The 144,019-nt window shown below is 39.6% G+C and overlaps 8 protein-coding genes across 10 annotated transcripts; 1 reads left to right on the forward strand and 7 right to left on the reverse strand.

Moving 5' to 3' along the window:
• Positions 1-1,863: 1,863 nt before the first annotated feature.
• LOC128503735 (protein bicaudal D homolog 2-like) lies at positions 1,864-13,907 on the reverse strand. Its single transcript, XM_053473915.1, has 9 exons — positions 13,760-13,907; positions 12,023-12,261; positions 11,123-11,335; positions 10,449-10,601; positions 9,874-10,287; positions 6,815-7,762; positions 4,167-4,318; positions 3,367-3,579; positions 1,864-3,041 (listed from the first exon to the last, which is right to left on the reverse strand). Exons 2-9 carry the CDS (start codon positions 12,221-12,223, stop codon positions 3,038-3,040), a joined length of 2,298 nt encoding a protein of 765 aa, XP_053329890.1. The 5' UTR covers positions 12,224-12,261; positions 13,760-13,907; the 3' UTR covers positions 1,864-3,037.
• A 3,846-nt stretch (positions 13,908-17,753) lies between these two features.
• LOC128503733 (myosin-4-like) lies at positions 17,754-30,064 on the reverse strand. The gene is made up of 41 exons (XM_053473914.1): positions 29,996-30,064; positions 29,671-29,707; positions 28,885-29,106; positions 28,658-28,801; positions 28,213-28,369; positions 28,062-28,089; positions 27,860-27,974; positions 27,322-27,414; positions 27,176-27,239; positions 26,988-27,086; positions 26,722-26,825; positions 26,450-26,588; positions 26,199-26,317; positions 25,956-26,105; positions 25,698-25,868; positions 25,303-25,609; positions 25,145-25,209; positions 24,707-24,794; positions 24,491-24,608; positions 24,020-24,143; positions 23,798-23,934; positions 23,450-23,705; positions 23,059-23,301; positions 22,792-22,968; positions 22,540-22,685; positions 22,362-22,452; positions 21,892-22,281; positions 21,683-21,809; positions 21,434-21,552; positions 21,093-21,289; positions 20,828-21,011; positions 20,578-20,743; positions 20,212-20,336; positions 19,779-20,087; positions 19,396-19,599; positions 19,183-19,308; positions 18,925-19,095; positions 18,726-18,830; positions 18,402-18,497; positions 18,171-18,305; positions 17,754-17,862 (listed from the first exon to the last, which is right to left on the reverse strand). The coding sequence occupies exons 3-41, from the start codon at positions 29,086-29,088 to the stop codon at positions 17,845-17,847; spliced, it is 5,811 nt and encodes a 1,936-aa protein (XP_053329889.1). The 5' UTR covers positions 29,089-29,106; positions 29,671-29,707; positions 29,996-30,064; the 3' UTR covers positions 17,754-17,844.
• A 5,069-nt stretch (positions 30,065-35,133) lies between these two features.
• Positions 35,134-47,920, reverse strand: LOC128503732 (myosin-4-like). The gene is made up of 41 exons (XM_053473913.1): positions 47,879-47,920; positions 47,507-47,545; positions 46,309-46,530; positions 46,084-46,227; positions 45,519-45,675; positions 45,366-45,393; positions 45,163-45,277; positions 44,683-44,775; positions 44,537-44,600; positions 44,350-44,448; positions 44,078-44,181; positions 43,805-43,943; positions 43,550-43,668; positions 43,307-43,456; positions 43,049-43,219; positions 42,654-42,960; positions 42,496-42,560; positions 42,059-42,146; positions 41,839-41,956; positions 41,406-41,529; positions 41,185-41,321; positions 40,837-41,092; positions 40,477-40,719; positions 40,210-40,386; positions 39,958-40,103; positions 39,780-39,870; positions 39,310-39,699; positions 39,101-39,227; positions 38,875-38,993; positions 38,532-38,728; positions 38,267-38,450; positions 38,017-38,182; positions 37,535-37,659; positions 37,099-37,407; positions 36,724-36,927; positions 36,511-36,636; positions 36,253-36,423; positions 36,048-36,152; positions 35,733-35,828; positions 35,428-35,562; positions 35,134-35,275 (listed from the first exon to the last, which is right to left on the reverse strand). Exons 3-41 carry the CDS (start codon positions 46,510-46,512, stop codon positions 35,258-35,260), a joined length of 5,811 nt encoding a protein of 1,936 aa, XP_053329888.1. The 5' UTR covers positions 46,513-46,530; positions 47,507-47,545; positions 47,879-47,920; the 3' UTR covers positions 35,134-35,257.
• Positions 47,921-54,467: 6,547 nt separating this feature from the next.
• On the reverse strand, positions 54,468-62,624 carry TKTL1 (transketolase like 1). Its single transcript, XM_053473917.1, has 14 exons — positions 62,431-62,624; positions 61,341-61,458; positions 58,962-59,075; positions 58,755-58,852; positions 57,707-57,898; positions 57,408-57,535; positions 57,112-57,305; positions 56,871-57,035; positions 56,487-56,643; positions 55,848-55,978; positions 55,656-55,739; positions 55,339-55,435; positions 55,135-55,254; positions 54,468-54,865 (listed from the first exon to the last, which is right to left on the reverse strand). Exons 1-14 carry the CDS (start codon positions 62,535-62,537, stop codon positions 54,693-54,695), a joined length of 1,878 nt encoding a protein of 625 aa, XP_053329892.1. The 5' UTR covers positions 62,538-62,624; the 3' UTR covers positions 54,468-54,692.
• Positions 62,625-67,313: 4,689 nt separating this feature from the next.
• On the reverse strand, positions 67,314-77,194 carry LOC128503742 (uncharacterized). Its single transcript, XM_053473921.1, has 3 exons — positions 77,049-77,194; positions 68,281-68,432; positions 67,314-67,939 (listed from the first exon to the last, which is right to left on the reverse strand). The coding sequence occupies exons 2-3, from the start codon at positions 68,420-68,422 to the stop codon at positions 67,449-67,451; spliced, it is 633 nt and encodes a 210-aa protein (XP_053329896.1). The 5' UTR covers positions 68,423-68,432; positions 77,049-77,194; the 3' UTR covers positions 67,314-67,448.
• Positions 77,195-81,563: 4,369 nt separating this feature from the next.
• On the reverse strand, positions 81,564-85,588 carry LOC128503739 (red-sensitive opsin). The gene is made up of 6 exons (XM_053473919.1): positions 85,340-85,588; positions 83,946-84,242; positions 83,454-83,622; positions 82,908-83,073; positions 82,341-82,580; positions 81,564-81,828 (listed from the first exon to the last, which is right to left on the reverse strand). The coding sequence occupies exons 1-6, from the start codon at positions 85,452-85,454 to the stop codon at positions 81,712-81,714; spliced, it is 1,104 nt and encodes a 367-aa protein (XP_053329894.1). The 5' UTR covers positions 85,455-85,588; the 3' UTR covers positions 81,564-81,711.
• An 8,193-nt stretch (positions 85,589-93,781) lies between these two features.
• On the reverse strand, positions 93,782-100,360 carry LOC128503740 (blue-sensitive opsin-like). The gene is made up of 5 exons (XM_053473920.1): positions 99,872-100,360; positions 98,220-98,388; positions 97,486-97,651; positions 95,932-96,171; positions 93,782-94,857 (listed from the first exon to the last, which is right to left on the reverse strand). The coding sequence occupies exons 1-5, from the start codon at positions 100,257-100,259 to the stop codon at positions 94,732-94,734; spliced, it is 1,089 nt and encodes a 362-aa protein (XP_053329895.1). The 5' UTR covers positions 100,260-100,360; the 3' UTR covers positions 93,782-94,731.
• A 13,842-nt stretch (positions 100,361-114,202) lies between these two features.
• Positions 114,203-133,605, forward strand: MECP2 (methyl-CpG binding protein 2). 3 transcript variants are annotated; one of them, XR_008355291.1, is made up of 4 exons: positions 114,203-114,336; positions 129,985-130,332; positions 130,679-132,047; positions 133,007-133,605. XR_008355291.1 is itself a non-coding variant. In XM_053473918.1 (3 exons), the coding sequence occupies exons 1-3, from the start codon at positions 114,305-114,307 to the stop codon at positions 131,694-131,696; spliced, it is 1,398 nt and encodes a 465-aa protein (XP_053329893.1). In that variant the 5' UTR covers positions 114,203-114,304; the 3' UTR covers positions 131,697-132,608. The 3 variants fall into 3 exon arrangements, 1 of the variants encoding a protein (XP_053329893.1); XR_008355292.1 differs by having other exon boundaries at positions 130,679-132,022; XM_053473918.1 differs by lacking the exon at positions 133,007-133,605 and having other exon boundaries at positions 130,679-132,608.
• The last annotated feature ends 10,414 nt before the right edge of the window (positions 133,606-144,019 follow it).

Raw genomic sequence — 144,019 nt, forward strand, 5'->3', positions numbered from 1 at the left:
ATTATCTTCCCTCCTTCCATCTCCACCTCAGTATCTAAATTCTCTCTCACCATTAACACGACTATCCGTCCTGCAAACCAGGCCCTTGGGGTCATCCCTGACTCAAACCTCTCCTTCATCCCCTCGCCAGATCCCGACGCTTGCCCCTAAAAACATATCTCGCAATCCACAAAAACTCTGGTTCGTTCACTTATTTCCCATCTTGACTACGGCAACACTCTCCTGGTTGGCATTCCGCTGTCTTGACTCTCTCCTCTGTGGTCTGTCCTAAATGTTGCTGCTAGGCTTATCTTCCTTGCATGCCGCTCATCTTCTGCTTTTCCACGCTGTGAAATATAACACTGCTCAATCTTTACATTCTTCCCATGGGCAAATTCTCTCTTCCTCACTCATCACCTCTTTCTTTTCCCATCTACAAGATTTTACTCGTTCTGCCCCATACGTCTGGAACCTACTCCCACCAAACCTTCAGCTTTCACCCTCCCTCCTAACATTCAAGAAAAATCTCAGAACCCTCTTCTTAGCTGCTAGAACTTCCCTGTGGCTGATACAACCCCGACACTACCTCTCACCTTTCTGTTCCTTATGTTTGTCCTCACCCTATTCCCACATGATTGTAAGCCTCAATCGAATGGATCGGTTTGTCTTAGTCTGTCAATTCTAGTCTTGTCACAGCCCTTGCGTATATGTATCGTAAGAAGCGCTGCGTAAATTGTTGCCATTGTATGAATGAATGGATGATAATAATGACAAGGCCTTAGAGCGAAGTAAGGCAATTTGTTGAGGTAGAAGCAAGCCATATCACCACTCCCTTTTTTTTTTTTTATTTAACTGGTGTATATTTCCATGCAGCTTGTGCGTCAGGAGTGGCAGGTCTTTGTTCATGCACACACACACATGCATTTAAAAGTACACATACGTTCATTCATTCGCAGCGGACTGAATCTAACCATAACTATTCCGATTATCACCAACGTTCTATACATAGGTGAGATGGAGCTCAGACCTTTTTTCTCTTAGAAACTATTTAGGACAAAGGTAAGCTTATGGCACTTACACGTGAAAATGTTGACTTATTACAAACTGGAGTATATCTCCCAAAATGCTTATTAGGTTTCCATAGTGAAAAAAACTATGTACATGATAGTTAGTACTTAAGATACATAACCCCATTACATAGATTCAGTATACAAAATGTGACTTATAATACCGTAAATCAACACATTTTCAACAAAGTTCCACAAAGAATTTATTTTAAAATGACAGAATCAGTCTTTGTTATACTACATTATACATAAATATAATATATTACTATAAATATATTTTATTAGAAGAAACCACCCCTTTCCACCCAACGATATCTAGATCGTTAGCTCTTTAAGCAGGGTCCTCCTCACCTTTTGCTCTATGTCAAATTCTTATGTAATGCTCTACTGGTTTACCTATGTTGTCCTAACCTATCATACAGCACTACAGATTATGATGGCGCTATGTAAATCAATTTATCATTTGTAGTCTGGTGGCTAGAGAATTGTAAACTATCTCTGTTATTATGCCAAACACAAATAGCCCATCACAGATTTGACAGCTGTTTGGCCAGAACACTGTATATACCGTAGTTAGCATATTTAGTCTGACAGAGCACCTATAATGATTTTATCTTTCCTGTTATCAAAATCCCTTTTTTGAAGCATACAAAGATCCCCCAAAGTAATATTTGGAAGGCATTCTCATGCTGATGAGAATAGACTGCATTTTGGCTGCTACACATAGATAGCCATAAACATGTTGGTAAAATTGTAAAGTTCCATGTAACAAAAGTCAAGGTTTGAAAACGTCAATTACTTTTATTTTATTTATTAAGATCTACACTTTACTAAAATTATTTGTTACTGACAAATTTAAACAGAGAAACATTGTTACCAACATATCAATCATTCCCAAAACACACAAATATACTCCCAAAAGCCATACATTTACAATACGTTTTGTGAAAGAAATTACATGTCCCAAAACCAACCAACTTTAAACAAGGATTTTTGTGGTTTCACCTGTAGCAGCTAGACTGATAAATTCATATTTTAATTGTTCTTGGTTGAACATAAAAAGGTTCAATTTTACAGTTAATGGAAAACAATATGGTACAGAAAGTAAATCTACCCAAATGAGGCCCAGTATACCTAACTAAGTAATGTGGTCAGCGACGTACCCTGGCCTAGGACCAGGCTGGGAAGTCCAATGGTTGGTGGCAAAATCTGATGTGAGCGTGCTGCTCAATGGGCTGGCTACACTATGGAGGCTATGTTGCGTTGGCAAAGCCTTCGTAGACTGTATTTAAAAGGCAGTGATGTCTTCTCACGCGCCTGTAGCGAAGAAGGGCAAAGCCCAATGGTAAACTGGGAATAGCACGTTCCATCCTGAACCCAACCACGTAGGGTTGCTATAGCAGCCATTTATCCAAAAACAAACTAATTTTTACACCTCAACACCTATATGGTGGCACACCCAGCAGTATACCCATACCCCATTATAAAGGCAATCACTTTATAAGGTTGTGGTCAGTAACATGTAAAAATTAGACGCTTCTCGGGAAAAAGAAAAGGCAATATGGCAGCCATACAGACACAGGGAGAGTACACTGAAGGAGTGTGTGAGTGTGCAGTAAGGAGTGCAGACACCACAAAATGTCAGAACCAAATAAATACAGAAAGTATGTACCCGCTAGAATCCTTAACACTATAAAATCCATAAAATACATAATTTAAGGCACTTAACAGAACTATTGTGTTTTAACTTTTTAAACTTAACACTTTAAAATTCAAAGAGGAAAAAAAATATTAAAAATCTGTTTACAATATTCAGTAAAAATATTTAAGAGGTCACAATAATATTTAAGCAGATGTTATTGGCTCGGCAGCTGTCTTAATTCCAAATGTAGAAAGCCTCCAAAACGGATGGACATCTTTCTGCGGACGTTCTTGCGTCTCAGTTGTAGGAAAATGTCAATCATTTCAGGAATGAAATGTTCTACAGCAGGTTACCTGTGAGAAAGAGGAACATTTAAGCCAAGTTAGACACAAAGCCAAGCATTTTATTTGACGGACAGAAACGTAAACCGTGGCTATTTTTACAATCTGTCTTCCATCCCCACCACTCCTGATGGCGATTGAGGAAGTTCTCTAGCGTTTGCAACAAAAACCGCCATTAAACAAAATAAATTGGTTCATTCCCCCCTATCCTCTACAAAAACATATTCAGGTTAACTGTAAAGATACATGAATACAAGAATGCCACATGAAATTGGGCAGATGTCAAGTGTACAGAGACATTTTACAAAGTTATAGGCGAGTACTTAGCTAAACATACCCGTTGACCTTTGACTTAGGAATATGTGTTTTGGCCTTCATGGGAGACCTCGAATGACCAGCTTTTGCGCCTTCCTGGCATTCTAAGCGTTGCGTGAGCGCCAACTTCTGCTGAATAGCCATACGGAGCAAGGAATTCAATGTTTTCTTCTCATCTTCCGCTGCAACAAGCTGACGCTGCATGTCCTCCAGTTGCGTTACATACTGATCACATCTACGGAACAAACCCACCCATGCATGCATGTAAATATGTCAAAAGAAGATTAGAAAGAAAAACAAAATATTTCTCAATATTGTACTTGGCTAAAGTTACTAGAAATGACAGAATCAGGAATTTTAAACTGTAGAAGAGTCTCCAAAGCTGACTATCATGGACACAGAATATATTGTGAGCACTGGACCTGGAACACAGATATGAATGGGAAGTCTAATGATTCATTGCCTAAGCCATGTTCTTGGCAAAGATCTGTGAGCGGCAGAAAGTGAAATGCTCTTTTTTGTATGCTGGTTGGCACAGGACACAGTAAACAAATGCTCAGAGATGGCCCGGTATTTTGGTTTGGGTATTCCGGTCATAAAATGATTTCATTTTGTCTCTGGAGTGTTCTTGGGCCACCTCAGCTCTTTGTGGTGCTTCAGTAATCAATAGCTGTATTGCCAATACTACTTTTTTTAAATGCGACTTTAAGAACTTTCCCATTCTTACTCTTACGATCATCTTCACAGACCCCCCCCCCTTTTAATGTTGGTGTCTTGGTAGAGCAAGTAATAACATCTTAAAAGCTAAGTGTGTTCGCTTACCTGTTTGCAAAGACCGAGCGCATTGAAGAAAAAGTGGCTGCATCCTCCTTTAAAGCTTTCAACTCATGCCTTAACTTCTGCATAGTTTCTGAAACTAAAGCCTTCTCATTTTCATATTTGCTCTTCAGGTTTGACATAGCTACTTCGGCTGTCTGAACAGAAGGGCATATTAAAGAAAGGGGCTTAGATATTCAGTTCTTGCACATAAAGGAGAAACAGACTATGTAAGAGACAATTCTGATCACCAAAGTCACCAAGAGGGTGGTAGGTAAGCGGTAGAGGATACAGTGCAGGAAAAGATATCCAAGTGTGGGGGTCTTAGAGTAAGTAGGGGGGAAATCTTTTTAAAAAGAAACCTTGTGAAATACAGCATCTTAATAACCTTATCTACAGTGAATAGGCAAGCAGAGGTTAGTCCTATATCGGCGCTATAAAAACAAGAAATATTCTAACCTCAAAATCCAGAAGAACGAGACCACCGATGTTAATTTTTAATACTTGCGTCAACTGTACCTGTTACCTGCACATTTAGTATTTTATGGGGTGAAAAACAAAACCTACATCTGCTATAGTACGGCACAGATGTATGTATTGCGGGGTTTCACTCAGCTTCTGGATGCCAATGAATGGTTGATCTAAAAATGTTTCCCATCTAATTGCAAAAGGGGTTTTCTAAAGGCCAATTAGCCTTACAAACGTAATCTTGGATTAGGGAACAATGTACTGTTGGAACACAGGAGTGATAAAGGGCCTTTGTACGCCTATGAAGAGATTCCATTAAAATTCTGCTGTTTCCAGCTATAGATCATTTACAGCATTAACCCTGTCTGCGCTGGATTTCTGATCTATTTCATATTTTAATGGACAAAATGTGTTTTCCTTAAAAATTCCTGCAATCAACATGGCAACATATACTTAAGCATATTAGATATATAGTAAGATATACTTTAGCAGGGAAGCAATTTAGCAGGGAAGGGGCCATGTACCTATAAAACCATACTTTTTATATAAAAATATAGCTTTTTTTTTTCCTTCAAGTGCCCACATTACCAAAAGACCTGTTATACTGACAAACCTTCACCTACTTTAGCAATGTCATAATGGAGAAAATCTCTCGAAGGGGATGTCAACCTTGGAGCAGATTGCCTTTAAATAGCATAAGTAGTTCAAAACCCCAGAAGGTGCTTAAAGACAATTCAGGGAAAGTAAATATACATTGAGAATACCATTAAAGGATTTTTGCCTGCCCTAAATAGAGTGTTGCATATAAAAGTGAGCCAATGGAAAAGTCCAATCAGTAGGACCAGTCTAAAGCTTTCCATGGCTTTACAAAATGCAAACTTTGCACTACAATCAAACTTAAGGAGACCTCACACTGAACATCAAAATTATATAGAAGTACATAACAAGTAACTCTCCAGCTACCGCAGAGCTATAACTCCCATGGTGGTACAGCTAGACTTTCTTTCACCAGAGTAACACTGTAGTTACCATCTGCGGCATGCTAGCGCTGTACAGCGTGCGGCATATATGTGCCCTGAATGTGTAATTTTAAAGTTTTTATGGAAAAGCTAGGCCAGTCCTGTCCAAATTCTGCCAGTTTAAGGCTTCTCAGCGCGTAAGAAGCACACAACGAACATAGATACAGATGGACTCAATGTAATAAACTTTGGCGAAACTTCATACTGCTTCCAGAGACAGACAAAACCCTATCATATTTTACTATATTTTGAACTGTCATGTTTGGCTCTAAAAACACAACAAAGACTTAGAGTCATATGTCATACTTTGAGAAATATATAATTTACACCCCTTTAACCTACTCTTTTGAATAAAATAAAGACAAGATTACCACTAATTCAGTGTATAACTTAGAGGATACGGGAGGGAGCATCGGAGTGGGGGAAAAAATAACCAAAACACACACATTTATATTTATATATATATATATATTTATATATATATATATATATATATATATATATATAAATAAATATAAATAATTTTTTCCCCCCTTTTCATTGCTCCTCCCATATCCATCAGCGGAGTCTGAGCGGACACAGGTAGTCGAACCCATAATCACGTGGTCCGCTGCATTAGTAGAACTCGTGTTTGCTTTGTTGCTACAGTTGGGTATCGCGGAACCCCTGGAAGAGATCTTATTAAAAAGGAGCATCATTTCGGTGTAGTTTTTATATCTACTCCTTAGAACAGGCTGCCTTCCACATTAAAATGTTACATGGCCTACTTAGAGGACACCATTCCAAACTGAAGTACTACCATCCATAGAGTTGGGATAACATCTATAGGTCACATAATAGCCTCCCGGGTCATTATTTATGTGTTAGTTTGGCTTTTAGTTTAAAATTTTAAGAAATCCTAGTAAAACTAGCCAACTATGAGTAAAAAAAAAAAAAAAAAAAAAAAAAAAAAAAAAAAAAAAGTCTTCCAATATAAAGTTTAAAAAAAAAAAAGAAACTAAAGCCGCAAACCTCGGGAGTACTAATTTATTAATTTAGAAGACATATAAAAAGGCAAATATTACAATATATACATATAAAAACACTAAAGTTAGTACACAGATTAATGCAAAAGGATTAAAATATAAATAGTATGAAATCACAAGCGTTGATTAGTACAAAATGTACCTGCTTATTAGCCTTCAGAACAATCCTCAGAGTTGCTATTTGTTCCCGCTTAGTGCTCAGCAAGGACTTCAGTTTCAAGATCTCTTCTACCAAAACCCCTTTGTCCTTGTCCATTTCAGAAGCTGTTGTTTCGAATGACGTGTGGTGCCAGGAAACCGCAACGGCCGACTGCAAATGCTTTATCTGGCTTTTGACAACAGCAAGAAGATGAATAATACCAAGTGGCTCTTGGATACAATCAGCAAAGTCTGACCCGACAGAAGAGCCAGGACTGCTAAGTGGGGAACGGTCACCATTCTCTGTCCCTGTGACCTCCAAGTCTGGATTAACCAAAAGTTTGCCAAAAAACTCTGAAGACTTTCTCTTGCGGAAATGCAGTTTGGTCCCTTTCCCATCCTTATAGTAGTCCAGCACTACCCGGTTAGGCGTCTGATTATTTTGCATGCAGACATGATGGTAGAGGTGTGCTAGCTCTTCTGTTAGAGACGCAAGCTCGTCTTGGACGAGAGAAAGTTTGCTCTGAAAATCACAGTACAATCTCTGAGAGGCTCTTAACCCCTCCTGAAGTCCAAACTGTCCTTTGCCCCCCTTTTCACCTTTTGTACACAAGCTGAGTTTTTCAGCAAGCTCCAGCTTGGTGACTTCCCATTGCTCTCTTTCTTGGTGGTATTTTCCTTCAAAGCATTTATACTGCTGCCGGATATCTTCTAGTTCTTTCTGCAGTCTGGTGACTTCGTTGTCTTCACTGCCACAGTTGCATTTTAAGATATCTTCTCTATTTTCTGAAATTCCATTGCTGCCAACGTCTTGATTAGTTTTTAAAACTTGTATTTGTTCAGCCAGATCACAGTTCTGCTCCTGTTCTTTACTCAGAGCTTCCTTAGCAGAATCCAAGTCCCTCTGCATTTCTTGTATGTTTTCTTCCATGGATGTCTTCTCTTGTTCGAGCTGTTCAATGGGAAAACACAAAACACTTAAGTATCACATTTTCAAGCCAGGAAAAAAAGAAACCAAAAGGCTAGAAACATATTGCATATAACTGGAATGAATTCTTATACATTAAAGATATAAAGAGGGTGCCATCCAAGAGGATGCCAAGTAGTAACAAGTTGGTAGAGAAAAATGACTCACTTTGGTCCATGTATGCGATACACAGTGATGTTTATAATTTATAAATCTACCCAAAAACCTTTTCAAACAGGTAAATGTTGTGGTTTGTAACACAAACAATGATATTGCCACTAAGCACATGATTTGCCTTTCAAATAGGATTACAGATTTACAACTTACTCACTGAAAGCAAAGTAAGATAGCGGCCATACCATGGGAAACAACTAGTTTTGCGTCTACACATAGGTATATGGAACGCCTGCACACCCCCCGAGAAGTTTCTACCATGTCATTTGGGTCACACGTTTAATGATAGAAGGGAACAAGTTCAGTAAAGAGTATATTTTGTTATATTGAAGGAATTTCACACTGGGTTGTTAAAGATTATATTCCGGTAAAGTGGGGGATGTTATCCCTATTAATAATAACAGAAGCTGCTGCCGAAATATTAGTGTCAGTGTGACACATTGCGTAATGAACTTTGTTAATTCATTAAGGAAATTGTTGTAAAAAAAAAAAGACAGATCTGCTGTTTTATTAGGCACAATGAGACAGCAGACAGCTCTATTTACTGCCAGATCCAAAACACTGAAGATCAGCCGCATCATTTTCTGGGATTTCCACTACGGAGTGGAATCTTGAACCCAGCCACTAGAAAACGATGGATCAGGAGCACGTGAACACGCGACGTGTATCCTGGCAAGCAGCACATGCAGATGTACCGTGGCGCCACATTACAGCAAGCTGGTGGGAAAAGTAATCCCTAAAAAACTGCTTGTTTGCTGAAACCCACCATAAATAAGAATAATTGTTGGTTGCTGCCCTTGCTTAAACGGTCTCCTACTAAGTGTTTGTTTATTCTATTAGTGGCCGAGTTTTCATATATTACAGAAATCTAAATCACTACTGCCCAGACCTTCTCAGGCGCTAACGCACTTAATATTTTCATTAATATCTGGAGGTAATGTTCTGTTCTTACTCAGGAATTATCAGGTGCTCAGACCAGACACTAAAACACCTCGCAACAAGATAAGATGACAAAGAATTATCCAGACATCAATGGACAAAAGCTGCCTAAAATGTTATGTTAAGATTTGTATAATAATAAATATAGCACCACATGGCAATTTAATGGAGGAAGGAAAGTGGCTGGTAGTGCCACGCTTCCCACACCTAAAATCACCTGGACTGTCTTTAAACAGAAGTGTTTCCGTATAGATACGGAGGGCCAAAAAACGCCTCGTGGAGAGGTTTGAGCTAGACTGCTCTGGATCACATTTCTCTGGTCTTTAATAGCGCAGCCAAGGAAGAGGTTTGTTTCAAAACCCCCACTTGTAGCTGTCTAAGAAATTTGTACTTTAATTACCAATCTCTACTATGACAATTTTCAGAAGATCTGCGATCTTTGGCAACAGAATTGCCTTTAATCGCTTATTGTGACTATATTACAGCTTTTACATGAATAGTTAAAGTCTATTCTGCATGCTACACTAAGTAATGTAATGTAAATGTCTATGGCTAAAGGGGGCCAAATAGTATCCTCCGTTCACAATCCACCTGGCAGCCATATTACGGTGCTCGCCTGTCATTGTGCAATCGGCACTGGCATTTAAGTAAAAGTCAAGTTCAAATTTTACCACTACTATTTAGCTAAATGGCAAGCAAAATGTATAGGTAAAATTTTACCCTTGGTCTACTAACAGCTTGTTCGTCATATGGTAACAGATAGACTTTAAAAACAAAAAAATCCCTATTTCGGACATAAAAAAAAAAAGTATGTGCAGTTGAGAATTGGTAAAGTTTATTAATCAAAATACATAAAATCATCTAATTTCCATTTCAGATCAACTATATTCATCTGGGAGTAACAGGTTCAACTTTTTCCTAAGAAATTTACTATACAGGTTAAAAGCAAAACATCTGCAAATGCAAGACATGGTAAGCAATACCTGCAGTAGCTGCTGCTTCAGTTTCTGAATTTCTGTCAGGCTTAGCTCTGTGAAGAGGTCGGATGCCAGTTTAGGTCCTGGATGGAATATGTCACTATTACGAGGTGTAGACATAAAGATGTCTCCATTGGTCTTGTTTAGGCCACCACTGTTGTATCCACTGTCAAACTCATCTTCATTCGGCTCTTCAAAGTTTACTTTCAAGCTCCCTATGGAATCGTACTGGAGGAAGCCTGACAGTTCACGCCGCAACTCGTTCTTTTGCTCCCTTTCACTTTTCAGTGTCTCCAGAGCTTCTTCAAGGTGATGCTCTGAGATATCCTTTAGCCGTACCAACTCCTCCAACTGTCCATTCAGTATATCGATCTCTTCATCTCTTCTTTTCAGTTCATGCTTCAAGCCTTCAAACTCAACCTAAAAGATTAAAAAAAAAAAAGATGAAACTCAAAACGGCCTGCACCGAATGAGGAATAGTTCTTCACAGAGGCAAAAAAAACTACATTTTTGTTCCAGAATACCGGAAAATTCCAGGCTAATTAAGAAAGAATATCGGCATACACCAGAGATCAAGTTACCTGATTTTCCTTCAATATCGACACTTGTTTCAAGAGAGAAATATTTTCTTCTTCTAAATCGGAGAAGTCTTGTAGATGCCTCATTTCTCTAATCTTACACCGTTTAATTTCATCCCGCAGCTGTGTCTTCTCTGTCTCAATGTCTTGGTATTCCTAAAAGTTAAAAAAGTTACCTTTATGACATACAACTTTATTAGATAAAAACCGTACGCTGTATTTAAATAAACATTTATGCCCATTTTAAGATGTGATAAAAGCTATTTGGGGCTGTTAATTCTAATGCCCGTTAGCGTAATCCTAATCCACCCAAAAAGAAACACACGTTTCTCTATTTGATTACAATCTACAAAAGACTACTGTGTACAGAAAGTAACGTCATTAAGATGCACCCCATACAGAGGCATGTGCACATGGACAATGACAGCCCTGTTCCACTCTGTCAGTCAGAAAAGCATTTTGTTAACCAGCTTCCACAGCTTGGGTTTCTGTTGACAAAGCCTTAAGGGAAAAATAGTCAAGCAACCTCGAGAAGAAAACCAAAGCCCCTTAATGTTTTGGGGGGGGGGCAGGAGGATTCCCAAAATTAAGTTTGATTTTGAACCTGCTTCAGGAACACTAATTAATTCTTAAAACAAAACTTCATTCATGCAGTTTTACATTTTTTAGTTCCATACCTTCTTCAAACTTTGTATGCACTGATTGAGGCGCTCATTTTCTGAGGATGTGTTAGTTAGCGATGTCTTGATCTGTTTGAGTTCGCTCTGCAGTTCATCGATCTTTTCTGTTAATTTGGCTTCCTTGGAAGCAGTTTCCTTAAGTAAGCTTTCTTCACGGCTCTCTCCATCAGCGGCTGTTCGCTTGTGAATGATTTGGGATTCTGCTAATGCCTGTCACAAAAAAGAAAATGTGTGCATCACTTGAAGGGTCAGATCTTCATTGAAAAAACTTCAGGACACTACAGCTATCATATGCATTTTACCGCAAACTGTAGCTGCGTTGCCCCTTTAAATTTTCTTGGTGTTCCATTTGTGTAGGACATTAAGCTTTCCCTTTAAACATAAGCAGCTTCCCACAAATAAACCAAAAAAGTAAATACAGACCGTAAGATACGTTGATCAGACTTATTTTCCCCAAGCTGCAAAAGCCACTAATTGACAAACACAGAGCACAACTTTGTGATTAATCTCATATGTCCAGGGTATACAGATTTTCTCAAATACAGGGAATGCAGCGTAATAAACACGGTGTGTAAATAAGTTGATGGTATAGGATGCTTTGAACCAAGTAGTAAAAACAAAAAAAAAAATTGCAGGCAGCCGTCTAGCATATCTTAACGGGGGAAAAAAAGTAGCAAACGCAGAACACTACAGCCCATATTTGGTACAATCCTGCGCAGGAATAGTGTTTTGGATACGTGCCAAAACTATACACGACACTGAAGTTCTGTCACGCAGCCACAACATCCTGTAGCCAGCCACAAATGGCTGCGTTTGACTTTTTTCACGTTTAACATTTGATGTGACTGCATGACGGGTAAACGCCAACAAGTATTTGGACCTTATTATAGAAGTTACCTCTTTCAAATGCTTGAGTTCGAGCTTCAGCGCATCACATTCAGACTCTAGATCAGCATACTTTTGCTTTAATTCTGAATTCTCCTCCAGCACCGCCAGCCCATACTGAGCTGCTTGGAATTTCTCTTCTGTGGTTTCTTGCAGCTCAGCAGACAAACGTTCCAGCTCTCCCTGTAGATGTGCAATATTTTCATAGTCCATCTTGTATCAAAAGCAAGGAAAGAATCCGTCAGGTAAACCTGTAGGAAGAAGGAGGATCATATGAACAGACTGCTTTTTGTGCCAATACCCCAAGGGTGTTTTTTGGGTAAATTACCATTAGGTCATAATCACATGACCTGTTTATCTCAAAATCCATATAACTAATTCTAACGGATTCTCAAGGTTTTGTTCAGGCTAATAGACTTATTTTTAGTGTCCGCGTTTCCCATAGGTGCTGCAGAACTCAAGAGTGCTCTATTAGTTTTATAGGACAAGACAGCCTTCTCCCCACCGACAGCCTGATCAGCAATTAGACAGCAGGCAAGCAACGACATGGGCTTTCACCAAACCCCAGAAGCAGCTTCAAGCAAATTGGCGGCTTTTCCCAAATTAATGTTTTACTCATCTATATGCCAAATGAGGCTATGTAGTGTTTTTTTCACATAATTTTTTTTAAAGAGTCGTCGGTGTATGCCACGGGGAAGGGTATTATTTTGTTCAGATCAGCTAAGGCATCTTTAGGTCCAACTGTTGCACTACTACCAATAATGATGGGGAGAAATAAACAGGCAGATTAAGTTATCTCTACTCTAGTTTTAAACTGCTGCAAGTAGTCTTTATGAAGGTGGGTTAAGCAGAAGGGAAACTAAAAGGAGACAAAGTCGATTAGAGAAGTATTTTTGCCGCAGCAGTTTTCCTTGAAACAAAACGGCCAAATCAATTACTCTTTTATACCAATCTATAGATTAAATACAATTACTTATAATTACTAATTAAAAGCATCAATTAATATTTCTTAAGGTACACAAAAAAGCTGCAGTGATGGGATCTACTACACTAAACCAGACATCCTGACAACCCCGGAAATGGCATTATTTGGTTACGTGTAACGATTAATTTAATAGTTCAGTGTGGTCAGAAAGAGAAAATCAAATGCCTTGTTAAAAGTACATACAGCAACATCACCATCTGTGACTAAAGGAGGCTGCCCGCCATCACTGATACATGTGACATCACCCATATGATATCACGGGCTCCATCAAATCAGAAAAACAATCCCATCTATATAGTATTGGCCAAGTTCTAGATTCCCGGGACATCTTGCCACCTAGCAGTCACATCTGATCACTAGACCCACATTAATACCAATTTAACCCCTTTCACACCAGACCCTGCCTGAAAAAAAATATGTATCTAAGAGATACAGATGGCTTGAACAGGATACACAGCACCTTGGGAAGACCAGGGCAAGGAACAACCCTTTGGTGCGCCCCTGTAAATCTGAGACAGCTGGTAGCTATAGAACACATCAGGACGATTTAAGCACACAGAGTTCAAGAAGTAATTAAGACAAATTATTCAAAAGCAAGTAAAAAAAACCTGCTTATTAAAAGTGGAGATACAAAACAAAAAAAACCCTTAAGGCTTGGGCTAGCCGTCTGGAGCTTTAAGGGTTAATACAGTTCAGACTTTAGTAAAACATACGCTTGGTGAGTTTTGCACGGCCACAAACAATATATAAGAAGTTATACTTACTTGTTAACGGCCCGTGTGAAGCCCTCAGTATACTCCCATGACATACACGGTGCAAGGAACGGGAAAACGGGCAGATATTTACTTTTCAAACCTTTGCATAAAACAACGGAGCGAACGCTACTTGGAGCCCACAGCCAGCTTCCGGCCTGGGACTGGGATGTGAGAGGCGGGGAAATCCGTTACGTTTGAAAAATCACTCCCGCCCAGCTGCTTAATCTCCACTACAGAGGTGCTGCACGGAACGTACTCACTGGTTGGTTAGGAGTGCAATCCATCTAGCGGGAACACCCGCCTCTCAAAGCAACAGGACGTCATTGGTCTGCGTGTTCGAAAAGGGTTTTAGGGTAAAGTGTTTAGCGCGCGGGGGAAAGGTTTTCGCCCATTGGAGGGCGAAGCATCCCGTCCTGGACTAGTCTCCGCCTTCATTGAATAGGCGCTTGTTTATTGGTGGTGCTGAACCTGAGGTAAAAGTGAAGACGTAGTTATGGTAGAGGCGACGGTGTTGAATGTCTGGTGAAATTTAGTGTCAGGAGAAGAGTCCTGAGGGAGATAAAATAATGGTACTGAGAACCTGCTTTGTCTTCCAGCAAATAAAACAGGCCAATGTGAGTGCTGCAAAGCTCCAGGGTTAGCACACCAATTTTAGAGCAGGTACATACCTCCCAAGTGTCTCACCTTTCCTTTGTTTGTATGTGCATCTACAGCCCTAAAACTCACACGAATGTGTATGGTAACAGCAGAAAATGTTCAACCCCATAACGACCAGTGACGTGCCAGGCACGTCGTGGCATTTACCATCGCTTTCTTTGCATAAATGGTGTTGCTGTAATGTGTAGATGTCAAGATCGTCATCATGGGCCCCGTGTCCCCTCCCCAGGGTGTCAACGTCCCCCACTCTATGGTGGCAGATACCGTTTTAAAAGAGCTGAAGATGGTGACACCGAACACTCACCTCCGGAGAGTGGCAGCTGCTCTTCATTGGTTGATGCCTTTATCGAATCTTTATCTCCTGGTGCGACCCTCGGATTCCCGTTAACCCCTTCTATGCTACGAAGACTCAAGGTAGGCAAGAGGCAGTGACTTGTACGGGGGTACCAGGGAGACTAGCTAGGAGATATTAACAGACAGATTCTTTGTGTCGTGCTTCTTTGTGAACATTTATCCGCCGCCATATTAGTTTATTCGGCATTTGGTTTGCACAACGACAACGCAAAATTCGTGTTCGTTTTCATGTTCTACCCAATACAAATGCACAAGTGTAGTGATAACGCAAGGGATATAAATGTCAATACACTGGGGACAGTACAGAAATATGTTGTTGTTATTAAAAATGACTTGTTTTTAATAAAAATTACATTTGCAAAATTACAAAAAAGCAGTGTCCGGATAATATACAAGAACCATATTCATTTTTCTAAAACAAAGGAAGAGAAAAACACTTACCTGACCTAGAAGTTGCAGCCCTGTTGCTGCCCTCCTATTCTGTGGTCCAATATTATTTTTTTTGCTTAAAGCAGCCAATCAATGGCAGGAAAGCACTAACATTGAAATCGATGGGCAGCGCTGTAGTTGGTTTAAAAAAAAAAAAAAAACATTGGGAAGGAGGACAGACCGAATGTTGCAAAATGGGATACTATCTTGCAAAGTACGTGCTGTTATTCTGAATGGCAAGTACCGTATTTGCTCGATTATAAGACGACCCCCCAGAATATTTAGGAAAAAAAGAAAAAGCCTGAATAGAAGACGACCCTATAGGAAAAATAATTTTTACTAGTAAATATTAATTCACATGTAAACTATTTTTAATAAATAATATTTAATAAAAACTATGATTACTTGTGACCCGTGCTTCAGACTCCCTGGTGTCTAGTGCGGCAGCTGGTGAAGGTCTGTGCGATGCAGACCTCCGCTACTGCTGGCCAGTACTTCCGATGGGGCTTCTATGACTAAGCGCCGGCATCACATGACCTTCCGGTGCGCCACCATATAAGCCCTGGCGGAAGTGCCGGCAGCAGCAGAGGTTGTCTGTGCGCATCCTGCAAATGTTTACCCGCTGGGGCTTCTATGGTGTAGTGGAGCACTAGAAGGTCATGTGATGCCGGTGCTCCGTCTTAGAGACCCCAGAAGAGGTGCCGGCAGCAGTGGAGGTTGTCTGCGCGCATCGCACAGACCTCCACCGGCTGCCGGAGAGGAAAATCCAGTTCCCCTGCAGTGCTGTAGGGGATCTGGATCTTAGTCTTCTAGTTAGACCTCTATTTGAGGTCTGATTAGAAGATGACCTCGAATATAAGACGAGGGATATTTGTCCAGAGCAAAAAACTCGTCTTATAATCGAGCAAATACGGTATTATTATTTATTGATATGTAAAACGCCATCATATTCTGCAGCAATGTACTAAAGGAAATCTCTGATGATGATACGTTGCTGACAGACGCTTCCACTATTACCTTCCCCAATGTACAGTGTTCCTAAAGTCTAATTTCTACTTACAAAATAACTACTTAAGGATGTGAGGAATTCATTGCATCTTTCATTGTCCATCTGTCGTAACTCATCTCTGTTAACTAATGCTACCTTTGCGTGTAAGATATTTAGCTGCATCCCATCCTTCTGTCTCCCAACTGAAGTCAGATTTGGCTGCCTGGGGGAAAATAATATATTTTTGTGTGGGAAAACTAAACGCTCCTCCCAAAGGGTTTTCTCTTTTCTGAACCAGTTCAGATGGCGGTGGCGTGTGTCATAGTCTCTCTTCATTAAATATAAGCTGTCCGGCGGTCTGGTAGCACCATCTCTACTTATTATAAAAGCATGTTTATTTTCCAAGTGTTCCCATGGTCTTTACCAACAAACACGATCTTTGAAGATGTCAAACAGGCTGACTGACTCCAGCCTCTTCTCAGTTTACTTCTTCCCACCCATTACCTGTAAGATGCTTTAAGGTTGACATGATTATGCCTGGCAAAATGGTCTGACATCCCTTTGGCAAACATTCGATGAAGCTACTTTGCAACAATATATTTGCAGAATGCATGCTGAGAGGAGATGGGAATTCTAAACGCTCATCTGATGGAGTTCTCTCTGCCAAACCCACGGAAGGTTAACTTTTGTCATTTTGTCCCCACTGGTTATTATTTGGCCTTCCTCTTAACAATTATTGGATGTTGTATGCCCACTCCCTATTGGTTACTGGATGCTACATGCCACTGTCTGACTGGTCTGAAGTTTTCTTGTCCTGACTAGTGTGCCAATTCTACAAGAATTGCTGGTAACATTGTGTTAGATTTGATAAATTACCGGTATGTGGATTCTACACAATATATATCGATTCTTTTTGTAATTCCCCTTAACTAACTGTTGGCTTTTTTGGGGTTGGCTGATTTTTGGGTGGGTTATACTTTTACAAAAGGCTGTTTACTTGGAAATGTCGGACCTTTAGACTGCTGACACCTTTACCCATGCATTCACCAAGTTTTCACTGGTGGCATTCCTTGAGCATCTTTTGCATGCTTTCAAGATCCCTTGGCTTTAAAAGTTTGATTACCAGCTCCCCATCCAAACTGAAACATGCCCTTTAAATAAGATGGAAGACATTTAATCAGAACAGTGGAACCCAGGAAGCTTCTCATGCAGGGAGAGTTTGGCTGGCCCTGTATAATGTATAGTTAAATCATCTTATATTGGATTATGCATTGTGAGGGTCCCTTTCCCTGGAGTTATTTGCCACTGTTGGCCCTTTATAATGAACAGTGAAGTGAGGAACTTGAAATCACAACTGTCCTGCCAAGTATCCCTTAAGTGAAAAGACTTTTCTGAAAAAGTGATAGCAATATCTTCTCCTTCCTCCTTTCACTCTTTAATGTTTATATCTAGAATTACAGCATGACACTGTGCTTTGTTTTATTTATCTTGTCCATTTTTTTAATCACACGACTTATTTTGAAACCATTCTTTTGGAAAATTAGCATCTGCAATAAACCAAAAAACACTACCACATTTTTAAATGTTTCAAAGATTTATTTATGGTAAAAAAGTGAGAGAAATCCACATTTTGCAGGTTTCACTCTCTTCCTTCATTCAGAGTTCTTCATTCTTCGCTTTCTTTCTGTAACATAAACAATATTCATTTTGTTATTACAAGAGAAAATGTTTTTGTTCACTTATGTCCAATGAACATTTTTAATCTGTCTCATTATCTAATGCGGTGTTACCTTTAAGACCAAAAAACTCAATAGTGGAATCAGTTACAAAAGCTTGGCAAAACAAGACAAAAAGGTTTAGAAGATGTTGCTCGCTGCATCTTATTATCTAGAGAAAGCCTAGACAATGGCAGAAATTATACATATATCCACCAAGCTTTAGGTTTCAATTATTGGAACATATGCATAGTGAGGGCCTCCGCCGGAAGCTTACCTTGCCACCAATATCACGGCTCTTAGCTCTGAGTTTGTTCACTTGGGATTCTGCAATGTCTGCTCTCTCCTCAGCTTCTTCAAGCTCGTGCTGCACTTTCCTGAAACGACCCAAGTGGATATTGGCTTGTTCCTCCTAGAAAACACAGAGAAAATGATATAGTTGTCAGTAAATAAAGCTAAGCAAACACATCAGTCAAGATGTTGTAATGTTCTTTTTGTCAGTACTTACAGATTCCTCGGCCTGCCTCTTGTAGGCTTTTACTTTGAGCTGCAATTTGTCCACCAGATCTTGCAGTCTCAGTGTGTTCTTTCGGTCTTCCTCAGTCTGCAAGAAAGCATACGAATGTCATGCAGCACTAAATACAGATAATCACATGGGAAGAATGATTTTCTAATTAGTAAAACTCTTTAAATTAAATGAACTCCATATAACTTGGTGAAACAGAGACACTTTATCGAGGATGAACACATGGTACAGCTTTCAAAAAACTGTAACCTCGGACTATATTCTGCATGTATTTAAAAATGAATCCGTATATGGAAACAACAGTACCTGATATGTCAGCTCCTTCACTCTTCTCTCATATTTGCGAACGCCCTTCACTGCTTCAACACCGCGCTTCTGTTCATTATCCAGTTCATTTTCCAGTTCTCTTACCTGCGGATAAAATGAATAGAAAAACCATTAAACTTGTTTTACAGTATATACAGATGGAATCTCACTTATCCTGATACTGTATCGTCATACATACTCTAGACTCAAGCTTCTGGAGCTGCTTCTTTCCTCCCTTCAAAGCCAACTGCTCAGCTTCATCCAGGCGGTGTTGCAAGTCCTTCACGGTCTGCTCAAGGTTCTTCTTCATTCTCTCAAGGTGAGCGCTGGTGTCCTGCTCCTTCTTCAGCTCCTCTGCCATCAGGGCAGCCTTTGGTAAAATGTATAAAATAAATGAGTAAGAACAACTTAAACAACTGAGCGAATGGAAAGTAGACTGCTAAAAGATAAAACATACATCTGTGATGGCCTTCTTAGCTTTCTCCTCAGCATTTCTGGATTCTTGGATAGACTCCTCAGCCTCATTCTGGAGCTGAGCAATGTCACTCTCAAGCTTCTTCTTGCTGTTGATTAGGCTGGTGTTCTGGAGTAATGAAGAAAATAGTTTAATATCCGGTTTAGGCATGTTCCATAAATGCAAATTATTTGTTTTTTGTGGAATGTGTTTTACCTGTGAGTGTAGAAGCTGTACACGCTCGCTTGCATCGAGAAGCTCTTGTTCTGCAATCTTGCGGGATCTCTCAGTCTGTTCCAGAGCAGACCTAATCTCCTCAATTTCAGCTTGCTGCAGGTTATTTCTGCGCTCAATCACAGCAACCTGTTCCTTGAGATCTTCCTGTCCTCTGAGTGAATCATCCAGCTGAAGTTGGACTTCCTGTAAGACAAAATATGACACAGTAAGCAATTTGTTACACTATATGAGATAAAGGCTCCTTTAATTTCTATAAAAAGACAAAAAGTATAAAAATATATACTGTCCTTCAAAAATATCTATCTCTGAAGCATTTTCTTTTCTTTAATATACTTAATCATGATGAGATAATGCTGGGGTACCTTGTATTGAGCCTGGATATTTCTGAGCTGTTTCTGTGCATCTGCAGCCTGGCGGTTGGCATGGCTGAGTTGGATTTCAAGCTCATTCAAGTCTCCTTCCATCTTCTTCTTCAGTCTCAGAGCATCGTTTCTGCTTCTGATCTCAGAGTCTAGGGTGCTCTGCAGAGTATCAATAGCTCTTTGGGTGTTCCTCTTCAGCTGTTCAATCTCTTCATCTTTCTCTGCGACTTTCCTGTCTACCTCTGATTTCACCTGGTTCAGTTCAAGCTGGACGCGCAGAATCTTGGCTTCTTCGTGTTCTAAAGATCCCTTTTATTAAAACATAAGGTAAATGTATTATTGTTTTTAATAACCTCTAATAGTTCCCATCACAGAAAATGCAGTAAGGGGGTGAAAAGGAAAGTAGATGGCTCCACTGATATCAAATCAATACCTCTGCTTCCTCCAGGGCAGCATGAAGATCACTCTTTTCCTGCTCAACCTGCTTCTTGGCTTTTTCTAGTTCAACAACAGATTTTGCAGACTCACCAATCTGTTCAGTCAGATCTGAGATCTCCTCTGAAAACAAAATGGGCAAATAAATAAATGTCATGCTATCACAGTCATGTTCACTTAAACTGCCAATGTGTTTCACTTTAAATATCATAGTTTAAAAAAATGAAAACACTGATAGCTGCATATATCTTATTTAAGCTGTGCCCTATATGTTGCAAACATATAGTTCAGCACTGGAAAATCTACTTTGTGCAATATAAAAGGCACTGGGAACAACATATATCATCTGAGAAAAAAAACTTACGTTGCAAGTTCTTGTTCTCCCGTTTTAGGGTTTCAACTTGTTCCAAGGACTCTTCATAAGCGTTCTTGAGCTTGAAGATTTCAGTGCTCAGGGTGCGGGACTCCTTCTGAACAGCCTCCAGCTCAGCCTGACCCTCCTCATACTTCTGTTTCCACTCTACCAAGACCTTTTAAATCAATCAGAATTGTTATAAGGTCTGAATTTTAGACATTTGCCACAAAACCACAACAGGATCATGTTTTCTTTGTACCTTATCGAAGTTCCTTTGCTTCTTATCCAGAGCAGCTGCTGCACTGTTTGCTCTCTCAACATCAACCATCAGGTCCTCAACCTCAGCCTGCAGCCTCTGCTTGGTCTTTTCCAAGGAGGCGCATTTAGAGTTCACGGCCTCTACCTGCTCTTCAGCATCCTGTAAACGCTGAGCAAGCTTCTTCCTGTAAATGCATCAACATTGTTAGTAAACTATTTAAACTTTTACATCAGATTTACATCAGATTTGTTTTGTAAGAACATACTTGGCCTCCTCCAGCTCCTCTGTGCGCTGAATGGCATCAGTCTCATATTTGGTCCTCCATTGAGCAACTTCACCATTTGCTTTGGACAAGGAGCGTTGAAGCTCAGCCTTGGCTTCTTGTTCCTCCTCATATTGCTCACGGAGCAAATCATTGTCGTGACGAGAGGATTGCAAGGCATGAGCGAGGGCGTTCTTAGCCTGAGAAAATAATGTTAACCTTTGTGTTATAATAAAAATTATATTTTTGCAAACACATTGTTGCTTAAGATATATTAAAGACAATACTTCATAATCAAAATGCACTTTATCTTATGTACCCAGATTTAGACATTTTGGAGTTACCTTTGATTCCTCCTCCAGTTGTCTCTTGAGTTCTTCTACTTGTTGGGTAAATCCTTGCTTGCCTCTTGAGAGCTGTGAAATCAGTGATTCTCTCTCTTCAAGCTGACGGGAAAGTTCACCTGGAAGCAAGTAGAAGATATAATAGGACATTGTTTACACTTTCTATTGTAATCAACAACAAAAAAGTTTAATGAATTTTTTACTCCTTTTTATGCTAAATCTATTCATAACATTAAATATTTTAAGTACCGTTCTCAGTTTGGAAGCGAGCTCTTTGAGCAGTGAGATCATTGAGAAGACGCTGGTTCTCATCGTCCTTGGCCTTCACTTCACTGAGTTGATCCTCAAGTACACGGTTTACTTTTTCAAGGTTGGCCTATAAGGACAAGTATTGGTATTAAGACTTATCTACTTAAAATGTAATTATAACAGAGTGAAAAAAAATAAAATAATCTGACCTTGGATTTAGAGATGTTCTCAAGGTTGCTGGCGAGATCATCAATCTCCATCTTAAACTCACTCTTCTCTTTCTCCAGCTTTTGCTTGACACGCTGCAGGTTATCAATTTGTTCCCCAAGCTCAGCAACGCTGTCTGCTTGCTTTTTGCGCAGAGCAGCAGCGGTGGCTTCATGTTGAAGGGTGGCTTCTTCCAAGTCACGTCTCAGTTTCTGGAACTCAGCTTCACGTTTCTTGTTCATCTCAATCTGAGCAGATGTTGCACCTCCAGCCTCTTCAAGTCTTTCACTAATCTCTTCTAGTTCCCTGGAGAGATCAGCCCTCTGTTTCTCAACCTTTGCACGTGCTGCACGTTCTGCTTCAATTTCCTCCTCAAGTTCTTCAATGCGAGCCTGAAGAACCATAACTGATTACTACACAGAATCTAAAATATTGATTACAAAAGTGAATGATTTGATAGAAACAGATATACCTGAAGTTCCTTGATCTTCTTCTGCAACTGAGATCCAAGAGACTGCTCATCTTCTATTTTGCTTTGCAGCTGGCTAATTTCAAATTCCTTCCTGTATCAGATACATGGAAGACATTTAGTCACTTATTTGAAAGTACTGAACGAATAATAATGATAAAAATAAAGAAATAATACTAACTTCTTGAGTTTTTCCTCAGTTTGCTGTTTGTCATTTTCAAGATCCATTACAGTTTCCTGGGAAAGCTTCAGATCACCTTCAAGTTTCCTCTTGGATCTTTCAAGGTCAAGACGAAGCTTCTTTTCTTGTTCCAGAGAACCTTCCAGCTATAAAATAAAAACGTATGTTGAGATCCGGTCCTAGTGATAAACCGCAATAATGTTTGTAGATTCTGATAATGTTAATAAAACACTATTTTAAACACGTGCTTACATCATCTACTTGCTGTTCCAGCTTAGTCTTGGCCTTTGACAAGGTATTGACTTTGTCCTCCTCAGCCTGCAGGTCATCCAGTGTTTGCTGGTGAGCCTCTTGGAGTGCTTTCTTCTCCTTGCTAACCTTGGAGATATTCTCATCAAGTGTTGCCATTTCCTCTGTGAGGTTCTTAACCTGAAGTTAAAATGAAAAGCGTTAAATCAAAAGCTCTTTTCTTGTCAAGCAGTAAGTATGACATGTGGGATTGCATTGAAATCTTCATACTTTGTTCTCGGTGGCATGCTTCTCCTTTTCTACTTTGGCCAAGGTGAGTTCCAGGTCATCAATGTCTTTCTTCAGCTCAGAGCATTCATCTTCCAGTTTCCTCTTCTTGGCTGTGAGTTCAGCATTGCTTTCTTCTTCATCTTCAAGTCTCTCTGTAATCTCTTTGATTTTAGATTCCAGTTGGATTTTGTTCTTGATGAGGCCTTCACATCTTTCCTCTGCATCAGCCAAAGTTTCACCTTCCTGTTGAGTTACAGATTTATATTACAAAGGTGCATTGCCATCTTTTGCAGAGATAGATTAGATAGATAGATAGATAGATAGATAGATAGATAGATAGATAGATAGATAGATAGATAGATAGAGAGACCAATATTAATTATTTACTTACTGACTGAACCTGCAGCAGTAAATCATTCTTCTCCTGCAGTAGGGAAACCATTTTCTCTTCTAGTTCCTTCTTTTTAGCTTCTGATTTCACAAGGGCTTCCTTGGTCTTCTCAAACTCTTCCTTCATGTTTGCCATCTCCTTCTCAGTTTCAGCACTCTTCAAGAGAGGTTTAATCTTGAAGTACAGTTTCATCCATGGCCAGTGTTTGACATTCATGAATGACCTGAGGTTGTACTGAATGACGAAGATTGCCTCCCTATTTGAGATTAGAGGGTTAAAGAGTAAATTTTTGTTGGATGGTAACTGCTTCCACAGACTATTTTTGTTTTCAGGGAAATAGATTACTACCTTCTTTCGACCATTTTCTTGAACTCTGTTCTCATCAAGAAACCTCTGCAAAGAGCTTGAGTGCGGGTAATAAGTTGTGCCAACTTGTCATCTCTCATTTCTTCCAGGGTACCCAGAAGACCAGCTTTAAAGAACACCTGCAAACCAGTAAGTTTATGATTAAATGTTCTAAAAAATAATCATGTAATATAACTTTAAATGCTGTAATACATGTTTTTATACCTTTGTGTGGCCAAATTTGTATTGAGTGTGATCAATATCAATAGAGCCAAGCAGCTTCTCAGAAGCCTTCTTGCTGTCAATAAACTGCCCATCTGGAATTGCGCTGGCGTTCAACACTTTGTAACTGTATGTAAGAAAAAGAGAGAAAAATATAATTTTGACACCTTTGTGGGTTTACTAAGATATAATGTGATTTTATGATCAACCTTTTCCTGTATTTTTTTCTTTAAAATTATATTTTTAATGAAAGTGTAACTTCTGAACTTAATGGAATGTAGCAACTTTTTGAGAAAATAATATTGTAAGTATTCCCAATATATTTTGTTTCAAATCCATCCAAACAGCTGATAAAGTAATTTTTTACATTTTAGATTTTGGAAGTTTGGTGGCTTTTATCATTGCGTGCTTCCAAAACAATGAAGTCATTTGACACAAAAATGTAATTTATTTTATAAAAATTAGGAAAATCACCGTTGTTTGAAGTCACCATAGAGGATCCTGCTGGGGAATCCTTTTCTGCAGATTCTAATACCTTCCAGCACACCGTTACATCTCAGCTGGTGGATGATCAGATGGTTTTCCATGATACCTGTCGGTGGAAATTGCAGTTTTAACACATTAGGGACACTCATCCTGGAGAGGAATCTGAGTGTATATAAAAATACTACATGTAAACAAAATCTTTACCAGGAGTCTTGCTCTCATTTGGAATCAGACAACGCACAAAGTGTGGGTGAGTGCTCCTCAGGGTGCTCATCAACTTGTTCAGATTTTCCTGGGGAACATTGCAAAGCAAATCAGTTCTCCTACATAACAAAATCACCCAAGTACACAAGAATGCTTATAAAACCACACAAAAGGCCAGACTGTCACTCACAACGTGGCCCTGGCATTTTAAGACCAGCGGCCGATTGCTGGATATGCATGGCCACATTTTTATCCCCATGTAGCATGCAGACAGACTTATTTAACACCAGTTTATATATATAGAATGGTGTTAAATAAATAACATTTTATTGCCACTTGTATTGGAGCATTCAATTATTTAAATTGGATGTCTTTTACATTTTTTTTTTAAATAATAATATTATTCTTAAGTTATGCATCAAATAAAAATATACTGACCCTGAATAAAGCAGATACAGTTTGGAAGGAAGATCCCTTCTTCTTCTTTCCACTCTTTGCTTCGGCTGTTTAAAGGAAATTAAAAATAATGATATAATATTAAATAGGTGCATGGGCCAGTTCTCTGGCTATTTTCAGGGCAGATGTCCAATACCCACCATCAGGATTAGCGTAGCTTGAATAGAGGAAGGACAAGAGCTTCATTGGTGATTTCTGGTACAGCTGGACAACAGACTCATTGAGGGGATCCTTGTTCTTCTCCAGCCAGCCAGAGATGTTGTAATCCACGGTACCAGCATAGTGGACCAGAGAGAAGTGAGCTTCAGCCTTTCCTTTGCCAGGCTTGGGCTTCTCAAAGTTCTTGCACTTGCCAAGATGTTGTTCATACAGCTTGTTCTTGAAGGAGGTGTCAGTGGCCTTGGGGAACATGCACTCTTCTTCAAGGATTGAAAAGATACCCATTGGCTGAAAGGAAAAACATTAGTGAGCTTATTTCAATGTCACCGAGTAATGTTTTATGGCTAGTTGGGTAGTTTTCATCTCAGGAACCCACCTTCTCAATGAGCTCAATACAGGCAGCGAGATCCATACCGAAGTCAATGAATTCCCAGTCAATGCCTTCCTTTTTGTATTCTTCTTGTTCCAGGACGAACATGTGATGGTTGAAGAACTGCTGCAGTTTTTCATTGGTGAAGTTGATGCAGAGCTGCTCCAAGCTGTTGAACTGTAGATGGTAGAAAGTGGTTTTACGACATGTTGGCTATTTGTTCCGGAAACATTATAAAGGACATTTAAATGAATATGGACTTACATCAAAGATTTCAAAGCCAGCGATATCCAGGACACCAATGAAGAACTGTCTTGGTTGTTTAGTGTCCAGCTGCTGGTTGATACGTGTGACCATCCACAAGAACAATTTCTCAAACACGGACTTGCAGAGGGCACCAACAGAGTTGTTAACCTGAAAAACACAGTCATTTGAAGAGTTTCAGGCCATTAAAAGAAATCTATCAGTCGATCAAAAGAAATATTTGAATATTTAATGAATAAATACCTGTGGAACAGTCTGTCCTTTTGTGACAAACTCATTGCCGACCTTTACTCTTGGGTAGCACAGAGCCTTTAGCAAATCGGAAGAGTTTAAGCCCATCAGATAAGCAATTTTGTCAGCAACTGAAAAGTGAAGATGCAAAATATTTATATATATGTACAACATGGACAAACTGTAGAAAGGATAACTCATGGATATGAATATAGATAGTGAATGGATAGTTTCCTGTCTGTTTCATGTGAAATGATACAAACCTTCTGTGCCATCGGGTTCAGCCTGCTCCTCTCTTTGTTTCTGCTTGAATTTCATGTTACCATGGTGCATGACGGCTCCTGTCAGTTTGTAGATGCCTTGCTTTTCTTCTCCGTTGAAGCCCAAGATGTCAATGGCAGACTGGGGGTAAAACAAGTATAAAAATCAAACCTGTATTCATAGTATTATTGTAAGGATGTTTTCCTACAGATATTGTAATATACTGCTGTGGAATAGGATGGTGTGATATACATCAATAATTGATAATACTTACGTCAGTGGCCAACAGTTCCTCTTCATCATCAATACTCTTCACAACAATCTCACCTTGGCTGATGGAAGGGTAGTCGTATGGGTTGGTTGTAACAAGAAGCATTTCTGAAGAAAAGAAAGCAAAGCATACAGTACAGCGTTATGACATTATTATTATGACTTATGGGGTATATATTGTTTGTTTATTACAGGACCATAATATATATACTGCCCAGGTGGATCTAGTTGTTTAACTTGTTTTGGAGACGTGAAAAAAGTTTTAATTACCAACGACTTCTGGTTTCTTGTTTGTCAGGATCTGGTAGAAGATATGGTAGCTTCTCTCAGCAGACAGCTGGAAGGTTACTCTGGATTTCTCCAGCAGATCTGCATAAAGAAACGTTCATGAATGATCACATGAAATGGTGGAAACAGAGTAAAAAGAAACAAAAACAGAAATATACACGGAATCTTACATGTTTCAATATCTGCTGAAGACAGTTTTCCAGAAGTTCCGAAGTGGATTCTGATGAATTTACCCTAAAAGTGACAATGAGAGTTCAGAAAATAAAGTAACAACGGGGAAATTATATGGCTTGAGGAAGAAGAGAATATTACTTACGAAGCGAGAAGAGTTGTCATTTCTCACTGTCTTGGCATTACCGAAGGCTTCCAGGAGAGGGTTGGCCTGGATAATTTGATCTTCCAGAGTTCCCTGTCAAAGTTAAACATTTATTAATATGGTAGACTAGTTCAACTTTGATATTAGCCTTGGCCCTTCACATTAAAGACACAAATAGGGATAATTTTAAGAACAATAAAAGGAAACAGGATTGGATAAGGTGATGGAAGAGGAAAACTGGAAAAACACAGGGGAGGATGGAAGAAAAATGGAACAGGTAGGCAAGAAAACCCCTCCATAAAAAATGATCAAGAACTGATTAAGACCTGAGTGTTATATTAGAAAAAAAATGGATGAACGAGGTGGTTCTTATCAAATTCTATGTTTCTATTATATGAGTCGGGGGAAAAAAACTTAAATGGGACATATTGGAGAATGAAATCATCTGGAAGAAGAGCTGTGATGAGTGTATTGGTCTGTGTAGCATTCTATTTCTGGAGTGTTATAGTTGACTACAGCTGATGCTCTAAAATATTACCTTCATACTGTTGGCTAGCTCCTTCTTTTTCCCACTGTCTCCAATAGCAGCAATTGTTGCAAAGTACTGGATGACACGTTTTGTGTTCACAGTTTTTCCTGCACCAGATTCTCCACTGGGGATTAAATAAAGAGTAATATATGACTTGGAGAACATGCAAATAAATGGCTGAATTCAAACAAATGATTTTCCTTTTACTTACGTGATCAGGATAGACTGATTTTCACGATCTGCAAAGTAAAAGATGGGGATTTGTAGTAGGTAAATCATAGACTATAGTTTATATATATTTATAAATTCTATATATTTTTTTTAAATCACAATCAGTTTTACTATAAAGTAAGGCTATGTACCTGTTAACATGGACTGATAGGCGTTATCAGAGATGGAGAAGATGTGTGGTGGAGCTTCCATACGCTTCTTTCCTCTGTAGCCGGCAACAACCTCAGGGTTGTACACTGGCAGCCACTTGTAGGGGTTTACAGTGACGCAGAAAAGGCCGGAGTAGGTCTAAATGTAAGAATAAACATTTTATGCTCTCTGATCATCTGTGCGTGATAGGCAATCATTCCAGGGGCAAAGTCATGGAGAAATCTTGCATGTTTTGCTTTACAGATATTTATGGGTCTACTACTCAAGACAAAGAATACAACTAATTTTAATGATTGGAATATGATACAAGGCCAGGTTTAGCTTGCTCCGTTAATTAAAACACAGTGCTGTCATAAACAAGAACAAGTATTTTGATGTGACTGTGTGTTAACTATTGTCACCTGAGATGGGTTAAAGCGAACTTACATAGATCATCCATGCTGCATAACGTTCTTTGAGGTTATACAACACAGAGGCTTCATTCAGATGGGTCATCATGGCCATGTCTTCAATCTTGTCATACTTGGGAGGATTTTGGGGGTAAACCTGGCTTTCTTTCACAGTTACGGTCTGGAATAAAGAAAAAAAAAAGGTTAATTTGAATGTATCACCAGCAGCTACCACAAACAATGTTAAATAACTCTTCGAATTACCCTTCCATCTTCGGTCTTCACAGTGAGTTTTCCGTCTTCCCGGGCTGTGACTAAACCTTTGACGTAGAGTTCCTTTTGATCGTCTACAAAGCAGGTGTTCTTGGCATCGAAAGGCCTGTTCTGGGCCTCCAATCTTTCTTTATCTGATTTACGGAGAAAAGGAGCAGCCGGTCCAAAGACTGCCATCTCCCCGTCGCCCGACATGATTGCTGGTGCTGGTACCTAGAACAAATATGTAGCAGTGAATTTGATTTGAATTTTGTAAGGAATAATTTGGAAACCTTAAGTTAAAAACAAAATGTGGATTAACTTGTGTTCAAACAACTTTTTAATGTACAGAACATATACGGGAAAACGTATAACAGTTGTATCTACATCAATCAAAATAAATACCAAACTGAGTGGGCACAACAAAGATAATTAAATATAAATAAGATGTCCATATAACATAGAAACATGTAATTTGCCTAGGTGATACATGTTTAAATTCCCTCACTATGTTAACCTCTGCCACCTCTGCTGGGAGACTGTTCTACTTATCTTGCACCCTCTCAACTTAAACTTCCTTACATTACATATAAGCCTCTGACCCTCTAGTTTTACATTATGACTTCCCTCCTGTACTTTGTTAAATCCCTTTAAGTATTTAAAAGTTTCTTTGGCATCCCTTTTTCTTCTCTCCTTAATAAATGGAATATCTTTTATTTTCCTAATTATCACACAGCTGACAATGAATTATCTTTAGGTTTATGCAATTTAGGGTGAATTTTTGTTCTTTTGACTTACCCTTTACTGCTGCAGGAAGAAAAAAATGGGTGTTCCCCTAAAAATAAACAAAAAAGAAAAAAAACTATTATTATTACTATGAACTGTTGTTTCATCATCCTATGTGTTTGTAGCACTTAGTTAACTTAATGGATACATTTAAACCCCAAAAATGTATTCTACAAATTTAATAAAGTGCTGCAATAATTAATTTATGCCACAAAAATATTACTTTGCAACAAGTTCCAGCCCAGGAAAATGATAGTAATGAATATATAATTTTAGAGCACTCTTTAGTATATGTAGTTTAAAGATTTTTACCAACTCTCAGCCAGCAAGTACTCACCAGCAAACTAGGAATAACGACGGAGAACCCAAGCAAAGCTTATATAGTGTGTCCATCTGCTAGCTCAGCTCTCTCTACTTATGGAAAGGGTCTCCACATTGCCTTAACTGTGCACTTAAGCACAACGATGTCTGTTCATCACAAGTAAAAATAACTTCCACAATTCGGTAGGAGACTCCCAGAGATGGTTAAAGCATCTGTTCTAATGTGAAACCTGCCACTAGGGTTAGCTTTCAAAGTAAATTAAAAAAAAAATGTGTGCAAATGCAGTTCTTTCCTATACCTACATTGAAAAATCAAGAATAGCGGTTTATTATTTCTGCAGAGAGAGAAAGCCACTTGCTTGATTCTTGATAGTATATATAATTATATGTATGTATGTATGTATTTATATGTATAAAGCTCAGGATGGCTGTGTTAGTCCAGTATTGACAATTGAAGAAACAAATAATGATTACTGCTCTATAAAGTGCCTTTTTATTGGACCAACATTCAATTTTAAGGATGAGCTTCTGAAAGTCTCAACCACCCTTTATCCAGTATTGCGTTTGACTTTAAATGGAATGTTAGTCCAATAAATAGATATTCTTTTATATTGCAGTATATATATATAGATATATATACTCAAAATAATAAGTACTGCAATATAAAATACCCTTTGTGTGTGTGATATATATATATATATATATATATATATTATCAAGCATTGGTCACTTCCTCTCTCTGCAGAAATAATAAACCGTTATTCTTGATTTATTAAATTTACACTTTAAACAAGATCCAAGTTCCAAGAACACATTGTGCATTGTAACCAAGTTTATGGACGATTTTGTTCCTTATGTGTTACATTTTTTAATCAGATAACTCCCACTTTTTGGTGTTTTAAGAATTTTCTTGAGTTAAAAAATGAGAATACATTTGTAATGTAAATAATCCTACTGGTTCACAGATCAAAACAGCTATGCGATCTTTTTTTAATTTTTCTGAAGTAATAAAAAAAAATTATATTATATATATTCTATAACTGTGCTCTTTTATATAAGATATATATATATTCAGGAATTGCCATCTATAAAAAAAAGAATAGCAGCCCACGTTGACACCCCTCCCAACATTTGAATGGAGCCAAAGAGGTACAATTTTAAAGTTAGAGAGGTGTCTAGTGAGTAAAGTTTATAACGCTTTATGTGACAACGTCATCCTTTGCTAACTATATAATTGAATAAGACAGAACAATGAATATCTTTTACACGATATAATGTCTAAAGCCGTTTTCTGCTGTTTGTGACTTTTATGACTATAGAACCTTGTGAGATCCTTATACAAACATTCTGAGCTTGTGGAAAAGAGGGACACCAGAGGAGGAAGGAGGGGCAGAGGGATTTGGGTCCCAAAGAGGGACTGTCCCTCCTTAAATGGGAAGTTAGGACATTGCATCTGTGCTTCCACGGCGAGATCAAATAACATCCTGCTTCTGTCCACGCTAGCTTGCTAATTTTGCCACAAAATGGGTGTACCCTTCTAAGGTGGCTAGAGCAGCATAATCCAGGTGGAGGACTGTCCTCATTAAATCAGATGTTTCTCTTGTCTCTCCACAATTCTTTTGCAAGGCACACACCATATTTATTTAAACATAATCAACAATTCAGGGCTGGACCGGCAATTCCGAGGCTGTCCTGACACGTTAAATCCAGCAGCTGTCTGTATAGGTCCGCATAGGTGCGGCCAACGGCTGGATATCCGCTACAGCACACAACACTTTTATACTCGCATAGTGTGCAGACAGGCCGAACCCGGAATTCAGGCCACCACCACGTCACTATTAATTATAACTGATTACATTTTTTAATCCTCACCGTAAAGTACTAAAATGACTACTTCATAGTATGAAACGCTTTTTCTTCTCAGTTCCCTTCAGTTGTCTTTATTATGATAAATGTAAGGCATATGCTCACTATATTAGGTCTGTTTTAAATGACCATGTAACCTCTTGAAGGTGTGAGAAGATTTACATTTTAACACATTGAGTGTCAAATGTTTGGTATGGAGAAGAGCACTTGTGAATATGACCACTATGTAAAAGCATTTAACAGCAAGTACTATTACCTCTGTGTCATTTGAACGCCTGAAAAAAAGATATTTTGGGAACCCCTAAATTAAAGGACTACATAAATAGAAAACCGATAATATTGTTTTCTCACCTAATCTAGGGTGCCTTGGTATGGCAGAGGAATGCTAAAATCTGGGACATTGGAATCGGATAACAACTTCTGCAAATACCCACATGAGAAGGAGACAGGACTGGGGACAACATGTAAACTAAGGAAAGGGTGTTGTGAAAATGGTCAAGGCCTCAACAGAAGGACGTAGACGTTAATCACAAAAAGAGTAAATTGGGAACAGAAGTTAGTAACATCACAACTGGTAAATCCCCAGCTTGAGGAATGGAACACCTTGTGTTGCGAAGAAAGGCGAGAGATAGGATATGATAGCATTATAGAAATACATACAGGGACGATACCAGCCATTTTCTGATGATGTGTTTATTAATAGGACTGTACAACTAACAAGATATCATCCACTCAAATGTAAAACAGCAAAGATTTATCTAAAGTAAGGACAGTAGGGATGTGGAAGTCACTATGCACAGACATTGTGCTATTACATTTCATAGATGCCTTTAAATACAGGCTAGATGACTTTTTAACAAAATACAATATACAGGAATATAACTGTTCATAAGGACAAGATTAGTTATAGCTTTTGTCTTCCTTTTGGGCAGAATTTGAAAATGATTCAAGGTGGTTTTTGCCTTCGTCTGGAACAACAGCAAGGTTGAACTTGATGGACTTTCTTTCCTCAACCTAAATGACTATGTTACTATATTATGTTAAGTGTGGCTTACTTTTGTCCCTGTAGTAGCCTGTTAGCAATGAAATTGAATAGGGATACCAAATTGTCAACTTTTGTGTATACATAAAACCATAGAATTTGACAGCATATAAGAACCATCTCGCCCATCGTGTCTGCTCATTGTTCCTGATGTAAAGACTCAGACCTTAATCAGTCCTTAGTTTTCTCTCAGATTCAGGATAGCCATATGTCTATCCCATACATGTAGAAATTTCCTCCCTGTAGTAACCACTATTATTTCTGCCGGGGGGCTTTCCACTGATCTGCCACCTTGTAAAAGTGCAGCAACCATCGGTAGCATTTTAGTAGTTGCTATGGCAATTCTACTACTTTTACAGATAATTATCACTAGAATTGCTCTTTATAAGCAACCCTCAATATATTGTGTTTTGAGCAGGAGGTTCAGCAGCATGTTGTGGTTCACTAGTGAGATGGGATTAAAGAATAGAAAAATCATCAGACCGCATCAGCAAAATGTCTTCCGGAGGTTGTCTTCAAGGTGATTTTTGACAAGTGATTGAACCATCCTAGACCCACACCAAGCATGTTGGAGTAATGCAGAGCCTGCTTGCAGTATTCATGGCGCTATTGTCATAGAAACAATATGGAAAATGTCCTGAAATAAACCTACAAAACCGGACATCAGCTTGTTCCAACTAATAGATCAAGACGTCTTACTAGGATAATTACTCCGACAGTTCTAAAGTTATCTTATTTAAATATTTTCCTTTAAACGTCAGTAGTACAAGATATTTTGTAAAAAGTCTGAGTACACTTTAAAAATAACTTTTGCAGTAGTCTTATAGCTCAGATCATCTAAAGATGGTCGAATGTTTTCATTTTTAAACCATGGCGGTGACCAGTGGATAGCATCATGTTTTTGGAGTGGTTTCAGAGTCCACAGCAATTTCATAAAGACTACTCCCTGCAGTGATGGCAAATGCTGTAGATATTATATTTCAAACATTCTCTTCCAGATTCGGTAAAGGAAGATCACCACATATACCATGAGATCCTTTTTACGCTTTACATGTATTGTTGTTTAAGGGGAATAATAATACTGAATAAAACAGGCAAAAAAGACAGAATCACCTTTTCTTGTCAAGAAAAACACTTCTTACATAAGATGGTAGCTTTTTTTTATTACAAATGACCACATGTCAGTCTTATAGAAGATGCAAATCAGATCTCTAAGCAGCATTTCTGGACCAGTGGAGAAGGGGGATATGACTGTCCTATGCAGTAATGCTTTGTGTTCCTCTCATTCATCGGTCATGTTTACAACTTTGTATCAGGTATATAAGCAGAGGTGAGACTTTATTGCTTCCTTTTCAACCAGGATCGGGCAGGGAGAAGATCTGTAACTTTCCTTCCCTCCTGCCTGGAACAGATTGCTAAGAAGACTAATATTGGTATCCGCAACAGCGTAAATTGGGAGAGACCAATCCAGTGACGTCCAATACAACTGGTTTGAAGCTCTTGGTGAACATTATGGGTGTATCTGCCTGCCGTGCTAACTTGGTCGTCAGCTGGCAGTGGTTTGTTCCTCAATTTCTCTGGTGATTAACATGGATTAATATCCTGTTTAGTCACAGCTTCGGTTGGAGGACCCCTTGCCATCGCCTAAGAGGACTATATGGTATCCACAACTGCGGAAATTGTCAGAGACGAAGACAGTGTGGGCTGATGAGTAAAACCTGGTTTGAAGCTCTTGGTGCATTCGTTGGGTGTAACTGCCTGATGTGCTAAATCAGCCATCAGCTGGCAAGTGGTTAATGTCCTCAAGGTGGAATATTCTATTATATGAAGTGTTGGGCAATACTGTAATGTGTGTTGAGCCTGGAAAATCCACCATGTGCTGTTTTGAGCAACTATTTTACTACTTTGGTTGATCCCTATGTGGAAATATTACAGACTTCCATAAGATAATCTTATCACAGGACCAGTTAGCTCTAACTAGTAGTTTAAATTGAACAAATAGTTTACGTTGAATCGGTGAAGGCATAAAAAGATACATGTATGTGTGTGTTTACCTGACAATATGTAAGGTTGGAAGAGCTGCTGAACAGAGTCAAGAAATATTTGTACCCTTGCTTAATGTAGAGGATGAAGTGAATAGCAAATGCATGTGATTACTCAAAAGATGAACTTAGATGTTGAAATATACATAGCATTATTTTAATGCTGGTAATTAGCAATAACTAAAAGAAGACAGGACAACGTACTTAAAAGTTTCAAATATCAAATTTATGTAGGGGTATATTATAAGGGAAACGTTGGGGGGAAATGTAAAAGATGAGAGAAATTCACATTTTGCAAGTTTCTCCCTCTTCTGTCACGCATGGTTGTTCATTCTTCGCTCTCCTTCTGTAGAATAAGTAAGAAAGCTATTAGTTTATATCTGTAACAGTAAAGGTTTCCATTGTACGGTTTTTGATTTCTACAGCACCATTGATAATGACATATTCATAAGCCCTAAAAACGGGTTTTATTGGTGAAGGGCACCACTAGATGCATACCTTGCCACCAATGTCACGGCTCTTAGCTCTGAGCTTGTTCACTTGGGACTCTGCAATGTCTGCTCTCTCCTCTGCTTCTTCAAGCTCGTGCTGCACTTTCCTGAAACGACCCAGGTGGATATTGGCTTGTTCCTCCTGAGAAAGAGCAAAACGGGAAAATATGTAAGCAATTATCCTCTGAAAGTGGTTGAAAACTTCAACCTGCAAATTCCATTTAGTGGTTTTAAAGTTTGTCAACACTAGAAACTACAATATTGTCTATAACCAGGAAATTGAATAAAACCATTCGGTTTTTCAGTACTTACAGATTCCTCGGCCTGCCTCTTGTAGGCTTTTACTTTCAGCTGCAGTTTGTCTACCAGATCCTGCAGTCTCAGGACATTCTTTCTGTCTTCCTCTGTCTGCAAGATGGAAAAAAATGATAGATTTTTTTACAAAGAGCAGTGACATGTTAAGAGATGAAAAATATCTTTGGTTAAAAATATAATGTGAACAATGTTATATATGTTATCAACTAGTTCCAGAACAAGTGGTATTTAAACCACTGTTGTTTTAGTTATTTCTAACCTATCAGTATACCTTTTACTTTTATTCTAGAAACCATTGACTATTGTGATTACCTGATATGTCAGCTCCTTCACTCTTCTCTCATATTTGCGAACGCCCTTCACTGCTTCAACACCGCGCTTCTGTTCATTTTCCAGTTCATTTTCCAGTTCTCTTACCTACAGATTCAAAATGAATAGAAAAACCATTAAACTTGATCTACAGTATATAAATATATATATAATCTCATTTATCCTACTACTGTATTGTCATACATACTCTAGACTCAAGCTTCTGGAGCTGCTTCTTTCCTCCCTTCAAAGCCAACTGCTCAGCTTCATCCAGACGGTGTTGCAAGTCCTTCACGGTCTGCTCAAGGTTCTTCTTCATTCTCTCAAGATGAGCGCTGGTGTCCTGCTCCTTCTTCAGCTCCTCTGCCATCAGGGCAGCCTTTGGTAAAATGTATAAAATAAATGAGTAAGAACAACTTAAACAACTGAGAGAATGGAAAGTAGACTGCTAAAAGATAAAACATACATCTGTGATGGCCTTCTTAGCTTTCTCCTCAGCATTTCTGGATTCTTGGATAGACTCCTCAGCCTCATTCTGGAGCTGAGCAATGTCATTCTCAAGCTTCTTCTTGCTGTTGATTAGGCTGGTGTTCTGGAATAATGAAGAAAATAGTTTAATATCCGGTTTAGGCATGTTCCATGAATGCGAATTATTTGGTTTGTGTGGAATGTGTTTTACCTGTGAGTGCAGAAGCTGTACACGCTCGCTTGCATCAAGAAGCTCTTGTTCTGCAATCTTGCGGGATCTCTCAGTCTGTTCCAGAGCAGACCTAATCTCCTCAATTTCAGCTTGCTGCAGGTTATTTCTACGTTCAATCACAGCAACCTGTTCCTTGAGATCTTCCTGTCCTCTGAGTGAATCATCCAGCTGAAGTTGGACTTCCTATAAGACAAAATATGACACAGTAAGCAATTTGTTACACTATAAGAGATAAAGGCTCCTTTAATTTCCATAAAGTGACAAAAGGTATACCAATCTTTACCACCCTTCAGAAATAACTGGCTCTGAAAATATTTCCAAGTACTTAATCATGATGAGATAATGCTGGGGTACCTTGTATTGAGCCTGGATATTTCTGAGCTGTTTCTGTGCATCTGCAGCCTGGCGGTTGGCATGGCTGAGTTGGATTTCAAGCTCATTCAAGTCTCCCTCCATCTTCTTCTTCAGTCTCAGAGCGTCGTTTCTGCTTCTGATCTCAGAGTCTAGGGTGCTCTGCAGAGTATCAATAACTCTTTGGGTGTTCCTCTTCAGCTGTTCAATCTCTTCATCCTTCTCTGCGACTTTCCTGTCTACCTCTGATTTCACCTGGTTCAGTTCAAGCTGAATGCGCAGAATCTTGGCTTCTTCGTGTTCCAAAGATCCCTTTTATTGCAACATAAGATAAATGTATTATTGTTTGGGAAATGTCTAATAGTTCCTATCAAATCAAACACTAAAGGATAGTAAGGAAATTAGATTGCTCCAGCCTCCAATGATATCGAACAAATACCTCTGCTTCCTCCAGGGCGGCCTGAAGATCACTCTTCTCCTGCTCAACCTGCTTCTTGGATTTTTCAAGTTCAATAACAGATTTTGCAGATTCACCAATTTGTTCAGTCAGATCTGAGATCTCCTCTGAAAAAAATGGCACATAAATTAATTAACCTCCTCAATTGAAATGTTTCTTTGCTTACTATAAATGTCACCAACGGTCATGTGAATATTGGATAGGTATGTGCAGGACTACCTTGCCCCGGTGAGTGCACATCGCTAGAACAATATTAGTTGTAAGACATATCTCCGTATATTATAGGGCTATCATATGCATGTAAGGCCCCCAAAACACTTTTAATCCTATGCATCATTTTATGTAATTATTTTCTTCTGGGATATGTAGTTCTACATCCTTATAAACCTACAAGGATAGTGATCCGCACTGCCAGTCTTGCAGAGGTCTCACTTGATCATCTAAAAAACCAAAAATAAACTTACGTTGCAAGTTCTTGTTCTCCCGTTTTAGGGTTTCAACTTGTTCCAAGGACTCTTCATAAGCGTTCTTCAGCTTGAAGATTTCAGTGCTCAGGGTGCGGGACTCCTTCTGAACAGCCTCCAGCTCAGCCTGACCCTCCTCATACTTCTGTTTCCACTCTACCAAGACCTTTTAAATCAATCGGAACTGTTATAAGGTCTGAATTTTAGACATTTGCCACAAAACCACAACAGGATCATGTTTTCTTTGTACCTTATCGAAGTTCCTTTGCTTCTTATCCAGAGCAGCTGCTGCACTGTTTGCTCTCTCAACATCAACCATCAGGTCCTCAACCTCAGCCTGCAGCCTCTGCTTGGTCTTTTCCAAGGAGGCGCATTTAGAGTTCACGGCCTCTACCTGCTCTTCAGCATCCTGTAAACGCTGAGCAAGCTTCTTCCTGTAAATGCATCAACATTGTTAGTAAACTATTTAAACTTTTACATCAGATTTACATCAGATTTGTTTTGTAAGAACATACTTGGCCTCCTCCAGCTCCTCTGTGCGCTGAATGGCATCAGTCTCATATTTGGTCCTCCATTGAGCAACTTCACCATTTGCTTTGGACAAGGAGCGTTGAAGCTCAGCCTTGGCTTCTTGTTCCTCCTCATATTGCTCACGGAGCAAATCATTGTCGTGACGAGATGATTGCAAGGCATGAGCGAGGGCGTTCTTAGCCTGAGAAAATAACGTTAACCTTTATGTGTTATAATAAAAATGATATTTTTGCAAACACATTGTTGCTTGAGATATCTTAAAGACAATACTTCATAATCAAAATGCACTTTATCTTATGTACCCAGACTTAGACATTTTGGAGTTACCTTTGATTCCTCCTCCAGTTGTCTCTTGAGTTCTTCTACTTGTTGGGTAAATCCTTGCTTGCCTCTTGAGAGCTGTGAAATCAGTGATTCTCTCTCTTCAAGCTGACGGGAAAGTTCACCTGGAAGCAATTAGAAGATATAATAGGACATTGTTTACACTTTCTATTGTAACCAACAACAAAAAAATATTAATAAATCTATTCATAACATTAAATATTTTAAGTACCGTTCTCAGTTTGGAAGCGAGCTCTTTGAGCAGTGAGATCATTGAGAAGACGCTGGTTCTCATCGTCCTTTGCCTTCACTTCACTGAGTTGATCCTCAAGCACACGGTTTACTTTTTCAAGGTTGGCCTATAAGGACAAGTATTGGTATTAAGACTTATATACTTAAAATGTAATTATAACAGAGTGAAAAAAAATAAAATAATCTGACCTTGGATTTAGAGATGTTCTCAAGGTTGCTGGCGAGATCATCAATCTCCATCTTAAACTCACTCTTCTCTTTCTCCAGCTTTTGCTTGACACGCTGCAGGTTATCAATTTGTTCCCCAAGCTCAGCAACGCTGTCTGCTTGCTTTTTGCGCAGAGCAGCAGCGGTGGCTTCATGTTGAAGGGTGGCTTCTTCCAAGTCACGTCTCAGTTTCTGGAACTCAGCTTCACGTTTCTTGTTCATCTCAATCTGAACAGATGTTGCACCTCCAGCCTCTTCAAGTCTTTCACTAATCTCTTCTAGTTCCCTGGAGAGATCAGCCCTCTGTTTCTCAACCTTTGCACGTGCTGCACGTTCTGCTTCAATTTCCTCCTCAAGTTCTTCAATGCGAGCCTGAAGAACCATAACTGATTACTACACAGAATCTAAAATATTGATTACAAAAGTGAATGGTTTGATAGAAACAGATATACCTGAAGTTCCTTGATCTTCTTCTGCAACTGAGATCCAAGAGACTGCTCATCTTCTATTTTGCTTTGGAGCTGGCTAATTTCAAATTCCTTCCTGTATAAGATACATGGAAGACATTAAGTCACTTATTTGAAAGTACTGAACGAATAATAATGATAAAGATAAAGAAATAATACTAACTTCTTGAGTTTTTCCTCAGTTTGCTGTTTGTCATTTTCAAGATCCATTACAGTTTCCTGGGAAAGCTTCAGATCACCTTCAAGTTTCCTCTTGGATCTTTCAAGGTCAAGACGAAGCTTCTTTTCTTGTTCCAGAGAACCTTCCAGCTATAAAATAAAAACGTATGTTGAGATCCGGTCCTAGTGATAAACCGCAATAATGTTTGTAGATTCTGATAATGTAAATAAAACACTATTTTAAACACGTGCTTACGTCATCTACTTGCTGTTCCAGCTTAGTCTTGGCCTTTGACAAGGTATTGACTTTGTCCTCCTCAGCCTGCAGGTCATCCAGTGTTTGCTGGTGAGCCTCTTGGAGTGCTTTCTTCTCCTTGCTAACCTTGGAGATATTCTCATCAAGTGTTGCCATTTCCTCTGTGAGGTTCTTAACCTGAAGTTAAAATGAAAAGCATTAAATGAAAAGCTCTTTTCTTGTCAAGCAGTAAGTATGACATGTGGGATTGCATTGAGAGCTTCATACTTTGTTCTCTGTGGCATGCTTCTCCTTTTCTACTTTGGCCAAGGTGAGTTCCAGGTCATCAATGTCTTTCTTCAGCTCAGAGCATTCATCTTCCAGTTTCCTCTTCTTGGCTGTGAGTTCAGCATTGCTTTCTTCTTCATCTTCAAGTCTCTCTGTAATTTCTTTGATTTTAGATTCCAGTTGGATTTTGTTCTTGATGAGGCCTTCACATCTTTCCTCTGCATCAGCCAAAGTTTCACCTTCCTGTTGAGTTACAGATTTATATTACAAAGGTGCATTGCCATCTTTTGCAGAGATAGATTAGATTAGATAGATAGATAGATAGATAGATAGACAGACCAATATTAATTATTTACTTACTGACTGAACCTGCAGCAGTAAATCATTCTTCTCCTGCAGTAGGGAAACCATTTTCTCTTCTAGTTCCTTCTTTTTAGCTTCTGATTTCACAAGGGCTTCCTTGGTCTTCTCAAACTCTTCCTTCATGTTTGCCATCTCCTTCTCAGTTTCAGCACTCTTCAAGAGAGGTTTAATCTTGAAGTACAGTTTCATCCATGGCCAGTGTTTGACATTCATGAATGACCTGAGGTTGTACTGAATGACGAAGATTGCCTCCCTATTTGAGATTAGAGGGTTAAAGAGTAAGTTTCTGTTGGATGGTAACTGCTTCCACAGACTATTTTTGTTTTCAGGGAAATAGATTACTACCTTCTTTCGACCATTTTCTTGAACTCTGTTCTCATCAAGAAACCTCTGCAAAGAGCTTGAGTGCGGGTAATAAGTTGTGCCAACTTGTCATCTCTCATTTCTTCCAGGGTACCCAGAAGACCAGCTTTAAAGAACACCTGCAAACCAGTAAGTTTTGATTAAATGTTCCAAAAAAGAATCATGCAATATAACTTTAAATGCTGTAATACATGTTTTTATACCTTTGTGTGGCCAAATTTGTATTGAGTGTGATCAATATCAATAGAGCCAAGCAGCTTCTCAGAAGCCTTCTTGCTGTCAATAAACTGCCCGTCTGGAATTGCGCTGGCGTTCAACACTTTATAACTTTATTTAAAAAAGAGAGAGATAAGATTAACATCTTCATGAGTTTACTAAGCAATAATGTGATTTGATGATGATCACATTTTGTCTGTATTGTAGATGGAAGTTTAACTTGTGAACTTAATGGAATGTAGCAACTATAGAAAATAATATAACCATTCCCAATATATTTTGGCTCAAATGCATCCAAATAGCTGATTATGTATTATCTTTTAATTTATAGATTATGAAAGTTTGGTGGCTTTTATTATTGCATGTAGTTTCAAAACAATAAGAAATATAACACAAATTAATTAAATTAAGGAAAATCACCGTTGTTTGAAGTCACCATAGAGGATCCTGCTGGGGAATCCTTTTCTGCAGATTCTAATACCTTCCAGCACACCGTTACATCTCAACTGGTGGATGATCAGATGGTTTTCCATGATACCTGTGGGCGGAAATTATGTTAAGTTTTATCACATTAGGGACACTCATCCTGGAGAGGAATCAGAGTGTATATAAAAATACTACATGTAAACAAAATCTTTACCAGGAGTCTTGCTCTCATTTGGAATCAGACAACGCACAAAGTGTGGGTGAGTGCTCCTCAGGGTGCTCATCAACTTGTTCAGATTTTCCTGGGGAACATTGCAAAGCAAATCAGTTCTCCTACATAACAAAATCACCCAAGTACACAAGAATGCTTATAAAACCCACAAAAGGCCAGACTGTCACTCACAACGTGGCCCTGGCATTTTAAGACCAGCAGCCGATTGCTGGATATGCGTGGCCACATTTTTATCCCCATGTAGCATGCAGACAGGCTTATTTAACACCAGTTTATATATATAGAATGGTGTTAAATAAATAACATTTTATTGCCACTTGTATTGGATCATTCAATTATTTAAATGGGATGTCTTTTACATTTTTTTTTTAAATAATAATATTATTCTTAAGTTATGCATCAAATAAAAATATACTGACCCTGAATAAAGCAGATACAGTTTGGAAGGAAGATCCCTTCTTCTTCTTTCCACTCTTTGCTTCGGCTGTTTAAAGGAAATTAAAAATAATGATATAATATTAAATAGGTGCATGGGCCAGTTCTCTGGCTATTTTCAGGGCAGATGTCCAATACCCACCATCAGGATTAGCGTAGCTTGAATAGAGGAAGGACAAGAGCTTCATTGGTGATTTCTGGTACAGCTGGACAACAGACTCATTGAGTGGATCCTTGTTCTTCTCCAGCCAGCCAGAGATGTTGTAATCCACGGTACCAGCATAGTGGACCAGAGAGAAGTGAGCTTCAGCCTTTCCTTTGCCAGGCTTGGGCTTCTCAAAGTTCTTGCACTTGCCAAGATGTTGTTCATACAGCTTGTTCTTGAAGGAGGTGTCAGTGGCCTTGGGGAACATGCACTCTTCTTCAAGGATTGAAAAGATACCCATTGGCTGAAAGGAAAAACATTAGTGAGCTTATTTCAATGTCACCGAGTAATGTTTTATGGCTAGTTGGGTAGTTTTCATCTCAGGAACCCACCTTCTCAATGAGCTCAATACAGGCAGCGAGATCCATACCGAAGTCAATGAATTCCCAGTCAATGCCTTCCTTTTTGTATTCTTCTTGTTCCAGGACGAACATGTGATGGTTGAAGAACTGCTGCAGTTTTTCATTGGTGAAGTTGATGCAGAGCTGCTCCAAGCTGTTGAACTGTAGATGGTAGAAAGTGGTTTTACGACATGTTGGCTATTTGTTCCGGAAACATTATAAAGGACATTTAAATGAATATGGACTTACATCAAAGATTTCAAAGCCAGCGATATCCAGGACACCAATGAAGAACTGTCTTGGTTGTTTAGTGTCCAGCTGCTGGTTGATACGTGTGACCATCCACAAGAACAATTTCTCAAACACGGACTTGCAGAGGGCACCAACAGAGTTGTTAACCTGAAAAACACAGTCATTTGAAGAGTTTCAGGCCATTAAAAGAAATCTATCAGTCGATCAAAAGAAATATTTGAATATTTAATGAATAAATACCTGTGGAACAGTCTGTCCTTTTGTGACAAACTCATTGCCGACCTTTACTCTTGGGTAGCACAGAGCCTTTAGCAAATCGGAAGAGTTTAAGCCCATCAGATAAGCAATTTTGTCAGCAACTGAAAAGTGAAGATGCAAAATATTTATATATATATATGTACAACATGGACAAACTGTAGAAAGGATAACTCATGGATATGAATATAGATAGTGAATGGATAGTTTCCTGTCTGTTTCATGTGAAATGATACAAACCTTCTGTGCCATCGGGTTCAGCCTGCTCCTCTCTTTGTTTCTGCTTGAATTTCATGTTACCATGGTGCATGACGGCTCCTGTCAGTTTGTAGATGCCTTGCTTTTCTTCTCCGTTGAAGCCCAAGATGTCAATGGCAGACTGGGGGTAAAACAAGTATAAAAAATGAAACCTGTATTCATAGTATTATTGCAAGGATGTTTTTCTACAGATATTGTAATATACTGCCGTGGAATAGGATGGTGTGATATACATCAATAATTGATAATACTTACATCAGTGGCCAACAGTTCCTCTTCATCATCAATACTCTTCACAACAATCTCACCTTGGCTGATGGAAGGGTAGTCGTATGGGTTGGTTGTAACAAGAAGCATTTCTGAAGAAAACAAAGCAAAACATACAGTACAGTAGTGGCATTATGACATTATTATTATGATTTATGGGGTATATATTGTTTGTTTATTACAGGACCATAATATATATACTGCCCAGATGGATCTAGTTGTTTAACTTGTTTTGGAGACGTGAAAAAAGTTTTAATTACCAACGACTTCTGGTTTCTTGTTTGTCAGGATCTGGTAGAAGATATGGTAGCTTCTCTCAGCAGACAGCTGGAAGGTTACTCTGGATTTCTCCAGCAGATCTGCATAAAGAAATATTCATGAATGATCACACGAAATGATGGAAACAGAGTAAAAAGAAACAAATCGGAAATATACACGGAATCTTACATGTTTCAATATCTGCTGAAGACAGTTTTCCAGAAGTTCCGAAGTGGATTCTGATGAATTTACCCTAAAAGTGACAATGAGAGTTCAGAAAATAAAGTAACAACGGGGAAATTATATGGCTTGAGGAAGAAGAGAACATTACTTACGAAGCGAGAAGAGTTGTCATTTCTCACTGTCTTGGCATTACCGAAGGCTTCCAGGAGAGGGTTGGCCTGGATAATTTGATCTTCCAGAGTCCCCTGTCAAAGTTAAACATGTATTAATATGGTACAAACTGGTCCAGCGTTGATATTAGCCTTGGAACTTCACCTTAATCCCAAAAATTGGGATCGTTTTAGAAAAAAAGAAGGAAACTAAATTGGATAAGGGAGTGGGAAATGGAAACTGGAATAACACCGAGGAGTATAGAAGAAAAATGGAAAAGAGAAGCAAGGAAAATCAGGAATGAAATAACGATATGAGAAGAGGGAACAACCTAATCGGATAAGTTGGAGAATGAAATCATCTGGAAAGTGGCCCCATGACCCCACATTATTTGATAAGAGCTGTGATGACTGTATTGGTCTGTGTAGCATTCTATTTCTGGAGTGTTATAGTTGACTACAGCTGATGCTCTAAAATATTACCTTCATACTGTTGGCTAGCTCCTTCTTTTTCCCACTGTCTCCAATAGCAGCAATTGTTGCAAAGTACTGGATGACACGTTTTGTGTTCACAGTTTTTCCTGCACCAGATTCTCCACTGGGGATTAAATAAAGAGTAATATATGACTTGGAGAACATGCAAATAAATGGCTGAATTCAAACAAATAATAACACATTTTACTTACGTGATCAGGATAGACTGATTTTCACGATCTGCAAAGTAAAAGATGGGGATTTGTAGTAGGTAAATCATAGTCTAGTTTATATATATTTTTAAATTCTATATATATATTTTTTTTAAATCACACTCAGTTTTACTATATAGTAAGGCTATGTACCTGTTAACATGGACTGATAGGCGTTATCAGAGATGGAGAAGATGTGTGGTGGAGCTTCCATACGCTTCTTTCCTCTGTAGCCGGCAACAACCTCAGGGTTGTACACTGGCAGCCACTTGTAGGGGTTTACAGTGACGCAGAAAAGGCCGGAATAGGTCTAAATAAACAATTTAAACATTTTATATCGTCCGATCTGTACATAATATAATAAATAATAAATAATGATTTCTGGAAAACAAAACAATAAACAACTCAAGCCCATTTAATGGGCCGAACTGTATTGTTACTCAAGAAAAAAAAATATAGATATATTTTGATGATTATTATATTATATTTAATCTGGTGGTCTATTTTCCAAAAGAAATAATAATATTGTTAATATTAAATTCGAGTAAATTATTGTTAAAAGCATACTTATTGAATCAATAAACAGTGCGAGCTACATTTTTGCAAAGAATAGTTGGCATAAACAACTGTAACTACAATTATAATAGCTATAGCACTGTGTATTAGCAATACATCAGATTTACTTTGATACGTATGAGGCCGGCAAATGCAAACTTACGTAGATCATCCATGCTGCATAACGTTCTTTCAGGTTATACAACACAGAGGCTTCATTCAGATGGGTCATCATGGCCATGTCTTCAATCTTGTCATACTTGGGAGGATTTTGGGGGTAAACCTGGCTTTCTTTCACAGTTACGGTCTGGAATAAAGAAAAAAAAGGTTAATTTGAATGTATCACCAGCAGCTACCACAAACAATGTTAAATAACTCTTCAAATTACCCTTCCATCTTCGGTCTTCACAGTGAGTTTTCCGTCTTCCCGGGCTGTGACTAAACCTTTGACGTAGAGTTCCTTTTGATCGTCTACAAAGCAGGTGTTCTTGGCATCGAAAGGCCTGTTCTGGGCCTCCAATCTTTCTTTATCTGATTTACGGAGAAAAGGAGCAGCCGGTCCAAAGACTGCCATCTCCCCGTCGCCCGACATGATTGCTGGTGTTTGTACCTGCAAGGCATATATTTCTGTGAATTACATTTCGACTTCAATGTATAAATAGCTAAATGTGTAGAAATACTTCCAAAAATTGGTAATTGTAATTGTCACATGACATTAAAGCTCTGATTCTATCATTCAGTTGTAAACCAGATGTAGACAACCTCCACACACTCCTGTTTCCTCTTTAAACGTGTAACTACAAATCCAAATTATGAGGCTTTTTCATAATACAACATTTTCAATAAAATACATTATTATATTTACAAAGAAAGAGGCAACATTTCAAAGACAAAATTAGATATATTGTATTCCCCTCTACTGGTTTGATTTGGTAAATTTTAATGGTAATGTTTAATCTACAACACTTTGTTCTTCCAGCCACACTTGGACATATTTTTGGTGATTGCTCATGTCAATTGTAGCCCTACAACATCTAGAAAACTCCCCCCACAAAACATGCAGTTCATTTTCTACCCTTAATTTAATTTAAAGTTCTGTTCTGAGAGCTGCCCCTTCAGCCAAAGGTGCAATCCCTGCTACCCAGCCCACTAATCCAACAAAATATTTTATGTCATTCTGTCCAACACCAAAATGGAACCAGTAATGGTATACACTGCTACTTCTGTAATGTCTAGTAATGGCCCAAAAATCTTAAAATAAGGGCAGCCTGGGCATCAAATATCATCTCCACACCACTGGCATCAGTCAGATAATAGTGCCATGTGCACAGGTACTGGCATCATATATTTACAGTACCAGTACCTTCCACTGTTTCATCTAGGTTTACCATTAAACCCAGTGGTTTCCCGTAAAGTTCCATCAGCAATGTAGTTTGCTCGACCTGCTAGGGCTCTGATGCATAGAAAGAAGCATGGCTTATCTTACACAAGTCTTTCTCATACAAACTTGATGTTTCGACACAAGAAAGAGAAGAAAGTTTTAATATTATAAGAAAAAAAAAAGACGTTACTTTTAACGGGCTTACCCTTCAGTGATGACTGGAAGAAAAAGTCGGATGTCCCCCCTAAAAAGAAGGAGAGTGAGACTAATGAAATAAATGGTAGACATTGTTATTTTTTACAGATTGCTATAGATTTGAAATCATAAAAGATCTGTTCTAGAAGTGAATAAGCATAATTTAATCATGAAAGGTTAGCCAAGAACTAAACAGTATGTGTTATGCATCTATGATATAATTTGGCTTTTGCTCTTCTATGTTGGAGAAGTGAGAAAAGTATTTTCTTGTAGTCGGTTCCGGCCCAGGTAGGAAAAATGGTTGTTAAATAATGTAGCCCCTAGACACAGTCTAATGTGTGCAGCATGAAGAAGTGGCCAGTACAAGACATCCAGCACTTACCACAAATAACGCCTAACCACTGAGAGCCTAAGACCCAGCTTATATAGTGTGTCCATCTGCTAACTCAGCTCTCTCTACTTATGGAAGGGGTCTTCACATTGCCTTAACTGTGCATGAAAGCCTAAACCTGTGTGTCCGTCACAAGTAAAAATAACTCGCATAATTTAGAAGGAGACTGACTACCCCAGGATGCTGGGAAGCATCTGCTCCAACATTAAGTGTGCGCTAGAATTAGTTTTTACTAATCAATCTAAATACCTTCAATGCTCAATACATATCATTCACATATGTGTTCTGCATTATATATTTATATATATACCGTATATATGTATAGAGAGAGAGTTAGCTGATCTGCTTTTTGATTCTTATGAGTGATATTTAGAAACCCTGTTACCTTGTCGGTAAATGTTTTAGCATCTGTTGGCAGTGTATATTACATACACCACAACATATGCTGTTCTAGGTAATATATATATATATATATATATATATATATATATATATATATATATAACTTTAGTGTACATTATGATAAAACATATTCTATGTTTTGAGCATGTCGTAACGGTGCTGTACATTGTGCATCAGCATATTACCTATGCTGTATTTAAAGTATATCGTATAAAGGCACTGTACACCGTGTATAAATATATCACATGAAGCCTTCTCAGTGTGGGTTCTATGACACAGAAACAAGCAACAACCAAGTCTTTGAGAGAACAGCTGCCACATAAGCTGTTCCCAGGGGCTACATAAATAGATAGTTTGGTGCCATCATAGATAGAAGCTTCGGAGATAAACTGAAACTGCCCTTAACATGCACATGTAAATTACAGATTATGTGCACAATGAGTATGGATCACCAACAGTTGTTTTATTTATTTTATATATTTCATTTCATGGGCAAATTACCCGTAATCTTATCACTTGTGGGTAGTAAGTAGCCTTATGAAAGCTCTACAACTTACAATGTTTATCCGTATATATATTTATACTTATAGATTGTAAGCTTATGAGCCGGACCCTCTTTACCTAATGTGTGTCTTAGTATGGTAGTTCTAGTTTTGTCAGACTTTGAATGTATGGACTGTAAGAAGCGGGGCATTAATTTTTGGCCCTATATACATAAATAATTATTAAATAATTATTATTATAATGAATGCACTTTTATTTCCAAATTCTATACCATCTCCTACAAAAACCATACCAAAAAACAAACATTCATTGTTTAGCATTTCTGGATCAGCTCGAAAGTTAATATCTATCTATCTATATATATATATATATATATATAGATATCTATACATACATACACACATACTGTATATGCGCTTACAACCAGGGATAGACAAATCTACATAGAATTTTGGAGCCTGAGAGAAATCTTTAGGAGCAATAAACTAGATGATGTTGCTAGAAATCAATGTAAGATGGAGCAAGGATTTAGACCCTGGCAGTAAATATTAGGAATCGTGGCTACATTTTTACATTAGGCTATCGTGGATAAAGTTCCTTTTAGCCACACTTCATGTGCATTAGCTTTTCTATTTTAGGATATTTAAAGAAGAATGTGTATTACATTACAATTATATTATATATATACAAATCTATAAAATAAAACAACTTGTATGTGCCATTTACCTGAAAATAGAATTCTAAATGAAGTGTTCGTATTATATATTGGTGTGTTATATAACTATTAATGGTATTTTGTATTGATATTTATTGTTTACACACTTGTATATCAATCCCTCTCCAGACATAACTCTGGGATTAGTGGCTCGTAACCAGGAACTAGGATACTTAGCATTGGCATATCCCACTGACAGCTCTTCTCTTGCATTCGGAAGCATTTATTAAGCGGCTCCTTTTCAATATCTAACTTTGAATCAATGATTTCTGTTCCAACTTTTATTGCCAGGAATAACATTAATGGGCATGTTCTTCTGCTATACTCATTATCAACGTGTCACCTACTTGACAAATGGACTTCTGTGTCAGGGATATTTTAGCTGCTACAAACTGACATTAATCAACTGACACGTCCCTTGGGAATTCAGGCACCAAATGTTAAGACATTCATGCGCAGCAGTGGAAGGCAGAAACCTTCGGGTCACATAGACTGGATACTTCTTCAATTATATTGTAATAGTTCCACAAAATTCCATTGCATATTAAAACTTTTCTTTTATCCTCTATGAGGTCCAACTTGGTCTTAAAGAAATGTTGTGAGCCCGTTACATATTAATTTCATAGCATGCATGTTAGAAATATGTGTAAAATACTTTAGCAGTTATTGGTAGTAAAGATTTACTACATTAACTAGAATATGTTATTTACCCTAGAGTGCCTCTAGAGCGGGCTGAAAGAATCTGCCCCATTGCTTTACATTTTCTTGATAGAGCGTCAGCAGATCTGGGTGCCTGATTACAAATGACGAGGATACTGAATTACAAATAAAATGAAAACACACGATATATAAAATGAATGAATGCAAAATGCATGTAAACATGAACACTAGTTAAGACGTAGAGGTACAGAAGGAGAGGAGGATCCTTCTTTTGCAAGCTGTTACAATGGACACTTTCTATCCTAGGGAGACTTTAAATGGAAAAAAAACTTTGTTCCTCGGTTTTGTCCAAAGTATATGTCTCTTTGTGACATTGATGTCATGAGACCCTGATTATGATGTCATGATGATTTAGGAAGCCACACTTGTGTAGTGATGTCAGCAACTTTGATGCCCATCAGTGCTTTGGGGGGGGGGTTACAGCAGTAACATGCTAAAAAGCTCTGGAATTAATTATTTGATATTTTACTCAGGTCTCTGTCCCAGGCCTCTTCTTATTTTTTTAGATTTTACAAATTTTTTGTACTTTTTTACAGTACAGGGGAGGGCAGTAGGTGAGTTCCTTTCACTTTACTTAAAAATATATTTTAAAATGGTAACAATATATTACAATAGCATAACATTTACTGAATGCTATGCTTTATTTTTAATGTATTCTGAGTAATGCTAGGTGGAACATGTCAGGAAAGAAGAAGCGAGATCTTAAGTTTGTAGGTATGGACAGTGTAAATCTTACGTGGACTTGGAGAAGGGGTTGCTAGTGTGGTCTGATCTGGGTACATCATCATTAATGGTGGTGAAGAGAAGAGGAATTGTTTAGAAGCTAGAAATAGATTAATACAAGCATATGAATGAACAGCGGTGTGAATTAAAGATGAGTACACGTTGTTGTAGATTGTTATGTTGGAACAGTCTGTTACTCCTTGTAACAGGTGGGGACCTAGCGACGGTACAGCATAAAGCGAAACGCAGCCGTCATGTTTCCTCTAATTAGCCGGTAAGGGAGAGTGCGGGATATGCACCTCAATATTAGGCAAGAAAGCTTGAAAAAACGTAAACATGTAAAATAGGAGTCCTTAAGAGAAACAAGGAGGAATTAAAGTATTCTTCTTGGTTGACCTAGCTAGATGCATCTTGTTAAATGTCTGTGTTTGCCTCGTTGTACTTTTTGTGTGAGTTGGCTGTAAAATATATCGTTAAGGTTATTCAATTTAGCATCACAAGAGGCTACTAAACATATTTCTTGGGCTGTTGTATAATAAGCACTGTCTTGAAGGCTTTTGCTGTTCTGAATAAGGACCTCCAGTTGCTGTTGCCATTCTTACTGATCAAAAAGAAATGTTTTCAATAGCATGTGTTGGATGTTTTTGCTTTTTTCGAAGGCCACACATAGTGTAAACTAGGAAAATTAAAGGTTCTCCCAGTTTGAGAGGCTAGTAGATGAGCAGTCAAATAGTCAGTTGGAAAAAGGATTATGGTGAGAAGAAAAGGGAGAATTCGATGAAAAAGGTGTAGAGGGACCTTGGGAGAACCAAGTCAGGGAAGATAGTTTTAAAAGAATAAGTACCACCCTTTAAACATTGTAAATAGTCACAATAACATAAATTGACTCTCAGAGACCACCCAATAATCCAGGAGATGTTCCTCTTTTAGCGACATTTGTACATGAAATTTTACACGTTCTTTACTCTGGAGAAAATAGCACCATCTGTTACCGAAAAAAGCAGGGTCGAGGTTGTGCAGCGTATGCAGAAAACCGCTTTGCACATAACCCTTTTGAGTTGGTTGAGTACTGATATCTGTAACCTATACATGTTTGTTTGTACAGTTGTTTTAGACTCAGAGCTGGCCAGCTGCTTCCCCCTGGCGATTTTTAGACTGCAACCTCTCCAACCTAGCTCTTGTCGGCACAAGAGGGAGGTTTATTTCAAAGGATGAGAAATGTTAGGACAAGAGGTCAAAGTACAAAACTGATGAGGTTTAGATGTAATACAAGGACGTTCTTGTTATACTGAAAGGGTGGTAGATAAGTAGAACAGCCTCCCAGCAAATGTGGTAGAGCTAATACAGTGAGGGGAGTTTAGGAACCTTTTACACTATCACTGAATCCTTTCTGTGCTCGTTTACGGTTTTTTGTAGTCCCTTTTTGTGAATGTGTATTGGGTAGGACTGGATGGTGTTCATTGAGACAGTTCTGCTTATCGTGCATCAGCCACCTTTATTATAGAGTCACTGACCCCCCCCCCACCACCTCATTCTTGGGGTGAATATCAATCTATTCCATTCTATTTTAAAATATGTACCGGCTCTTATACTCTCAATTAATGTTCTCATAGATGGCAGTTACTCTCGCAACATTAACCAACCTCCTCAGCGACAGGCGTTGGGTTCATATTCTATGTGGCACCTATTTTATTCGCGTGTTCTCACTTTTGACGTGTAGAAGTCTACCTTGGTTGAGAATTCCACCCATATTTGGAAAAAGTGTGTTATTTTGGGACACACAGCCCAGTGATCATGTGACCACACAGGCAATGCAATTGAGTAGCCTATAGCTGAAGTGGACAGTCCTGAGGTCAACACTTCAGCAGACCGAGCTTGCTCTGAGCCGGTAAGTTTAAGATGTCACTGCACCATCTGTGACCATATTTGAAGCCCAGCACAGGATAGGCGATCTCAGGGGATGAGGCTGTCTGCTGAAAGCCTGGTTTCCCCTCCATCAGCACTATTATACTAACAGTATTTAAGTTCCCTGCATGGTCTATACAGACCCCATTGGGTTATTTGAGGCTGTCTGATGAGCACGCAAGTAGATCGCAACAAGAAGGGGAAACAGAAGCGTCTCCAGTCTTGTACAAGGAGCCAGAGCCCGTCATCTTTCACCAAAGAGGGACAGTAACTTTGCATAATTTTACAAATCCTGGGAGCAGAATGCTATAACGGCTGCTTCCGCTACCATGCAAGAGGTGGGTTTCTGAAACAGATTTTTTGTGATCACCATTTCATGGGTTTATGATATGGAACTGCAAAATGTAAAGATTTAAATCTATTACAACCCATCATGGACAGCAATTAATACAATCACTTTTTATAAATGTTAAAAACTGCTTTAATGCTAGATTTCAATTTACATTCCGTGGAACCCCTTTTAGTAAAAGGCACATGTGGGGGCCATATCTTATTTTCTGTTCCACCTATAGAAAAAGTTACACGTATACAACTTAAATAGCCTAAAAATAACAGGGTCAAGCGAATGCTGGAGAATATGCATTAACATGCGAAAGTATACCTTATGTAGATACGTTCTAAATTTTTATAGATAGCTAAACAACCTAGAAAGATTAACTGTTTTGCAGGAGTATCTCATATTCAAGTATGTTTTGATTCTTATATTAGCGATTTATATAGCACCATGATATTCCACAGCGCTGTACAATTGGTAAACAGGACATTAGTCCATACATAACAATTTTTATGGTCCTGAATAATGGGGGGGGGGAATAAAAAAATGCTTCTAATATAATCGATTCCTTTTGACTTTTTAATATTTTATTTAATAAAACACTGGTACAGCGACAAGAGCGCCGGCAGCATATTATAACCACATGGGACTGGAGAAGGTGGGAGTGGATAGAGTGGGACTGTTTTAATAACCTTCATCAGGCACTGATGTGTATTTGGGATTTTATTGCAATAAAGAGATGTGGGAATGTAAAAAGCTTATGTTAACTCAATTTGAGAACATATGCTCCCTACAGTATGTTTTGCACTTATCTATAGAAATATTTGCTGCGCAGTCAAAACATCGAGTAGCTAACAAAAGATCCCATCCCACGGCCACGATGCATTTAGAGACAATCCACCAACACATTCTTTGCGAGCCCAAGCTGCTACGATTGCTCATACAATATAATTGTATTTATTTTTTTGTTAAAAACCTGCGTGGAATGTCCCTGGAGAAACTGTGTTTGTAAAACCAGATTATACCACAAAAGACCTATCAGTTCTCACATGTAGCAGAAATCCTTAGTGACGTGGAGGTGGCTGTGCCGATTTTGTATTAGGTGAGATTTTTGAGCTGAAGTGGTAGGGTTGTGCATTTTACGTTGCAACCCTGCCTCCAAACTGTTCTGGCGCCACACACACACTATATTACCAGACAGGTACAGGTTACAAGACCCAGCATGCTTCTCACACTAGCATATTTTTTTTTTAGCTTAATTAAAGAGATCCCAACGGTAACCATTAAGTCATCTTTATTGTGATAAGTGTAGAAACCAGACATTGAGACAGACAGCATTCTAGAGACCAGCTAGTGCCACAACAAACATAAGAGCTGCAAGTTCCAGGAGCAAGCATGGAAACTGGAACCGTTTACACTGAGGTAGCACAGAAACAATGTATTAAATCAGACTGGGGAAGTGCCATTTTTGACATATAGCCAACGCAACCTCTGGCAAAGAGTTAATTTGAGAATGTAGACTTGACAGCTTCGACGATACTTTTAGCACTGATGCCGAACATGTCTAGAAGTTCTGTAGGTTTCCCACTGCGAGGTACACCACGAACAGCCAAATTCTGTACAATGAATCCAGGCTCTCCGGCAACCGCGGCACACACAGCCTCTCCTATGCCCCCTGGAAGATTTATAAAAGAGTGACTTATCCGGGCCGTTTACTGCCCTGAGAATAACCACCTAAGCGATAGGTGAGCACACTTATGTTTATACACTACATATTTATATTAAACTTTGGCTGAGTTTCTCTTGATGTATAAAGGATTGTGTTCATAGTTATGGAACCCAATTAAGGTGGAAGAAATAGTTCTAAGCTTGCAATTAAATGCCTCACACCCCTGTGTGTCAAATCATCTAATAGAACAGAGAATTTCCATCAGGACCACTTACCTTCTCTATAGTGATCTTCAACGGTAATTATGTGACCACCAGTTGCTCTTCCGCTTGAAATAATGGTTGCAGCATCCAAGGGTTTAATGGTGAAAGGATCGACCACACGGATGTTTATACCTGCAGGTATTTCATGCAGATATCGGGTCAGTAACTGAATAAACACATTATGAACAGCAGAAATGCTTTGGTGTGATGTCCTACCTTGTTTGGCGAGTTCATCAGCCGCTGCCAGAGCCTCATGTAGCGTAACACCTGCCCCAATAACCGTGACTCGGTCCGAATCGCTCTGACGGACAATCTGGACAAAAAACAGACAAAGCTCAAACTTCTTAAAAAAAGTAGTAGTAAGATATAAAATTAGCCCTAACCAAGAGATCTAGATAAACGGGGATTCAGTCTGAATGTTAAGACGACCTTTCACAGCAGGATCGCAACCTTTTATTGGTTAATGCCGCTGTCCTGCATCCAGTTGTGAACAGGGAAGCTTCACACTTTAGGAACGTTGCCAAGGACCTTACCTTTGCCTGGCCGATTTCAAATTTCTCTTCAGGAGAATAAATTATAGCAGTATCTGGACGACTGGTTCGAATGAAGCAGATTCCCTAAAAATGATAAAAAGTCGCAACTAGTTAAATACTAAAAGAAAAAAAGTAAAGCCCTAGTTCAAGATAGTACAGGTAGTTTGTGTACGAGAACAGTCTAAGACTTACCGGTGTATTCGCAGCCAGCAGGACTGCGTGTTCTGTGGAGACTCCATCACTGGGATAGAAGACTGTGCAGGTTGGAATGGCACGAAACATTGCAATATCCTCCAAAGCCATCTGGGATGGTCCGTCCTCACCTGAGACAGTCGGAAACCCAGATGAAATACTTAAATTCAAAAATAGCTACAGCTACCAGGGGGCATTCCATTCCTTCTGGAAAAGGAAGTGCTTCAATATGGCTTCCTAGGTGCTGCAAGCATGCTTGCCTGGATGTGCAATCACTGGGGACTCACATGCCATGGGCAGCCATAATTGTAGTTTTAATCATTGAGACAGATCATTGAGGATATGCAAAATTAAGCTTTTCACCTTTGAATCATGCAAGCCATCTGGGTGAAAAGTCACAGTATTTTTTTCAATGACTGCTAGAGAAAACTAACACGGTTTCCCAGGAGGCTTACGGTTTCGGTACCTTAAGGCGGAGCATTCATGGCAGAACGCATCACATCTTTATACGATACCTCCAAATATTTTCAGCTATGCATTATTGACATCAATCAAGACCCACTTTAAAAACTGAATTCTTTATTCTCCAAGTAGCACAAGATGCAGGAGAGAAAGCCGAGGAGATATCCTGTTACTCACCGATAGATACACCGCAGTGCGATCCACATAGATTAACGTTGGACTGAGATATGGCTCCCATTCGAATGTGATCGTATGCCCTGCTGAGGAAAGCAGCAAAGGTGCTGGCAAAAGCCACAGTGCGGTTCCTGGTGGCACAACCCATTGCAACACTGACCTTTGGGGGAGAAAAAAAAACCAAAAAACACAGTGAGTATTTAATGGCACTATGCAACATGATAGAGGGTCCAAACAGAACTTAGCAACACAATCATAACACTTTTGAAAGGTTAAGTGTGGAACCACAAAAGGGAATCCTGGGAAATCTATGCACCACCTATATCTCTAATGTCAAATGAGACATCAAACTTGTCTACTCTAAATGCCAACCCATGCAGCACTTACCATGTTCTGCTCAGCTATGAAACACTCAATATAGCGGTCAGGGTGCGCATTCTTGAAGATTTCAGAGAAAGTTGAGTTTTTGGTGTCCCCATCAAGAGCAATGACCCTGTTATTTGCGTGTCCTAGCTTTGCAAGAGCCAAGCCATATGCTTTACGTGTTGCAATCTGAAACAGATAGAAAGTTTCAAGCACCAATCCTAAAAACATTTCCGCATATTTATTCGGACTTAACATTAGTTACCTTATCCCCGATTTTGTAGCTTGGAGGAGATGGCATTTTAATGTCAGAAATACTGACTTCAGGAGCATCTATTGTCGGAGCTTTAGGGGCCAGCTTCCGATTGGTCTGGATTTGGTTTTGGACCTCATTGATGATAGATTCGACTTTGTCTTTTGGCATTGGCTTTCCATGCCAGTTATCCTCATTTTCAACTCCTGCAGAAACACACAAGAAGTTTCCTCTTTAGACACAAGCAAGCCCTTGGTATTGTGGATAGAGTTTGTATTTGCTGGAAAACAGAATCTTTCAGCCCATACCCGAGATGCCTTTTCCTTTGTAGGTCTTCGCAATAATAGCTGTAGGTTTGTCCTTTACATGCTCTGCCTGCCACAGCACGTTGCACAGCTCTGCCACATCGTGACCATCAACAACATAGGTGTTCCACCTGTACACAAAACAAATGTGAGGTTCCTTGGCCGTAGGTACATAAAAGGCTGGAGAAAATATCCACAAGAAGAAGATGCAAGCATGAGGTCCACAAACTCTCTCTCCAATAAAAACACCTCAGAAGATGGCGACATCCCTGCAAAGTTTAAGTAACATTAACAGTATTTACCCAAATGCTTCGCATCTCTTTCTGTAAACATCTGTATTATGCTGAAGAGGGGCTGCCTCGCTCTGCCCCAGACGGTTGACATCAAAGACGGCCACCAGGTTGTCCAGCTGGTAATGAGAAGCAAATGCCATAGCTTCCCAGACAGCACCCTCGGAAGACTCACCATCACCCAACAAGCAGTATACACGGTAACTGGAGAAAGGAAGTATTGTATTAACACAAAACATGCCGCAAGTCACTACCACGCAGATAATGGACTTCAGCCAGAGGACCCTTGTCCAATTCCACCGGCCCAAAGTACTCGGTCTTTGCAGCCTTGAGATAAACGATACGTCAGGTTTCTGTTTCACAGATCATTCAGCACCAAGTAAACCACTAAAGCCCCATACGAGTCTCTAATGATGTTACAAACCGACCAGCCACAGAAATTCTTATAGGGTTTTAATGTTTAACCCCTTTGTTACCATGGCTTTTTAGTGCCATAGTTACTGAACTCTTGGATTAAACAGATTTGCCTTTTGAGTTTTATGTACACAAATTACACATCTTTTATTTTCTAGAGGGCACCATCCATGCCCTACATAGGAGCTTTTAGGGTAAGCTTCATAGATGGAAGTTGTAATATCTCCATAAGCGTACAGAAGCCCTTTATCTCTCCTATGTTCCAATGGCAACTTGTGTTCGCTAAGCCGTTTACGTTTAAAAGGCCAATTGATCATTAGAAAAACCCTTTTACAATTAAGTTACAGCTAGAAGTCCCCTTGTTTTCCATGAAGACGGCTAAATGACCTCATACAGCTTAATATAAAAGATACAATCAAAAGGTATTCCTGGCACACCTGTATGTCCACAGAATAAGTAAGGGGTTAAACCAAAATGATTCACATTCTATGTTGCAAAATCCTCATTCAACAGCATTCTTCCAACACACCAATGTAAAATGAAGCACCATACATCAAGTCATGCATGAAGGCTGGTAGCTCCATATACAAAGTATATGCCTATGGCAACAACAATTACTGTAATTTATACAGGCCACATTCCTTACCTGGCTTTATCGAAGTATTTCCCAGTGTAGGCCATACCGCACGCTGCCCCAAGACCTTGTCCCAAAGAGCCGGTGGCAACATCAACAAAGGGTAGTTTCTGCCAGGAGGGACAGATATATTAGGTGTAGTACCAACATATGCCACTGTGAAATAACTCACTACTGCCCCCAAGTGGTGAGCTGTGAGCACTGTCCAGAGATACTTACAGGTGTAGGGTGTCCCTCCAGATCACAATCAATCTTCCTCAAGTTCAGCAGATCAGATTCCTTGATAAAGCCAGCTTCAGCCCAGGCGGCATAAAGAATGGGAGCAGCGTGGCCCTGGAAGAGAATTATATTCATGAGCTTTGCCTTCAATTTGCTAGGAATTAATAGCCCTTAAATACAAGTTATATATATCTATATAAAAACATTTTAAAAATGGTCTCATCATCAGCAACACATTAAATGGTTCAGTCTGCAGAGCACTGAAGTGTCCCTATGATTTTTGCACCAGCAGTAATCATGGATTCTGGAGTACAGCAGTCATTACAGAAGGTGTCAGTTAAAGGCCCATGCTTATGCTTCCCGGCCGTATATAACTAAAGATGTAAAGTTTTACATTCTTCCTCTGTCATCTCTACAGATCTGAAGCCGGCAGAGATAAAACTATAAATATGGCTGTGCATGCATCCTCAAGCTTCACCATGCCAGCACTGGGGTGGGAAAACAAAACCCAACACTGGACAGTTTATATATAATCCATATGGCCAACTTGCCCCGGACACCTGGAATGTAGGAGCGAGAAATGTTTGCCAAAGTTATCTGTTAATCTGATTAGAGCCATTGATACGACCTTGGAGCCTCCATCAGCCAGTGGTAGGTATGAATGAGTGAGTGCATTTGGCCGATCACATCTCCTGCACAAAGTTTAGCATGGGCAATTGGGAAAGGGATAAATGAATATGGACAGTTTTTGAAGTAGAAGGAACAAAAAAACACCCAAATGCATTTGCTAAATGCAGCACAAAATGTACTGAGCAGCCATCATGTGCATCGCAGCACCCATGATCAGTTATTTATTTACCTTAAGGGCCATCCTACACATCACTTAGGGAGTGCCCCTAGCCGTGGCAGCATACCAGATACAATACACACATATATCCCAATGTGGAGAGGGGGGTGGATGGAGGTAGATGCACATTTATGTAATTAAAGGATGAACAGGAGTGACAGGTTTTTTTAAACATTGTTTTTAAGACTTATTTTATTTATTTTTTTATAAATATTGGCCTATCCCTTTGTTTACGGTATCAAATGCAATAAAAGTTGTGAAAGCAAGTTGTATTTATTATACTACCATATTTGCCCTAATATAGGCCGTACCCGCACACACACAGTGGGGGTGCAGCCTATAATCGGGGTTTAGCGCAGGAATGTGCGCCCGACGCCCAGGACATGCGGTTCCAGGCACCAGGCAGGGTTAGGATCCAGATCCCCTGCAGCACCGCAGGGGACCTAGATCCTGCAGCCGTGGACGTCTATGCAATGCGCCGAGACAGCGTCCCCTGCCAGCACTTTCCACAGGGGGGGAGTGCCGGCGCAGGAAGTTGTCTACATGCATCGCACCGGCTGGGACTATGCACCTCCGCGCGATATGCTTTAACAATATCCCTTGACGGCACTGGAAGTTGTCTACGCGTATCGCGCAGATGTCCTCCGCCGGCCCTGCTACACACCCGGGAGTCTGCATTGGTAAGTATTGGTATCTATAAGTAAGGTGCATTAAAAAGGCTATTGGTTTTCTGTTTATATGCAACATATGTTGACTAACTGCATAATAGATACCAAAAATGTTAAAATACAATGTGTATTAGCACCTAGCTTTTAGGGTGCGGCCTATAATCGAGCCAATACGGTATTTTTAGGGACACAGTATCTCTTTGATAAGACTAAAGTGTGTTGTTAAGAGGAAGGATTTTAACAGAACAGATTGATTTTCACAGCGATCACATGGAGGGGGGGGGGGGAATCCCTATCTGACTTAACGCAACCAGAATCATAGAATCAGCGCACCACCAACTTAGGTGGGTGGATTGCGAGAAGCCCCTAGTCAATTGCAGACGCTTTTTGGGTATTTCAGGCCTCCTCCAATCCAGAGGCATCCTGGAACACCCCTCCCCATGTCGCATTGACCAGTCGCTGATGAACCAGGCCAAAACAGTGATTGGCTGCCGAACCGCTCGTTTTTCTTTTCCTGAATAGCCTCACTTATCCAGAAAAGCCACCGATCGGGCAAAAACGCATGCTAAATCTGGTTTGCCGCAGGGTCTGAATAAAAGATGACCAAGAATGGGATGTTTTTTCAGATATTTTTTTCTGGCAAAAGAGCTAGTCTTATGATTGAGCAAGTACGGTAAAAGCCAATGTGCACCTTTTAAGAAACAGAGCACCTTTTTTATAAAGCCTACCAGGCGATCTGCCCCCCCAGCTTGGTACCAGGGAGACCGTTGCCCCTTTGCCCGCTGCCAGGATATGTTACTGCCTACAATGGCTGGAGCGCCCCCTTAAGGTAGGTTATTTGCCTTCGCTCTAAAGAGGACTCACTTTAGAAAGGACAAAACGGTCATTGTTAACATTTCCAGGGTCCGCAGCATCATATCTCATGGTGTTGAAGAAGAGCACAGACAGGATCTCCGCAGCACTGCAGCAGGACGTGGGATGTCTGGAAGAACCACAGGGACACAGAACAAGTTAAAAAGGATGCAAAGAGGATCAAGCATGCGAGGAACATGAACAGTTACATGGTCTGCTAAACACCAAGAAACCACTGCGGGTCTAGGACAAGGGCTGTACCTTTAAGTTAGGAAGCATTTAGAAGAGTCAGAGGTACAGGGTCTTTGAGTTCTTATCACCGGCCACACAAGATGTACCGTAACGAAGACCAACGAGCATGCATCACCTTGTGTGACCCCCCCACCACCACACAGCCTCCAGACAATGCATCAGACCGTCAGCAAGTTCATGGAGATGTCTGCCAGGACTGGGCAGCCGGTTACACGTGATCTTAGCAGCTATGGACTTGCGCCCTCAGGAGGAATCAGCTACCCTCAGCCAGTTACAGCCAACATGCCACAGTATCAAAAGAAAGCTGCCAATGCAGCACCGTGCCATGGAACCACATCCCTGACACAAGGAAGAGTACCTGGCAGGAAACATGTGGCCACATTCTATATGAAGGATCAGATTTATTTAACTCCATGTTTAATTCATAGAATACTTTACGACTCATCAGATATAATAGTCTGCCAGTCCCCAGGGTGCTATCCTGGGCCAAAGAACTAAACTCCAATCAGGGCCACCTGTGACTGCTTGAACATGAAATAAAGTGCAAGGATGGGGACGATGCCCCCTGGACCCTCAGATATGAAGGTGTGAGAGGGGCATCCTTCCTATTCATTTGCATTCTGACATTTAAAGGGCGAGGAAGAAGAGAAGCTGAACACGTGGGTGCACAGGCGAGACCTCCGCAAGGTGAGGAGCCAGAGACCGGGGGCCACAACAGCAATCAGGAGGGGAAGAAGGTAAAGCGGCTTAAGGGTAGCATAAAGTGGAAATGGGATAAACTAGTGTGGCGTGGGAAGAGATCACCCGATGACACGTGAGTGAAGGCCCGGCAAGTGACCCCTGCACTCACCCCGAGTTGGAGGCGCATGTCGCCCTGATGGAGTGGATCCTCAGGCGGTTGGCCAGGTCCTGGAAGGCCTGCAGGTCCTTGTCCTCCGGCTTCTGGTAGGTGTCCATGCTGAGGATGCTGCGCTATGCGGTGCTGAAGTCTCACACGGCCGGGCTTTAAAGACAAGTCAATCCCCCTCCCCGAGAGGAAGTGATCTCACATGAGGAGGAGAGGAGGAGAGCTGCTTTTATTGGGGGCAGGAGGTGGTGGTGCAGCGCTCACCCCATCCCCGAGCGCGGCCCCGGCCTCTGAACGCCACCGGTCACGTTCTCCGTGACTAAATATTAACGCCAGTGACGAGATAATACATTTATATAACTACGTTAATACATACAGACAATGTACGGATCGATAGAGCGGGAAAGCCGCCTGTTAACCCCTTATTGGCCAAAGACATGAGTAGTTCTATTTAATATATATAAATTATTTACACTAAATAAAATAATAAATATATTTTTCTATAAGCACAGAAGAGCTATATATATATATATATATACACACACATACAGTAGATATATATAAATGCATATAGTATATATATGTATGTATAAATGAAGGCTATGACGGAGCGGTAAATCGCTCTGTATATATTACACATTAAATTGAAGACATGCTCAGCGGGTGGCATAGTGCTCCTCGGTATAATTTACCCCGTGTTAACGTGTAACCTGGGGGTTGTAGCAGTTCGAGGCCCCATCGGGTGCGTCATGTTGCCCCAGTGGGGTGTAGATCCCGGCACGTTACTATATTACATTTCATTCATCTTTTGCCAAACTTGTCACTATCCAGACTTTCCCAGTTCTGCATAGCTGGCACAACAGCTGTTCATTCCATCGTAAACCAGTCCTGCAAGTCAGATTTTGGCTTTAATCCATTGCTGACATGAACACCAAATACTACAACGAACTTAATTGTGCGTGAAACATATATTTAACTGTTTAAGGCAATAGCGGGCCCAGCGTAATGTTTAATGCATACTCCCTGTCCTCATCTTACCCCACAGGTCGGTACATCAGTACCCTTTTCTGCGATATTTGGCGTTATCTCCAAATTCAGTCTTTTATATGTGCCTGGCCTTGATTCTTATAGAATGAGGATGTCTGAAGAAATAGACCTCGCACTCACACCACAGAAAGAAAAAGGAGAAAGATAAGAGATGGGTAGATGACAGAAGGCGAAATGAGGATGAGAGGTAAAGAGAAAGGGAGAAATAAAGAAGTGGAGGGGTGATGAAAAAGGGGGGAGAGAGTGTGTTTGTATCTTGAGGGGCAAAGCAATAATTTCCTGTGCCTGGGTGTGATGCACCCTGGGTATCTGGCTCAGCTGCCCCTCTATAACAAGTCATCACTGTGCACCCTACCGTGTATAACTTCTTCGCTGCTTGATCCATTTTAAGCCAAGTGGGAACCGACAGTAGCGAGCACCCCATAGCCTACATCAGCCGGAAGCTGCTCCCCAGGGAAGTCGGGTACGCAGCTGTGAAAAAGGAATGCCTAGCGCTGGTGTGGGCTCTCAAGAAACTACAACCATACCTATACAGACAATCGTACTCACCGACCACAACCCCCTCATTTGGGGACAACGGATGCTTATTACGGTGGAGTCTGGCCCTGCAACCTTACAATTTCACCGTCCAGTACTGTCCAGGAAAGCAGAATGGGAACGCGGATGGTTTCTCCCGGCAAACATTGATACCCAAATAACTTTCCCGGACAGCCCCAGGCCGACCTGTGAGGATCAAGCCTAGTCTGCCGGACTGTGGGTCGGGGGGGGACCACAGCACTATCATATGGAGATACCCCACGGGCAGTGGGGGTGCCGACCAGGGGTGGTTCGGAGAAGGAGCCTCCTGCAGATTCCCTGGCCGCTGGGGCTGCCAGGATACCAGAGAGCAGCCGGCGCAGTTATCACACGCACGCGACTATCTCGCGGTCCGTCCCGGGGAAACCTTGAGCTGCTGCTGCTCGGGGTCCCCGATCAAGTCGCTTTTTGGACAGGAGATCCTCAGGTGCCTGAGCTATCCATCGGTACCCCGGGATCACCGCTGCTCCTTCGCGATCATCCCGATAACGATAAATTTATATGAACATTGCAGGCCTCGTTGGCCTAAGCGTGGCGCCGGACTGTCTGGGCAGGGCGGGAAGATGTGGACGTGATATATGACCTTTTTATCACCAAACCTGTATATAATGCTGTGTGTTTCCCCAATAAACTGTTCTTCTCTCCCTGGACATTAGTCTTGTCTAATGCTTCAAGGACCAGCTATATCACCTTTTGTTTGAGGACAATCCGTGCACTGCCTGTAGCTGCGCCTCGGCGAGCTGCTGGCTACAATCGGAGGGACACCGGGCAGTTCCTGAACACTGCCTCGCTAGCATCGTCTAGCGCTGGCAGCGGTTTAACCCCTTCGGTCCCGGCAGGAAGCATCGCAGAACCGACGGGCGTACCCAGCCGGGGTACAAGGCGCGTCCGTCACAGGGAGCAAGAGAATATTCTTGCCTGGGGTGCCACTCGGTCTAGGACCATCTCTGTAAATAATCAAATGGCAAGCCAAGAATATTTTCTTGTGACCCCCCTTTCTTTTAAATAGCATGTTTTTTTATCATATATATATATATACATATAAAATGTATCTTTTTAGACAATTTGCTCTTGGCCTGCTATTGTGCCCAGTCCAGGCTGTGACTAGCCTGAGATGGTCATACCTTCCAACTTTTTGGTCCGTCCTATGTTGGAATTCAATTCATTAGTGCATTGTAATTATTGTAATTAAACTCATATTACTGTGTGTTAAAACAACAGAATATTTGTTAATGTTTTTGTCCGTGTTTGAATGGCCTAAAATAATTGGTACCACCTGCCCCATGCACCCCTACTACTTCTATTACTGTTACTACTATCCGCATAAAGAAAAGATAACCCCAAAATTAGAGTTTTCCAACAATCACTTTATTGCGTCATGCTCTACAAGAAATATTCCAAGGCATATTTGTTTTCTATAGAATATACATTTACCAGCCAAAAAAATAACTAGCCGAACATTATAATTCATTAACAACTCTTTATAGCAGTATTATATTGACAACACCATAACGCTCATGCCTAAAGCAAGGGAAAACATCCATTGAGATGTCTCTTTTTATTTTTTTAGCATAACTTAACAACTAGCATTAAATATGCAACGGCACTCAACAACTTGACATAAAGGCATTTAAAGAATGTGTTGTGCTACTCAAATGCAATATAACTAAAGTGTGAGTGTGTGTGTGTGTGTGTGTGTAGGCATAATCTACTAAAATGTTACAGCACTAAAACCTCTAGACTATTTGGATTAAAAGATTGTGGGCCAATAGCCTTCTCCAGGAGACACGGGGAATCTAGAACAAATGTAAAGGATTACACAGGATCCTAAAACCGATGTCCATTTCGCTTGACAGTGCTGGCCAATAAGATGCACATTGGGTTAAGGATGCAGAGTTTTTGGTGGGCAAGTTGGGGTCAACAATCTTATGTTTTTTAATCACTGTTTTTTCAAGTGTCCCTGACCTCAGCTGCCGGTTAATACTGATGTATCGAGATATCAGTGAAGTGTCCCGTCATTTTTAACCTAGAATAATGAGGGGGGCTGGACAATCAAAGACCACTGCCTATTTATTACAAAGCACTTTCCTCTATTGTTGTAAATTCCCCATGTATCTACGTATTTTCTAGTAGATACATATTTTTAATTGTTACTTTCCAACAATGTAGTGATTTGTTTCAGTTTATATTTTGGAAATTTTACAAATAAGGGTCATTTTTTAGATATCTTTTGTACTGTTCTGGTGTTTTTGAAATGGGGTGCCCTTAACGGAATCAATATGGAATTTATGTGCCTATTCTTTTGTAGGTACTTCGCGTCTATAACTAGATTTTACGGTTTCTACACAAATGATCACACTAGGAAACGTGTAAACAGTTTTTATTTTAAGGTATCACTTATTCTACCAGTGCATAATGGATTCTCATTGTCCAATCATTTATGGTGGTACTCAAGGCATGCATGTGCATGGGTGTCTGAAAATATTTCCAGATAGGGAACAAAATCAAGGGATGTCCACTTCTAGATCCACATCCCGAATTCCCCTAGGCATATTATAAAAGATGCTAGCTCAAAATAACATTAAAACTGCATTATGTCATGCATATGGCATGAGCATACCTTCCAACTTCTAAGAACTTCTAGCCCGGGCATCCTGAGGAGGGGAGCCTGAGAAGTAATGCCATTGGAAGAGTGCGCATGTTCACAAATTCTGCCCAAGCACAGTATCCAATGTCATAGACACTAGAGAATGAAATCTGGAGTGTGGCATAGTTGTCCTGAATTCCGCTGTCCTGCCCAAAAGCAGTACGGAGGTGTAGCTCGGTGGGACCGCGGGATAGAGTGACAAAATCGTCACTGTCCAGCGGAAATTGGCACAGTTGTGAGGGATGCATAGCTGAGATGGATGGGCCATATTTATTAAAATAACAATAATAGAATGACATTTGGGAGGTGGAATCTTTTCTTGATGGCGACCATTGGCGTTACTCCTATTTTGTCCTTTGGGTATTTAAAGAAGTGAGAATACAACATGCATAGCTGATTGCCGGTGCATGTGAAGGGCAAGACCGGCCAACCCCGATGTCGCTAGTTTTTTTATTACAACCCGTATGATATAGAGCCAGCTCATGGGTCATGGGAGCTATAGGTGTGTTAGTGAAGGCTGTCCACCCACAGCAGGGTAGCCGGAAGTGTATACTTGATACTTGGTGCTACAGAGAAGAGAATGGGTACAGCTTCTTTTAATGCCAATACACCAATATTTATTTTCCTGTTAGTTTTAGATCACTACTTTGGCTATTTAATGTTATTTGTTATTTATACCTGCCATAGGAAGAAAAGACTAAAAGTTATTGCCATGGTAGGTGCAAGACCGCGGAATTAAATGATTTTAATTTCAGGATTGAATCACATCTTTCCCGAAACGATCATTACGCTGGACTCTTTTGTCAGACAGCTGCTGAATATCATTTTCACGACCTGAGACTACTTTATGAGGAGAATCATCTAAACCCCGTGGCACTCGGTGTCTTTTTAGCAGCTCAGCTGCCAGGTATAAATCGTTCAGGTCGTCCTTGTTTCTTCTCTCGGTAGGAAACTGGGATTTGGATGACAGGAGATCGTACAGGCTCTTTTCTATGTTCTCTCTTTTCAAAATGTATTCCTTGTCTTCTTCGGGGCTGATGTGAGCACCTGTTCTTTTCCTCGTTTCTAACGGGCTAGTACCATAGATCACATTTCCCTCTAAATCTTCCCGTCTTCCAAGATGTTCCAATCTTTCCTCATTATCTAGGATACTGTTTGCCCTTTTACTAGATCGCCTTCTTTTGCCAGAATACTCATCCAGTGTTGGCCATCGGTCTTGCTCACCAGACCAATACATTTCATCTAATGGAAGCAAAAATATATATACAGGAATTATGTTAGTGATCTCTGTAGGATCTTATTCAAAATGTTCATGTTTTTTATGATTCATATCGTAAATGGACAATCGTCACCCCCCACGAAGAGGATTATTTTACCCAAATCCAACCATGGTTTTAATGTAGCTTGAGAAATTATAACTTAGTTGAAATGCTTTTGGATATGTGGAGTCATTTCCCAGCAGAAGTGGTAGAGATTAATACTGGAAATAAATTATAATATGTTGGATAGGCATAAGGCTGTCTTGAACATACCCAAGGATTTAAAAAAAGCTTTCAATGTTTTGTTTTGTGTGTTTTGCTCACCTAGATATTGTGGTTCCTCGTCTCGCTTCTGACGTATTAAAACTTCAGAGCTCTCTGCGTCTTTTGCACCAAATACAGGATTCATTCCACAAGATACCATAATGAACAGCAGAAGCGGAATGCAAGGATGCACAGCCTTCATCTTGTTTATCCTGTGTGGCAAACACAATATCTTAATTATAGGCCGAATTGAAACAATAAAAAAAGCAAGCTGTATTATCTTTCATGTCCCCGTTATCTTGAATCCTGCTACCTACCTTTATCCATATCACTCTCATACCTATACCCTAGTCTGTCCAAGAACAGGGGCGTACCTAGAGTATTTGGCCCCCGGGGCAGATTGTATATTGTGCTTCCTCCAAACGGCCCCTTGCCACCGCCATGGTAACTCACATATGCACTGGAACACATTTTTACACACACTCTCACATTTGCACAGACTTACACACATACACACGAACATACTAACACACACACACCCTACACACTCATGTTAATAGAGACTCCCTCTCATACCCACTACAATATACATTCATGCTCACATACTCTTACACACCCATGCTCTTACACACACATATACACATCCATGCTCACACACAAACATGTACACATCCATCCTCCCTCTCCTTCCCTTACTTTCCCCTTTTACCTCAACCACAGCTTTCCCTCCTGCTGTGAGCAGCCTCATGTTTCACCACAGGGTCACGTAATGCGAGGTCCCGCTACGTTCCTGCCTCCTTGGTCTGGTCCAAAATTGTTCACAAAGGGCTGGTCTGGACCAGCCTGGTCCAAGTCAGACCTGCCTTTTATGAACAATTTTGGACCGGCCCGAGGGCCGCCCGCCTCTGTGTGCCAGTGTGGCACCCCCCTGAGTATGCCACTGCCCAAGAATATGCTCTAGGATAATGCTTCTTCCTAACAAGTCAAAAATAAAATGTGATATCCTGACTTTGATGTATATAGTTTTACATAGATCTTTTGCCTCTTACATTTCTACCCATATCATGAAAAACTCCCAGACACAGTTACCTCCCTATCATGACCTAAATCTTTCAGCTCCCTGTTAATTGTACTATGAAATACGTTTCCTAAAAACTCTCGATTCCACATCTCTTCAGTGTCCTTCAGTAGAGAAACCCCTCTAGACCCAACCTAACTCCACTTCTTCTCGGATTTATGTTGCACGGCATCTTCCCATCTCTCGAGTAGGATACTTGCTTTGGTTACATGTGAGATATGTTAATACTTCTCTTAATTACTAGCTCATTTTATATTTTATCCAAGCCTTTTGTGTCACGGTTGCAGTAGTGCTGTCCAAAACACTCCTTGATTTGATCAAAAAGTTATTGTTAAATACAAATGACAAGATAAGAAAATCAGACAGCAACACCAATCACGTTTGTCAGCATATCAAACCTTCAGCTCGATAAACTGACAGCATATTAAGATGTTATTCAACCCGAACAATTTAGATTTGAAATGGTTGGCTGGTCATTCATGTCAAATAACACGGTTTGATTAAACTGTTCATTTTTGAGGCTCGAGGTTTGTATTCGGATCATATACCTTTCCATTGAAAGCATCCCAGGCAGCGGAGGGGAATGATCACCCTCTTATTTGCAGATGAATTCACACTGCCACATGATTGCTGGGCTTTTATGGAGTTAGATAAGCCAGGCATAGGCATGTTTATTATGTTCAACAATGTTAATGTGTCATTGCACTTTGAAAATGACTTTCACTTATTTTAAAGAAGCCAGTGCACTTATTTTGTTTTTATGTAGGGTTGCAAGTCCCCAATATCAGTAATCCCAGGTTACAGGAAAGTCTTTAATGTTTAAAATGGACTTAAATTGCATTTCCTGCAAATGAGGAAAACATGGTGGGAGAAAAATGGTGACCACCATTCTCATATAAGGACACTAATGATTGGGGATAACTACCCCAATAATATAAATAAAAAAGGGCAATAGTAGCGGGGAAATAGGAGGATCCTGAGAAAGCATCCATGTAGGAGTGTGTGGGAACCTACCTGCCAAGCGTCCCACTTTCAGATGGATAGCCCCTCTTTTAACCCCAAATCCCTCTGTCCTTTTTTCCTCCCATGATGCCCGGTGTTTTCTAGGCGCTCCGAATGTTTCCTGGCTATGAGGGCATCACAGTGTTCTACATCCTTAAAAGTCACAATAATGTGTATAGAAACAGCAGACAACTGGTTTATAAATTACAATTGTCTATATGAAATATACTCTACTTCTAAATGACGAGCCCTCCCTCTCCTTCTGAATGCTATACTCAGTTAACTAGCTAATTATCAATAGCATCTTAGTAAAGCCTCCCTCTAGTCAAACCCCAGGAACAAAAGTGTCCCTCTTTGTCTATTTTAAATGTTGGGAGGTGCCCTGTCTATCACTTTCTTTGAGCTAGATTTCATTCTAGATGAAAAGCTGCAATTAACGTTAAAAATAGGAATACATTTTCCTCCCATTCCGTTCCTTATGGGAACTTGCTTAGATTGTTTAGGTTGTGTGTGGAATGCCTGGTTTTCCGACATTGCCTGATTTTCCACTTTGTCACACTGTGACACTGACAAATTGTTGTGTAAGACCTGGCCGGTTGTGGCTGTTAGTGAATCGGTCAATGCCCTGAATAAATCGGAGGTGTCTGTGAATGAGTAACAGCTGCGAGTGCTGTCTCTGAGCTGTCACGCCGCTCGCTGCCCAGATAGTTAAGCACATTCCCTGACCAGGACCATTCTGTATTTCCAATTGGTGGCCTGGATCTCTGACAGTTCCTCTCCAGTGTCCAACCTTAGCGTGTTAGAGTGGGTCACCTACTCACATTCCCACCACACACCTCCTAGTGTGGTCTGTGAACCCCTTCTTCTTCATGCCCACCCTTAATATGATTCATGGAAATACTCGTGCTCACAGCTGTTTCATTATACCATGATTTCTCTGACACTGCATCACGGGATGATACGTGATATTAATATATATGAGCACAGCTGCCACCACGTCTCAGCAAAAAACTAAGGAGAAAGTATCAGTGCAGTGTGAAAAACAAGAGGGGAAAAGCTATCAGTGGTGTGCAATCCAGGGTTTATATTGGCAATATCTGAGTGAAACTGCCACCTACACAACTTTTTGCGTTACAGAATGCATCGTATACAATTCGATAAGTCATTTCTATAAAAATTATTTGTACTGACCTGTATAGGATTTAGGACTCAACTGAGTCCTCAATGGAAGGCTCCAAGATAAACTCTTTATAGCTGTCATGGATAGTGAGCCTTTTAGAAATATAACTAAAAGAAATGGAAGCCCTCCTAACTGAAAAGGGAGAAAGTTAGACCACAGAACTCCAAATCTATGAATTCCTTTTACTCACAAAGGCTTCTAATGCCTCATCGAATTCTACTCATGGAAATACAGACCCATCCGACATACATCGGTCTGATATCTCTACGGGTGATGTTATCGACTCTTCTAACAATATATGCCAAACTATATTAAAGCAAACATTGGCAGCAGAGGTCTCTCAAATGTCTGTCTTCTTCTTGAGTAAGAATAAATTCAACATTTAAATCATAAATTGATTTGTTGCAGTTGCAAAATATCATCACAGAATTCAAACTCACAGATTTGGAGGAGCGCTCCAGATTTGGAGGAATCTTTGGTTAAGAAGCATTCCGGAGACAATCCCGCATGAACATCTGGAACCATTCTATACTGAATTTCTTTTACAAGAAAATTGGCACTGTTCCATTTGAGAGAATACACAGGCTTCCCAAACCAAAGGGTGTTACATATAAAGATAAGCCGAGAGATGTTATAATCAGCTTTTAATAATGCTTATATAAAAGACCTACTGATGAAAGAAGCCAGAAATAGTCCAACACGCCATAACTTTAAGGATGTTGTTCTATCTCCTGCTACCAGGATTAACAGACAAGCTTATGCAGAGGAAAAAGATATCCCACAGATGAGTGTCTACTATGAAATTAGCTATTATTTTTAATAATAATACATAAATTTTTTGCAAATCCAGAGGAGGCTAAAGAAAAGCTAATTCAGTTTGTTGTTTTGAATGTTTAATCATGTTATTGTCTTAGTATTCAGCATTAGGAGTTTTGGAGAAGGGATAAGAACCATGTAGACTTTTCATTGATACAGTTTTAGAGATGCTCTGACCCAGTCGTCTCGCCATCACAATTTGGCCCTGGTCAAAGTCGCTCAGACTCTTACGCTCGCCCTTTTTCCTGTCATGGCTGCTCGGTGTATATATTAGAAGATTTAGTCATTAAGATCATGTATTATGTTATATTCTTCCAATATTTTTTCTCCTCTATCCTTTTCATTTTATATCCACCTTTGGTAACACTTTTTGATAGCTCTCTGTTCCCTGAGCGGACACTTGGTTGATATTTTCTCAGGGCAGATCTATCCTGTGAATTTTTACAATTTTTTTTATGTATTTGTTGCGTGGGTAGTGTGTGCCGTCATGGGTCTTAGGTATGGGTCACGGTTGCTAAGCAACATTACTTTGAGGTGTAATTTGGAGCATAATGGGGATAATTTTAAATACGCAAGAAGATATAATTGGCCACGCTTAATACTCACGGGCTGAATTAAACACACAAAAAAAGAGCTTTCTTGATTCTCTTGTGAAATTATCCTGCGGGGAGATATTAACTCAATCTGTGAATGTAGCTTGGATAAAAGTATTCCAAAGGGCAAGAAGACAAAAACTATAATAAAAAATAATTTAGATGACATTTGGAGTACACAGCATCCTTTTTTTTTAGAATAGGAAGTATTTCATGGTCAGATATATAATCATCTTATTCCATCAAAAGGGATTTCATTTTGGAGTCTTTCCTATATTGTAACAATAATAATACAGTAGACAATTCCACTCTATGGTGTGCACCAAAAGCCGCTTTTTTGATTAAGCTCGGCTGTCTCTTGAAAAAAGAAGAACGGTAAGACATTAAGCGATTTATATATTGCTTTAGCAAAATGGGAAACTTAAAATAAAATAAGCCCCTCTACGTCTCTGGAGAAGGAGATAAGAGATATCCAGCTGGGAATAAAGACTAAACTCACTGTCGAGATGAACAGGGCAATCTTTTATTTGAGACAGAAATGGTATTATAGTTTTAATACAGCAAATAAACTATTAACCGATAAGCTGTACTCACAAACAGAATAAAGAAGATTATATTTAATAATAAAACTAAATTAGTGAAGCTTTCAAAGATTACTATGGTTCTCTCCATAATCTAACAGGAGAAGAAATCTGATCTCGGATTAAAGATTTCTTATGACGTCTCAATCTTCCTAAAGTTGACGAGGCTAAGCTAAATATGTTAAATATCTTAAAAAGGGGAAAATCACCGGGTCCTGATGGTTATGCTTCTTCATTTTATGAATTATCAGACCCAACAATTTCCCCTTCACTTCTTGGGGTCTTTCAGGATATATGAAGAAAGAGGTCTTTCCCACCGGAAATCTGTCCAATTCCTATGGAAGGCAAAGACTCTAACTTGGTCACAAACTGTAAGCCTATCTCCCTTATGAACTCAGATGTTAAGATCTTCTCTAAAATACTGGCAGATAGACACCAACAGCTCATACCTGATTTGATCCATCCCAATCATATTGGGCAGAGGAGGACAATACCTGGAAGGTGTTTAACCTTATCTTGGAAATACTGATAAATACAACGGCATCAGTCTTTATGGTGCTGGCTGTCGAGAAGGCCTCAGACAGGGTTAACTGGTGGTTCCTGTTGGAGATTTTAAACCCATTCGCCCTGTCCGGTAAAGACAGCTCATCGGCCCCATATACTGTGCCTCAAGCTAAGGTGATAGGCCCTTCTCGTTATTCAGAACTTTTCAAGGTTAGAAATGCACAAGACAGGGCTGCCCTTCGGCCTCTCTTTCGTATGCAGTAACAATGGAACATTTCACTATTGTTATCAGAAATTCTGAGCAGGTAAGATCAGACGATATACTTCTTACCTTGACTTCTCTATTGAGTTTGATTCCTGCTGTCTTGTCCATCATTTGTAAGTTTAGCCTTTATTCAAATTATAACTTAAATTTAACAAAAACCCAGCTTAGTTCTCTCAGAAAAGACTACCAATTACGTATGACCTACAGCAGACTTAGCGGCTGAACTATTTATCACCGAAATCTGATTTGGGAAATCCATCACAGAGCTGGATAGGTCTGGAAGCATCGTGGTTTGGAATAATTAATGTGGTCAAGGCCTTATTATCTTATTCTTAAGATTCTCTGTTTCTTCGGGTCTATTCCATTACGAGTAACAACTAAGTTATCGAATGAATTGAATAAAGTTGTCTTTACAATGTCTGGGGTTAAAAAAGATCAAGGATGAGTGGAAATGATAGGAAAAAGGGTATTAAACTTTCATACATAAACTTTCATATCGGTAAAACATTTCAGTGGGTATCTGGTTTGAATCTTGAATAAAAACTAGGAAAGCTATCCACTGTCTAAATATACAAGAGAATATCCACAAAGTCTTACACGGATGATAGATGTCCCTCCTGTCTATATAGATTGTATTATCTTTCCTCTAAAGTTGTACAGCGCTGCAGAATATGATGGTGCTATACATATATATATATATATAAAACACGAAATAATAATAATTACAAATATCTTTAGCTTTATCTTTGGAAAAGATACCATAATCTCCCCCAAGACTTTTCTATTTCATATTATTTCATATTATTCATATGGAATCAATATTTGACCTTGAAATCTCTTTTTCCGATCACCCATGACAGCAACAACTCGTTTAGAAGTTAGGCATGTTTTTGACGCATAAGGTGAACTCAAATAGGTATATTCCATTTGGATTTGCTCATTCCTTTTAAATATTCATATTTTTTATGTGAATTCCCTGTGTATTTTTATATAATTCTATGATTGGAATTATATGTTTTTTTATTTTCAAAATAATAAAAAAAATATAATAGAAATAAATAATCATTTTATTGTTATTATTTATCTGATTAGTATAAAAAATGTGCTACGACCAGTAGCTTATTGGATTGTGATTTTTAATATCTACTCCTTTCTAACTTGATATATTAACTCTTTCCTGAAAAGTTGCCAATCTGAGCAATATGCTTATCCCAACTCTCTACACCTTGTATAACAAAGTGATGATTTTTAGGAGGATCCTGCCAGGTTCATAACCTGGTTTCTTTTAGGCACGGTATTGCGGGGCAGAAAAAGAAAATGTATATATTTTCCTATATGTTCATGTGTGCTCCTTATCATATATCTGATCTCATTGCACATCGGACAAAAATAATCGAGCGGAGCTAGAACGTAAATCAATCAAATCAAACCTCCCTATAATTTCTGCTCCACTTGCACTGGTTCCTCAGTGCTCCATATTGTGAGAGAGCAGATCTGTTATTAGTTCAATATCACTGAGCGAGGCATTTGCCTATTCTTCTTAAAATCAGTGTGCAAGCGACTAGTGTTATAGGGGACGACCCATTGTTGTCTGTCATGTAATATTTTAGGTGACCCTCCTTGCTCAAACATCACACTAAGATCATTCTTCATGGCAATGCTAATGAGGTACGTTCCTCCATAGACTTCCATTAGTCAGAGTGTCCGACTAGGTGATTAACACTGAGCCATTCCATTGTTTCCCACAAGCGGTATGATAAGGAGTCAAGATGTTCGTCTAGTAGAGTGGGCTAAGATAACTCATACAAATGGCTCGAATGCAGCTGCCCGAAAACATTATATTATGCAATCTAGAACTGTTTTAAAAAAGAAAACAGCAAAGTATTTTTGAAAATGAATTTTGAATCTGATTCCAGTAAAAAAAAAAAATTGTGGTTCCGCTTTAAGACCAACGTTCATTTGTATCGCCTTGTTTAGTTTTAAATGTGTAAATAATGTGTATTTTAAATACTCTTCCGTTTGTAAGTCGGTGAATAACATATCTGCATATTATCTCACTGGTGCAGGGATCCACGAGAACGTCTGTCGCAGCTGTCTCCTGTGTTATTTGATTCACTAAGCGCTGTGTGAAAACAGGAGAAATTTGGCACCCAAAGCCAGGTTTCTCAACAGCGCTCCCGGTCCCCATCACAAGCCAGATTTTAACCCTTTAAGGACAACGGGTTGTCCTTAAACCCATTAATTACAATGCATTGTCAGCCCGTACATGTATGGGCTTAAAAGATGCCTCTATACTAAGCCGTGTTCTATGCCAAAACATGAACAGTTTATTTATTACTAGATACTCATCTGCTCCAGCAAATAATCCCATAATACATTAAATACCTAATGGTGTATACATACCCTATACAAAGCAAAGGTGACATCTACATGCTATAAACCTGTCTAAATGAAAAGGATTAGAGCCATTTAACATCCACTCAATATTGTGACTGTGTGACTTAAGAACCTGGCTTTAGAACACTGTGATTCAAAATCATACCTTGACATTTCCCAAGGAAATAATAAATACATTTCCCAAGGATAATGATCGATTCAGCATTTTAGATAATATAACATTTTATAATGTGCATTAAGCCGGCTAATAATTATATATATATAAATATATATAATGTATATTATTGAGAATCATATAGAATAGTCATATTAATTCTAACCGATAAAGCTAGAATATGTATGATACGGTTACTATGCGTTGTATTCCTTATTTCTCATGCTATATGCATAGGTATTTGTATTATTCCATTACCTTGTGTTCTAGTTATTGGGAGTTGATTTCTTAGGATATGACGCTAACCCGTTGTGTTGTCTCGTTCGTCTTCAATGGTTTGATAGAGTGGTACCGGAGCTGACTGTGTATTCTGGCTTCTTCCTCTAGAATGGCACCAGAGATGGCAGCCTGCAATATATATCAGATTGGGGAGCGGGGAGGGGATTTATCTCATCGATCCAGCCGAACGTTAAGCTCATTCACTGAAGCGTTTAAGACGGTTTTATGATGACATGAGAGGGTGTTTTTTTCCATTGAGGAAAAAAACGGCAAAACATGGAATGAAGAATCTGGTATATTAAGAGAGAGAGTTTCTGAAACTGGATACTGTCCCTAGAATTCCAGGATATTTGGTTAGTATGCACAAAAAAGCTACATTTTTGCACACAGGCAAAGGGCATAGGCAGAGCTTCAAAATAAATGAGACGTAGCTAAACGTTTAAGCCAAAAAAAATTAGATACCCCTCCAAGAGTGGTTTGAGGGTCTTTATTTTGGTACACGGATGATTAAGCACAAGGTTATCAGCGTCTCCTTATATTAACAGCATGTCAGGTTAAGACACAAAAGCAATGTATACATTATAGCATCAGCTGGGTATTTTACTATCACCAACAATATATTGAAAGAGCGGTGGATTTGTGACTGCGTTGTCCAGTATTTTGCGAAGGTGGGAGAAATCAGGTTGGCCGTGCAGAGGTAATGTGGCTAATTATTTGTTGCAAATGGCATATAAAGGCTCCCCCCCCGCTAACAGCATTGCATTAATAGCAATAAAAAACATTTGGTTTGGCCATTGGTGGATTCTCAGTAGTTCCAGGTACAAATCACACGCAGAAAATGTCAAACATCTAATATGGTTTATATGACCTTCCAACAACGTGAATATATTGTTACCAGCTTCCCTCGTGCCACAGGCAGTTTAAGACAAAGGCAAATTGAAGTTTGGGTCTCAAGGGGTTAAACCTACCTATTTGTATACCGTAAGGAGAAAGGAAACCAAAACAGAGCCCCACTGCCACAACTATATACATTTTTAACTGGGGAGCCCCTAAAACCCCAGAAAACCCCCTCCTTCTTAATGAGCCATAATATGTACCTTTTTACTCCGTGATTGGCTGAACTTGCCCTTATTAGGGGCCATATACGTAATTGTAAGATTACCCTAAATACAGGACATGAAGATACCCAAAAATATAACATCTCAACTGTAAAAGCGTTTGCAAAATGATAGCCGACAAAACCTATGAGGCTTATATATAGCTAGGCAACTAAATACACAATTGACACCCAATTAATAAGAGGCGCTGAGACCCCTTATCCTGCCACCCGAGCAGATGCCCTTCTCACCTACCCCTAGTTATGCCTCTGCTTGAATAACAAAAATATTTGTAAATAAATCGCCCCTGCGGGAGAGACAGGGCATGAATATGGATATATGTGCGTATGCTCACATAGCATGTTCTTCTGACACCCACCTCCGCAGCTCCTTAATTACCGGATGCCTCTCACCAAGCAGTGGTTAATTTGCTGCAGTGCATCTGTCGTAATGTCTTAAAAAGTGAATGGGAGAGAGTATGGGTACTGAATCAGCCTCCTCTCAGCCAATCAGCTGCATGTAACTTGATGTGGCTTCATCCCTTCTCCATCACGTTTCCATGGAGACACACTCTCCCTTCTTTAGGCCGGTGCTGATGCTGAAGATGCTACGGACATAAAGTTACCGAAACTATTTTTAAGACATCCTTTTATTATTTGTTCTAGAAATGATTTTCTACATAGGATGGCTCTAGAAGACCAGTCTGTGTAAGGTCTAGAATGTGGTTGGAATATTGCATTTTAACTGTTTGTTAATAATACACCCGACTTTTATTAAGTGGGCATTTCCAGAGACCTATCCAAAGGTAGAATAAAAAGGATATAGCTGTGTTATCTGAAGGAGATCCATTTTATTATAGAAAAACAGTATATATCGGGTGGGTTCGCACAGTTGCTGCTCATCGCAACAAGAGTATTTGTATACCATTGGCGGTTTGTGCTGACGGGTATGCCAATTTATAGGCGCTCTGATTACTATTTATTTAGCGCCATTGTATTCCACAGCACTGTTGGTAACATGTCCCGTGTCATCCATGTTTCACAGTGAAACGGGGATTATTCATGTGACCAATGGGAGAAGGTGGGATGAGGTGCAGAGCGTAGCATTATGTCTAGATAAGCAGAGTTACTCTGTGATGTGATGCAGCCTCATGTAATTGAGATACCCCGACCAAAGACCTTTAAATGTTTGCATGTATGGGTTACGGGAGGATGGTGTCACTGAAGGATCTGTCCTGTGGTACACAAGGATTTTATTAGAGATTCCGTATAGAACATGGGAGTCATCCAACGCCAAGGGAGCGTGATCCTTGACATGTTCTGCCAGCTTTGGTCTGTGTGCACATGTGTCACCTAGAGATGTTCTAATCATGAGAGTGTGCAGGGCATCCGCTGCACATACACCCTCTGTGGAGAGGGAAAGCCTCCTATTCCAGCCTCTGCAGCTAACGGGTGCTTTAGGGCAGGCGTGGAGGCATGGGTATAGACGTTTTTACCCCATAATATGTATTCTCCCTTTTCTCCGTCTATCCAGAGTTACCCCACTGCACTGGGTACCTTTTGTAACAAAGACACTTGGGAGGTTTGGTTGTGCAACATCAAAATGACTTGTCACACCTGACAACACAGCAGTGTTACAGTAGTCCCTCATTTACATTATCTTTAAACACAATCATGTGTGCTCCACCAACATGACATCAACAAAACGCAATTATAATAAATTGCATTTTCTACCATTTTCCTCTCCTCCTTTATTGCACCCTCCATCATCCTGAAGGACAGGTACTGCATACCTCCCAACAGTCCCAATTTATCTGCGACAGCCATGTTTTTGGCCTACTGTCCCACGTAGCTCTGATCTTGTATCGTGATGCACTATTTGGTCCTCGGATGGTAGCATTATCTTCTGTGATCCAACTCCCTAGTTGCCTCACATAGGGCAAGAGATGGATGTTACATCCTTTTGTGCGGTACATTGAGGCAGATGGACCTGCTATGAAAGTGGTGAGCAGTGAAAAGTTACGGATAGAGTGTGTCTGTTCTGGGTGTTGGAGGGTTAGAGAGAGTGTCTGCATGGTGGGGGGGGGGGGTGATGAAGTCCATTGGGAATGTTGCTTTGGGGCATAGTACTGTGGTTATGCGCGGTGAAGATTTCACACATAAGAAAATTCACACTGCAAACAACATGCTAAAGTCAAATAAATATGTATTTACCATGAAACATTCAGATTTTTAAATCTTCATAATTAAAAAAAGGATAAGCATATTTTGTGTACATCTTTAACCATAACTCCCACTTCAGCTTCTATAGTGCCCTGATATAAACGTGTTTCTCTGAGGTGTAAAAGGAATAGTAAATGTGATTTAATTAAGATAAAACCATAAAAATGAAATCCAGCACTTCTGAAAGCCACTTGCATTATTGTGTTTTTTTGTTATTCATCTAGCTTTTTGCTGCTCTTGCATCCACCAAAGGCATAGGTGAAGAAAAGCTTATATATGTATAAATTCTGCATTGATCCCTCACGAACACTGCATTGCTGTCAGATCAAGCAAGACGCGCTTGCGCAGTAGCCTTGAGTGGAAGATGACTAGTTATAACTGTGCAGTTTTGTAAAGCTTTTACCACAAATATCCTTAATATTAAAGCCCTATCGTATTCCGCTGCCCCGTACAGTAGTTTAAAATATATGATAAAATGTCAGGCAGGAAGTTCCCACATACAACAAAGAGAAAATAACACATTTTTATACTAATAGTTAAGTGTGAAAAAAATGAATGGCGTTTTATACATGTGTGTAAGATATAGGATCAGGGATAACGCGAAAGTCCCTTTCACCATACCTGGGAAGTCTCTGAGTTTGATCAGGAGTCTCTGGGTAAAGCACTGCTCCCCCTAGTCTCCGGGTCACTTTCTTCTTTCTCTGGGATCGTTTAGCCATGCCCACTTCATCCTCCTACTTATCACCTAATGTAGACTATTTAGGCCTAGCCCCGCCCCTATGCACTGACATGACCAGCTCTGTCCAATGCAGGGCTAGCACCTCCCACAGGTTCAGTTGGCCCCACCTCCTCACTAAGTCACTTCTCCAAAAACAGGGAGAGCTCCAAGTAGTCCACCCTGGAAAGTTCCCAGGTATGCCTTTTCTTTGCCCTATTTTCTAGGCATTTAATATAATTTTAAGTTCATTTACTTAATTTATTTTCTTATTCAAATTCAGACTTGTTTAAATATTGCTGCGTTTTCACATTTAGTAAGCTCATAATTTGAGCAGTCCGGCTGCCCAAATATAATGGTTTTTCTGTGCAATTTTAATAGACATTACTTAGGCAATTTGTATTTCCTAGATATACAAAATTACAGCTATCACAGCCATCACATCACTTTGGACACTGTAGCTGCAAATACAAATATTTAATTATTGTATTGTATGAATATATGGCTATAGCTCCCCCTGCAAAGAGATTTATATACAGAATGAGCAGAGAAAAAAAAAGACAAATAAAATGCTAGAAAAAGGATAAAATATAAGGGCCATGGGTAATTTATGCAGGTGACACTGAGGAATTGGAAACCGAAGACACTTCTGTCCGGGAAGAAGTGGACAACTCGGATCCATCATCGACTTTTTTTCCAAAGAGTTGATAGATACAGTTCCGGAACTGTAAGAAAGAGACAGCATGTACGCTAATCAGAAAGGGCATTTTAAATTTAAATATATATATATATAGTAGACAGTGCAGAAGTGTGTTACTGCATGTGTGGAAGTAGGTGTGTGTATTTAAGTAGGTTACTGGTAGTAAGTAGTAGTTAATAGTAGGATTGAAGTGGTTGATGGTGGTATAAGCACATCAAACATCACTCGTTTATCCTGCCGTGGTGGTCTGACACTCAGCTACTATCCAACGATTAGAAAAGAAATCTAGATAGTTCTCAGGTATCACTACATTGATGACACAACGACTACAATAATGCCATTTATACAGAATGATTATAATTTAACATCTCAGTTTTGTTTAAATAAAAACTTGTCCTTTGATTTTTCAATGGCCTAATTTTCCATTAGTAGATTAAGTTTCATCACCAATCTATATCTGAATCATTCAGAACATTCAGAAGAGGTTTCCTTTATAGGGAGTCTGTATAAGTCAGTGTGTATGGGGTGAGAACCCACCTGTCTGTTCATGAAGACATAAATAACTGGATTGTAAATGGTGGCACTCTTGGCAAAGTAGGCAGGTAGTGAGGCAGCCAGAGGGTGGAAGCTGTAACCCGGATTGGCAGCAGCAAAGCAAGCAAAAAAGGTGTATGGTCCCCAGCAAAAGATATATGCAATGATCATCACTACTACCATCCTGGAGACCTCACGCTCAGCTTTCTGGGTGGATTCTGATTCCTTCTGCTGCTGAGCAACCTGGAAATTTAAAATACAGTATATTTAAAATCACACACAATAACAATTAAAAGTACAAGCCCTTCATACAATCAAGATGTATAGCAACACAGATGCTTAAGTGGTTGTACGCTCTGATTTTTCAACGGAAGCATTTTCATTTAGAACTGTTTTCTTGCTTTTATGGGGCTACCGATATCAATGAAGTATCATTAGGTCATTGCGCAATGCCAGAGTCTCGGTTCACACTTGAACACACCAGTGACCTATCTGTGTGTCTGTGTGTTTGCATTTATTACAATATTCTGGTAGTTAGTTGGAGTCTCCAAAATTCTGGATATGGCTCACCTTCCGGATGGCCCACCAAACTTGTATATAGCACAGGATGATGATGGACAGAGGGGCGATGCAACAGGTGATCATAAGAACCATCATATATGACTGAATTCCTGGATCGGTGTTCCCACTGAACACATCTGGACCACAAGAGGTCTTCAAGCCATGAGGCCAGTACCTACAGGCAGAGATCAATACGTTTATAGGACACATCCCTGAGGTTCTGATTATAGTCTTCCTACCTTTAACCATATGGAAACGGGCTACTTTTGGACCATAACCTCCAAGGTTGTCAGTATTCTAAACAATTGATACAAGCTATTTTTAAACATACTGTTTAGTTATTGTCATGATTAAGACAAGCAGATTGTTACTTGGATTTCAGAAATTAAAAATATTTGCATAATCTTACAGGTTTAGCAACATTGCTAAACCCTCGGTATAGATCAAAGATTGAATTTTCACATATGTATTTAATAGTAAGCTTGCTTTGTCTAACAATTAGCCACGCTGATATTTCTCTTTTCGTTAAAGAATTGGAACTTCTGATGGACGTACCTGCTCCAACCAAACATAGGCGGTGCGCACCAGCTAGCTGCCCAGATCCACGAGAACACTATGCCTGCACATGCAAGCTTGCCATCAAACTTAATGTTCCCAAAAGGCTTGCAGACTACAAACCATCTTTCCCAGGCAATTATAGTTAAGGACCAGAGAGCGGTGATTCCTGATGAGAAAACAACAAAACATATCTTTTCACACACTAGTTATGAACAATCGTTCAGCCAAGCTTGTAGATACGATAGCCAGACCACAAACAACCTCCAAATGCCTTTAATATATCATATTCTTAAAATATGCAAATTAAAACAGTTTGACAACCCTGAAATTTGGAATTCTGCCATGTCGAAAACTCTTCCTACAGCAATGTCTATACTTTTGATAATGATGATGCACATATTCATCAGTTCCAATTTAGTGTCTCTGGTCATTTTCCGTTATCTAGCACAAATGAAATTTTTAGAAGACAGGAATTCATAAAAATCTTACCGCAGGTGGAAACTGTGTAACCTTCTATGACACAAAGCGGATGTCCGAGGATGAAATAACCAAAACACTGGTTGACAACGCTGATGGTGCTGGCGATGACTGTCTCCCCGAGGTCAGCAATGGCCAAGTTGACCAAGATCCAGTTCAAAGGGTGCCGGAGTTTCTTGAATTTATAGGTGGCAACCAAAACTAGACCATTTGTAAATACAGAGGCTATGACCACAAATATCATCCAGAGGGTGGTGACGTGATAGACCCACCGTGGTGCAATGTGGTAATTTGGACCTTCAAATGGACCTTTGAACACAGAAAACACCCTGGTTTGTGGACATTTTATAAAGTAAACTGGTCTCTCTTTACCAATGTATTATATAACATTATTAGTATTATTATTTTATTGCATACATAAGTTGATAAACTGTTGTGTTTGACCATTTTGATATACCATGATTGGTCATTTATAAAGTGCCATGTAAGATGGCGGCATTAAAAGTTTAGCGGCATTGGAACAAAATATAAAGAGGACTCGATCTAACAACATATTTCCAGTCATTGGCTATGCAGTTAAATGCTAAACTCCATAGGGTCAATAAGATAATCTTCTGTTTCTTTAACAATTTAGTATACATTTTAAGTGGAAAGAGATTTAGTTCTTCAATGGATATAGGCACCTCAAGTGCGTTAGCTTATGGAACAAACTTAAACTATATGGTGAAAGAGAAAATAATCTCCCTAATCATGGGGAAAATGAAAAAAAATTGGGGTGAGGGTTTGCTGACTTTTACATTTAAATTGGCCATTGGTGACTGTAGATAAGGTAGTTCATCTCAGGATACTGGAGTGCATGTTTTTCCATACGGTGGTGTTTTGACGGTGGTAGATACCAGAAATTGACAGTGATCAGTGTTCTTATAGCAAACGAGGAAACAGCGCTCTCAGTGTATCTCGCTATGTGTGTCTCCATTATGTTTTAGAACAAAGGCACCGCTTTGCACCTATTCTGGATTTTGTGGCAGTTCTCTCCACATCCCGTTTCCTCGCTTGTTATTATTATTGAGTAAGGTTGCTCAGCGTCGATAAGAACCTTTCCTGTGCCACAGTCACTCCGCAGTTCTATTACGACATTGATGTCCCATAAGCAATGTCTTTGAAAATGATTATCTTAACATCTCAGTGTCTACCTTAAAGCAATAATATCGGGGGTTCCAATAGTTTTTTAACTACTGTACAAAGAGCCTACATCTTTATGAAGCTATTATTTGATATAAGACAAAAAGAAAACAATCACCATAGTCCGGTCGTCAGAGAATCAGCTGAGGTACAATGTGGAGGAGTGCTAGCTTAAAGAGGCCTTCCTGGCTCCCATAGACCCGGCTAAATTCCAAACTACTCACCCCGTGTGTTGTTGAAATTTGTATATGTGAAAACACTGCTTCTCGTCGTCTCTTCATCATCATCATCATGTCTTCTCCGGGCAGAGAACACAGCTTCATTCCATTGTGCAGCCATAACCTATGTGCCTCTGAATCCCGATTCCCTTTTCTGATTATATTGTAACCCCCCAGTCCCTTTCCTGCACCCCCTGTTTTGTCCCTATCCTCCTCGCTCCCAATGAGTTCCTCTCTTCTACGATGCCTGGCTGCCACTTGGCTGGGTAATTGGGTGACCTATCTCTTATTATATACCAAGTACAGATGGATTAGCCCAGACACTAGCAAACCAGCTGAAGCCCCTTTTAAACTTTTTATCTCTTAATTGGCATAGGAGTTTTATCTGTCGCCCCTCCTTTCCTCCCTTTTATCACCGTGACTTGTGACTCCTTGCTGGGAGCTTACGTCAGTTGATCAGGCTAATAGTGACTTTTCTGGACACTTCAGGTGACAGGATAAGACCTCTGCCACAGATGAAAGAGAGAGAGAGGAGGAGAATGGCTTGGGAGATTTTTTAGCTTCCAAATCCCATCTCATCTTCTCCATGTCTTTCCATTTGCTAATACGCTTATACTTTGTGAAATTGGGGTCACTGTGTTAATTAGAAAAAAGGTAAAAATTGTATAACAAATAAAAACCACTACTCTTCCTCGTAGCAATTGGTTTTGAGGATTTACATCAAATATGCATAATCATTCCAGCCTTGATTGGCCTATAATTGTGTTGTGTTTCCGTCTGAGAGTTGAATTACACTTTCAATGAAAGTTTTGGAAGGACATGTGTTTTTCTGTCCCGCCATCTGCCCTGTGACCAGGTAGCTTGAAAAAGGGTTGGGTAAGGTAAGTCAAATAACAAAAGAAACATTCACGCAAAAGGAAAATAGATGTTAAAAATGGGAAATTAGGAAATGCTACGTTTACACAATCAGACAAAATATTCTAGAACAGAAATAATAAGAAAAAAGAAATAAGGAAAGAGAGAAAGAGAGAGAAAAGAAAGACTGTAAAGTTTTAAAAAAGGGCGTTGGTATTTTGATTGGGATCGTTGGGCATAATGTTCATTTTTATCGCATTCTTCTGAACCATGAAATGTATTGTGGGGACCATTGTCGTAGATCTTTTTGTAGTGTTGTTACTATAGGGGGGGGTTGTGCTGGTATAAAGTGGACAGATCTCTGGTGATCCAGCTGTACTGCTGTGAGCTCAGGAACATTGATGTTCAAAATTTCCGATTTCGAATGATTACTTTTCAGGTTTGCGAGCTCATGGTCTGGTGATAGTAAAAAGCAAGTCGTCTGCGTATCCCAGTATTTTATGTGTGTTATCCCCTATTTTAAGCCCGCTGATGTCCCTATTCTGTCAGATGGTCTCCATAAAGGGCTCCAGTGACAGCATGTTCCCCCACCCCTGATCCACTTTATTTTTTCTGAAAATTAATGAAATGTATTTACAAAAAACTAAAAATGAATGGATTCAGAGCCGGAAAAACATAGGGCCTTTTGTTTTTTTTCTCTATGTGACCTTTTTCATATTAGCTTAAAATCGAATATCTTTATTCCTTTGAGTTTTGATTCGGCAAACAGATTTTCTTTAATTATATTTTTGCAGGAGATTGAGTCCCCCTTGTTTTAATCTCAGCTCTATCACACTTTTCATTTTTTATTTTGTTTAATGTACTTGCAATGTGTAGGTTTTCTAAGCTTTGTGTTGCATTTTTATGCTTTTTTTCTCCATTGAAAACCATTTCTTTCAGATGAATTATATCCATCCTGGCATACGGATGTAAGGGGCTTTTGTATAAAGAGGAAGTATGCTGATTGCTCGGTTTTAACTAATTTGCAACTGAATATATCTTTATACATTTACAACTGTAGCCATTCAATGAAACATACCAAGTGCAAAGTGATGTTCCCTTTAGCAGACCACATTATTATTTACTCTGGTTTTTATTACGTGAAAATTGAGAATTCAAACATTTTTTTGTTTTTTTAACCTATCACTGCCTGTATTTGTGTCACATGACATGTCATTGTTGACAAAAAATATGAACTTTTTAATTACCGAGTATGTTTCAGGTTTTCAACAGTACTGGGAATAATTTTTCACTTGCTCCGTTTATTAACAAAAGTATTAAATTCAAGTTAATTTTAAGTAACTTTGTTATAGAAACAGAGGTCATTCAATTTGTATTTACAGCATTCAAAGTGTATTGACATGCTTTTAAACCAGTTATCGCCTCACTTGAAAGTTAAATTATGCTATAATTAACTTGATCCACCGAGTTGACAGCCGTATAAGTGATGTCAGCATCTGATGTAACATATCTCACCACGTTTTACATTCGCATCCATGCTGTGTAGATGACATCAGATGATAAAAGTCCTTCTGTGCCTACCATATTTTACCATGCTCAGCGAAGGGCATGCCATACTATAATATGATACAACTTTTTTCTATAAAGTGCTATAAAAAATTGAAAAAATACAATCACAACATTAAATAGCTGCAGTTATGTGGTGGCGATCACGAGGTGGCCCTGGCTCTTTAAGGCCAGCAGCCATCTGAAAACCAGATATTTAAAAAGTTAATTTATATAGAAAGTCAAACACATTTTGCAAGTCTGATACCCCTACTATTAAAGTTCCTAATTAGAAGACATAATTAAGAACCGAGCTTAATGCAAACAATAGATTTAATAATACAAAAACTATAGGTTGAGATTTTATGTTATAGTGATGCCAAATGAAGCATATGAGGCGCTCTGCCTCTGGACGATATAATGTGCCGCTTGGTTTAGAACAAAAATGTAATACTAAGGTCTGCTTGGAAGACGAGCTTTCACCTTGACTAAGATAAGAGCTCTCAGTTCTTGCGGTAATTTAATTCAGATACTTAGCAGAAGCCTTTTTGACAGATGCACCTGAGATTATCTCTGCTTTCTGCAATGTACCGGGACCTAGTTAGTGCAAAGAACCCCAAATCTTATAAACATGTCACAGTGAAGTGAAGAGCCTGATGGGGGATGACATCAAATGTTCATGCCTTTCATTAATCCCCCCCATGGGAGGCTCAGTTCAGACCAGGGAAGTCAGATTAAGGAGAAGCGTTAATCTCTGGAAAGCTCGGAAGAAATGGCCTGCAGGATTCCAGCTAAATGAGGGGTGGAGTAGGTAGATAAGGAAAGTGAGGGGGAACATAATGGACGCGGAAAGGAGGGGATGACTGACTAAAAAGCAGTGCTGGCTCAGATGTCACCGATTCCTGATGAAGGAAGGACTTTGGGCTTCTCTTGACAAGATCTCACTCCATGTGTAGGACAGGTAACATAAAACTCTGTTTTCAGGGAATTTGGGGACAACAAAGTTCATTCAGGGGGGAGAACGTTTTCACATCACTACATTAAATATATTTTACAAATATCCTGGAAACTTCTGAGCTATTTTAGAATTTATTAGCATTTATTAACAAAACAACAGTTTCACGCTCTAATGTTCTAAGTTCTCTTGGGTGACAATCTATTGTCACCCATTGACAAAACTGTTTACCGTATTGGCATGATCTATGTGACAAAAGAACACTACATTGGAGTTTCCAGATATAAAAAGTTTAGTGCCATACAAATAAGTGGCTCATGCCATGTAGCTTTATGGTGGCAGGGCCAGATTGGCACTGAAGACTGATGGTACTATATAAAACAATAAATAATAATAATAATATTGGGCCAGATATCTAAAGCACAATAGGTAATGGGATTTCTTGCTGTGTCACACTGAGAAGTCCACCAGGCTTTTCATCTTTCCCAGGCCAGTAATGGATGGTGTACAGAAAAGGCTGAAGATACATGAAGCTGGGAATTAGTCAAGATGGATTAATTTGTATTCTTTAACCTTGTAACACTATAACCCCCTATCTACACTATGTATTATAAGTGGACAACCCCATCAGACTTCTCCTGCAAGAAGTTCAGAATAGCTCTCCATAATGCACATGTAAAGAGTCATCTCACTGATTTTACTATGCATCACACAGGGTCATCATGCAGAGCCCTTAATATTGCATTGCGTCTGAGCTGAAATGTTCATCTTTAACGTAAGTATAAGGTAGTTCATTAGATTGGACTTCTACTAAAAATATCAAATGTTCTCATAAAAGTATAAAGAACATTTATACAGTGATGAGAACCCAAGACATAATTTTTGGAGTCTGACAGCCCATCATTGTCACGAGAACATATGTTTTGAGTACACTTTACAAACTTTAGATAAGTTTAATAGTTTAATAGTATAAATAGATGGTTTTGTCATTTTATGATTAAACATCAGTGTCAAATTTCTCTAGCAATACAGGAGTCATAATAATTAAATCAGTAAAATAATTGTTTTAAATATATATATATATAATGAAATGGCTTTTATCAATGACAGACGGGGCTCTTATATGTCTGCACATTACATGAATATTTTGGGAAGACTGGCTGTATTTCATGAAAAAGTTTAAAAATATATTTGTATTACTATTTTAGAGTTCTTAAACATCACCAGACCAGGTGTTCTTCAGGTTAAAATGAAATAAATGTTTCTGGGGTGTACAGAATTCTTGGGTGCATCTAACTAAAAAAAAGTAGTCAAATAAGAAGTACCAAAGTTATTTCATGAAAAAATGTTTTTTATCACTGGAACAAAATGATGAACGATCATCTGTGTGATCTGGTGGGCTGGGTGATCCGATGATATGTGTATGGTGGTCTAATTAAGGATACGTCTCCCATGATACCAGCAGGGGAGGAATAATAATCAATCAACACCTGTCTGCCCCCTTTCTGAAGGTGCTTGGTAGGAATTCCGCTAGTTGTGAACTATTTCTGAGTTATCAATAAAAGTTCACTACTAGCAGAACTCGGCAAAGCACCTAACTTGCCGCTGGGGGGGCAGAATGGCAGAAAGAGGAATGTGGTATCCGACTAGAACCCCCCCCCCTCTTTCTTAGCATTGAGCAGGCAGCTTGGGTACCAGATCCTTGTATTTACAATTTTAAGGCTCTGGATGGACTGGCGACTGCTCAGTGACTTCTAAATCACCTTGGCAAACTTACCCCCCCTCCCCCCCCCCGAGGCCAGGATCAGAACAGGTAGTGTGCTATTTAGTTATGATTGCAAGCTCTGTGTAATAAGCACATTATATATGTGGAGTTTATATGTGTAACCACTCTGGTGCCAAGTTTGAAAAGGGGTCTTATCACCATAGCAACCAGTGGAATGGTTTCATCAGCAGGAACATTCCATTGGTTGCTATGGTGTTTGAAAGGTTCTGTGCTATCTGTGCTGATGAATGTAACAATTTTTGTAGCTAAAAGCTAAAAAAGGCCACATTTTTTGGAATTTGTATCATGTAACAAAATAGTAGACACTGATAGGTTGTTACCAATCAAACATACAAAACTTCTTAACGGTTTGTATTTTATGTGATTAACCCTTCAGTGCAAAGAAGAAAAGACACCTGGTAAGGTTTATTTGCTCTGTTAGTGTGTCTTGAGGATCGGGCTGGGAACCGCTGTTCTAGAGAGTGCCATTAATATACAATATCACCTAAAAGCATTGGACGCAAATTCCTTTTTTGAAAATAGTTCTTTGTAACCATTATTATTCTCCATCCACCTTTTTGTCAGTTGGCAGAGTAACCAAGGGTCCTAAATTAATTCTGGGTCCTGGTCAGTTGCCCCAATTTATCCATTGTCACTTTATTAGAGGTAATGTATTTAATTAGTATTTTAAACTTTAAGCTTCAAGCTCCTTCAGTGTCAGAAAGCAAAAACCTGCAGCATGTGTGTTGGGTTTATGTGAATAAACCTTCGGGGTAAGAATTAAATGACAGATCTGCTAAGGTTTACTGAGTTCCTTGTAAAATTGTGCCTAGGATGTGGCAAAGTAAATTGGCCCTATACCCTGCCAACATCCCAATTATTGAACCTGTTACCAACTGCACAATTCCCAAATCATCACAGTTTTCCTCTATTAAGTTGCGAGAAATTATCAAAATAACCCACAAGCAGGCTAATGTCATTGTTACCAAAATACTGTATTAGAAATATTATTGTGATTTTATAAGAGGTGACCCATTAAAAGGAAGCGCCTGTGTAAGTGTGAAGTCAAGCCCCTGGATTTCATTTTATGGGCCATACCAACCTTCATTCAAGTTATGGGCCATACCAACCGCCTCCATATCCCACATTTTGCTGTCCTAATCAACCTCTTTATTCCTTTGCTTGATCCTGATTGGCCCTGATTTGACTCATCATTCATTACAATAACGAACATTTTCCATGCTCTCCATTGCAATTTATTTCTAATAAACATTGCACTACTGATGCCATTGAAATGGATTCTGCTCCCTGAGCCCATGATGAAGCCATGTCCTTCACAGATACATAAGATGACAGCGGTAAAAGACCATAACGTGGTAAGATCTGGTGTATACTGGTGTCCCAATTTCTGTGAATGTATGTTGAAATTTAAAGGGACTATAGTTAACATCTGCATATGGTGGCTGAAGTGTCCCTCTAAGGAACCCATCGCAGATTGCTACTGTTAAAGAATCTATTTTGTATCTATGTTTTAGTGTTACCACTTATAGAATATACTGGTGGTCAGGAGGAAACAGAATTATGTAAATGTATTTAATGTTTATAGACTGGCTTTCTAGCTTTAGTATTAACGGATGTGGTTGAAGAATACTCTGCACCAGCTGGGCATCATTGTTGTTGACTTTCTCAATACACAGTGGAAGCTTTTAACTTGTGGGGATCCTGATACATTTGGCACACGCAGGATTTGTGAAATTCCCATCGATAACAGATGTTTCTGCAAAATCAATCGCCCCACGCTCAGCTACACACACATTTGTTGGAGCGCACATTCCCCAGTTACACGCACTCATAGTCGCTGAAATCCTCTACAGATAAAACACAAACAGGGAGCATGTTGATGGTTTAGAAAAGTTCCCCAAAGACCTGGATGTGTTTTTACGCCCCCATGTGGCCATTTGGGGAATTGCCAACAATAAACCTGCTGCCACAGTCCCAATTATTTCATATCAAAACCATCCGAGTTGTATTAATACCAATGACTCCCTTGGTGGCCTTCAATCCCTAATTGTAAAATAAAGTTTGAAAGGCTTTACGGGACAGCCCAGTCACTCACGATCAGGAAAATCTATAAAACATACACACAAAAACAGCTTCAAAAACGCAAGGGTTAAAGATGCATCTGATATATTTATTAAATGAAAGACAGGTGCCCAGATATAAACTAGATTGTTACAGACAAAGACATACAGGTATAAGCCTGGAAGAAAAGCTTTGGGGTATGTTATTTACAATATAGAAAATGTCAGTAAGCTTCCTTTAGAGAATGTTCCCATCAGGGTCAGGCCCAAAGAAAAAGGTTTTACAGGGATGTGCGGAGAAGGGGGCTACATAAACCACTTGCTTCCAGCAGAGCACACATTCATTATAAACTCATTGACAGGGTCCAATAAATTACTTATCAGTCATAGATCGGGACTTAATAACTCCAAAACTCAAAAACAGGTCCCATGTCAAGTTAATAAGGATGCCCCTTCTTGATGATAATATATCTAAGCTCAAGCAGGGATATCCTTACAGTATAGATGGTTACCGCCTTTGAGTATCAGAGTTTTCCAGCTAAATGTAGCAGGTAAAGGAACTTCAATAGTTTCCATGATATAGCAGCCTTGGTTTTGAAATATATGTACATTTGGGGGGGATTTCTCCATCCTCTGTTCCTCCAGAACAAGAATCCTGTACCTGCGTGCCACATATGGTGGGTTCCAGCAGATGTCTCCACAACCTCTTCACATTGCTGATATCTCAGCAGTAATTCACAAAAGAAGATGTGTTGCATGTGAACAACCAGAACCAAATACACCATCTAACATATATGCTTTACACATGGAAATGCTGCTTAGATTGTATCTCTTTATACAACGTAGCACAGGGCAGGCTGGTGTGGGCTGCTTGGTGGAAAGGCTGGAAAAGCCAAGCTGGACCATCAATGGTAGGCAAACTCGTCCTGTCGGCAACTGTGAGGGTCTTTTCTTAGTCTGCATTCTGGTGCCACACGAGGTTTATGGGATCTTTGGTTTGCCCACCTCAAATAATATGTTCTGTTACCTTAACCCTTTTAACGCTTAATAACATTTAAAGCAAAGTCAGTTATAAAAAGTAACTGAAAAGGTAGACGTGTGCCAGTATTTGTAGAGTGCAAAGCAATGTTGGCAACAGGGACAGAATTCTCGTATAGTACCCTAGGCCTAACAACAGATTCCCATCTTCAACTGTACTGTGTTAACCCCACCAGCTTTGCCCATCCCCTGCCCTGTTCTTCTGATGCCCCATCCATGACATGACTAATATCGGCTTTTCTTTTTTTTTTAATGATTTTTTTGTTAAATTTTATTTATGAAACACCTGTGGGGCACCTGTTGATTTTTTGTCTAGTTGTGCCTTAGGTGAAATCTGACCCTGGTGAGGAAGTGTTTTTAGGGGTACGACAACTTCATGTTCTGCTACGTTAAAACCCTCCAACTAATTCCAGGTTAAGTAAAATATATATTTAAAATGATTGTTAAAGAATTGATAAAGAAAACTGAAAAAAGATATGTTTCCAAACATAGTTTCTGTGGTCATCTTGGTGCCGCTTTGGCATCTTCGTGTTGATTTTCCAGCACTAAAGGTGCCAGATCACCCGGGTTTGGGCCATCACTCATTGTGTGAGCTACGGTTTCTGCTTGCTGATTTCCTATGCACACTACGCCTAATGCTTTCTGAAGAACAGACATAAATGTCTAGCTGGGTTACCCAGAGAGACATTGATGTCCTTCAACTGTAGCCCTTGCCAGGTTGTCCCTAATAGGAACCAGGTTCTCAGCTTGGAGCGACCCTGATGAAAATCAGCACTGATGCCACGTGGCTACATTTACATGTCCTGCATGGTGAACCTCTAGTATGTCAGCTGTTGTTGAACTACAAGTCTCATTATCCTCAAGCAGCTGTTTTCTGGTGATGATGAGGGTTGGAGGCCAACAACATCTTTTTTTTACATGGGTTCATACTTTAGGCCCTGTGCAATAAATAGAACTGGAGCTACCGAGAAAGGGGTACGTTGACCCCTGTTGCTTTGTCTAACTGGCTAAAATGATGTTTCATTTCAATGATAAAACAAGCTGTGGGTTGAGGGGCTGGATGTGGATTCTTGGCTGGGTGTGGAGTCACCTGGAAGCTGTTGAGGGCACAGAGCCGTGGCAGCAGACGTGGCAGAACAGGAGCCGGACGCGGCTGGCATTATGCTGGAGCCACCTGACTGCTGGACACTGAAGACACCTGGGTGGATCCAGATGCAGATGTATCCTCATCATCACCTAATGGATTTTTGCCACAGAAGATCAGTTTCATCATGCAGGAGCGGAACTGCGGGGACGCAAAGGAAACAAATGTGAGAATGGAAAAGGCAAACATAAACCATACTTACTGGTAACTAATAAATAATTACTGTGGTCCCAATTACAGATATTCACAACTATCCTGATACTGAATTACTAGTGAACGTATTTGGTAAAACCATACTATGGAGAATTATTTACCATTCCCTAAGCCTCTCAGCTTGTCAGGACTTAGAGGGGAACTCCCTCCCTGCTTTCATAACCTTTGGTTATTGTTATCATTTTCTCCTCATGGAGGTGTTCAAATACCCTCGACCCGCTGCTATTTGTGAAGCTGGTTCTCAAAGCCTCTTGGAGGCTATAACACGGCACAAACTCTGCCATGTGATGAAGCATGCAACTTAATTGCGTAGATATTAATGCCGCAAATGGAGTCAAATTTCCTTATGAAAGCCGCATCTTGTTGCACAAAGATGTGTCTTCTTTTGGACAATACGTCATGGCTTTATGTATGGTGCTTCTGACATCACCTTAAGCTAGTACTACTCCTTACTGTTTGAAATCCAGCTGCGAAAGGCAACACATATCTGTAGTGAACACTGCATGTACCAAATCACGCTGGGAAACCTAATATCCAAGGAACACCCATGCAAAGCTTTATGAACGTTTTCCTGCTCTTCTACGTGGCACATGTTGCTACCTACCCTACTCACAATATAAATAATAAGAAGGAGAACGGCAGGAGTTCCCCTTTAAAGAAATCCTTAATTGAGTGAGCGGCGGCTAGGAGGCTCATGTATCAGTGTGAAGAATGTGAATAAGTCAGCACTAAAGGCTGCTCCATGTGCATTTCTAGGAATTCTTCTTCTCCGAAAGGAGAAGGCTTAGGGCCAAGTTATGCCACTAGACAGCTCCAGTTTTAGTTGGAGTCAAAATTAAAGATAGTTAAAAAAGTACGTTTCCGATGCAGCGCCATATAATCGCTGTGCAGTAGAAACTAGACAGTCGGTGCATTATAAATGTCACAATTTATGGAATCCTTGGAGTAAATACTACCAGGGTTAACTATACAGATGCCATTTGCATATTTTTATCATCTCACCTGTCTGTTCATGAAGATGTAAATGAATGGGTTGTAGACTGTAGAAGCCTTTGAGAATACAGAAGGGATGGAGGACATTCGTAGGTCAAAATCCTCTCCACGGTGGGTAACAACCCATAAAGCGAATGAAGCATAAGGGAGCCAGCAAACCAAGAACCCGGCAACCATCATAATCACCATCTTGGTCACTTCACGCTCGGCTTTCTGAGTGGTGGCCGACTGCTCCTGCTGTTTGGCAACCTACACAAATACAGAACCAGAGTGACTACTGATCCTTCAAAGCAAGCACTGCAAAGAAAATCTCCAATATTAAAGCAATGGTAATGTCCAGGACAAGACCGGACAGAAAATTTGGCCCTGGAGCGTTAAGCCTAGTGGCCCATAATCGCTGGCCTGTGGCTGCCTGATGCTTACATGTGGCCGCCTTTAATGGATGTAGAAGTGTAGCGTGAAGCTGTGTGTATTCAGCAAGCTGCCCCACTCTACTATATTACTTCACTTGTCCGAGTAACTTTAAAAGTAATAATGTTAGCTCGAATGAGTCTTTAGGCATCAAGCCCCAGGACATGTTAATGTTTTAAGACCAGAAGGACTTCTGATCAAGTTTGGGCCTCACAGGTACCTGGAAGATAAGTGACTTCGCTTCGCCTATCTTAAAAAATGACTTGGACAGTTATCATAATTATTATTATTATTATCTTTTATTTATATAGCGCCAACAGTTTACACAGCACTTAATACAATACATAAATTCAAGGGATATGACAAGACAAGAATTGACAGACTAAGACAAACCGATACATTCGGTGGAGAGAGCTTGGCTCGCAATCTTACAATCATAATGGCCAGAATTGTTTATTATACCCTTAAGCTAATTTATATATTGAATGAAATAACTTTCTAACTCTTCATATGTTGAAATATTCTTAGGAAATGTTAGATTTTTGTTGGATTTGGGTTAGGATTAGATGTTGGATTTTTATCGTAGATGAGATGAGTTGTATCGGAAATGGTTAAGAATGAAATGAATGAATGAAGTATATGTTCCACATTGTTATTATTTATTTATTATTGTTATTGCTATAAACGAATTTATTTCTGTATGTAGAACATTTTACCTCTTCTAGATAAACCCAATTAGACTGTTCTGTGTTAATTGCTGCAATGCAGCTTTTAGAGCCCCCAGGAGGACCATATGATTTATAAACATCTATGAAGAACGGACCATAAAGCAGTCACCACAATAATATTTAAGAGCAATAAAACATTGCGTAATAAAATATGGAGCTCTGTGTCAGCAGTCAAAGCAAATATAATATTATTCACGTTCTTTACATTTCTATGCTGCCTATGTCGGGTTTCCCAAAATGCATTTAGGGGTGCTGCTGGAGGCCAAAAATGTTCTTGCTTCAAACCAAATCCTTTAATTTTATTGTATTTTGGTGGCGTACTGTAAAGAGTTCAAAGTCTTTATGATTAACCTCCAACCTAGTATGACACTGAGCGCTCTTATTTCCTTATGAATGAGATGTTATATATATGAGCAAAACTTACAGCATGGAGGGTGAGAAGCAGACGTCCATAGGAAAACAGGATGGTGGCCAGAGGGAACCCAAAGCAAAAACAGAAGAGGAAAAGTACATAGGACTCATTGTTCCACTTGTTATTCACGGTGTACCAATCAGGTCCACAGGAGCACTGCAAGCCTTCGGGGATGTACCTGAACAAAGACAAACAGAATACAAAGAACGTCATGAGATCCTTTAAATAAAGCAAAGGTGATACCAGACCCAGTCATATCGCTTGTTTACGCAATGAACGTGATATAAGAAAAAATAAATATAAATAAAGAGAGAGTTTGCTAGATCGTCTCCCACAAGGAGGGCTGGGCTGGCCCTTTATAATGCATAGATAAATGCATTCACCAATTTTTTATCTATGCATTATAAAGGGCCAGCCCAGCGCTTCTTGTGGGAGACGATCTGGCAAACTCTCTCTTTAATGATTAGTTAACCCAATAGCCTTTGGCTCTCCACTGACTTCATGTGGTCCCAAAATAGACAACAAAGTAGTAAAGAGGGACAAATGGACTTATGTCTCAAAAAGTAATGGTTCTTCCCAGTGGTGGAGCTTGATAGGATCAGTGTAGAAATAATAAAGAAGGTGCACGCCAAAGAATCAGTTCTTAGTGCTACCTAGAAAGCTGTGAATGTTTCTGTAGACACAACTGGTGGAAATGCCAGTTCAAATAAAAATTTTTTGATGTGTACAATTAAAGGGTATCTTACCTGCTCCAGCCCAGCAATGGTGGAGTTGCTGCTACCAACCCAATAACCCAGGTTAAGACACAGCCCATAATAGCATGGCTCTCACGGAATGTGAAGCTGCCCATCGGCTTACAGATCACAAGAAACCTTTCAAAGGCCACCACAGCAAGAGACCACAAGCTGATGATTCCTGAGAAGAAGCACACAAAGAGAGAGAGAGGCTTTATTCCAAGCAGACATCGATGAAGATGAAGATGAAAAAGCAAGACAGGACAGGACAGATACACGTGAGGAACAACAGCTGAACAGATAAAACTTCAAACCAAGCTCTTCCCAGTATCACTGACTTTACTGAGATACAGGTGAAGAACTCATCATAGGTTAAACCTAATAGTCACTAATCAGTTTCTCGCCAAATTGCGAAGACCGGAAGATCTTGAAGCATTTGGTTAATTTAAAAAAACATCTAGTCTTACTCAACAATGGCGGCGTATGGATCATGTTTACCGAGATTAGTCCATTGCTAATTAAATGAGCTCAACTTTTACCATTCCTATAAGTTATTTTTTATGGTGGGTATCCATGTTGTCCTGTACATTGTCATTTAATGAATACAGACTGTGTTTTGGTTTACAATGTTGTGAAGAAGATGTAGGCACTTACAATCATATTATAATTACATGAGCTGCTATGATGACTTTTTAAATGCCACTATCAATTTAATTTGGAGTTTTTCCTTACAAAAAAATAGAAGCCAGACCCTTAAAGAACAATACGGTTAGAATGTTGAACTTGAGAGGACACCCAGCATCATTGTGCGAGTTTCCCTGTATTTATGGGAAAATTATCACATAAAGCAAAAAGGCATTCACAATGCTTCCATTCATCCAATATAAAGTAACATCCAATGAAAGTACTCTTATACTCTAAATACTCTAATATAACAGCCCTGGAGAATTTAGTCCATAACTAAAATCTCTTCAGGTTTTCCTTATTCCTTATTCTTCATTATTATTATTATTATCTTATGTTAAGTAAGATAAAGTTCGGCTGGAAAGCAAAAGACTGTCCCCTCAGTAGGAAGCCGGCGCCTGCTCCAATTGGCCTCAGCAACAATTAGTGAATCCAAATAAAGAAACGCTTTCCCATATATATTCCTTTCTTCAATGAAATAATCCATCAGTTGGTGATGAAAAGGTTAATAGCAATGCAACATTGTGGAACGCGTATCTCAGCTAGAAAAAAGCTTGATACGTTTTCCCAGGCGCTTGATCATGAGCTTATGATTTAACTTATTTAAGATTTTTATCACCAACTGATGGATTATTTCATTGGGGAAAAATATATATAGGAAAGCGTAAGTGCCAGACGCGTTTCTTTATTTGGATTTTCTTAAATTAAACCATCTCTAATTTAAAGTTCATGGAAAATGAAAGGTGACGATAATGATAATAGTTCAAGGTGTCTTTATGGCCTAGGAATGCCAACAATTTCAATGTTCTGATTATTACAAGTAATAGTGGCAACGTTCAGGTTAATAGCCAATGCCACCAGGTCAGATCAGGAGCTATTTCTTAGTGAGCCTCACCCAGGGTAACATCACATTTTCACCTGTGATTAAACCCCCCCAAAAAATAACCAAATGTTATGGTGAAGGCAATGTAAGTGCTTACCTCCAAGAGTGGCAGTAAAACCTTCTATCTTGCATGCCAAAGTACCCAGAGAGAAGTACATCTGAGAAAAGCTGTAAAAGGCAGTTGTGGAACCAAAGGTGATGACTATAAGGTTGGCGACGGCCAAGTTTACCAGAATGTAGTTGAGGTGGGAACGCAGCTTCTTGTACTTTGCAGTGCAGATGACGGTCAGCAGGTTGAGAGGGAAGCCAAAAATGATGGTAAATAACATAAAGGCCGACATGCTCATAAACATGCCCGGGGTCCCCAAATGTGTTTGGGGTACCAGAAATGGGCTGAGAGATGTAATGTTAGTGGTTTCCACAGGAATGGGAAGGTAGAAATCATCGGGCATTTCCATCCTCAAATCTGGACGGCCTTTGCTCATTTTGGAAACTTGGGGGTCCTACCACCGATGTGAAAAAAACGTCTACACGCTCATAAAACAGAGCCTACGCAGCTGGAACTCTTGATGGCTCCTGGTACCAACCGAGAGCCTTTCCCCTTTAGTACAAAGCAAAGGAATAGGATGCTTGTCTTTTATAGCCATAAAATCAAGAAAAGGTCTGGCATGAGTCCCAGTTTTAATTTCATTCATAATCGTATTTAGGAACAAGCTGGGCTTAATGGTTTTATCCAGCGGTGGAATCTGCAGGATGGCGGACTTGCTTTGGAAGGTGGAATAAGATAATCTGCAAGACAATCTACTTTACTGTCACCTAATCAAAGCTGGTCGACTTTAATCTCCTTTTTAAGAAACACTTTACATGTTTGCTTATGCTTCATTATGCGTTTATGTTAATAATCTTAAATCCACAGACGGAAACAAAGCAAACTTCTAACGTACAATAAGGAATCAAATCACAATGCGGCAGACGTGGCAAGAATACTGAAGAAGAAGAATTTTAGGAACCATAAACTCAAAATGAGGAAGATGAGAGCAAATATAAAGCTAAGCTAAGGGAGGCAAAGCGCATTATTAGACGCACCAAAGAACATACTGGGGAGAAAATTGCCGGGTTAACAAAAAAGGTGAAAAAACCTTTTTATATATAAAAGAGAGAAAAAAACATAAACCAGGAATAATTAAACTAAAGACAAGTGGAAGGAATTGTATAATTGAGGACAAAGTTCTGTTTTTTACAGAGGACGATGAAGGACGATGAAGGTGAGGGACCTTTGTTAGCCAAGAGAAATAGTGATATGTAACACTACTATCAAAGTAAAAACAGACAAATACATGTGACCTGGTGGGATACATCCAAAATTATTAAACAGGAGCTTTGAAGTGTCCTGGCGCAACCGCTAGCAGACCTATTTAACCATTCAGTAATGGCAGGAGTAGTTCTAGAAGACTGGTAGTTGGCAACCGTAGCACCACTGCACAAAAAAGTGTAGCAGGGAAGACTCAGCCGACTACAGTCCAGTAAGCCTTACGTCAGTAGCTGGCAAATGAATGGAAACCATGATAAAGGATAGGATTGTTAAATATCTGGAAGTAAATGGTTTGCAGGATCAGTTTCGTTGAGTCACAAGAGGCAGAAGGTTAGAGTCAATGGTGTATATTCAGAGGAAGGACTTGTTACTATTAGTGGGGTACCTCGGGGATCAGTATTGGGATCTGTACTCTTTCATATTTTTATGAATGGTAAGGTAGATCTTTTTGCAGATGATACCCAGGTGGAATAAGTCAAATGGCAAATAATTTAATTAGAAGAACGGTAGAGAGTGTGGCAGCTGCAGTTTATTGTTGATAAATGTAAAATAATTCCAAGGCAGCGTATAGCATTGGGGACCCTGTTCTGTCAGTGACAACGGAAGCGAGGGACTTGGGAATAATTATTTCTGATGACTTAATGAAGCGTAAAAAAAACAAGCAGGGTGCTGGGATGTATAGCGAGAGGCTTTAGTAGCAGGAAGAGGGAGGAGGTTCTCTGGTGGGACCTCACCTAGAGTATTGGGGACAGTTCTGGAGACCCCCAACTCCAGAAGGGTATTGCCACATTGGAGAGAGTTCAGAGAAGGGGTACAAACATGTTTAGTGGTTTGCAATTTAGAAAGACTAAGGGATTTTAATATGTCCAGCTTTAAAGGAACGAAAATAGAGCGGAGATGCAATAGAAACAATTAGATACTTAAATGGATGTTTCAAATTTCAGGAGGCAAGCTTATTTAAAAGAAGGAGCGATGTTAGAACTGATGTTAGAACTGGTTCTAAAACTAGAGGGTACTTAACTGGGAGGATAGTAGATAAATGGAACAGTCTCCTAGCAGAAGAGGTAGAGGGAATAAGCATAAAGCCATCCTCACTAGAGCCTGTTCACGGCTCTATCTCATGTGAGTTTACTCTATACCCCATTAAAATCATTACTGCATTTATGGGTTACACTATGATCCCTCTGTGTCTCAATTTACAGGGCTAAAAGAGAGGTCTAAACCACATTATAACCAAGTATAGATACAGATTTACTCTAAGGTTGTGTGTTGGGGCACGTGCGCTTACACCTTTATGTTATTTGTTATTTGTATTATTTGAGTGGAAATTTAAAGTGGTCTTTTCACGAGGTGTGTTATAAGTTGCACTTTACTTTACACTTATTGTTATTTATTTGGTTTCTTTATAAAGCTATGGGACCAGGCCAAGGACTTGCACTAAAAAAAAATATTTTAATAGCTTTATAAAGGAACCTCTAGGCTGTAAACAATATCTAGCTAAAGAGGTATACAACATCCAGATAGAGAATATGAAATATGTAATAATATCCTACATAGCCAAACTTGGGGTGCTTTGACGTAGTGGCGGACTTAGCGATAAATGTCCATAAAGAGTGACAGAATCACCAGAAGGGTATTTGCTGGGTTGTGCGCTTATTCCTTGCTTTGTTTTATGTGCATTTTGTCCATTTCAATATCAATGTATTTTTGGTTTTTTTTTGTATTTTTTTATAATATTTGCTTTAAAATTATAAAGATAATAATTCACTCATGGCTTTCTTTTAGATGTGGTGGATTCTCTTTAAGACCAAAACGACTCGGGAACTGGAATAGCTTGTTATTTTCCAATATAGGTATATACTGGTGTTTGTGAAACACTGGGAACAACACCGATCCTGTGTTTTCATCCATCCCCTGGATTAACACTTGCTGACTACTGATAATTACTCGGTTAATTCTTTTAGACACAGCCTTGTCTTAAGTCGCCTGCCATTGTACCTAAAGAAGCTTACGTTAACCAATATATTACAGAATGAATACGATGGCCGCACTTAAAGATATAACAGACTACTCCATATTATCGCTGACTAATATAGCAATATATTTTCTCTTGGGAAAAAAAAAGGGGGCATAAAAATCTCTTTATTGCTTCCTCCATCCCTTACGGGTAAGTGAGTAGCAGATGAAGCGGACTGTGCACTAATGCATTTTTATGCATGGCTTTTGTAACCCTTTCATAGTAGATGCGAGGAACAGAGAGTAATTATAGCAACCACTAGGTGGCAGTATAGTACCAAACATGCGAAGCCTTTAACACACAGCAAGGTAGCGGTTAGTAGAACATGGCAGAGCCATAAACTACAACTTTTGGATAAAAACCATTCACTCCCACAATACCATATTTTGTTAACACTTTAGATAGAAGAGCAAGACTACATAAGAGGCAAACACTGTGGGTATTAAGGCGAGTGTAAGTGAGAGTTGTATCTGTGGTATGACAGCGTTAGCCAACACTTTTATTGAAATTTGGCTACGGCTATAGCCTATGGCCTCAAAACCCACAAGACAAGCCGTGTTCTCCAACTACCGGTAAAAGCAGCATCAGAAAGTTTAAATACCCTTTCCTACTCTACATATATAAGTAGTTAGGGAATTGGGTTCAATAAGGGAAGCATCCAGGTCTGCATGGGGAGAGTAGAGGATATGGTGGAAAAATGGTGTGTTGCTTTTCGTCACGTCTCAGTTTTGTGACAGACAACAAAGTAGCAGACATATCAGTGGGTTTTTGACCTCTGTGGCTTTCATTACTTGCCAGATTCACCTCACGTGACCCTTGCCAAGCACCCGTATCAATTGTAGTTGCCATATTTGTTCAGCTTTTCCCTAATACCTTTACAGATGATGGATGCAGATCTGAGACAATGTTTTCCTGGTGCATGCCCTTGATTTGTATGGCAGCGGCGGCTTAGTCGCAGTAAGCTGCTCCGAATGAATTAAAAGCTTGTCTCAGCTCCCGGGGTAAATCTGTGTCATAGCCGGATCCTGTTGCCCTCCACGTGTTTTTCATCAATGCCAGAACCTCTGTGAAACACTGGCTCATGCAGGTCATTTTGAATTATTTCTACACCTTAAAAGAGCTAGCCTAAAAACTGACTGTGAGGTTCAGAAGTCATTACAAGGTTTGGGAGCACTAAACTTCGTTCCAGTGCCAACTTTATGCCATTTGTCCTCGCAATCCTCCATTGTCCCTTTCATGTCATTTTCCCACCTCTAAAACATCTCTTCTTCACTCCAAGCTATTTATTTTTCTCCTTTACCATCACTTATTGAGTCTCCATTTCTGCCACATTTTGATCTCTTCAAGTCTCATCTGTAACTCTTGGACCCCATACAATGCAGCGCAGTCAAGATGCGCGAGCAGGGCCCTGAGCTCTATTTAGGGCAGTGCCACTCCTATGATTGGGCTCTGGGTTCCCCCATGATTGCCATCCTCCCAGGAGTGATGGGAGTGATAAAGGGCCTCTGTGCGCCATTAAATTCCATTAAAAATCAGCCAAACCAGCTACAATAGTAATTTACAACATTAACACCGTCTGCGTGGATTTCTGATTTTATGTTTTTTTAATGGACAAAATTAGCTTTTCTTTAAAAAATGAGGACATTTCTAAGTGACCCCAAACTTTCGCACAGCAGTGTATGTTGGTTATTTCATCTGTAAACACAGTTACACGGGCTTATTTAGTGTACAAGACTGTAACATGTTGGATTTGGGAAAAGCGTTTTGTTATTGACCCACATTTCTAAAAAAAAGTATAGTGTCCATACTCTACAAACACTACGTATGATAGAAGGTTTGCTTTATTTAACTCTGGAAATGCCACTTCGAATGTTTAAACTGGAACTGGACAGAAGCTGGTACAAGTCTAACGGGCGAACAAAGCCAATTGTGACATCGCTGCGTTGTCACTGAAGTCATAGCGGCCTCTAGTGGCTGTTTCCTGAAGTGTAGCTTCTACAATGAGAGACATCGGAGGACAGAAAAAAAAACGAACTCAGGTGCAAAAGCGTAAAAAGTGGCCTCGTAACCATAGCAACCAAGAGCAATTATCACGACCGGTTCATTGGGTACCGTGGTGACTTTTAACACACACTGTTAAACTTGGGTTTTCTTTATGATGGATGCTCAGCACCTCCAATTGGCTGTTCATAGATATACATTTACGGTATACAGTTTTAGGTGGGTGGTCCTGCTGACGTTGCGTCATCGGTTGGGGATTGGAATGTTTAGGGTCCCCGCTCCTGCGACCCAGAGGATTAGGGTGTAGACCCAGAGAAGTGGAGGTATGCATACAATACATGAAGAGGCAACACGGCCTCACCTAGCGGTCAAATTCCTATAACTGTACCCCATACAGTGCGGGCCCTGGTACCAAAAAGCGTCAGTGTACCAAATTACCAAAGTCCGTGCAAATAGCTGTACATATTTATTTTTGAATTTTGAAAATGGCCAACACTGAGACAATTTTTTTTTTAAATTCAATTTGGATGTCATTTCGAAGATCTTCTTCCTAGAAGAAGAATAGTTTCAGCTATTACTGTGCCCGTTGTCTCTCACAGCCTGGGCTCTGCATTGGAACATGTTTTAAGTAGCACCACTTAGACGGAAGCAATTCAAATCTATTAAATTATAATTACAATTCCCATTAGTCTGTTTTTCCTTTGAATCCCTTTTGTTTCCCTGTAAGCCACTGTCACAGCATCCAGTGATACAAAATGCAGTGGAACCGCAATTCTCTACTCACAATCTGTGAAAATCCCAAGCCTTAAAGCTGATATGTGAATGTTCCAACACTGAGCCCAAAATGTCTCAAAAACCTGAAATATCCATGCAGATTCTGTACTTGCACATGTGAAGACAATTTTAAACTGTATGTGAAAACCACATTTTTAGTCCACTAAAATTCTAAGATGGTGTGAACCATATTGACATGATTCATTCTGCGATATATAATGCAGATAACTTGAAATATGGGACTACTACATTGAATCACAATCTTCTAAAATCCCAAGCATGAAAACTGAAAGATGCACGTTCCAATTTTGATCACAAAGTGTCCTCTATATATAGGGCACAGCTGTATTCTGAGAATGTCGCTGAACACAAATTGAAAGTTTCTCAGGCTCTTGCCAAAGAAAAACAGTAATAAAGTGTATGTTGAAAACAGCTTTTTTTAACCACCAAATTTGGAAGACGTTGGTGTGGTATGAAACATGCCATTATGCCACTGGAATAATACCTGGGCTTCTCTAGTTTTCAAAAATATATACTTATATGAGGTTAAATTGAAATATGGGGCAAATATACTGTCTCAAATGGAACGTGAACCCATTAAAGCGATCTGTGAAAAATCAGAAAGTTGAAAACTGAAAGATGCACGTCCCAACTTTTATTCCAGGTATTTAAGGTGTTTCCAGTAAATATATCTTGATAAAAGTCCACAAATAAGGACTGAAACGTTTAATATGCTTTGTGTGCAATAAACATTTTTCTTCTTCACATTAGAAATCCTGCAAATGCTCCTATTTTTATAATACTGTACCCAGGAGACGTTGCTGAACACACATTGAGGTGTTGTTTGGAAGTGACATTTACCAGGAGCTGTACATTTTTAAATGAAGTACAATATGTGTGAAAAAAAACACAAAATAAATTACTACCACAAAGTTTGAAAAAGGTTGGTAGTAAAATTAGTGCATGGAAAGTTTTAAAATACCAGCATTTGAAATACCCTGGGTTGTCTAGTTTTGAAAGATGTCTCAAATAGGACATGGGGACAGGATTACCAGATTTTAAAAAAATGGTTTTGAATTAGCAAAACACCTCTTGTACTTAATGTCCTATAACTTGCAAAAAAAAACCATAAAAACATTGGGTATTTCTATACTTAGGACAAAAAGTACTATCTATTTAACAGGTATTTACATTAGGCTTTATAAAAAAATGTCACCGTATTTTATTTTTTATAGGAAATTAGACAATATAATAAAAATGGTATCTAAAGAAAGCCTTTCCTGTTCTGAAAAAAATATATAAGTTTTGTGGGTACACTAAATGAGAGAGAAGAAAATTTCAGCTAAACATGAGTATCTCAATTATGTTAAAACAGCCTAGGTCAAAAAGAAAAAAAACAGACTGGCCCTTAAGGGGTTAAGGACGAAAGAGCTGCCCATGAGTGGTGATCTGGCTATTGTACCTCCTCCAGGCTTTGTTTAAAGGCTGCATAGTACAACGGACATTTGCTCTAAAAGGATCCATGTATAAAGTGGATATATAGGCAAAAGGTGATTATTGTTAACCTTGCTCGCAAATACCTACCCAGAATCCCTTGCAGTGGTGGTAGAACTACGAGATTTCTAATGATTAATTAGTCTTTTAACCTTAAACTTGGATTAGCCAACAGAACACAGGAGTGATGGGAGTGATAAAGGGCTTCATACGCCTATGAAGATATTCCATTAAAAATCAGCCGCTTCCAGTTACAATAGTCATTTACAATATTAACCCTGTCTGTATTTCTGATCCTTTCAGTTGCTTTCAAAACTGAGGGCATTTCTAAGTGACCCCAAACTTTTGAACGCTATATGTATATATGTAGTTCTTGAAGGTTATATAACATATACAATATATACATATTATAAATATATTTATACATATATATATATATATATATATATACTAAAAGAGTGAGAATGAAATCACAGTTCAACAATGACAAAAATGCTTTGGTCCTTATATGTAGAAACATGTTAAAAAAAAAGCATTGGTGGTTAGGGGGTTAAGATGAAAAAAAAGAACATGATCAATCAGTATATAAGTATAGGAAGTACACAGATAACCTGGAATGTTACAGTTTTCCTTTTACAACATATTTACAGCCAATATGACTTCTTTACACAGACCAGATTCCATTTATATTAATACAAACCTAAAATGTTAAAATACAGCATGATTTAAAATATACAGTATCCTCATATGTATTGTATGTTTGTTCAACAAATGATTGCATTACCATGGGAAACAATAACAATGTTAAAACATAAAATATACTAAATCATTTCATCTATTGTGCTTACAAGATATATATACATTTCTGATCATTTTTACCCCTTTTTTCCTCTAACAATTACTTTATTATTATTTTTTTCTGCTGTTATGTGCCTGAGAGCTGCCACCTCTCTGTTGCATCCCAATTTATTTTGCTGCCTGTCTGCAAGCAATTGGTGATAATAGCTTTACGGAGGAGCTGAACATTTACAAGTAATAACTAATGCAAGAGATGTATATACTGTATATGTATATAACTTTGTACCTACGTTCATATCATAACATGTAAAATGTATACAGTAAAATGTCTAGTTTAACATACATCCACCCAATATTATATGTAATATATGTGACATATTAAAGTGCAGCAGATAAATGCTATTGAAAATCTGATATCTGTTTTAAGATATATACCATTACAGATCTGATCCTCTTATTGAAAAGGACATGTAAGCAATGATAACCATGTCAAGGGCTGTGGACCACTTCATGATCAGGGAATATTTTGTACCTCCGAATGACAAAGACCTGAGCTTTTATGGTATCCTTGTCATGTATTCATGTATTTGTTCATCATTTCTTCCAATTCTGTCTTTTTTTTAGTATTATATAGTATATATTAGGCAGAATATATACATATATATATTTTGTAAAGTATAAATAAAAAAGATTTTTTTAAAAATATCACATATATTTTTGTATTTTTACATTTGACAATATTTTGACAGATACTTAAATATTTAGACTTTTTTCACCCCACTAAAACAATCTAGGATTCCAAATTCTACCCGAACACTAAAGCCCCCTCCCCATAAAATGCAGATTTTAAAAAAATCAGATGTTCAGGACTTGATTGGGGTTAAAAGACTGCTCAGATGGGAAACATTCTTGCAGAGCTTTCTGAACCTTGGCTGAGTTAATATATGAGTGGTCTATGTGGCTCTCTCTGCTGCAGGATCAGCATGGGGCAGAGAGAGAGACAGCTGGAGACAGACCAAGTGTTTGTGAATACTGGCCATGTCGTACCAGCTGTAATTGCTGTGATTGGTCATTACAGGGATCACATGACTCAGTGACCCACAAGCTGGGTCCCCTGAGGACCACTGTATACATGACGGCTTGGAACTTACACCTTTTCAGTTTACTACACTATAGTTACCTGTCAGTTAAGCGGATCTGTCAAAATGTTTTAATTACATTGCTATATATGTGCCTTTCCCATACCCCTGCCCCCAATGTTTATTCTCACCCATGTGTTTTTCTGCTCGAAAGATGAGATTGGATAATTTCTGGTTTTTGACCGTCAATCATAATCCAGATCTGATGTTAGACGTCTCAGTTTTGCTTTTGTAATTTTATAACATGTTAAAAAGTCTGTGTCTACTAAGACATTACTGGCCCTTTAACAACCCAATGCTCTTCATTCTGCGCTGCTCCGACGTGCACATACGACGCTCTTTACATAGCAGACCACAGCCATTCAGTGGCCAACTAAGACTCAACGATCATCCTAAGCACAAGTATTTTGGGGCCCCCACCACCATTCCACAGCCTACCTGATCTGGGGTGTCGCTGGTGGTCTAGATGCCATATGTTTATAACAGACCACGCGTGGGCATCTCGCACTATAGATTGTTTACAACCCACAAAGTTCCTCTATAAAGCTTGTATCACATAAATTTTACGGCACCCTTTTACAATGTGAGCAACAAAGCGTCTCTCGTTACAAAACATAAAACAGCAAGTCATTCTTTTATTAATACTTAAATAAAAATGGAAAAAGAACACAGCCAATAGTATAAGAAGTACACAGACAATCTGGAATTTAACACAAATACTAATGCTTCTTTACATAGATCAGATACCCTAGCCTATGTGAAAAGAATCTCATTTATATTGATGGAAAACTAAAAGGAAAAATACAGCATGATTTAAAATATATGAGATCCCTTATTAATTTAAATTTTGACCTTGTAAGGCAATTTCTCATATATATATATATATATATATATATATATATATATATATATATATATATATATATATAAATATATATATATATATATATATATATATATGAGTGAATAATCCTTTCCAGGGGAACTGTCAGGTTCCAGGTTATCCACAATCGTAATTTACATGTAATAAATCCACATGCTGTAGAGGAAGAGAATTCAAACTCATTAAATCAAATGATTTTTTAATTAAACATGAAACATGTGTACCGCAAAATCTCTAGTACAATATACACACATATATATATTATGCATTATAAATGATGAAGTAAAGCTTCAGGAAAACTTAGCATGCGTGTTATGTTGTTTTGTACCTTTAATACCTCTTATAAAATACTAAAAATCTGATTATAATACATGACAGATTAAAGTAGGTGACGCCAATAAATGCCATGGCAGATCTGATTATTTTAAGATAGATTGCAAGTCTGTTTCTGTTATTGAAGCAGATAAATCATCAATGAGAACCATTTCAAGGGCTGTGGATCATTTCGAGATATTTTATACCTAAGTAATCCAAAGATTTTATGGCATTGTGTCAAATATACATTCAACCTTCATTTCCTCCATTGTATTTTGAACGTACCCACACAAATATATACCGGTATATATATGAATATGAATTGAGACAATATTATTACATATAACCCATAAACTTAATATGAATAAAATACAATTAAGGAATTAAAAAAAAATCTCACAAATGTTTGATATTTTTTTATCTTTCGCAGTTTAAAATACCTAAATATTTAGATTTGTTTCTCCCCACTAAAACACTATAAAATCACTATAGATCGCTCTAAAACAGTTTGGCCCCTTGAGGACCATTTTAAACATCATAGTACATCCACCTGCGTGAATGGGTTAAATTGTGAGTATTTTTGTGTTATTTGACAGGTGCTGCAATCTACTTTTACACCTTTTCTATTTATTACACTATATTTACATGTGCTTTATGCAGATCTTTAATGGTTTCAAGTTACAATGAAATCTATCTGCCTGCATCCCCTTAAGAAGAGTAAATAACTCAGTGAGTGTCCTGTGTGAGAAAGAACATAATTTTTTATATTTCTTTATCAGGGTCGAACCAGATAAATTCATTATTCATTGAATGGTGCCTGCTGTAGGAATGAGCATATGTGCATGACTCAGCTAGCCTCTGCTCAAGTAACTGGATGAGATGTCCTGATGATAGTAAACAATTGGCAAGGAGAGACTTCTGGTCATTCTTGTTGGGATAGAATGTCGTGGGGGGGTTGATAACTTTTTGGTTGAATAACACAAATTCTTATTTTTGTTTGGTAACAACCACATAGAATTGCATCTGTTTAAGAATTGTATAAATACTTCATGTTCTGGAATTGTAAAGCAGAACTGCCGTGTACTGCTTTGACTGTTCATGCTGCATGTTCTCTTTTGATCTAGATTAAAGACAACTTTCTACGCCTACTCTCCGTCTCTTTGAATAATTGGAACGCGATTTAGAGGACAGAGATTATTATCAATTATTATTATTGTTATTATTATTAACGCTGGTGAAATAGGATATCATTCCAGCTATGAAGAGGGACGTGGTCCACAAACATGGAGGGCTATTGGGCAGATGTTATCTTGTGTTTTCCTCCTTTATTTTGCAACGGTGTATCCGTGAGACACAAAAACGGAAATGGATTTGCTCGATAAAGACCTAAATAGGTTGAAATTTAGGTATTTTAATAAAATAATAAAAGGACATTTATATATATATAATTGTTTAAATTTGTTTTTTGTAGGATTTGCAGTAAAATATTGTTACTTTATATATAGCTTTTACATTTTATATATATATATGTGTTATTATTGACTATACTAGTTAATAAAGGCACAAAATATAAACAATAAAGTTAATAAAGGCACGTAAACGCCTGATTTACTCACATACCTGGATGCCAGTACCTTAGTGCTACGATGATTTTTCAGTTAACTTTGCAAAGGTTTTTAAAGGGGAACAATCACCATCAACGTTTTTAACCAAACTAAACACGTTTATCATAACTACATATACAAATACATTTTACTCTTTAAATACTATTACGCAGGTTTATGCAGTTTATAGAACAGGACTACAGGACTTGAAGTGACAGATCCCCTTTACCTTTGCACCATATACGTTCAGAATTTATGTGATGGAAAGGCCCCTGAAAATGAGGATTTTGGAGCCTGTGTGGAATTATGTTAATATTACGCTTATTTATTTACAACAGACTGTGAAAATATTTAATGAAGGCAATTCAATTTAAAACACATTCTAAGACATAATAGTACAGAAGGAGAAGATGGCCCTGCCCTTGTAAGCTGACAATCTAATGCGCACTATATTATATGAGAAACTCATAATGTGGAGTCCATATATGTGTGGTCACATCAGAGCGAAGTGGGTCCTGTTCCAGATGGAATAGCTAATTGTTGATGTGTTTGTCCCAAACGTCCACTACTGGGCAGAGGTGATAAGCTGCTGCCATGTTGGGTATAGATCTGCCCCATGTTCAAGACCTGGAATATGTGGGACCTAGGCATCTTAATATGTAGCTTCAGTGGAAGGGGAAGAATCGATGTCTTTGGTGAGATCACTATCCTGACAGATAAACAAGAGGGAGATAAAGGTGTTCATCCAATGATGTCTATTGGTAGAAAGTTGGGTCCTTCCCAGCTTCCCCAGTTAGGTTCTTATTGATTCCATGAGGACCAAATTCAGGATCAGAACAATAATGTTCTTTGGGGCTCACCAGGGTCTGAGGTAGTATGCATGTTGGGTCAAGCTGGCCCTTCATAACCCACTACAAGTAGTCCCCAAAGAGTTCCAACCAAGAAAAAGTTGCACCATGTTGTACAGACGCAGCCATGCTTATTGCCCCTCGTTTCCGCATCACTTTTATTTATGAATTCTATACCATGAATTGTGGACATCGCTACAGACTGAGCTATGTGAGCAGACAGTGATGGATGACAAGCTGTAATCACAAGATTAAAAATTTCCAGTATATTCATAACGAACGTCCAGTATATCCATAACGAAAGTCCAGTATATTCATAACGAACATCCAGTGTATCCATAACGAACATCCAGTGTATCCATAACGAACATCCAGTGTATCCATAATGAACGTCCAGTATATTCATAACGAATACCCAGTATATCCTTGACTAACGCCCAGTAAAATCCATAACACCCAGTATTTCCTTAACTAACGCCCTGTATATCCTTAACTAACGCCCTGCATACCCATAACGAATGCCCAGTCTATCCAAAATGAACGCCCGGTATATCCATAGCACATTAGCAGGACGTCACACAAATATAAGCACGAGTCTGCATGCGTGGCTAGCGGAACATACAAATTATTTTTGGTTCTCATTTATAAGAGGAATCTTTTTGTTTGGGGAGCCAGGTTTTTGTTTGACCAATGGCGGGGTATCGGGAACGCATGGTAGCATCAAGCAATCAGCAGTGGATTCTATCTTAACAAAAGACCTCCGAGGCCCTGAAAGCTTATTTGACGTTATATCTTTTCCAAATTCTACTTCAGACTCCGTCATCTCTTGGGCCAGTACGGTCAGATCCCTTCTTACTTGCACTGGGTACCACAAACTTCTGTTACTCTACTTGGTTACTGGACTTACTGGATCTATTTATAATTCTTTATTAATTCAGTCATATTCATTACATGTAAGAGGATTTTTTGTACATAAAACTATTGAATGTATTAATGGATTTGTTCTTTCTTTCTTCCCATTCAGCTGCCGCAGACACCTAACAAGTTACTGCACAAGCCCCATCCCAGCATCTCAACACTCACAAACACCTATGACGCAGAAAGCAGCAAAACCCCGCCCCCTCGTATTAGCTGTGCCACCCAATTGATGGAGGCCCTCCTTCTCTTGGTGGTTAGCACCACCTTCTCCCGCCCCCTTTTTCCTCTGCACAATGGAACATCCCACACGTCACCGCGAGTGGAGGAGGCAGGCAGGTAGGCTCGGCGCGGTGACGTCACCCCGCCGCGGCTCTCGCGCCCAGCCCGCCCTTTTCTCTCCTCAGCCCTGTGGAGGAGCCGTTAGAAAATGGCCGCCGCGCCGAGCGGAGAGGAGAGACTGTGAGTGCGGGTGCCTCGGCCGGTCTGCGTCCCCCCCTTCTTCCCCGCCCCTCCGCTTGCCGAATGCCTGTCACTATCCTCTTGTGTGTGAGGGGGGCGGACCCCCGCTGGGTGTCTTGTGTGTGAGCTGAATCCCCGGGACGGGGAGGCGGGGCAGTGGGAAAATAAAATGTCACAGTCCTTGCTGCTTTTCGCTTCCTCCCCCCTGCTCTTGGCTCTTAGGGTGTGTTTTTTTGCATTGTACCCCTTCATTTACCCTGCTTTCTAATGCCGCTGGTTAGAGGTGCTGTTTGGGGGGAGTTTTAGTGGCATGCCCCCCCATCCACAAGCCTCTCATTTCCTCAGTGCGTCATTGAACCCCCTCAGACCGGGGGGGATCGTGGACATTCCATACACCCCACCCTAGAATAAGGGAATTTGGGGCTCACACAGTGGGGCAGTCCTGTGGGGCACACCCCACCATGGGGAGATACTGTGTCCAGCCACTCAGGCGCACAGGCTTGTATGAAATAAGTGTGTGTTTACAAGGCAGCGCCACCCTTTATGTGCCACACGTCTCAGGTAACATCTGCATCTCGATGAGAAGAGGGTACTGTTAGTGTATGTTTACCTTCCTATTGTGGTGTCTTTTAAGTTTGCGATACTAGAAATAAAACATATTTGGGATAAAATCGCTTTTCGGGACGCAAGCAAACTTGCCCCGTAAAAGCCGCGCAACTGCCCAGGTGTACTTTACGTAGGTGTCTACCATCGCGTAACGTCCGACACAGGGTCGTGCGATCTGTCGCTGTACGTCACGATGTGCGTTATACCCGCGCGGTGACCTTAAGCCTTACGTGGATGCGCTCGGTACGGTTTATGTGGTCATTTTTACGCCTTCGCGCGTATTTATTTCCTTCATGCGACTTTTATAAGATGATTGTTACGGGACGATTCAAACTGTGCGGGTTCGGCTCGCTGTACCAATTTGTCGCGTGCCGTCGTATAAATTTATAAGGTCGCTTGATTTCGTAGTTTGGCGTAATTTTTTGTGCGTAGAATATCTTTTTTTTTTTTACGTATTTTTCTATAACGGGGGGCCGAAAGTTTATGGTTTCTCGGTGTGTTGGCTGTGTGTCACGTACATACGAGTCGCTACCTTATATATGTTTTATAAATAAGGGTGTGCCAAGTGTTAATTTGTTTCCATCAGAGCTACAAAGCAGAAACAGAAAGTTCTTTAAACAGAGTTCAGAGCAAAAGATCGCAACATTTACATAGAATAAGCTACAGTGTGTATGCGCTGGAGAGGAAGTAACGCTGACGCCTAACCGTTTCTTCACAAACTGCTTTGGGGTGAACAGGGAGGATCAAGGTGTCCCCGACACCCCTACTATAGAATAACGCATATTAAAGTACTCTGTGAGTAATTTAATAATAATAATAACGTGCCTGACACAGAGGTTGCTGCCATGCTTCAAATCTGCCACCTTTCTGTGACGTCAGACATTTCTTGCCACCGATTGGCTGCTTCAAGCTGTCAGTCAGTCGCGTGAAAGTGCTCCGATTGAAATCAATAGGAAGGCTTCACTCATGTGCATCTTCCAATTTGTGTGTGATCATCAGGGCTTTTAGCTGCGGGATAGGGAACGGGGCAAATTAATTTTGGGGGATACTGGGGAACGCCCCCCAGCATCTGGAAAACAGACCATGTAAAAATTGAAAGGTGCCGTGCAGCTAGCGTATGCGCTAAAGTGCGTAGTATGACCGGGTGTCCGTATAACTGAAAAGGGACTTGTGTCTCGTTACATAATATTAAGTGTCGCCAAAATGCAGATGTTTTTATTCATTACTAATCAAAGTAACCATGTAAATAACGCAATAAAGGAGCTGTTTGGTAGTTTGAAGTGTACCTGTTGTTTTATCTCTTATCTTTATCAGGTACATCAGCTAAAAATAAGTACCAGATGAGACAGACGCCCCAATTCTACATACAGTCCATCTGGTGTTTGAGTCTACAGTTTTGCCATCTCTCCATTATTACTGCGTTTAGGCATTTAATATATAAACGTATTACCTATTGTGAGCTTTATTCTGTTCACAATATAGTTGTGCGGTTATTTAGGTAACGTTACAGTTCCGCAGTCACAGTGACATCAGCTCTTTACATTCAGGGCTTCTGCCTTAACACGATGGGATGGCAGGTAACTAACAAGCTCAGCCTCGTTTATGATGGACTTTTTGGGGCCTTTGCTTTTGACAGATTTACTGAATCAATTTTTTCCGAATGACGCAACTTTAAATTGTAACTGGTTAGCTGACTGCTACAGTCTGTGGCCCCAAAGAGCTTTAGAAATGTGAATATGTATATAATTTAATATCTATTGCTAGCCTGCTCAAAAATACTTTCTTAGCCCCCAAAAATAACTTTCCTGCAGAAGTTGCTGCTGTCTACCACCCCTTTCCTCTGCACAATTTCTAACAGTTTGAATGCCAGAAGCGATGTACATGCACATGTCTGCACAGTGTCTCAGACCCCCTGGACATATTATCTTTTATTTATTTAGCGCCAACAATTTATGCAGCACTTCATATAATACATATATCCAAGGGGTCTGACAAGACGAGACTAAGAAACCGATACGTTAGGTTGAGAGAGCCCGGCTCGCAAGCTTACCACTCGCTGGCAGAGAAGATCCACACGTGCCCACTGATAAGCAGATGTGTACAGCCGAGCATATCTACAGCACGTCAAGGAGTTGGTGAACTTGCATATAGATATGAGTCTTTCTATGCCTTTGCATGCAAATAAATGGGCAAAAACTAAAATTGTACGTGTATTTGATCCATGTACCAATCGATGGATTAGTAGTCCTTAGCCCGAAGATTGTATAACAAGGCTAGTATTTGCATTAAACCGAGAATATAGCGATAGCCGTTAACGTGCTGCGGAGATGCTGAAAGAGGATAGTAATGACATGCATTAATTCATGTTATACCCAGTGGTTTTGGTTTAGCCCGGTCAGAACACAGATTCAAATCATGATCATTGACCGGAAAAAGATAAAAAAAAAAAAAAGATAACCCTGAGTAGAATAAGAAGAGGAAAGTTTAGCGAATGTGAGGAGAGTAAAACATTGATTCACCGCAGCTCCTATATTTCTATTTGTGAGAGAAGACCCACCTCGGCGTGACGGGCTTCCTAATATTATATTTCGTTAAGCATTTTGAGTATATATTCTAAATATTCTACAGACTAGATAGTTACATTTAAATTGTGCAGCATTAAACATTTTAAAATATAAAATGTGTTTGAAGACGTAAGTGTCCTTTCCGCTGGTATCCTGTGCTTCATTGCAGAATTTAGGCAAATGCAAGTATTTCTATACATTCGTAAGAACAAACGAGATGTATCTTAAAGGTGTAGCAAACATTTAAGTTACCGGTGAGGCAAATTATTTGCGTATAACTAAACATCTTAATTTTGTAAGACATCCGAGGCCTATGGGAAGAAGCAATAATAGCAATTTTCTGCTTTCCATACCTTTACTTCATCTCAGTCATTCAGACGCAGGGCTTGACATGCGTGTGTTGAAGTTAGGAGACACGCACATGTATTATGGAACCTAACTAGCACTTTATACGTCAAAATATTTTGTTTTCTTATTTATTCCATTAGACTTTAATGTTTTTATGCCGTTTAAGTCTTTTATCCATTGAGCAAACAATTTAGTTTTCCGCTCTATCCATTGCCTTTTCTGATTTTAGTTGTTCTCTTTTAAATGGTCTGTTTTTATACGAAAGCAACACGTGTTTGCACATTAGTATCCCCTTCAAAAAGGTTCTAGTAAAAGGGTATTTTTTTCTGATGTGAAAGGGTGTTTTCGGACGTATGTTTAGTAGAGCGTTGGATCATCGGTGTGACGCCGTGCAGATAATTTGTGGGGAGGTAGTAAGGGAGATTTCCCATTAAACAAATTTGTCACGATGGTAGATAACATTACATTTCTATAGCGCAAGCAGCTGCCATAGCGCTGTTACAATAGGTGGCGGTGACAATATTTAACAGACATTTTCCGATTGTCAGTAACTGACATTTTTAGTGCAGAAAAAGAAGGCAAGCTGACAATTCATCTGTAGGTCCAAACTAACCAAACTTTTTAAGCTTGTGATTACCCAAAAAATCATGGGGGGGGTTCGTTTTTGTTGTGTCTTAGTGATGCGATGCACTAATGGATCTAAATATAAAATCGTACAAAATGGGAGACATCGGCAGTGATTTTGCTATCGCTTTGAACAAGCGAGTGCAGAAGAGGTTTTGCTGGTAGAGTTGGACGCAGACGTAGAGACGTTTTTTTGTAATTGATTTTTAAATTATTTACTCCTTGGGCATGACTTTAAGGTTGTTATGTAAAATAAATAACATATCTATCCTATAGCATAATCTGCTGCTGTTCTTTTAAATAATCGGTCAGAGACGTGCTCAGACCTATGGTGTTAAAATCCCGTTTATCTTTCAATTTGTATCATATGTGTCACAATCCATTCTTCGAAGGCTGCGGGGTTACCGTGCTTCAGGGTTCTAGCTTGTTGTTCAGCAATACAGATGAGCTGTGATTTCCGCCGGGCCATAACTTCCCCCCGTATTTATCCGCCTCGCGTCTCTTCCCTTTACTATCGTCTCCGCTGCGCCCCTCACCTGCTGTGTCCTGCTATGGCTGCGCCCCCCCCCCTGTACACTTCAGGTCTATATGGTAGTCTATATATATATAGTGTGTATAAGCCCACACATTGTAGGAATTATTGTATATTGATAGGAAAATAATTTAAAATGTTACCGCACGCAGTGTTTGCCCACCTACTAATTTTCTGACTCTTGCCTAAAAAATGATGTTCTGTTTTTAAAATACATTGAGTTTACTATTCACTGCAGAGAGACAAACTTCCACTGTGCCGTGGAGAAGGTCGCACTGGATATGTGTACAGTTTAAATGTTTTTTTTGTGTGTAATTTATAAGGGGGGTATTTGTGATACTGGTGGTGTACACAATGACACAGTCCTGTATGTTGACTTGATATAGTAATTCAGGGTTTGGTTTTTTATGCATATGATTCACTCCAGTGTCCCACACTGCCCCTGAAGGGTTAATGCATGGAAGTTCTGTCATATGCATTCACGCAGCCCAAAAAATACTAATCTTATGGAGAAGCTGCAGCTGCCCACCTCATGTGGCCTGATGATCCTCGCCACAGATTGGCAAAATCAATCATGTTGGCCCAACCATTCCCCCCGCCCCCCCCCTTACGCCAAGCGACATTTGCCAAGCCACAACTGGTGGTGAGTATATCGTGTGCCAGGGGGTCGCCTTGTAGCTGGGGAGCGGGGAAACGTGTGAATGCGTATGGGTGGATACTTCAATGCACAGGGATCTCTCAGATGTCGTATGCATTAAGGTGCATATAATGTCTGTAGCGTCCCTTTATTCACGCTTCGCTTCCTTTGCATGAGGCTCCTGCTTAGCCCCGAGGAGGAAGTGGAAACGGTTTTAACTCACCAGTCATCTCAAAGGTGAAAAAATACATTTAATGTGAAAGATACACTTCGGTTATGGTTGAAGTAGCATGTTGTATTTTGGATCTGTTTTCTACCTCGGAGAATGGTTGTTCTAGATGCCAAAAGGACCATCATGGGATGGTAACCTTAGTTAAAAGGACTGTACAGTAATGGGAGTTACTTGTTGCTTGCAAGTCCTGATGTCTGGCTTCTGAGATGTCTCTGAGTGACGTTGCCTTTAAATATGTTAAGGAATCCCTTTCTGGTGGCTGAAGGAAATTAAAATGTTAAAAAGTGTTTTGTCTAAAGTGCTGAAATCTCTTTTGTTTGCAGAAGGGCTGTGTTTCCCTTTTGTTTTTCTAAATAAAAAATGTCCTCTGCATGGTGAATAAGCACCTTCTTATGAGAACATTTTATTAAATGGCTTTTTACCTTTTTTGTTTTGTTCGCTTTGCTTACTGCTGGTAAATTTTATATCTGCCGCCTCTCTAAAAATGTAACAAAGCTTTAAAGACCAATTGAACTTTAACAGTGTTATTATATATATATATATATATATATATATATATATATATATATATATATAATATGAGAATTGGTTGTGTGTGCCCCATGCATCGAGTGTGTGGTTGGGAGTTTTCATGTAGCTTGAGGGAGAAGAGATATCAGGTTGTGCAGCAAAATGTTCCGATTGAATTGTCCATTGGTGTCCAATTAATGTATTAACGATGTATGTAAAATTTTTGCTTCACTGTTAAGATACAATCAATGGTTACTCAAAATAACTTTAAGTATGTGGCATATTGAGCTCCCTTTTTAAAAAAAAAACAAAAAAAAAACTACATATGAATTCTTGGCCAAAAAACCAGAATGATAGAAATGAGATAGCTCCTGACTGATTGTGGTCTAACTCAGGGCTCGATAAACCCCAGGCACCAGGTTGCCATAGTGACCAGAAACCACTTCCTGGCGCCCAGGGTTTTGCGGGACAATGGGGTAAAAACTGCCTAGAGCTGCCAACGTGAATCTGTGCCATGCTGCGCCCAGCGGGGTCATGTAATGCACGTTACTTGGCCCCCCACTTGGCGCTTCACGTTCCCCACAGGAAAGCTTAGGATTCTCGATGGCAGAAGATAGGCAGGGGGAGTAGTGAATGTGAATGTTTACTGGAGTCAGTGTCTAAATGTATAGAGCTGGAGTCACTGTGTGTGTGTATGGTGCCGCTAAGTGTGTCTGTACTGTAGTGTCGGTGTGTGTGAGAATGTATAGCGCTAGAGTCAGCATGTCTGTTGTATTATAGTGTCAGATTCAGTGTGTTCATAGTGTTAGTGTGTATTTTTAAATATGTATAGCCAGTGTGTTCATGTTGGATAGTGCGTGCAATGTATATGATTGTGGGGTTGGCGAATATGGTGTCGTGTATATTACAATATGGCATTAGCATGAGTGCGTATGGCAGCGTATAGTGTGTGTATTAGTGTATGGTGTTGGCATGTGTATACATGAGTGTAGAATGTTTGTGTGTTTGTGAGTGTGGTATCCAGCAAGACAACTTTGTTTAGCCATAAATTGAATGCTATAGTTTCTGTAATCCGTGTAATATGTGCCTGAAGGCGTTGTATCTACATAAGCCTTTTACGTACTCGTATTACCAGCAGGCACATGAAACGGGCAGGGCTTCGTTCTGCGCATCCAGTGCGATGTAGATCAGTAGTGCAAAGCCAGTGACGACGTGTTTTATTCTGCTGGCCCGGAACACGGCTCAGTGAAAACTTGTGAATGCGAGGGCTGGAGATGGGGAGTTTTCTATCACATTCTAGGGATTTGTTTAATGGATTACATTGCGTAAACGTACAGGTTTCCTTGCACGTTATGTGAATAACATTTGACATGATAAACGCTTATCACATTAACACTGTAACAAATGTCATTTATTAGCTCTTTACTGCTTTCCAACGAGCGTTAGTTTTGCTTATACGGTGACGGGCGAAGCAGTGAGCGCCTCTACCATTGTATTGCAAAAATATTATGGAAAATATTCATATCACACCAGACAGGTACACTTAGAACAACAGGTCTGTTAAAAAAAATAAATAAAATTTGCAGCGTAAAAAAATGGTGTTAACGCATAATCCAGGGGAATAGATGTAATGTAAGGAAGCTTTTAATTAGAGGGTGGTAGATAAGTGGAACAGCCTCCCAGGAAAACTGGTAGAGGCTAATACGGTAAAGGAACTAAGCAGGAGAAAAAAGAGCAGACTAAATGTGCAATACAGTTCTTATCTGCTGTTTCATTTAGATGTTTTGTCTCATTTAAAACTAAGTATTTGTTTACAGAGGGGACCCCCCCCCCCAATTTACAAATGGGGGAGGTTTTTTTCTCAACATTAGGCGCTTCCATGAGTCGGATATCCCCTCATACACCTTGGTCACATTATATACGGTGATCGTCACTTCATAGCTCTCCGTAGCTACGTAAATAGGCAAATTCACGGGGTGCTCGATTATAGGGCAGAAAAGTCAGCGTAATAAGGGTTAATGCATGTAACGCTGCGATAATCTGTTCAGCATTCGGAATACACATGGAGCTGCTTTCAGGTGGCAGCTCGTTCCAATTTGCTTAAAATAAAATCTTTGTAAAAATGAATGGGTATGAGGATTTTTTATGTTTAGTGAACACATGACTGCAGTTATTGTCACAAATACCGTTACAGTTTGAGTTTATTGTTGACAAACATTTCAATATTTTGTGTGAACAAATCAACAACTGTCTTAAATGAAATGCTTTAAACCGCATAATCCCAGATCTGCTCGTATGGCGCGTTCATCTTTTTCTTCTCATTTTTAATTGCCGGGCTGTAGTTGAGCCTGAAGCATATACAAAAAGATTTAAATATAATAACCTTATAAAAGTGGGATGCCTGTTATGTGCGGATGTGTCATTAAACTACGTTACAACTTCCTAAAACATTTTATTCAGTGTTTGGCAGTAGGCAGTTATTCCCGGCACATGTTTAGGTATAATTAATCACATTTACGTCAGGTTCTGCCATATTATATTTTTACGTAATTAGGTGTATATATATATATGTATGTATGTATGTATATATATATACCGTAGTTCTCATTTAACAGTATAGGTTACGGCTCTATGGAGACGTTTGTGTTTCCTGTCTGGGGGGCTGTCTGCTGCTTCTCTTTCGTTTCATTCCGTGAGGCTTAAACTTATAATTTATTAGGGTTTTTTCTATTTCTGATGTAGAAATGTTTCCTTGTAATATTTCCCATTTTCCGTTGTCCCGTCTGGGTATTATTCTGTGTAAATTGCATTCCCTACTCTGCTTTCCACACCTCTTGGTGCAGTAATGTTAATGCTTCGTAACGGCCTTCTCTGTGAGTATTTTCATTGTTATCATTTCCTGTAGTAAGTTTTCATCCGCGTTTACTTGCATGATGAGTCCCGTTGTTATGTACAGTTTATTTTCGGTTTAAGTTCACTGATTTACCTATGCCCTGTATAATGCATGGTTAAATTCACATCAGTGATTGAACATATTGCTGGCAAACGTAGCCCTTCCTGCAGTAGACGCTCACCGGGGTTGGCCACTCAATGTGCATAGTTCATAAAATTGATGTGTAACTGAATCTTAGTGGATTACTACCCTGTACCTGAATTTTTTATAGCAGTAGCATTAAACTCATCTAAACGTTAGAGCGGGTAAAGCGGTAGGAAAAAGGTATACATTAATGTATACATTTATTGACTGAAAATAAGTTGTTCACGCCTTAGTTGTGGAAGGGAGAAGTTAAGAAGCTTTGGAGCTTGGGTTACAGAGCACAGGATCAGAATATCATTGTACCGCTACGTGAAGTTCAATTTAAGAAGACCGTTCGTAAAAATTACTTTATGGAGGCCGAAGAGTTCAGTAACAGACAACTCAACTAGTAAACTGAGTTTGATATTTTAGGTTAGTAATTCATATTAGTGAATACATGAGGCTGCCGTTAGTAACGGAGTATGACAGGAGATAAGAGGGAAGTACTCCAGTTTTTCTTACTGCTGTAAGGTGTCACACTTTTGGTCCTTGTGCTTGTGTTAACCCTACAGCTTGTCCCATCAAGGCTCAAAGGTCTACCCTTTATTAATGCCTATTCATGCTGGAAAGCCGCTCCGCTTACCCACTACTCACTGAGGGAGGGAATGTTTTCTAATATTACATCTAAGCCTCTGCCTCTTTAATCTGGCTGTGACATTATGTTGCTGGAGTTCACCTCATGGGAAATATAGCACGTTTTTGTGCTTAACCCACATATATTTTTAAATGTTTGTCTTCCTGCCTCTTATAGACGGATCACCAATAATTTGAAGCACTCACAGGCCTTATATCAATAATTAAAATATTTCGATTACATACAAAAAGCAATATGATGTGAATAAAATATTTATTTATTATTGATACAAGAACCGGGGTTCGAATTATTGGTGGATATTTTGTTGTGTGTGTATATATACCGTGTGTATATATATATATTACACACACATAAAACTAATTTTGGAATGTTTTACATTCATTATATAAAATGTAAAATATGCATAACGTCTAACGTGGAAACCTTTGTTGAGCTTCCTTGTTGTGTTTGAATGGCACGGGATGAATGTGTGCGATCTGTACGTTCCTTGTTAGGGATTGTTGCGTGAGGTAGTAAGCTGATACTTCATTATTATTCGTGAGAATCGGGTCTATAGAGAAGCCGGGACGCCGTGTCTGGTACGTTTACTCATATGTTCTATCTAGGACCGAACATTGTGGTCAAATAATATGTAAAGGTTATGTAGAATATCTCACGCTGTTATGAAAAGTGCATTTTCCAGCCAACTGATGTAGAAATGACTTTGGGGTGAATCATACGTCCTTGTGTTTTTCTGGGGTTTTTTGTCCCTTCATTTCAGATTTTGCTATAATGAAAGTACAGAAATAAAACGAAAGGAAACGGATCCGGTCAGGTATTTACTTACAGAGCACCCAGATCGTTATCAACATTCCTCTGCTGTGAATATGTTTTAGATGATATCTTGCACTCAGAAGCACAACATGAAGTGTTTTAGGGGGGAGAAGTTCCAGGTCGATAAATGTCTCCCCCCTACAGAGAAAACCACCTTATATCTCCTCAAAGGATGAATCCTTTATTAACTGCCAGAATCCATTGGAGGACTGACAGCCGCTGTAGCACGGACTCCAGCGCGTTTTATTGCGCACAGTTTGTAGGATGTGCTATTGCAGTTAGAAAATGAGACTTCTGTCATATTTAAAGTGCCCGATGCCCAATCTAATTCCCATAAGAATGCATACTAATGTAGCTTTAAATACTTTAATACATCAGAATAAAATGGCGCTGATGTCACGGACCGAAGTCAGTGTTTAGAGCAGTTGAAGGGGGGAATGAATGAGGGCATTTTCAGTGTATGCACAGGGGTTTAAGACCCCTCCACCCTGGAAATCTAACACGAGCAGCTAGCTATGTGTGTATTGCACATGCGCATTGGCAAGCAGAGAATGATGTCAACCAAACTGAACTTCCAATTAAGACAATCACATAATCTCTTCTTACGTAAAAACACGATGTGACGCAAACGGTCATTTTTATGTATTTTGACAAAATACTGATGCCTCCTACCATGATATTGTTTTTCACGACCCTTTACTCTGGGTCAGGGATTTCAGTAAACCTTTGACATCGGCAGACAGACTCTCAGACTCTATCTGCGTAACAAGTGCTGCTGATTAAAATTGTTGTCTAGTTTTGTCAGACTTAACTGTTGAAGAAAATTAGCTTCACAGAAATGACTGCTCCTTCCTCGATGCATGATTCCCCTTTTTCGTATTTGAAGTACCCACACAAATCATGTATTTTGTTTGAAAACATAAACATACAAGTAGTGCTAGTATGTAAGTGCACTATGGATAGAGATCCTTTTAGCACTGATCTCCCCTCACACTGTGTTCAGCAAGCAGGGCTCATCGCAATATATGCAATTAGCCAGCAGAGGGAGCAATCAGATGCCAGCAGGATCTAGACAGACCTTGCTGAGTCTCTTCTGTCCTTCAGGTGCCTTCTGTTAGCTGTCAGCAGCGAAGCCTACCCGAAGGAAAACCCCGATCGCATGATCAGGCATTTCTTTTATAATGGTGTACCAGTGCTCATGCTGTTACACACAGTCGGCAGGAAGCCAGCAATGCTTGCTTCTGCTGACCAGGTGGGTCCAGGTTGTCAATAGAGATTTCGGGAGATGTCTCTGCTGCTGTGAAAACACGCAAGCAGGCCCGGACTGGGACAAAAAATAGGCCCGGGCATTTAAGCCCGAGCAGCCCATATTTATTTATTTATTGTTAAAGCCCACCCTTCATGTACCATCTTTGCATTTACTCACTCATTCACACACATCATTAACATATTCATTAATGACGTCTCACAAATCATTCAAGCAATTCATACATACATGAATTCATTAATTGTCATACGCATTCACACAATTCATCCACACATTTATTCATTCTCATACGCATTCACACTACCCCCTCTCCCCATCTTCTCTGCCCCTTGTCACTATGTTCCCCCTTTTCACTATGTACCCCCTCTCACTATCTGTCCCCTCTCCCCATTTCTCACTATCTAACTGCACCCCCCTCCCTCACCCTACTTACCTTGTTGCCGGAGCAAGCAGCAACTGCGGCCGGGCCCGCGGCAGGACCGGACTGACTGGGCCTATGCGGCCTCTACGGCCGCATTAATGCAGGGCATAAGGGGCACCTGCCCCTTAAGCCCGTCGCAACTGCGACCGGGTCCGCCACTCTAAGGGGCCAGGAAGCCCCCACCAGGGCCGGCCTTAGGGGTCTGTGGCCACACAGGGCTTACATTAAAACATTGGGGTTTTTTTTAAACTTTATTTAACATCCTCCATGTTAAATAAAGTTAACAAAAACTTTATTTAACCCCTTAAGGACAATGGGCGGTCCCTAAACCCATTGAAAACAATGCATTTTGAGCCCGTACATGTACATGTCATTAAGGGGTTAACATGGAGGATGTTAAATAAAGTTCTGTGTGTAACAGCATGAGCACTGGTACACCATTATAAAAGGAATGCCTGATCATGCGATCGGGGATTTCCTTCGGGTAGGCTTCGCTGCTGACAGCTAACAGAAGGCACCTGGTGGGGGATTCCCGTCCCCCTAGAGTGGCGGACCCGGTCGCAGTTGCGGCGGGCTTAAGGGGCTGGTGTCCCTTATGCCCTGCGTTAATGCGGCCTTAGAGGCCGCATAGGCCCAGTCAGTTCGGTCCTGACTGGGCCTATTTTAAGGTAGGGGCCTGGAGCTCCAGCTCCATCAGCCCCTAAGTCAATCCAGCCTGCACGCAAGTATAGGTACGTCTCAAGAGGGTAGTCTTGGCACACCTTTTGTGTACATCTACAGGGTCATTAATGGGTTAAATCATAAATGTTTAGAAATGGTTGTTTAAATCAGTCATTTGATTTGTTCCAGATGATTTTATTCAACCGTACAATCCTGTAAGTAGTCACAGCTCATGAGAATTCCACACAGATCCCTGCCCTGCTCTCATATTCATTCATTTGTAAGCGATGATGTTGCCTGATTTTGGTAATGTCCTGCTAGCCAACGAGCCAAATATAACCTGTGTCCCTGTTTAGCCAACTAAAGGTGTCACGGGCCATTTAACTCATGATGATCCCGTCTCTTAACCTGCTATAGTTCATTGTAAAGGACTAGCAAGACGCTTTTACAGCGCAAAGCCAGCGAAAAGTCACATGAGAAGGGGAACGTCTGGCGTTGACTACAAATGAAAACCAACTTGCAAAATACTTCTTGTTGCTGCTGATTTAAAAAGAAGCTGGGCCTGCAGCCACGAACGCAGCATCGCTGCAGGAAGCGTCGTCGTCGCCTCTGTTACCACAATGTGGCTGTTTGTCGTGATAGTCTTCCATTTAATTAACACTGTATGAAGCCTAAATGTAACGTTTCATATACCTCTATCATAAAGGGAAAGCTATTGATTTATTGCACAAGCAGCCGTGATTTAGTGAACTTGCTCACAGTCACTAGCTAGTGTTATAAATAGATTGTAAGCTTGCAAGTCCAGGTCCCTCTTCTCAGTCTATAGCGGTATGTTTGAACGTGTTTGGCAGTTCTGTGTGTTAGTTTTCACTCTCCCCTATTGTAACACTATGGAAGGCTGTTAGAATACACGACATAAGATAATGAGGGACTTGGCAGCGATACATCCAGTAAATCACCGCTGATGTGCTATTGCTTGTGCTTTTCCACGCTGTCGTTACAGGTCCCTCCGGCGTTATGCGCACCGCTTATAACTAAATGCAGTGTTACAAACACCATTCCTAGTACTGATTTTGCTTTGTCTGGCTCATATTCTTTCTCGTGGAACGCTTTGTCATGTGATACCAAAGCAGGCACTGATAGGGTGTTGCCGTAGAAAATTAAACAAAAAGTTTCCTTATGGGGTTAAACCTTTGTAGGAAATAATGACGGGTCTGAAAAGATTTTCCTTAATATAACGCAAATTACATTGGGACGGAATCGTAAAGCAGGAGAAAAAGATGAGAATATAGATTCATGTATCAAGTAAAAAATGATCTTTTCAGAACCAGATTCTGTATCTCTATTACAGCCAGAGGGGGCAGTGGTCTTTGTGAAAATAGAGAGAAGCATGGCTGATATCCTTACCCTGTCTGTTGAGCCAGACCACAATATCACAATAATATGAGTAAAAAAAAAAAAAAGTGCCAATTAAATTAAGAAAAATAACTTTTGTGCTTTGTGCATTTATAGAAGCAGTCCTGCAGTTTTGGGCTATTTGGTTCTTGTCAGATGTCTGGAATTAAACTAGCCTTTGCTTGAAGTATTAGTAAGGATAACAGGCTCAGATATACACCTAACCTACTGTATTAGCTGTGGCATTTGTAAAAGGATTGTTTGCGACTCGTGTTCTGGCTAGAAATATGCCCCTAGAAATGGGGAAAAAAAATCATTTTTGTGCCCAGTTTATTCTGATGACTAGTGGACTATAGGTCTGATTTCTAAATGTCCCGTACTTAATGTTTCTGTGTAGATAACTGTAGCTTTTATGTTACATTCCCCACCATTCCCTGCCCTTAACCCTCTGGTGGTAACGTATAAATCCAGTGTAATACTGAATACTTGTATTAATGGTTTATTGCGTTTCTAGATTCTATATTATTATATTTCTGATTGGCGCTTCCTTTGGCAGATTGTGAAGCTACGCAGCCTTAAACTGCTTTATATTTTTCCATCTTTCACCGTGTCGTACAACAAAACGTAGCTCAGCATTCTGAGCGCTCCCACAAATATAAACTCGTCACGCCAGCCACTTAAGGCCTCTGCCAGTAAGCCTCGCGTCATCTGCCAATATTCCTAAAGCAGATCATTATTAGAGACTTTATCCGTATGTGTAAAGCGCTCCGCACCGTTATGCTTTACTGTTGGCATTATGTATACATTAGCTAATTAAAGATTTGGGCTGTAAATTTCTATTTTATCCCCATACGACCCTGTCCAGTAATTGAGCCGTGTTGTTAGTCATTTTATAAGGATTTGATACACATTTGCATAGCGGCATTTCTTTCTGTCCCCGGCTTCTGATCTTGCTCTGTTTTCACATAACTCTTCCTCTCAAGTTTTTTTTTTAAGACTAGAACCGTTTTTTGTAGGACGTGGAGGAAGATGGTGCTAAAGAAGGTTGGAGGAAAGCATTTATAGTGTAGCAGAGTACTGGGTGTATGTTTCAGATATTCTATAGGCTGTTGCTTTGATAATTCAGGTTAGTTAACAATTGCTGAGATATCGTGAAAAGGGATGTTGTAGATACTCTCTAGCACCGCTTATTTGGCCACCGCTTAGCCCTTTGTTATGAGGGGAGCAATGCCATTAAATCTCACAATCAATACACCTGGCACTAATAAAAGTAAAAAAAAAAAAAAAGCCGTATTCCTTGGTCAGATTCGCTGTCTAATCACCAGGCAACTTGTTGTAATGCCGTGTTTTCTGAAATAATTTTTCTAGGGAAGAAAAGTCAGAGGATCAGGATCTTCAAGGCCAAAAAGATAAGCCTCCGAAACTCAGGAAAGTAAAAAAGGATCAAAAAGATGAGGAAGAAAAACCAGAACAGCCGCATCCTTCCGCGTACCAGTCAGGAGAACCTGCCGAAGCCGGGAAAGCTGAGGTCTCTGAGAGTACAGAGGCAGCCCCAGCTGGTCCCGAAGCCTCTGCTTCTCCCAAACAGAGACGGTCTGTTATTAGAGACAGAGGGCCCATGTACGATGACCCAACTCTTCCTGAAGGCTGGACTAGGAAACTCAAACAAAGGAAGTCTGGTCGTTCAGCCGGGAAATATGATGTATATTTGATCAAGTAAGTAAATAGTCGATATTGGTACGAAAACGTAGCCATGTTGTTTGTTTTGTATTTTTTGCAACATCAATTGACTTTCTTTATCTTATATTTAGCTAGTGTTTTTTTTGCATAGAACAATAAGCTTAAAACCGTTGCTGAAGTCATTCCCAACCTCAAATATTTTTTATATGGCAAATTGAGTCTTAATGATGATTTGTAACAGATAACTAGGAGACCTATTAATATTTTGTTGTGCAGTTACCAGGCTCTGCGCAGGTGGAGCGTATGATAACTTACATGGATAGACTATTTTGATGTCTGGAAATAACAAAATATCTCCCCCCCCCCCTCTTCTTTTCTGTAGTCCAAATGGAAAAGCTTTTCGATCCAAAGTTGAGCTTATAGCATACTTCCAAAAGGTAGGCGATACATCTCTTGACCCCAATGATTTCGACTTCACTGTAACTGGCAGAGGAAGCCCATCAAGGAGGGAGCAGAAACAGCCAAAAAAACCCAAAGCTCCGAAACCTGCTGGTACAGGCAGAGGAAGGGGAAGACCTAAAGGAAGTGTCAAGTCAAAGCATGCAGTCAAATCTGAAGGAGTGCAGGTGAAAAGAGTGATAGAAAAAAGTCCAGGAAAACTCCTAGTGAAAATGCCCTATTCCGAAACCAAGCAAGAATCTGACGCAACAACTTCGGAACAGGTATTGGTAATCAAAAGGCCTGGGCGTAAAAGAAAATCAGAAACGGAACCGCCAGCTGCCCCCAAAAAACGGGGACGCAAACCCGGTAGCGCTAGTGTTGCTGCAGCTGCGGCAGAAGCAGCAAAGAAAAAAGCAATCAAAGAGTCTTCCATCAAGCCTCTCCTAGAGACCGTATTACCAATAAAAAAACGTAAAACCCGGGAGACTGTGAGTGCAGATGTTAAAGAGACGGCGACACCAGAGTGTCCTTCGCCTGTCTCGGAAAGAAGCAACAAAGGACAGAAACCTACAAAAAGTCCTGAGAGCAAAAGCAAAGAAAGCAGTCCGAAAGGGAAGACCAGCTTCCCGAAAAAGGAGCAGCAGCAGCAGCACCACCATCACCACCATCACCATCATCACTCCGAAACCAAGGCGTCCACAACCAACCCGGAGCCAGAGACTTCAAAGGACAGCATAAGCACCCAGGAACCCCAGGACTTAACTGTCAAAATCTGCAAAGATGAGAAGATGCCAGAAAGCGATGGCTGCGCCCAGGAGCCCGCTAAGACTCAACCTGTCGATAAGTGCAGAAACAGAGCGGAAAGCGAGAGAAAAGACATTGTTCCTTCAGGTGTACCGAGGCCGACTAGGGAGGAACCAGTGGACACCAGAACGCCGGTGACGGAGAGAGTTAGTTGACTTTGAGAAGAATATTATAAAAAAACAAAACAAAAAAAAAACGTTAAATAATAAAGGCAGCTGTTGTCTCTTCTCCTTGTGGGTAGGGCTCTGACAAAGCTTCCCTATAAATGAAGTAAAGAAAAGTCTATTTTTTTCCACCTGTAGCTTGGAGTTTCGTAGCTTCGGGGTGGGAGTGAATGTCGAATGTGGATCTTTTTAATACCAACGAGCACAGTCAGTCAGGGGTGAAGACTTCTAACAGAGCCAGAAGCAGCTTTGCACTTTTTTTATACTTAATAGGCTCCCTTCAACATGGCTTACTCTGCATCATACTACTGACCAAGGTGGGCTGTTTCCTCAACTTTTTAGGTATGCCAACTATAGCATTTGTTCCTGTAAGGCAACTTAAATCCCAGTGCCATCCTACATGGGCTTCACACGGCTGCAAAACAGCAGAAGGTGTTTGACCTAGGGTAAAATCACGGAGGTTTGATTTCATCCAGACCATAGCGTTGCCAAATGATTGTGTCCCATGGACTGAGCCAGGGTATGAAATATATATTTTTTTCTTGAGGTATGTTGCATAATCACTTAAAGAAATATAGCCTGGCCCATTGAGTTGGCTTTGGTGACTAAGCTGTGCTTTCTTATGTCTCCTTTTAGTTTACCATGACCACTAGTGTGTTACCTGAAAGGCTAATGTATATATTTTGTTATGTTTCTGACTATTGGGTACGCACGTAGTCATACTGAACTAATGGGGGATGGGGGTACCTTTCATACACACTCATATAAATCCACAAAGTATTGAAACCAGTATACAAAGAGTCAGATATGTATTTCATTTCATCCTAACTGCTCATAGGTAAATAGATTTTTATTTGGCTGAACAGAGTAATCCAATTAAATGGTGTATGCTAGTGCAATAAATCAAGTTTCATCTGAAACACTGAAGTAACTATTTTTCTTCAAGCATACAATAAGTATGTTTCCGTATGAGGGAAATGTTCTTCCAGTTAGTTTAACTCAAGTAGCTATTTGCTAGTAATAACCATTGTTGCACTGTTGAATACATCGATACATGTGGGTATAGGCACATTATACGCATACACCATCTCATTTGGCAAGGCTACCGTTTACATTAACGCATACATTTCTGTTTGACAGCACTCTGTTTAAACGCAGGCAGTCAAATGAAGCTGCGAAACTCTAAGTGGTAACATTCTGTGAGCTGTTTGTGTTTTTCTTTTGTTATTGTTTTTTTTTTTTTCGTTTTTTTTTTTTTGCAGTTTCATAAGGACTTCCAGTTAATTTATGTTTGTTTTTAGTATAGGAACCAATATTACAGCTCCAAGCCCCCAACAATGAACAGTAGCACCTGCGCTGTGTGACAACTAGAAAACATGTGGAAGCGGTTTCTACAGCAATATGTGTTTGGGCGCCCTTGCCCATATTAACTGAGTGAATGTGAGTTTTGTGTTAGCTATTGAAAAAAATGTCATGTGAAGGCCTTTCTAGAGATTTTTATCAAATACCTATTAGTGAAGACGGTGTGAGTTTGCATGTATTTTACACTTCAATCAAAGGCGTGCATAACTCCTAGTAGACAAGTTGCGATCATATGTATACATATAGTAATATGTATATGCACACACATACTTTGCTTTACAGAAAATATATGTATAGGACAACCTGTAGGTGTAAAACAGGCGTATAATGTCAACCATGTTTTTCTTCATGCTCATTCCAAAGCATTTATACGTATAATTAAAGAAAAAAAGAAAAAAAAAAACAGCCTTACTTTTCACCTGTATTTTGTAAATCATAGGATAGAAAAGAACTGGTAAAGTGGTGTACGCTTTGGTTTTGTTTTGAAATCCTGCATTTTTATTGGTGGCATCATGAATTAAAGCGGCGGTAAATGCTATTTTTCTCTTAAATAAATGGTGTTTTTATTTGTACTTTTCTGACCGTTCTTAGTGATATATATTTTTCTGTGCTTCCGCTTTTCTGCGTTGTGGGGAGCTGGAAGGCTTTGTTTCCCTGGTACCGATTCCTGATATAAAAAGGTTATACAGGCTGAAAGTTAACAGACGTAGTTAAACACGGTCAGCAAGGACTGCCTGCTCTTCACGACACACGAGGCGCAAGCACAGGAAAAAGTCTTGGCGAAAAGAGCCATCTGAAAAGTAAGTGTGTGTAAAATAATACGGTTTATTTAAAAAAAGGAGAAACAATTCACTCCCTCTTTAAGGAAGTCCTTATTAACCTGCATTTTGCTTTATTGAACATAGTAATAAAAAAAGAAAATCTTTGCTTACAGAGAGAAGCATCATATTCATCCATTAAAACGGGGAATAAAAATTACACCTCAAACGTTCAGCTAATCTAAAGATGTCAACATAAGACGGGCATTTTTTTTAAATGGCTATTTGAATATACCCAATGGCATTTGCCTATTAGTTCTTTTTCAGGCATATTAACATTACTTTTTTTTAAAGTGCTCTGGGGCTACATTTGATGTGTTGCTCTTTACTAAATACCCCCTCGATATGTCATAGAGTCCTGAGCCATGACCTTTTGTCACTCCTCCCCCAAGTAGCTCCAAAATTGGCTAAAGGTGCTTGGTTTTGGCCCTAGCAGGGTTGACCGTAGCCAGCTAGGGATTTACAATCATAATTATGGTATTTGTCAATGTCAAAATAGAGGTTGTGGAGCATCACGTCATAAAACTGCTGCATAAGCACAGTGATACGGCAAAATAGTGGTGTGGTTGGTACAGGTTAATATAACGCATGCTGTTCAGCTATGTCATTGAGCGGAAAAAAATGTGGCATTAACAAAAAAATATATATATAAAGCCATATTAATAATTATATTAGACTGACGTTGCAATGTTTCATTCAAATTGATTTGTTTTTATATTTCAAAGTTACAGCTTAATTGAGTTGACTGATCAGGTCGTTTGCTCTTACGGACACTTTGAAGGATGCGTCTCCGAGCGCTGGTGTTAAATGACATCTGTAGATTACAGAACTGTGCCAGGTGTAATGCAATGATTCTTCCAGTTTATTAATCACATGTTGCCGTGTGATAAACAATAAAGCAGAAAGCCAGCTGCTCTGTAAGCAGGATTTTCAGCGTCGTGTTCACGTTTGTATTCTCCTCGAACCAGAGATATGCGTTTGTTTAAACGCAAGTGCGATTCTCAGATGCCTTTTCACAGAGAGCATTTAGCGATGTCAGAATAAAGGGTCGGACTGTGTGTAGCAGCAAAATAAGTGACCGTACCTGTGACATAGGAATATATATATATTAGGGAATCCGTACGTATGTAAATCCTTAAATGTCTGTATACTGAACTACACCTGACTAGTTTGAGAGATCGTTCTGTTTGTTCGGCTCCAGCTTGCCTCTGGCTAGTTTACCATTAAGCTGCCGCAGTATTTCATTTGGCAGCAAAGTATTGACTCCATCCAGTTTAAAAATGTTTGCATTATCTGAGCTTCATGAATGTTTCTTGCCTTTTGTCGAAAGCTCTTCCTTAGTCATTTTTTATTATGATTATTTCTTAAAACCTCCTGACTTGACTGCCGTGGATGGTTAGGGACCTGAGTGCAAAAGAAAAAAATGACAATGGTTTTATAACTAAGGTTTCATATTTAAAAGGAAATCAGATATCCTCTATCAAATTCTGTATAGGTATATTTTTTAAATCCGTGTAGAAGAATGTAACGAAAGACTTAGCTTTAAAGAGCATGGCATTGCCATAAGCCGTCAGTAGCAGATGTGTACGTTCCGCGGGGGGTTTGTACATCATATCGGCGTTTGGCTGCACAGCTAGGCAAACAAAAATCCTATTCCCGACCTAACTATCTTTAAGAACTGCTTTGTATTGTATAAAGGTGGATGGTCTGTTAGAAAAGTACACTCCTATTTATTTAATTCTTTCCTGAACTAGTCAGAAACTTGTAAAAGGGGTGCACAGATTATTTTTTTACTATACCCAATGGATTTATAAATTAAGATTTCATATCCGTTTGTCGTTCGAATCCTACATCATGATATTTTTATGTAGCAGACGAGACGTGATAGAATAACTACAGGCTGCACGTTTACCCTCTGGCTTCTAGGCCACTAGCCTAGTTCCAACAAAATATTTTTACTATATATATATATATATATATATAAATATATATAATGCATTATGAATATTCCACTTACTTTAAACTATCTTTTTTTCTGTGCTCATAGATGAACAGTTTTCACTTCCCAATCCTTTGCATTGTCAGAAACGTTTGTTTGCGACTCTCAATGTACAATTATTTTTTAAGTTATTCATTGGCTCTGCGGTTTGATTTGTTTCTTCTGTGCCCTTTAGTTACTTTTTCAGTCCTTTAATCCTTCAAGTGCCAGAGGGAGGAATGTTGTAAATGAAGTACAATATATATTCCTGTAGTATAACGTCGTGTTGCTTATCCCAAGACCAGCTCGGGGATTGTAATGCTAAATGTATTTATTGTACACATTCAAGTCTGATGAACAGGGAAAGGAGTCTTTAGGGCTATAAATTCTGCTTAACCTGACACTGTTAACTAATGGGCATGTGATAAAAGAACACGATTGTAGAATTAAAGGGGTTCTAGAAACGTGGCGCGTGTTATCAGATTCTGTATATTGGAATAGGAGTATCTGCTGCTTTGGCACAGGTCTCAAAATGTATTCAAATATGAATTTTAAAGGGAAAGCTGATGCTGGCTTTTAACATAACAAAAGTTTTGACGTCTCTTCAGCAACACCAGACACATTTTTAATTATTTATCCATTCTTTTTTTCCATCCTTTCTATTGATATTTATTAGTATGTTGTGTCTTCGTCCAAGCTCTGATTCCCTGATAGGTGCAGATGGATCCCCCTGTATGAGGAGGGAATGCTTATTCAGCCATACAGTTTGATTAGCGGCGTGTCTGTAGGGGAGCGGAAAATGATCTAAAAAATATATAATAATGTAAAAACAGCACAGAAAATCCCACACCGATATAAATGGGGTTTATGTGTTCTGAATGCCATTAATCGTTCGGTAAAGAGATCCCGGATAGAATGTATGTCACAAAGTAGGTGAGATTGGATTGGATGCTGTTGGACGTCTATTATTAACCGTTTATTGACAAACAGCGACATCAAAGGAGATGCCGGTGAAGCGCAGTCCATAAATTTGTATTTGCGGAATGAGGCATTTCCCAGCAGTACCTTTTTTAAGTTTTTATTCCACAGGAAAGACGGGCATATCAATAATCTGACTAATGCCTAGCGTTGACTTAATGGTTACTGACGCTCTTCCGTCTAGTCGCACTACTTCGTATTAATTAATGCTTTTACAGCCATAGAGCTGATCATTAACACAGGCTGATCAGAAATATTGATTTTCTTCTCCCCAAAGCGATTATTTTCCCTTTACTCTTTTGTTATCGTCGTTTCACTGGAGTGACAAATGTTTACACCGTTTTGCTAGCAAGTATCTGAAAGTGCAAACATCAAAGCCTCGATGTGTTTGTTTAGTAAATCGTCTCCCAAAAATGTAATAGGATAGATGTAATTAGTAAAAATTGTACAGGGTTTTCTTTAACACCATCCTTATGAGGCCTGTGATTTACGGTAGAGAATTTTATTTCCCCCGGTATTAATCTGTTTTTTTTAGTTACCTACGGTTAAAATCACTGCCAAACAGGGGTAAGGAGAACTTGGCCTGCAGGAGGTTTGTGTGTCTGTCCAGAATTATTACACTTAGGTTCTGCTCCAGTAGGATGCACATGAAAAAGTCACAGTTAATTGTAGACAAATTATGTACAAATGGGAAAAAAAAGTATAAGGATTACATTTAACCCGTGTGCTTGAATACTAATCGTTTAAAAGTAATTGTTAACTTTTGGTTTACTAATCCTTAAAGCTAATAACTAATTTGGTTGTTCACTTTAGTACCCAGTCATCTTTAATCTAAACTCATCATCCCGTTTTACATCGATTCCCTAATGACTCCAATCTACTGAATGTTGGGGACTATGTTATTCTTCAGACATTGTCCTGGGGCACTCCAATAGTTGGTCAGAGGAATGGCTGAAATCCGTGAGGCTCTCCTGACCTGATGTCCCGGAAAACATTCACTTGATGTGATCGGGAATTAACAGAATGTGTGCTTTTCGCACCGTTTCGAAAGTGTTGCAGAGTGTATCTGCTATGCTTTCTTTGCAGGTTGCTTCTTTATTTGTAAACAATCCAATATTAACAAACAATTTAGACTTCTTCTCAATGAATGCCAGAGAAGTGTAACCAGAGCTACACGATGATCCGGCAAAGTACTAGGTAGCCACATGGACATGCCAAGCACTACAGGATATAATTAATTGGATTCAGGTAAATGAATGTTTTCTGCTCCAGAATCGGTGAACTCGGTGAATAAGCCGCACATCGTACTCCTCATCGCGTGTACTGTCTGCAAAGACTATACTGAGAAATCAGGCCTGAAATTCCTCCTGCCTACAAATGGTATAAATGACATCACACATCCCATATAGTAACTTTTTTATTGAACTTTAAAAACACCATTTTTTGTTTCAATAGGTTTTTTCCATGTAGTTTTTCTTACCACCACTTCACATTTTCAGTCTCCAACCAAAGTACGCAAAAAAGATTTAAATTCACGTTCAGTGTGACATTCTTAGCCATTCCGCAAAGTTTATACACGTTGCCCCCAGCATACATACACAACCCAATGTATTGTTACCCTTCATTTATTAAATGAGTATCAGTTATAGAGGATTTACATCTGGTGAAGCCAACTAGTAGCTCCCCAGATCTTAATCAACAACTCCCACAATGCTCAGCCACCCGTGGCCAGAAAACGCTTTACCGAGGAACATGAATGTTCCCGTTCATCAACATCTAGAGAGCAACTTGTCGGCTGTCCCTTTTTAAGCACAGTAATGTAAATTGGGTTAATCTTTTAAATTGGGGTTTACATTGAAGAGAAGATCAGGAGGGAGACGGCGCGCATCGAATAGCAGCTGCAGTGCCCTCCTCTGTCTGTCTAAAGAATCATTGGGAACGGTTCAAGCCCTTGAGGTTTGGACAAGGAACATTTAATGTATACATGGTGTGTGTGTGTGCTTTAGATACATTATAGCAGTGTGTGGTTACACACAAACCGAAGACAAATTAACCTATACGAATACGCGCATGCACTCAATGCTCACATTTTACATGTAAGGCAAATGTTGAATATGATACGATATGTTTACGTCCTTCAAATATCTGGGGAAGACGGAAGTTTCAAACTGTTCAGGAAGAGAAAAAAATGCCACAGGTATTCAGGAGATTCCAGCAATGTGTAGTATATATTTGTTATATATATATATATAATGTATTGCTGTACTAGTTTGGACGGTGACCAACATGCTGTACCCCCCCCCCATATCTCTCACCTGTCACCTTTCTGATTAGGAAAAAGCCATTGATATAAGGAAGGGTTGTTCCAACTGGTGCCCCCCCCCCAGCACCCTATTGCAGTAATACTTCTGAATGTCCCCATTGTAATAATCACTACCTTTTTGTTACACTCTGGCTATTTTCCTGCCCCTCTATAGGCTATTACTCTATTATTTTAATCAGAAATCTCTCGGTTTACGGTCATACAGTCATTCTTAACCCTTTGCATTCGTTCATCAAGTCAAGCCTGTCTGGTAGGCAGATGCACTGAGAGCACAAACAGATACACGGGGTAAGGAGGGCACTGAGGCAGATTCCATAGCTGGGCAGGCGTCCTGCGAAATATATATATATTTATATAATAAATTCTAGTAAATCAAGTTTGTAGACAGATTTATTTTCTATAGCACCCTTTTGATTATTTCTTTTCTTGCCTTATATTGCATTGATTGCTGATGTATGCAGCTGCTTGCCCCGAACGTAATAATACAACCTCTGTCGAAAGCATAAAACAAGAACCATGTGCGTTTCTTTTAGGCATTTTAAATGATGTGGCCTGATCATCTTTTCTCAATGTATTAATTAACAGACGGACTACCCCTCTACCGCTCATGATTGCCACATAATCTAAGGTATCATGCTGTGTACGTTAACGTAGCATACAATGTGATGTCTCCGCCGAAAGGCTTTAGATTTTGTTATTTAATGGTTCCGTTCAACAATATACTTCTATTAGCAAAAAGATACATTTTATAGAATTGCTGTATACGGTACATTTCAGTGAAACTCAAGTACGCATGCCGTGTTCCGAGTGCTCAATGGTTAAAGTCGCAATTAGCATCCCTCTGCCACTCCTAGGATCATCAAACTAACGTGTTCTATTTTTCTAATTATTATTATTATTTCCTTGTGATTGAGATGACGTAGAAGAAATATATTCTGCACTTATTTTTGTGTGTGTTTAATATGCAAATTAAAAGTCCGTTACCGTAAATCATTGGCAAACTAGATTTGATGCAGAGCGCTTCCTCGGAGGCTGAGCGAGCGGAGCCGCGTATGGGCCGCCTACGGTTTTAATTCACGTGTCGCACTGCGGAGTCCGACGTGCTTTCATTTTTTGTACAGAGCTCTCCTTTAGTCTGAACAGGACAGTATATATATTTAGATCACCCTCGTGTACTGTTTAAGAAATATGCCTGCAGATGTATACGGCCATCAGCCGTGATTAAAAAAAAAAAAGTATTTTTAAAGAAGAAAAAAATTCAACATCTTTAACCCCTTAATGACAAAGCCCGTACATGTACGGGCACAAAATGCATTGTGTTCAATGGGGTTTGGGACCGCCCATTGTCCTTAAGGGGTTAAATTGCAAGAGAAATGTGCCTTTGTTACCTAGAGCTGAGTGGTTGTTTGAGGAAGTTTAAAACCACTTGAGTCGTTTAAATGCTACAGCGCTGATCAGTAATCACCTTTTCTGGACCAGAGAACGTCTGGGGTGTACCGCAGCATCCGATATATCCGGATGGATTCTGTAGCGGGCGCATGGCAGGGGCGCTGTACACACCCAGTGTTGGGATCGGGGGTGATTTGCCACCTGGCCACTCATTGTCCATCAGGATGCTGACTGACGATCACCGGGGTCTGCTATTTAATTTAAATATACTCAGACGGGATAACTGGGTAACCCGTGTACTAAGCTGTGCGATCATACCCATCTTTGTCCTCAAGGTCGGCAACCATGCTGGAACTTTAGGATATGTAATCATGTGATTCAGACTTAGCATCATAAAAATCATTTTGTTTGCATCCTTACGGACTGGATAATCCCCGCTTCAGTATAAGGACTGTAGTGGTATAAAAATGGAGTGTTAGTTTAGTAAATATCTCCATGTTTTTTCGATTGAATTAGAATACGGGCCCTGTTCATTGGCCATTAGCGTTCTAATTCTTTAAAAGCGGGCTATGCATAAAAAAAAAAATTCTGGAGTTTGAAAAAGTGTTTATCGCCATAGCAACCAATGGAATCTCCCTGCTGGTTTAACCTTTTCAAACTTTGGATTCCAATCTTTTTATACATAACCCCCAGCAAAGTTTTGTAGGTTGTGTGCTTCCTTTCTTTGTGAAAAATGAATGAACACTCCATTAATTCAGAATCTGCACAAAGCTTACTTCGCGTTTATCATTATTTCTCATAAATACAAACTCGTTTTGTTACTAGTATTATTATTGTTTTTATTTAGCACAAGCTATGGTCATCTGTATAAAAACTTCTTTTATGACTCCCAAGCAAGTCCAAGCTACAACAATTGCTTATTTTTAATATGTCTTCAATAAATAGCTTAAATCAAGGGAAATAAAATAGAAGAATAACCTCCCAACATTCTCTGCTTCTGTTATAAGCAGATCTGTGAACCCTTGTGTTTCTGGTCTTATATCTCTTTAAAAAGGCGCTTCCTTGTGTTAAAGTAGTAAGTGGGGGCCGGGAATAAAAGGATAAACATATATTTACACTTCTCAGTTGAGGCTGCCTCATTTTATCTCTTATACAACTTACAAAACTGGTGAATTATAATGATCAAAATGCTAGTGCTTCTAGATACGCTCCTCACCGTTGATCTTCCAGACTCAATGCTTGATTTATACTATAGTGCCACATCAATGCTACCAGGCATTGTTCTTCCAAACGTATCCTGTCCCTTTATACAAAAAAAACCTCATGCGCAGCGTGAAAACGGAGCTTTTAGGATTTTCTTCACACTAAGTAAAACCCATTGAGGGTTCTGCATGAAGCCGATGAGGTGTCTCCAAACCAACCAACAGAGGCTTCCTCATTGAGTGCCTTTTACCACCTGCTGTTTGTTAACTCTGTGGCGGGATCGTGAAGAAAGGAAAATGTGTAGAATTTAGGAAACTGACAATGGGTTAGACGGGGTACATCCTTGAAGAGTGTCAATGTTATGGTTTTTTTTGCTGCGCAAGCTAGTCTGTGGGGTTTTATAAAATAATTCTGGTTTAAATGTACCGTATATCCTAAAACCTATAGGGCGATGACCAACTAATTCAACTAATGAGACATGGATATCCCAACTGGTAGCGTCCCAACTCCTGTTGAACTACACTTTCTCTAACACAAAATAAATCGGGGGGTTGTTTGGAGAGCATACAATACTATAACCCCAATTTAGAAGGTCCAAATGTTTTGTGGTCGGGCAGAAAAGTAGAAAGAGGTCTTTCATCCAGAATTTGCTAAGCAGTTCTACGTAATAGGAGTCATTTTGGATTACTTAATAATCCATCTCGCGTAAGAAACTGAACATTCCTCAAACACAAAGTACCAATTTTTTGAGTCGGCCTGTAACGTCGCAGCCAACTGAGAAGTGCAATTTGGGGTGTCCTTTTAACCCGCTTCCTTCCGTTTGACGCAGGGGTCGCTCTTCACTGCTTCCGTCAACAGCTGTACAAAACCAGACTTTGCTTCAAGAAATTGTAGTGATCACCATATGACCAAATACTACAAGGACTGTTATCTTAATGTATGCCGAGTGCTTTCTCTGTACAATTCCGCTCTGTTAACACGTGTATGAGACTAGTGCCTGTTTTTTCTTTCCCGGAACTTCCTCGAAAAAGGTTTATTCCCTTTTAAACTTTTTTTTTTTTGTTTGTTTCTTTTGTTTCCAGACATTGAATTCCTTGCTAGTCCGTTAAAACTGTGGTGTTTAAATTTTATATTTGTGTGTAGATTTTGATGGGTAAAAAAAGACAATGTCGATAAATGTTTTATCTGAACTTAGTATTGTTAAACAAAAATGAAGTAACTGTTCCAAACACAACTGCTTTGTAACACATTAATAAATATGTTGAACGCTATCCTATCCGCAGGCCTATTGTTACCCCGAATCTTACCCATCGTGGATCCAAATGGGCCTCTTCTGTTTTGATTTTATTTGTGTATGTAAGGAAGTTTTACTTTACTGAGAGGGTGGTAGATAAGTAGAACAGCCTCCCATCAGAAGTGGTAGAGGCTAAAACAGTAAGGGAGTTTAGACATGCATGGGATGGCATAACGCTATTCAGAATCCAAGACCAGACCAAAGGAGGATTAAGATCTAAGTCACTGCATCAGGAAAACGGGCAGAATAGACGGGCCAAACGGTTCTTATCTGCCATCAGATTCTATGTTTCAGATCCTGTGTATCCGATCCTCTGGGCGATGAAACCTTAATACAACTGAAAAGTTCCATTTTGGAAACAAATGTAAAGATATATATTTTGCTAGCATTCTGTTTTGGGATTTAGTCTGCCAGCAAAACACATTATTTATGCTACGAGCTTTTGGATTAAATCCAAACCCTTATAACAGAAAGTTCTAAAGTGTTTATTCCCTTTTATTCAACATCATCTCTATAGCTTGGTTCGTGAGAGAAAGGTGGTTAAAGCGCCACTAAACTCTAACTCTTAAGAAAAGTCGAGCAAACGTAACTTATTAAAAGGCAGTCTAGTGTCTCATAGACCCCAGCAGGACACTCGGCTATCATATTCATTAACGTGTACATCATGACTGGAGTGTCCCTTTAATTTTCACAGGAACCCATGTAGGAAGTGGTGCTGATGAATGAATATGACATAGAATATGCATGGTGCATAGATACGCAACCTAATCATTATTAATCCAAAATACTGTATAGATGCGTGTCTGAACCATCACACCTGTCATCGATGCACCGCATGGTACTGAGTGTACACTACAGCCATCGCAGCTTGGATCATTCTCATACGGTACGTGCTGTGCGGCCTTTCCTGACTTGGTGACAGATCACCTCCCGGATGAAGAAATAACAGATTCATACGTGTCCTCGAAC

This window comes from Spea bombifrons, chromosome 8 (assembly GCF_027358695.1).
Source record: "Spea bombifrons isolate aSpeBom1 chromosome 8, aSpeBom1.2.pri, whole genome shotgun sequence".
Taxonomy (NCBI): Eukaryota; Metazoa; Chordata; class Amphibia; order Anura; family Pelobatidae; genus Spea; species Spea bombifrons.

Bases quoted from the DNA above. Each gene is read 5' to 3' on its own strand.
- LOC128503739 (XM_053473919.1), bottom strand. From the start codon at position 85,454: ATGGCTGCACAATGGAATGAAGCTGTGTTCTCTGCCCGGAGAAGACAT. The intron at 83,623-83,945 runs GTAAGATTTTTA...TTTTCTCATCAG, and splicing joins TTACACAGTTTCCACCTGCG to GAATCACCGCTCTCTGGTCC. The intron at 82,581-82,907 runs GTGAGCCATATC...TTAAATTTCCAG, and splicing joins TTTGGTGGGCCATCCGGAAG to GTTGCTCAGCAGCAGAAGGA.
- LOC128503742 (XM_053473921.1), bottom strand. From the start codon at position 68,422: ATGAAGGCTGTGCATCCTTGCATTCCGCTTCTGCTGTTCATTATGGTA. The intron at 67,940-68,280 runs GTGAGCAAAACA...TGCTTCCATTAG, and splicing joins CGAGGAACCACAATATCTAG to ATGAAATGTATTGGTCTGGT.
- LOC128503733 (XM_053473914.1), bottom strand. From the start codon at position 29,088: ATGTCGGGCGACGGGGAGATGGCAGTCTTTGGACCGGCTGCTCCTTTT. The intron at 28,090-28,212 runs GTACATAGCCTT...TTTACTTTGCAG, and splicing joins CTATCAGTCCATGTTAACAG to ATCGTGAAAATCAGTCTATC. The intron at 26,589-26,721 runs GTAAGTATTATC...TTTTACCCCCAG, and splicing joins AGGAACTGTTGGCCACTGAC to TCTGCCATTGACATCTTGGG.
- LOC128503732 (XM_053473913.1), bottom strand. From the start codon at position 46,512: ATGTCGGGCGACGGGGAGATGGCAGTCTTTGGACCGGCTGCTCCTTTT. The intron at 38,729-38,874 runs GTAACTCCAAAA...TTATTTTCTCAG, and splicing joins AACTGGAGGAGGAATCAAAG to GCTAAGAACGCCCTCGCTCA. The intron at 36,424-36,510 runs GTATGTTTTATC...ATTTTACCAAAG, and splicing joins CTAAGAAGGCCATCACAGAT to GCTGCCCTGATGGCAGAGGA.
- LOC128503740 (XM_053473920.1), bottom strand. From the start codon at position 100,259: ATGAGCAAAGGCCGTCCAGATTTGAGGATGGAAATGCCCGATGATTTC. The intron at 97,652-98,219 runs GTAAGATACCCT...GTCTTTGTTCAG, and splicing joins CCATTGCTGGGCTGGAGCAG to GTACATCCCCGAAGGCTTGC. The intron at 94,858-95,931 runs GTGAGATGATAA...GCGTCCCCGCAG, and splicing joins ACATCTTCATGAACAGACAG to TTCCGCTCCTGCATGATGAA.
- MECP2 (XM_053473918.1), top strand. From the start codon at position 114,305: ATGGCCGCCGCGCCGAGCGGAGAGGAGAGACT. The intron at 114,337-129,984 runs GTGAGTGCGGGT...TAATTTTTCTAG, and splicing joins CCGAGCGGAGAGGAGAGACT to GGAAGAAAAGTCAGAGGATC. The intron at 130,333-130,678 runs GTAAGTAAATAG...TCTTTTCTGTAG, and splicing joins TATGATGTATATTTGATCAA to TCCAAATGGAAAAGCTTTTC.
- TKTL1 (XM_053473917.1), bottom strand. From the start codon at position 62,537: ATGGACACCTACCAGAAGCCGGAGGACAAGGACCTGCAGGCCTTCCAG. The intron at 57,036-57,111 runs GTAACTAATGTT...TATCTGTTTCAG, and splicing joins GCTACAAAATCGGGGATAAG to ATTGCAACACGTAAAGCATA. The intron at 56,644-56,870 runs GTAAGTGCTGCA...TCTCCCCCAAAG, and splicing joins TCATAGCTGAGCAGAACATG to GTCAGTGTTGCAATGGGTTG.
- LOC128503735 (XM_053473915.1), bottom strand. From the start codon at position 12,223: ATGGACTATGAAAATATTGCACATCTACAGGGAGAGCTGGAACGTTTG. The intron at 10,602-11,122 runs GTATGGAACTAA...TTTAACTTTTAG, and splicing joins GCATACAAAGTTTGAAGAAG to GAATACCAAGACATTGAGAC. The intron at 3,580-4,166 runs GTAAGCGAACAC...TTTGTTCCGTAG, and splicing joins CGCTCGGTCTTTGCAAACAG to ATGTGATCAGTATGTAACGC.